This window comes from Pagrus major, chromosome 13, assembly GCF_040436345.1.
Source record: "Pagrus major chromosome 13, Pma_NU_1.0".
NCBI lineage: Eukaryota > Metazoa > Chordata > Actinopteri > Spariformes > Sparidae > Pagrus > Pagrus major.
The window spans coordinates 21,702,042-21,846,220 of record NC_133227.1 but is presented as its reverse complement, the minus strand read 5'-3'; the positions used below and the strand labels follow the sequence as shown (position 1 = coordinate 21,846,220).

Genomic DNA, 144,179 nt, shown 5'->3' with positions numbered 1-144,179 from the left:
CAGTTTCCATGGTTCTGTTCTGTAACAGTGATTACTGTAAAAGCTTTGTGCACAGTATATACATTCTGATTTATTGGACTGTCATTTTAAAGCTACTTTCAGCACGATACAAAAGGACACTTTACTTCCACCAGACACTCCTCTGTTGTCTATCTGGTTAGTCCCATGAGTTCTTGTGTTAACAGAGCAGAAAGAATGCTATGCTGTGCACTTGAAGACTGCAATAGATTTACTCACATATGTGACATTTTTAAGGCAATTAGCTGACCTATGTCCAGAGCGATGAGTGTGCGAGCAGCAGGAGTTCACTGATTTCCTCATAATGATAGTGAAAGTAGCTGCAGCATGGATTGAGTGAGCCACTGATTACAGAAGCCAAAGTAAGGTTGATTTTGGTAATCTTGCTTAGTGTCTGCTTTGTTAAATATGAAATATTCTCAAAGGGACACTGCAACGCTATCTTTAAAGACAACACTAACCCAATTCTCTCCTCAAAAGCCGAGTGCATCCATAAATGAATATAGGCAATTTGTTGTTCTGATGAGCATGGGGAACTCTGGGAAGCATCTGCAGTTCTCATTCAGAACACAATCCTCATTTCATTACGCAGTGTTCAGTGGCACTGCTGTGACACAACTCCCTAGGTCATTTTGATTCCAAATGGATACCATGCAGTAATGTTGCAATTATTTAGGAACACGGTGTTTGACTGCTTAAACACATCTCTCTAAACATCATACATAGACTACTAAAGAACACGTCAAAGACAAACATCTGAACATCTTCTGCAATATCAACAACCAGCTCTAAAATCGACTGAAAGTGGTACAGCAGCAATGAATAGCGCACAGGTCTGCAAGTAGCTGAGGGTTGATCTAAATGTATTGCTTGTTGCAAAGCGATTTGATACCATCACGCATTCCCTGAATTGCTGGAGCATACCAGAAGGCTATTGAATAATTATGTGACATTATACAGAAATGGAAGTGCAAACCGCTCAAGACTCTATAACTGTATAATGCAGTCTTGGATGCAAAGGATCAACCAATAACCTAATTTGCAATACGAGTCTGATCGTCGACCCTGCCTCCACCTGTGCTGCTCTGGTTTTGCTATCATTTGGTCTTTCCTGTATGTTTATTATATTTATGTGGAGCAATCCCACCTCATAGCTAGACATATTTATAAGATAGCTAGAGGGTTAAAACACAGGTAATCCTGGTAAAATTATGGCTAGTTTATGTAAATATCGAGCCATATGGCTGTTATAACAGGCCACAACATTTCTGAATGCTTTGGTTGCCATTCAAGAGAAGGATGCAGGTGAGCTCGACTAGCTTTTTGTCATCAGCTTTAATAAACTGTGTGGCCATGCTTAAGCATCCATATTTCTACTCTCTATCCAGATGCTACCCTGTATACAATCGCACTTTCAGAGCCTTCATAACAGGGATACTATGTTCTTTCGAGTGTTTCGAGAATGTGCAAAGAAAAAGAAATGAGAGTAGGACTGCCAAGAGCATTGCTGTCAATTATGGATAAGAGCAAAATGGCTTTCTACTTCAAGTGACAGCAAATGAAAAGTCCCGAGGTAGCTTATTAAACAGCTCTAAAAGCAAAGACACAATTAACCTTTGGCACTTTGGAGGTGGTCATTAAATTGCACATAACATTGCTCGCAGGCATGATAGCAGATTAAAGGCCCTTTTGTATAGTAAAGCTCGGGCTACAGTCATCAGATGTAACAGTCGAGACATTAACACAGAAACAGGCTGTCAAAGTGCTGAACAAGCTGGATTCAACTCAGGTGGCGTCTGATAAATCTTTAGAAAGCGTTTGTGCAACATATGTTCGTATCTATTTGACATTTCTTCTGTTGAAGTAGAAAGGTTAATTAGGCTTTGTCTCATGATAGATCTCTTCCTGTTTCCCAACGAGAGCGTGAAGCTTCATATACAGTTACGTACATATACTGGCCCTTATCAGTGTGCTATGCCTTAATGCCCACGATACAGACTGCTAGTCAAGCGGAGATATTTTTTTCATTAGCAGGCAGAGCACAAACAGTAAAAGATCAACCCGCAGACATGTACGGAAATAAAAAAATAAATGTGCATGTAGTGTACAGGGCGGATAATCAAAATGGATTCAGTTCATTACAAACCAATTTAAAAATAAGACACAATTACAAATATGGTCACTAGCATGGAGACACAAAATGTCCCTGGGTTACGACTGGCATCAGAGGTAGAGCCATTTCACTGAGCTTTCCATGTGATTGTGTTCAGTGCACCATAAATGAAATGCACTATTTAATTTGAAAAGTACTGCATATACCTTAGGGGGCTTGGTGCGTAATAACATAGCCGTCTAAGATGGCCAACTAATTAAACAATTTGCTTTATACACTAGCAACTTATTAATATAGATAGCTGGATGATAGTTGTGTTTTCATTTAGTTCAGGGTTTGCAGTACAGCACTACATACATAAGACCTCCATTTTGAAATTGCGAGCACCAGCTAGGGTAATTCTTTCAGGCAGTCCATTCGCCATCAGTCTAAAAATTAATTACTTTACGCAATGGTTGGCAAGTTATAGACACCACAGAGATGAAAAGACAAACTTTTAATAGTGAATGACAAATATGTGGATAAGTAGTGTCATTTCTCCTGGTGTTACCTGCCAGCCATTGACATAATATGACATTTCTACATTACATGTCATATTATATTACGATTACATGTGACCTGACTTTCATGTCAAAGGACGGTGGTGGCATCGGAACATTTTGCAGCAGAAAACTGGATATTTTTAACAACATTTTCAGATGTGTTTGTAGCAACAGAACCAGGTAAACCAAAATAGGATATTTTCCTAACCCTAGCCAAGTTGTTTTTGGGCCTAAACCTAACCAGACCACAAACACAGCATTGTCACAACATACAATTTAAATTTGAAACACAAAGAAACATCAAGTTTATATCCATGCCGTATCTATAGTTTGCAAACATACATTGCCAACATTTGTTCTGCTGATAGGGTTGTGTCTGCTGCATACCTGCACATCATTCTCACTATTAAATACAAAGTATGACCCTTTTTGCCACATGTTTTAGACTCTCAGGAGATTATTACAACTGATTATTCTAACATAAGAAAGGAGAATCACCCCTTTTGTACATTTTGTACTTTGTGTTCTTCCCTCCCACAAACAGTCCAGAGGCTGTTGCCTTCCACTGTCGGAACACATTTTCTGAAATTGGAAGAAAAATCAAATATTAATCGAAGCTGGAACATTCTCAGCCTTATTTATGTCAAAAATTGCATTTTGATGCGCATTTGAATCAGTACTCGATGAATGATTTAGATGTGTGGGCCAAATGATAACAGAAATTTCCTTCACGCACAAGAAGAAGAAAACAAGTGTTTTTCACTTTTATATAATAACAAGTGGTCAAATTGCACTGCATCACCTGATTTGCATGATCACAGCACCAAACTTTGGAGCCACATTGTTAATTTCTTAATCAAGTCGACTTTTTCCGTTACAGACGTATATAAACTTTATTTAAACGTCTTCTAAGTTTTTCACTGATACAATTTCCTGCAACATGTGATAGGCATTTGTCATTGGCATTTGTCACTGATGCTGAGATTGCAAGTGGAGGACACAATAGGCCTATGTGCCTCTTTTCTCTCCTCTCATCCTGGCTCCTGCGTGCTTGCAACACAATTAATTCCAGCAGTGTCCTGTCTGTTGCAATCAAAGCTTACTTCAGTGATGTGCATGGTTTAAGATGTAATTACCCTTAGAGGTAGGAAGGTGTACGTGTGTGTATGTGTGTTTGCCTGAGATGGGAAAAGAAAAAGTAGTGACTATCCCACCAACGGCGTTCAAATGAACCGATAAGTGTGTAAAGTCACAATAAATGTCACAGGAGAACATTTAGCATACACTTCAGCTGTTTGTAGACCACTACAGAACAATTTTGGACGCGTAAGAAGAAAACAGAGGTTCAGGAATTAAATTACCTCACATTCCAGCCTCTGTATTGGGCAAGCATTCAAGGTTGCCCTCTCTGATTCCACTGAATAACTTCCTCATATTGATTCAGGAACCATAAACCTGTCTCTTGAAATTGTTGTAGAGACCCATGGTGGCAAACAGCAATAAGGTTGCTAGAGGAGCGTTACATTGCTATGAACTGTTGTGTACATCAGTGCATACACACCGAACAAAACACTATACATCACAAGAGGGGCCTGACAACAGAACCCCTGGGGCCTCAAAACATTGTTTAAGCAAACTACTGTTATTGAGTTTCACAGCGCTGTCATCCATATAATTCTTCACTGTTTCTTTGCCACCTAGGCTTTTCTTTAATACAGGGTATTGTGAAGTGTATAATTCAAAGTCATAATGCCATATGCTTCAGTACAGTGGCAAAACTCATACATATTAAGAAGAAAAACAACGATTTTGTTCCTTATCGCTGTTTTTTGTTGCTCCTTTTCAGTTAGCAACTTCTGACTGAACCTTCCAATCACTGCTTACAACTGGATCAATGTAGTTTGCATTTAAGTGCATACAATTAGAGGTCTTTATCTGTCCTTTTGGTTTGTTGTGAGCAAGACCTGTCCCAGGATGCATGGTTGCATGATTGCATGGTTCTGACTGAGCAGTTAATTGTCCTCTTTTGGTTGTGGTTACTCAAATAGTCCTTGCTCAAAGCTCTTTAGCTAGCTTCAATGTCGCTGTCTTTACCGACAGTTTACTGATGAAGCATTAATTTAGTAGTGCAAAAACACAGCTACATCATACTATATATGTCTAGTTAACAGTCCAGGTACTAAATGTTTATCCACACCTTACAGCCAAATTGAATCAATAACTTTGTACACCCACCTAAAGCACATGTTGCTAACATATTATTTTGTTTCGTGATGTTCCACGTTGACACAATGACCTTGACATTTCATGTTGTTTCTTGACATTTCACATTGTAAATTACAAATGTGTCTTCTTTGCTAATGTAGCCCTATCACAGACCATTTTGGACTGGAACCTTGTACCACATTTGAGCATGACTTTGTAGATAAAACCTTTTCACTTTTTTATACTGCATACATTATAAGGCCATTATTTCATAAAATGTCTACCTGTGTGTAGGGAGGGGGGTTTCCTCTGGTGAATTAAAGTTTCTTCTCACAGGCCAAGGTCAAATTTGCAAAATTACCCTACTTCTCACTTGATTTTCTACCTCAGTAATCAGTTTCTTATGAGTTTATGGTCTTAAGTTTGAAGTCTGCTTCAGTACAGAGTGATGATCATTTTGTAAATTATGTTCTCATTTATAACTGAAATGCTTTCGGGCATAGCTACCTTGTGATTGACATGTCGCTACCACCGCCTGTTCTCGGGTTCAATTCAATCAGGAGATCCTCCTCAGCTCCACCCTCTCGTTCATATATCGTCACTTCTGCTAATAAAAAACAAGATGCCGATGGCTGTAATGCCAAACTTGAGGCTTTGAAGTGGTCTTCTATGTCACGGTGTGTTTGCCTGTTGGCCCCGTGATAGATTGAGACCTGTGCCAAGTGGTACAGCTATTTTACATGATACTGCAGAGTGTATTTGAACTGTGCACATCGCTGTACAAAGTGACTCTTGGCCTGGGCTCCAGAGTGAGTCATGTATTAGTCATGTCCTTGCACTGTGCTGCACTGGGTTGAAAAGTTGTGTTGTGCGGCTGTGAGTTGAAAGGCAGTGAGAGCCCTTGAGCAGGAAATGCTGTAATAGATACGGGAGTGTGCTGGGCCCAAACACAATGCTGCTGTCATGGTGTGTCCGTGTGTGTACTTGTGTCTATCTGTGCACATGTTTTTGTGTCCTTGTATGTGTCTGCTTTCTTGGCAGAGACCAGCTGCTCACAGCAGCAACATCGATGGCTGTAGGCATGTAATTCTTCACATCAGCAGTTCTTACGGATGGAAAATGGAAATGAAAAAAGCCCCTGGAATAACATTTGTCTCGCATCACATTTGGGTGTGTATCCTTATATACAAATATTTCAAAAGTGTATTTTTAGGACTGGTTTCAGCTGTGAATGTAAATGTGAGTTCTTGCTATAGCTTTACACCTCTGTCTTTCTACATCCCTTCTCTGTCACGTTGATAATGATGTACTGTGAGGTGACGAGTGCTGTGATAATGAACTGCAGAAAATCTCACTGGCAGTGCTTTGAATACTCATATCAGTGTGTGTTGATTTTCAAATATAGTCATTTGTATTCAACAGAAAAGGCTCGAAACAGAGCCAGAATCTTTTGAGTCTTAAACACTTCCCTCGACTTGAGAATGAAGGTTTGCAGTTTGTTCTTGTGTGGAGAGGACAGAGATCATAATGGGCTCATGGAAACCCAACATGTCCTCATTCCTAAATGACTGAACAGGTCAATTGTCTGACTACCTCCTTTGCTGCTGTAATAATTACAATGGCCACTGGAGGTTGCTGCCTAACAAGAATCGGGTCGTAATAAGCTGCTTCCACAGTCGACCTATATGGTTGTTTTTATGATGAGGACAGCCTGCCACAACCTCTCTGTTGCCAAAGCTGATTCTTGACCTGTCTGATCAGCTTTTCTGAGCTTTGCTAGCTTTAGCACAGAGAATAATTAAAATATGGAGCTCAAAGTCATGTCTTTAATCAGAATTCTGATCCAACTGTCTAGGGGCCCATTTTCATGATGAGTGACAAGTCCCGTCTGATCCATTATGGTTGCCTGATAAAGACCAATGGTGACGTCCCCAGAGCCTTTGTGGAAAATTCAGAGATTTCAACTAGACATGCTCGGGGCGCCACGCAACAAAGGTGGACCACTCGGAAAAAAATGTCATGTCAAATTTTCATTTGTTACATTATGTTAGTGTGTACACTTAAAGAAAGCTCAAAGAACAGCTATGTGAAGTCAGGGATGCTTTGAGCTGAGTCAGAAAAACTCCAATGTCAAGCACTATTACTGTGGTATTTCCCATTAACTGGTTTTGTAGACCAGCATTTACAAGAATCTATTCCTGGCCTTGATTTTGCAGGCTTGTTTGGTGCAATATCCTCTTGGATTTAAGCCAAATATTAACTGGATGGGTCCAATATTTACTGTTGCTATCTTATGTTTTCTTTGGATTGAATGTCCACCAAGACTTTTAAACAAACGTTATGTACATTGACTCTTTCCTGATACAGACAGGATGTTAGAGTATCTCATCTCTGATTGAGCAGCAATCAGTCCTTCCTCATATGCAGTGTTGTTTTCTCCTTACCTCCACAAGTCCTTGGGTCCGTGGGTTGGTTGATGCTTTGTATGGAAGGGAGGACACCGAGATTCTGTTTCAACAAAATAATAAAACATTTACAGGAGAAGAGCCACAAGGCAGCCCAAAAAACAGTATAACTTCTTCACAAATGTCCCTAGGAATGTAGAGTTAACATACTGCCTCACTCTCACTTATTCTTAGATTATTTATTTAAATATTTTAACTACTTTTTGAATCACCGATTTGTTATAACCAGTTATGTTCAGCAGCTCCTCTAAATGTAAGCTGAGGTGAAGGCACACGGTCACCAGAGGATAATTGTTAAAATTATACTTTTGTTCAGAGATTATCTGAAAGAATAAAATGATTTCCACTGCGTTTCACTCTGGCCAGGGACTCATCATTTACAAGAATAAGCACTTCATTGAATTTGGCTGAATTACTTTCATCAACATCTGTCTCAGACACCCACTTTCAGCATAACATCAGTTTTTGGCATTTCATCGAGGGGTATTTGTATTGCACCTTTGTGTGGAATTTTTTTCTACCTCACCCTTGGCTCCTTCTCCACAAATAAAAAAAAAGCAAGAAAGATGGTGCATGGCTAAGCATTGTAAATTGGAGCCTGACCAAAACCCAAGCAATTATCTTTCCAGGTGAGTAGGTGATCGGCAGCGTAATGTGATAATTAGGTAACTGCAGGGGAAGTGTGCCGCATTTCCTAAAAAGGGGTAGTTAAAGTTACAACCGTCTTATTTCATAAAGCACCAACTCTTCATGAGTCTCACTGTGTGAGGAATAATATCTGCTGGTGAGCCTCTCAACACAAAGCAAATATTCAAAGTAGTCTCGCACAAGTAGAGTTCCTGCTGCTTTTGTCTCAAAACAAATGCACAAACAAATTACAGCCAAACAATGATTTTGATTAAAACATTTTTTCTTTGCTCGTGTTGTTCCTTAAATTATTTGGTTTTTTAGACAGGACAACACATCTTTTCCTAAAAAACTGAATAGATTGATCGCTAGTGACTCCCAAAACAACATATAACATAAAACATGACCGCTGCAGCGTACCGACAGGCTAACTGGATGTAACGTATGGACGCTACATGAGTTAGACTAACTCACAATGACTATGAAAAACAGTGGGCCCCCAGGGTTTAAAATCCTGCGTTTATTTAGCTGTTTTTGTGACCTGACTTCCTTCTTTGCTGAGATAGTAAATACTACAGCCACCAGAGGCCACCTCACCTCAGACTTCTGTGGATATATTTCCTCAAAGGATCCGTGTTTGGTCTTGTATTGCCACGGTTTCACAACATATGAGATACAATGGTTGGTACCGTCTGCCGAAAGAATGAACTTACTGTATATTGGTCTGTCCATTCATTTTTAAAAGTTCTATTTTCTGTGTCAACTTCCCTTCTTTTCGAGCAAGCCATGTTTTCCTCCATCCACATTCCCACATATCTCTTCAGGTACACTATTGATTTAATTGGCTCATTTCAGTGGCACTATCGGTAAACGATTGCTGTATTAACTGGATTAGCTGTGCCTGTAATTTGTAGTGGTGACTGCTGGGGGAAAAAATAAATCAATGTTCTGTGAAGATTATTGCATTTTCTCATTCATTTATCAGAAATTGGTCACGGGTCCGGATAGCATCGCCACTCGGTCTGTGACCGGACCGCGGTCCGCCAGTTGGTGATGCATGACCTACATGGTTGTTTTTCTGGTAAGTAAGAGTTGGACAGGATGAGGGAACACCTTCCGCAACCAGGCTCCTTCATGCCAGCTGGTGTTCTTACTAGCAGGCAAAATGGTGTTGGGACACTCCTGGGCAGCCTCAAGCTGCAGTGTGGGTGGGCAATAACTCACACATGATTGGTTAGCATAAACAAGTAGAACGCTCGGGGGATTAGTCAAGAGTCCCAGAAAAGTAATCAGCTGATAAGAGAGAGGAGCAGAAGAGAGGCGAGGCTGTAATGTTGTTTAGTCTTTGGTCCATTTTTGGGTGTTGTTTTGATGTAACGTGATAAAGTCTCACCCCTCATGCATCCGACAGCCATTACAAAAGAGCCAGAAATGTGTTGGCACTTTCATCAGGTACACAGAAATGGTTCTGACTCGGCCACAGAGTGAAAACTGCTGTGTCTGGGAAAGGAAACTGGGCATGACATTGACTGTGCCACAATCAATCTAATTTGAGTCTCACTGTGGTGCAGAGTATACAGTGAGTTTTATCTGGAGTCAGTGGCAAGCGGCTCAAAGTATCACTGCCTCCTGTCCGACACAAATGAATTGCTTTCACTTATGGCTTGGCAGTCCAGAAATAAGGTCTGTACTGCTGCTCTTGTTGCTATATCCTCCGAAAGATGAAAAAGTGTCTCTTCACCCCACAGTGTGAGGGATTTATGAAGTCATTCAAATCAAATGCATCTGAACGCTTTCAAAGGAGACATATGAAAGAGCAGGGTGATAATCAAAGAAAGCAGCGTGGTCATCCCTTAACCATATCTCAGTATAAAAGCAATTGGAGTTCTGTTCCCCTGTTTGTTTTAAAGTGCTGGAACAGTCAGCCCCATTTAAAGGCAGGGACAGATGATTGCAACGCCACCTGCACAGAGTGTGGAGAGGACTACTTACCAACGTCAGGTTCCATTTGCCTCATGGGCACCGCGGGCAGGTTACCAGGACAGCTGACCTCAATAGTCAAACGGAGGGTGCAGCGAGAACGGCTGCTTGTTGACTGGTGGAGCAGATCGCTACAAGTGGGTGAGCACACATCGTTTGATAAACACACACGGAGACGATCGCAGGCACAGGCCTGCTCGTGCAAATATTTGAGTGTGAACCAAGGACATGCTGCTGAATGTTAAAATGCACAGAGGCGAAATTAATTCCCTCCCTCTTCAGTTTTATCTGTCTGCACAGCACAGTCACACAAGAGCACACAAAGTCCACAGAAATTAATACATTCATACATTCGCACACGCACACACACAGCAGAACACTTTCATTACTTGAGTTTTGAGTTGTAGTTAATGGTAGGACGTCGCTCGACAGAAGTGACATTTGGATGGAAGTACATTTTACTTTCATGTCGCACACCTGGAGAATTTGACGTCGCGTCGTCTGATTCTGTCGCACTGTGTGATTGGGTAGTCACGTTTCATATCACACGTCACATCACATATCCTCCGGCTGGAGGATAGTGTCTGGTTACCATAGAGACCACAGAAACCATTCAAACACTGCGGTGTTCTTTTAATTCCTGTTGAGCATCCTTAACATTAATCAGGCATCAAGCTATATCTCACAGCAAAATCTTCTCCATTCACCGGAAACTGTTGATAGTCGTTGATTAGTATATCTCTCTTCTATTAGGAAAAAAACAAAACAATTATGTAATATATACTTTCTGGTTGATTTGGTGTCACAACTGGTGGTAAAAGTCAGTGACTTTGAATACTCCATGTCCAAGCTCAGTTGATGATAACATTTTACTTGACAATTGGGGGCAGCAAAGATGCATGAGCTACAGTGCATGCAAGAAGAACAACTTGTTAACTATTGGAAGTGATGTTTATTGTGTCACGTGGTCTGTTTCCTGGTTGAAGTTTGTTTTGGTATATTGTCATGTATGTTAAAACAATGTTTTCCTTGTGATGCAAGAACATTTTCAGAGAAATCAGGCATTGTAGCCGGTCTAATCCAGTCTAATCTACCCATGTTGAGCTGTGCTATGAGCAGATCTCGTGCTGCATGCACAACACAACTGGTTTTCCAAACAACAGGACAGCAGGGGGTTTGTCTTGATAAAGAGGTTGGAAATGTGCTGGTTTGCACAAACTACAGCAAGAGCCTGTCGCCTGCAGCTCTACACCTAACGGCTCAATGTAGCTGTTTGTTCTTCCTCCCTACAAAATTTCAAACTGATCCCCTGACTAAAAGTCCCCAAACTGTCCAAATCTTATTGTGTAGACCTACAGGTATTCAGAGAAAAATGGCCCCACTAACAGAATACAATGCATCTCTTGTGGCTGCTTTAAAGTAAAAGTCATACTTCATACGTCAGTTGTATACTTTTAATTTGAAGCAGAAGCAACAGGGAATGTTTGTTTTGCGTTAGCAGCAGTATATACAACTCTGACACGGCTGTAGCAGAGAGATCAGAGAAAAGAAAGGCTTCTAGCAATATGAGAAACTCACTAACACTAACGCTGCATTACATGGTTCTTTTCCCATGATTCATGCATGTGTGGGACATAGTTAACAATGACGTCTACTAAATAGAGAGGGGGAGGGCAGATACATTAATTATCTATTGATAAATGATAAAAAATCATTTTGAGTTATACATTCTGAATTTTACTTTAAAATAAGGGACTGATGGAGGTGCAAATTATTTTCATAAAATATGAATTTCTCTCTGTTTTTTTGTGTTTTTTAACTTCTGAGTATTGAAAATATAGCTTGGTCAACATCCTACAGACATAAAAGACTATTTTTATCATTTTATTTCAAGACCCGAGGCTCAATTCCAAAATACCATCCTCCTAAAACTGCTCCTCAGTGTCAAAATGCTGAAGACAAAAGTGGGGGGCTAAAAAGTTCCCATGACTTTTCATCACTTTAAGAGGTTGTAAAAAAATATAACTGAACTGTGAGAACAATGATTAGGACAAGTCAGGCATAGAGGAGCTAACAGACTCACCTGACTGCACTTATATAAAGAATTGTCTTATCTTTATTCAGAGGTAAAATCCCTTTATTTCAAGTGTTCAATTTATCAAACAGTGGAGGTGTGCAGCCCACAGGCATGAGGAGGCATGATGAATGCCTAGCGTGGGCCCAAACAGTTCCCTTAGTCTTTCCAATGGTAATTATAACAGCATAATAGGTCCCTGGAGACTCGTCGGAATTACTGGCCGGGACACACAGTGTCAACAAAACAATCATCCACCATAGATCACTGTTAGTAGCAGTGCAACGGAGGGAATGAAACAAACTCCTCAAAGTCAGAAGGAACACTGTTGGGCCAAAGAGGAAAAAGAGGTGAGGTGATCCTGATAAAAGTCAACGCGTTCTACATCCAGAAGCATGAAAGTGTGAGCAGGAAGAGCTGGACTGTTGGAAAGTTTTGAATCTAGAAAAGTTATCAAAATGTTATGTATCATTGTATATCTGACATATGGGTAGTTTGATACAGTTTATATGATTGACTTACGATTCAAACTATAATTAAAATCTCTTGGGTAGATTATCTCTATAAACAACTTTTGTAAAAAAAAAAAAAAAGAAAAAGAAAGAAAAAAAAGACTGGATAAGTGAAAGTTTGAGGGGAACAACAGGGACTTAAAGCTTTTAAAATGTTACGCTGTGTTGCTCCTGAATACCGCTGCAGTGGATAAACGACAAATCCTCAAAACACAGTGAGCATTTAGTGATTTCTCCCCAAGTCCTTCATTCCTCCCCGCGCTCCTCCTGTGGCTCTGTGGACATCATTAGGCTGACTGAGGGATGCCAGGCGACTCCTCCGTGTGTCTCTCTCTGTGTGTGGGGGGGTGTAGTCTGGGAAATTGCAGCAAAAATTGTTAACAATGCAGCTGTTCCATGAGGGATTTGATAGGAAGCCGTTGTGAAAAGGTTTACCAGTATAATGGTCCATAATTGATGTCCAATTATCAACTTCCTTCAATGTGGCGCCTGACCTCTGCCTTGAGGTGTCTCCTGAGATACAGTAAATGATGTTCACACTTCATTTAGCACCAACTGGATATGTGGCTGTGCGCTAATAATCAACATGGGCGTAATGTATTTCCCAAATGAGGCAGTGTTTGGATCCAGATGCTCATACAGGGAGAATTTTGTGGTAAAAACTACGCAATAAAAAAGGACTTTTTAGCAAAGTTGTCCTTGACTTGAAAGATCCATCATGACATTGCTCTCTACATACAGATGATCATTTAATCTATGTATCGTTTACATGGTGTCAGTCAGTCATCAGAGACAGGAAACTTAACGACAACAGAGCCTGTCCTCGTCAGAAAACGACCCATATTTATGTTTGTCGTTAGGTGGCGACCTCTAGCGGCTGCATTAATTACTACAGCTGCAAAGGAGGAAGTGAGGAGAAGAAGTACAAAGGCTGGTAAGTCCGTTTAGAGAAGAGGTCAGGGATGGGCGGTCGGGTTGAACAAGCACAGGACTGTCATTAACTGTGAGCTTTATTTAATGTTGCATTTGTTCAACGTGGCTTATAAATTGCCATGTATCTGCTTTCATTCAAGTTACACTATGGTGTCCGGGTGGTGTATGGTATCTTTATTTATTCCTATGCCAGTAATATTAGAAATAATCTATATGCAAAGTTTCTGGCTCTCTTGTTTCTCAAGGTTTCATTGTCATTGGGTGATTCCTTAATCTCGAAAGAAATCGTTATTTTGGCACACTCAGAGCTCCCTTTGCACTGCTACAAATAAACAGTTCAAGGTGAAAGTCAAGTCACAACAGAACAGTGGCTCAGCTCTATTTGTTGGCGCTGTTGGCTCCAGCGGTGAACTCTTTATCGTCCATGCCAGTATACTTCAGCTGCTGGCTGGGTCAGTTGTTATGCTGCTGCCTCAGAGCTGCTGTTAAGAAAAGTGTTGCTGCTGGTTTACCACCAGTCTGTTTGAGGCTGCCTCTCAAAATTAGTTTTTTCCTGATTCTTCAAAATATTTGACAGGGCAACCTGCCCTGGTAGAGAGTTTTCACCCCTGCTTGACGCTGTGGTTGTTAATAAAGAATGTTTTTCACCCAGTACATCCTTCAGAATAGCATTGTGTTTCAACATCTTACAGTCAGGACACCTAATTTCTTTTTGAGAACAGCTGCAGATACTCTTTACAAAAACCTCTGTAGCCTTGGACGCAGACACCCTCAGACACTGCGTTACGGACTCTTATCTGTCCAGTCTTTTCTTTTTTTCCAGCATGTTTTCTCCAGTTTCTGCTTTCTGCTGTTCTTCACCCGACCACTAACACGCCTCTATTACAGTCTACATGTATGGGATAATAACTTAACAGTTTCTGTAACAGTTTTCTGGCTAAACCGGAAGGATTTCCAGTTGTACTGTGTACTGTATTCAGCACGGTAATCCTGTAATTTACAATCTCCTACTGCTAATGTGTAGAAGCTATACCACCGTGCAAATGTTCATAGCAAAGCACCCCGTGCACACTAACATTTTCTACTTTGTTTCATGTTTCTGTAGAACCTCTTTTTCCTCTCCATCCAACAACATTCTGCGCTCCTTCATCTCCCTTTCTCCTGTTTATCCTCCTGTCCTCCCTAACCTGGTGGGATTTGCTCCTCTTGGATGGGCCCAGAACCAGATGGTGCTCAAAGGCTTAGGGGTTCTGACTGGCACTGTTTCTGATTTGTGCTTATCTGGCCGTGAGCTGCCTCTCGTGCTGCTGAAAACATCCGGGCCAGTGGTTCATGTCTGTTTATGCCGGGCGCAGCTGACCTTTGGGATCCCCAGCCTTCCAGTCTGCTGCACATGGGACAAGCTGCCCCCAGTGCTCGATGATGCAAGGCACTTGATACTTTATAAAGCCTTTATACCACATGCGTTCATATATGTGTGTGTGAGAAAAAGCAGCAGGAAAACAGACACACACATTGCGTAGCATACTGTTTCAGACAAAACTGTGTGTGTGCTTATTTGGTGGACACAAATATAAAAATCATTAAGAGATGATGCCTCTCTCACTCACATACACTTACATACAAGTTCTTGGCAAAAAAATTGAAAAAAAAAAAAACAGCAAACCACTGAAATGGGCAATTTAATATCATGCTCTGTACCTCTGAACAGTATCTTCCCTTATCTGCCTCGTCATGCAGGCAGCTGTGGGTGTTCATACTGCATGTGCTCCTGAAGAGCTGCGTGATAAGGGAAGGAAGGTGGGTAGCTAAAGAAACGGGAACGTGACAGAGTTACTAAAACCAATATGGTGGTCGACTCCAGAAAACAAAGACCATGGCAACAAGAAGACGGGACTGGAAAGAAACAGGGGATTTCATTTTCCGACTCACAGATCAAAGAAGAAACCGAGCCCAGAGGCTTCTCTCGCCAGAGCTTGAAGATCTCAATGAATTAACAAAAGGGAAAATTCAAATGTGTTTCACTGACGCAGCAGTGGAGAAGAGTCATCTCTGATGTATTTCTGAGTTATTATTTTCATTTTTCCCTTTGTCCAGCTCAGAATGCACAAATCCAAACAAAAACTTATTAGGTGATAGCGAGCGGGATGACTGCAGGAGGCCCAGTAAAATTCTTATTAATTCTGAGAATTGTAGCTTGTTGTGAAATATAGTAACCTGAGCTGAGATTTACAAGGCAGATTTACCAACCAGACAAGACAACAACAGCCCCAGGGCTGCACTACAGCTGCAGGTATCTGAAAAGCTCAGGGTTGTTAGTGGTGTTATTGTGTTGGTCTGTGGTGAACTGATGTGATCCGATTGCAACGTCCTGTCTCATAGGTGATCCGGTGTCAAAATTTGACTTTGAAGGTGCAATATGCAAGAATTTAAAATTAAATTAACAACATAATGCGAAGAAATTGAAGAAACAGTTTTGACATTATGATGTCTATTTATTGTGTTGCAGAGATATCTACTGAAGTTAGCATGCTAACCAGCTAGCCCCAGCCTGTCCTGGGGCTAGCTGGTTAGCATCCAACACTCCCCTCCGAGTTCAGTTTAGTCTGCTAGCTACACAGCTAACTGAGCTAACTAGCTAATGGCAGCTATAGTTAGCAGTTACTCTACCCCCCATTTGTTTTGAGCATGAATTTGACAGGTGGCCAATTCTTGCATATTGCACCTCTAAAAGTTTTAAAGCTGAATCTAATTTAATAGTGATGATGTTGAACTTGCTTTTTGATATTTAACAGTTTCAGTTTGGCTTTATTCAGACCCACAGCGGATTTTTGCGCCCGGGGTTCAAAAGTGGGCTAATAAGTACGCTGCATGAGTACGAGTACTGCCAGGGCACAGGTTTGGTTTTCAATCAAAGCGCTCCATTAAAGCGAAGTGCACCATCAAAAAAAAGAGAGTACAGACTAATCAGTTGAATCACCTGCTATGATGTCAAAATGGAACATGATCAAAAGTCACCACTGAGAATCAAATGAAAACACATTCATCTCAAATAGAGTTGCGGTTTTGGTTGCAAAGACTGAGCGGGGAACGTCCCTAAACGTTACTTAGTATTCTGGAAACTTGGCCCTGCATCAGTCCACTCACCCCGCACTGTTTTAAATAAATTCAGGGTAAGCCAGTAGGTGACACTGTTCTCTGTAAAGATTTTTGACTTTGTGGTATGACTTTCAGTGTTTGTTTTTTTTCCCCCCTCTAAAATATTCCATGGATAGAGAGGCAGTGACAGAGGTGCATGGGGAGAAGGAGGGAGAGAGTCACAGAAAGAGAAGTGGGTGATTTCCTCGGCCACTAATTGTCTCTTAGCGTGATTGATTTTTGTTTAAGAAATGTAACTCTTTGTCAAGGACAATGCCATCCCATTGACTCCCAAAAAATTGCCATTTTTGTATCTCTGAGAAGATGTGTGTCGGTGTGTGTGTGGCTGTGTGCGTGCATGCTTCTGTCAATGCTGCAGTTACCTAGATTTAATTCTGTCCTGGTTTCCCTGGACGCTCAGTGTTGCTATAGTATCCATACCGGTGCATCATGGCTGATGAGAGCAACACATCACATCTGATGGGAGGCAGAAAATGAGCTGACATTAACTGCCCTTCAGAAGTGGGACAGCACAGTGGTGGACAGGCCATCAGGTGACTGAAATGCACTTGGGTTTAATTAAAAGGGAGGTAGGTAGGGACACACATATTAGGTGTGTGTCTGTGTATGTGTGAGCTATGTTTTAAGCTATGCTTTGTTTGTAGAGAACAGATGTCTTTACTGGAATGGATAGGTTATTTGAGTGCGTGTGTGCTTGTTGTTGTGTACTTCCATCATTGTGAGGACCAATTACAATTTTACACCTCGTGGTGACGACAGGTCTGTAAAGCGACGCCCTCACTTCTTAAAAGGGCTGTTTTTTAAAGGTTAAGTGATATTCTGTATGTTTGTTTTTGTCCCGAAATCCCATTAAAGGACAAAACCAATAACGTAATGGTGATCTCAAAGCCTTACCATTTTCAAACCTTGTCTGTGGCCCTCAACGCCAGCTGCAAGTCCCTTGTGAAGATCTTTAAAAACAGGTCGCAAATACTTTCATTAAAAAAAGCAAAATAATTTCCTTTAACGGCTGTATTAGGCTACTGTAGTAAAATATATTTGTTTGGGACAGTTTTCAGCGTGGATTCAGTGCACAAGAGACTTTGTGTGTTTTATTTTGATTCACAAAGTTAAAGTGGGTTGATGTAACTATTTGTAGCAATTTATATGTATTAATGCTGCCATTAGTAATATATTTTTTATTAAAATAAGTGTTCAATAGCTCTATATTCCAACAGTAATCGCTATTATAGAGTGTTTGGTCGGTAACACGTCTCTCCTCCCCCCGCCCATGCAGTAAAAGAGAAAAGAGATTTTCTGGTATCCCTGCCCACTTTATCCAATCAGGACAGAGAACTCCATAAAGAGGCGGTCCTGAGGCAGGATCCTCCTGTTTGCTGCTATGTCTGGCAATGCCGCTGAGCGTTCATGTGGTGATGTAGAGAGGAGGGAGGGGAAAGCTAAGTGCAAAACTGACAGGAGGTTAGCTGAAACAACACTTACAGCAGCTGTAATCCCTTTTTTACTGGCCACAAGAAGATTGTAACATGACTTGAAAAATGAGACCTTCCTCGTCTCTCTCGGATGCCAAAGCAAGCATGTGGATGATTCGTTTAATGCTGCTGGGCCCAAGTCCTTTGTGAAGGACTCGGGTCGGATTATCCGTGAGTGCCTCGTCTCAGTGCTGCGAACAGAAAGCAACAGTACTTAGAGTCCGCAAACTTAAACAAACGGCCGGCTTCCAGCACAACACAGAAGTTCCACAGAGCCCCTTTAAAATAAAAAATCCGGACATTTTCTGTTCCTCCGTGCAATGTGGTTCTTAGATTACGGATTTTAAGAAACAGGTACATAAAAATCTAGTCTCTTTAGATTAGACGCATGGTTATGAAAGTCAGAGATAAGGTTAGGAGCTTCTGTAGGAAGTGTATCCTGCCAAGTACAAACGTGTGTGTGTGTGTGTGTGTGTGTGTGTGTGTGTGTGTGTGTGTTAGAGGAAGAAGGCAGGGCAGAATGGCCTTTTCCTCGAGCACTGATTGTCGTCCTTTGATCTCAGGCCTCAGGCCCTTCGCGCTCCTTCTCCTCCCTCCCTCATCGAGAAGCTATTCCCCTTCCCTCAGTTGCTCGCCACACGAGTGTCAAACAGTTTTTTCTCTTTTCCATCTCACTCAATCACCCCTTTTTTCTATTCCTTCTTTCTTCATCTTTCTCTGTCTTCACCATATACATTTTTCTTTATTCTCTCTCCGTCTTTCACACACACCCCTTTAGCTCCCTTGTGCCCCCATCACGGGCAACATTTTTCCCATTGCCCTTCCATTAGCAACTGAAGGTCACCCTAATGGGGCCACTGGCAGACCAATGGAATTGCAATTTAACACAAAGACAATTAGGCATTGATAGGACAACCCGCACCCCTACCTCTGACACATTCACACACACACACACATATATACACACACACACACACACACACGCACATGCGCACACACACACACACACACACACTCACACATTTCCATTCCTCTCAAATCCCTGCCTTGATCGCCATCATTCTTCCACTCTCAGTCATTCCATGTGCCATCAGCCATTCTCTCGCTCAGTCACTCCATCTGCCCTTCCCTCCGTCTCATCGACCCTTTCAGTCATTAGCATCTTACTCACAGTTGGCCAAATGTGTAAAATGCCAGTGGTGGCAGCCACATAGCATTGTTTGTTTGTATCTGGAGAGCAGGGATACCACACTGCGGGCAACTGTCTACCTGTATGAATTGTAACATTCAAAATAGTGTACATAGAATCATAGCATCTATCTGTCTGCAGGACATATTTCAGAATAAATGGCACAAGTCGGATATGAAATACAAACGCAATAGAAAAGTGATAAAACAAATACTGTACTGGCGACCTTATTTTGCTCTGAAAAACAGATTGTTTACTAAGTTATAGAAACATTTTTTAATCCCTCATTAATATTGTAAATATTATAAAAATATATTAAAAACAGCAATTCGGTAAAGGGACAAAAGGTTGGGGTTGGTTTTAGTCTTTAACCAGTAAACACATCCTGTTTGATTGAAGTCACTGAGAATATTGATTAAATGGTGAAAAATTCAACAAACCCTAACTGAGTGATGTAATTGTCTAAACATCACCATAAAAATGCTGATCTTCTAGTTTCAAACCATATGAGTGGAATTTGTATTGCAAGAACAGATCGTAGGAAGAAAACATGAAATATGCCAGTGAATGTTTGCACGGACCTGGCAGATACATTCATTCAGAATATTTCATTATTAGGTTGCTGAAAAACATATTTCTGGTTGCATTACGATTATCTGAAAATTGCTGGTGCATATCAGTAGGATACATATTTTTAGGGAGGCGAGGTTGCTGACAGTAACCACAAGAAAATGTGTTGAATTTGAAGGAGACTGACTGAAAGAAATCAAGATTGGTGTCGCAAGAAGCCTTTCAGAGAACTTGGTCAAAAGCTTAGCAGCAGCATTTTGCACCACTTGTAAATTTTACAGGTATGTCTTGCTTAAACAAATCCTCTCAAACTAAGGCACTATGGGCCAAGGTTTAGCTCCTCAGTTGATGATCACTGCTTGGCTTTCTGTCTTACCAGTGCCCTGCCTGTCCAAAACTGTATATGTTCCAAGCACATCCTCATACCTAAATGTAGCACCCTGCTAATTTGTTTATATGGGTCTATTACATTTATTTCAGTTGGTAAAGTGTTCTGATGTGGGCCTATACATTTATTGCTGCTGTTAATATTTGTATGGTTAATGTGGCTAATGATACCAAAATGTCCTATGTTTTGAAAGGCTTTTGAACGCCTCAGGTTTCTCTTATTTGGGTTCTCATTTGTTTGGGCAGGTGTCAATCATTTTCTCTGTTATCGGGGATTAACCTGTCGGATTGTTAGAGGGGCGGGACTTGAGAAAAGGCGAGGGGAAAGAAGAAAGAAGCGGAAAAAGTTAAGTCCGAGCAAACTTTCGAAAAACTTCACGAAAAGTATTATTTACCGTTATCAACCGGGAGTTTGGGCGAGTGTTTGCTTATTTTGTTAAGAGTGTAACCGAGTGTGTTTCAGAAGTGAGGGCTGTTACTCGCGCAAGCTGAAGACCCGGATAGGACTGTTGCTAGCGGTTAGCATCGCTAGCTGCTAAACAGGAGACGCCGCCTGTGTGAGACTTGCTGCTGCAGGACGGAGGAGTCGGTGCAGGACCAAGCCTCAGGATGGGTCTCTGGGCACGTCGCTACCTCTGGTAAGAGGTTTTGGATGAAATTGCTGGATCGTTTTCCCTTGGTCCGGGTGTGAGTATCGTGGATTTCTATATGAGCTCCATCGCTGGTACCAACTGTCAAACTACAACAACCCTGGGGAGTTACTATTTTGAAGGTTTCTAATGTGTGTGTGTATTTCTTGGTTATGAGGTGATTCAAAACAAAGGAAAAATAGCCACAAGGTTTAGACATTAACACTGTTTGTTATTGCTAAATTCTTGTTTCAAGGTGTTTTGATGATGATGTTTATATTGAATATTGAATAAGAGTATAGTTGCAATTGATAAACTAACCAGGCCTCTCTGAAATTTAGCCAGAGTAATTTTCAAGGTGTGTTAATTATTGTAAAACATCCCAAAATATATATCTGAGTAGCTTTCACCAATTTGCTCCCATGCAGTCTGATACATAAAAGGGGTATTCATGAATATCCTAAAACGGATTTGAGTGAGAGGGCTACATAATCAACTGAAATGGTTGATTGGTAATGACTCCCAAAATGACATATGTACAGTATGTCACCATACCTTTGGTAAGGTTTGGGTTAAAATATCCATATTGCTTCTGTAACTTCAGTTACGAACGTATCTACATTTGTTACTGCAGTTATGTTATGTACGTGACATCAATTTACCACTTTAGTAAGTTAAAATAAATCACAACTCGTGACAATCGCTTCTACACTGGACCCAAACAGCAGTCTCCTGGGCAGAAGTCCTGTGCTTGTTTAACCTTGCTACCCATCCCTCTATCTGGACTTTGTTGATTTTGATACCACTTCCTCCTTTGCTCCTGTAATAATTACTGCGGCCACTAGAGGGCCTAGCACCCTAGCGCCTAGCAAGAAATATAGGATGCAATAAACAGCTTTCACAGTTGACCTACACGGTCATTTTTCTGATCAGGAAAGGCTGGAAATCCCATAATTTAGTTTCTTGGCCCTGCTATGAAAAGTATCTGTGCATGCCAGTCTCCCCACCACTACCACAGATGATGACCTTATGAACATCATAAACGATCTGGGCAGCATCAGCTCATGCAGATGTTTGCCCTTCTGGCGAGCATTAAACCAAAGCCATTTGCGTTTGTCTTGCATGTCAACAAAAACTATAAATTCCGAATGTTAAAATCCCTTTCAGACCCGTGTTTGATGGAAATTGTACAGTACATCCACTAATGTTGAAAAGCATGCAGCAGAGAGGAAGAGACTGAAGCTGAGATATGTGCATAGATAACAGCTTGTCTTCCATCCAGTCAGTATAGGATAAACCTCCACAGGGCATCACAAAGTCAAAGTAGTGCACAACCCAGTGTTTTCCAGTAACTCATACAACGCTCAGACACGACTGCCTTAATTTGGAAGGCTGTCGCGCTGAGTCAAGGGAGGCAGGGAAGAACAGGACACTTAGATTATGCCTGCATTTGTGCATATGTGTGTGCGTGCGTGCCCGTTTACATGCTTGCACTTAGCACAGTCTCAGCTGATGAATAGTTTAGCAGAGTTTCTTTCCATCTCATTTAAAGGCGTTACATGTCTCCCCTGGTTCCGGGTTCCTTCTAATCTCATTACAGCTGTCACGAAAAAAAAAAAAACCTTCCATGAGCGTCGGCAAGGAAACACAGCAGACTGAGATAAAGTTGCTGTCGTAGAACCTTTATTGGATAGAAAGTCTGATAGTGTTTGGTCAGGTTAAATTATCTGTGGCTGTGAATGTCTAGGTGTGTGAGAGAGGGAGTTTTGGCTCTGTATAGACTAGACTTTTACATCATAGATGGTTAGGGAAGATAAAATGAATTGACAGGGAACACTTCCCCCATCTGATTGATATCGCCGTCCCCTTCTTTCCATTTAGAAACCACCCAGATTTCTGCGACTTTATTAACTCATTTGGCTGGTGGACATTTTTGAGTGTCACATGTTAATAAATATAAGTGAAGTCATTTTGATCCCTGAAATTGGCTGTGGTAAGGTCTGTCAATCCTTCCTACTTTGTGTACTTTCCTGTGAGTGGATTCTGTTTGTGAATATTGTTATTACCTTTGATTTAAAGTGATAAAATATAGACGAAGGTCGGTCTTCAATGAAGAATAATGTGATTGGAAGGTTTTCTTCGCAGTGTCAGATATGTGAATAAGTAATAACCCCTGAAGCGCCTCGGCAGTGAAATTTATTTAACAATTCAAATGCACTCCCATTACGCACATCCATCATTCAAAAAAGTTCAAAACAAATGCAAAAAGAAAAACAAGACAAAACACCCATTACGGATCAGAAGCACACAACTAGAATTCCCACTGTGTGAAAAACCTCTCTCAAAGTCCATTTAATATTGGGAAGCTCCACACTGTCCCGGCTTTCCAGGGGTGGTTATTTTCTGGGGTACTTGTATTTCTTCAAGTCTGTAATTTCATTTGTACTTAAGTATGCATTACACAGTGTAATCTACTTAGTTAATTTTACACTGTTGGATCACAGACGGTCCAATGAAAACACAGACATACAGACGAAAAAAAGCAGGAGTTGGGAGTAATTTAGACTGAAGATTTGGAGAAACAGGAAACCCCTTTGATTGAATGCTGCTATAGATAATGCATTAAACATCAACAGTTAAAAGTAACTAATACTTTGAGTAGCCAAAAAAATGACTAACCTCCACCATCTGGCTTTTGTCTTCAGTGGGAAACAGTCCAATCAGCATTCATTCCCAGGTCGATTGACTCCAGCTCCAATCTGCAGTAATGGAAGCATGACACCTCTGTGGACACGCTAATTTTTTACAGCAAAATGATATGACGTGTTTAGGAGGTTGGCGAGTAAATAGTTTTACATCCGTCTCCGTTCAAACAGCCTTTAAACATCATTAGTTGGAGTTCTAAAGAGACGCTGAAGTAAAAGATATAGAAAAGTAATTACCATAACATTGTCACTGGCCTCCATGCTGCTTTCTATTTTCTCACATGTTTAATGTCTAAAGTCTCCTCATGACTTGGATCCAGGTGCACTGCTGTGTCTGTTTGCAGCTATTAACCCACGCAGCAGCCTTCACTAAGGATCAAGCTTCACAATAAGTTGAACTCTTACTTCAGAATGTTCTTCAACCACTTAAATGCTCCTCTCACAAGATCTATTCTAAATTGCTCCCGCGCTTACCCTCGCTGAACTGTGATCCTTTTTAAGCTAGCAGCAAGTCTTTCCTAACCCCCTACCATTGACCGGGTGACCATGTTGCTCTTGCAGTCCACTACACCCAGCTGTGTCCTGTGGTTGCACAGCATGCAGACGCTGACACACAGCATTCAAGATGCAGCGATCAAAGTAAATCCCAAATCACACATGTGAACCCACTGAACTACTGGTATGTGTTACCTTAAAACTGAAAGAGGAAAAAGTTGAGAGTTCAGTTTGTCATAGAGCTTGCATCAGTCTGCTAATGTATATAATCCCCTTGACGGTACATATTTTTCCATAAGAAAAAACACTAATGGTAGGTTGTACTTCAAGTCGTTGGCGTTGACCCACAAATACATTTTGTATTTGTGGGTCAACGCCAACGACTTTTCTAATTGCTTTTAATTCAGCCAACCTCTCTAAAGAATTCGAAGATTAAAACTAAACTCCAGGCAATATAGACACTCATAAAATGATAGTGGTTGAAATATACCAATAGTTTGCTGATTTAGGCAAGCGCCTTGCCAGGGTTGGTTATATTCCAAGGAACAGAAACGGTTGCATGGATCACACTAACTGCGCAACTGTTATTTATTATGAGAAATGGTGTCCGACTAAAGATTGCCAAAAAAGATTATGATTAGCCTACACTTGGTGACGAGTCAGTTTGTCCAAGCTTTATGTAGTAGATAATGATGGAGCCAAGATGCTCTCTCTTTTATTATAAGCAATCAACTAAGCATTTATCTCATTTATTGCAAGTAGTCAATGTTCATCAGGGTCAAACCAAATTCATGAATGGTGCCGATGAGTTTCTTGGCACGTATGTGATTAATATTGTGCTATATGTAAAAGCAATTAATGTTTGGGAGTATATCTTGCTAAGACTTGGTGTTTGTGAGACTATTGTGTATTCTGGTGTTGTTGACTGACCATTCATGAATTAATCAGTCAGTCAATCAGTTAATTGAAATGACAGGGTAAATACAGAAGCAGTGAATTCATAGAGAAACAGACCACACTGTACTTGCAGATGGTTTAATGTCAGAGCCACGGTCAAAGGAAGCAGCTTTCTGTGAATTATTTTCTAGCATAGCCCATGACCATTTGTTAAAGTGGCAGCCGTGTTCTCCATTTATCTATTCTTGTCCTTGCCAAGCAATTCTAATGGCACTGAAACTGCTAAAATGACCACATTGTTGTTTGACCAGAGCGTTGACAGTTTTTCTCACTTTACATATAGATGGCCTTTGATGGTGGCCCATAAAATTTTGTTTAGTGTCCTCTTATGTTTTGTATCATATCTGGAAATAAAAGATGATGTCTTTGAGGATCTGTTGTGGCAGGAAGGATGGGATTCACACAGCCTCTTTCCAACCACCATTAACAAAACACTAAAGTCCCTTTTCAGCAAACAGCATTTAAATACTTATTGAGGTGTTTGGGAAAGCTGCTGACAGTTACAAATAAGATACTTACACCGTTGTTTTTTATAAGAACGGCTAACAAAAAAAACAATAAAGGACAAGATAAGATTGCAATCTTTCATAATGAAATGGAAAATAATGACACAAAAATAATTTTCTACCAATGGGGCATAGCCTTAGCTGGAATTGAAAAAAAGAAAAGCAATGCAGCAATCAGGTGGTTGTCTAAAACTAACAAAGATGTTTAGTATCTACACTGTTTCTAAGAGAAACACAGAAAAGTAAAGCATTTACGTCAGGCTATGCTGACAGCAGCATAATCTTAGACCTGCGTCACACTCCTAAATGTCACTGAAATAAATCTAAATTTTTAAGCATAAGGCAATTCACTCAGGGATGCTGTCATATCATTAATTGAAATTGCTCGCTGGTGTTTATTTTGAGGCCCCACGGCTCACTCACCCACCACTCTGTTCTGTGTTTTAATGGAGTGTGATGGAGCAATTTTTTTTGTCAGCTGACATTTATACAGCAAACAAACAAGGATCTGAACTATGTGGCTTGATATTCTTACCCATCAAAAAAATACCTGGATTGGCCACAAAATTGTTCCATGATTAGTTTGGGACTTCTAAGTGCTGTATCTTAGGCAACTGGACTTGTTTCACTTTCTTGAAGACTTTTCACCTCTCATCCAAGAGGCTTCTTCAGTTCTAACTTACTGGAGGGGAGTAGCAGGTTTTGAAACTCTGTGTGGGAGTGTCCTTACAGAGTCTTTAAGGACACGTGTGAGCTTTCAGAGTCGATAGGGCCACTTGTGGGACGTTGACCCAACCGGCCTTCATTTGGGTTGCTAGGGCTAGGTGAGCCCAGATGTGAGAGCTTTATCAACATTAGTTTGGGACATACTTACTTTAGCTTCAGTTTCAGGGTGTAGATCACTACAAAGTTTAGTGTAACATTTGTTAAGTGGAGTGGACTAGATATGGTAGAATATATTTTTATGCAAACGGTCTCCAAGTCATGATTTTTTAATCCTGGACTATGCATTGTATGTTTTTTACAGGGAGCATAAAATACCTGATTATTAATTTTTTGATATGGATTACCTATGTTAAAAACTGCCATACAAAATGATTTCTACATAAGAATTCTTTCTACAGCTGTAATAAGTTTATTGACCAGTTGTTTTCAAGCTAGATGGTTGAATGTGTTTGGGACTTTTGATTGTCCTAACTTCAAGAATCTAAGTAGGTCTTAAAAGTGGTGATGTAGGCACAGAACATTTCAGAAACTGATGAAGAGACATCCCTTGTGCATACTATATAAATATAAATCACTGTTTGATATAAAAAAAAAATAAATAAATACAAGCTACAAGCTTCTCCTAAAGTGTTGAGAGATAAGTTTTCTATTGTGCATTAGGGACAAACATTTTGGAGTAACTTAAACTTGGAATGTTCCAGTTTCAGTTTAAACACTTCATTCTGAGTGTGAGGACATGTGAAGCTCAACATGTGAGTAGGAATAGATAATTAACTGAAAATTAGCTTAATTACCAAGACAAATGTATGCAAATTATAATTACCATGCTAATTAGATAACTATGAGTAAGGTGGCAAAAACAACATTTTTGAAACATCGGTATGTTTGCACTATACGTATAAGGCAGCAAATCAATAAGTGTGCTCCAGCCCCCTTTTCCCTCTTCATTTGCTGTCTTTGATCTAACAAGCACCTGATTTTGTTGGTCAGTGCTCGTTGATGCTCAGAGAGCCCCTTTATACCAAAACACTAACCACTTATCATGCTGCATGCCACTGTTTCAACATAAAAGTCATGTCAGTGGTCTTTACACAGAAAACACTTCTGAATTAGTGTCAACTCCCGTAGGCTTATGCATCGCCGTGGGCACCAAAAAATGAATAAATGCAGAAGCAGCTATGTATGTGCTACAGTAGCTAAGCATTAGCTATGCACAGCATAATCCAACCTGAAATGTGCAATTTGCAACTTTGCCCTGAAGTGCTATGTGATGTAAATGTTCATGAGGAATGCCAGTCGTACTCTCACTGCTGAATAAAATTCATATACAAGCTGAGGCTTTGGCTTTCCTCTCTGGCACAAGGCGATTGATTATGGAAGCGTAAATACAGTGTGAAAGATGACAAAAACTATTTTGTTTATGCCATGCACGGCAATAACCAACCATGAATATTAAATCCTTCTAGTGTACTCTCACATGTTGAGAGGAGGCAAGAAAATAAGAGAATGGTGACAAAGGGAGAAATGGAAGTCAAGAAAAGAAATAGAAAGGAGAAAAATTACAAAAATACACATTCTTGTTCAAGAAACCTTTCAGCAACAACAACACAAGCTTGTACACTGGAGTCCAGGTCACTGAAGCATCTCACATTTTGATCTCTCCCAGAACTGGGATTGTGATAACAAAAAATCAGAGACAAAACATTTCTCTCTGAGAGCTCTGCATGGCTGACAAAACACCTTTCAGCTTGTCATGTTCCCTCTCTTAGAGGCTGTTTGAAGAATAATTACTCATCCCCCAAAGCTGTATACAGGTCAAAATGACTTTTGCCTTTCACATGGGACCCACCCGAAAATTACTTTCTTACCTTCTTATTAGCGCCAAAGCTAGGAGGGCGTCCCTGTTGTACTGGTTCTATACCCTGAGATTCTTTTTCCGCCCTGGCTAGCATTAATGTGTTTTCAAGGATTGTTATGCCTCTGTCAAACGCTGTAGAGACTATTCTCAATTCCCCAACACGTGCCCACTTCTTGTTTAATTCCACTCGCTCAATGGTGCTTGGTAAACCTCCTTTCTTACAGTAACAATATGGTGCAAATGTAAAAAATACAGGATTGGAAGCAGCTATCGACTGCATTTATTGATGTTTTCTTTTTGTCATTGGAAATATGTGCTCAGATCGTTTTATGATCAGGCTAAATCAACAAATAAATTACAAATTTGTTCAGTCCCACTCCTTCAAGATGTGGCTGTATATTCCTGAAATTGATGTAATCAAATAAAATTACGACTTGGGTTTTTAGAGAATATGTCCAAATGAAAATAAACACTTGTGTCTGCCTCTCTTTGAAGCATTCAGACACTTTTAGCAGCCGCACAATGTGGACTGATGGAGCATACAAATAAATAATTTGCTGATAAAGAATGTTGAACATCTAGAAATTGGACCAGACTGATATTTATCAGTAAACAGCAGTAAACCAGAAATAAAACAAGACTGGTGAATCATGGGGGTTTTCATTCAGAAGATGGTGATTAGTGGAATTAACATATCTAGTTGACATATGAGCCATTTGTATACTGTTGAATCAAGGGTTTTAACTTTGAACATTTGAACTCTGACTTAGGGATTTGCCCTCTCCTTGCTTTCTAGCTGCGGGTAAACTAAAACACAGCACAGGAGTAGCGACACGAATTCAGTGTGTGTTTTAATATAACATGTACCTTCTCAAATGCTGCCTCATCCACCTCATTATCTTTTAAGATCCTGCTTTCATAAATTTAAGCTTGCTCCCTCTCCATGCTGAGTGACTCGATAAGCCCCCTGAATTTGCACCCAAAATGCTATCAAAGCCGTCATTAATTATTTCCACTGCAGCCTCAACAGCTCTTGAAGTGGGGGGAACAAAGTGCAGGGAAAACAAGGAATTCCAGCAAAAAGGCTGAGTCAAGCTCAATCACACCTTACAGATTACAGACATGGAAGGCTTGAGCAGAACATAAATTTCATAATGTGAAATTAAATAGGAAAGGGGCTTAAATTACGTGGATGCTTGCATGTCATTCTTCCAGCCCTGAGGTACGCCCACACTATGACCCCAGAACAATGCTATGTATATGCTCATAACAACACAGCGCTATAAATACGTACTGTGAATGTATGTTCGGCTCGTTCAGCACAGTCTGATTGGGAGATAGTGGAATGCGCAGGGGAGCTGCTGGAGATGTTACACATGCTAATCAGCCATCCCGATTGTCTCCTACATGTGCACACACATGTAAACCCCCCCCACACACCAACGCATGAAATCTATAAACAAATGTGCACAAGCACATACACACACAAAGCCACACTCCTACATAGGTTAACTAATTCAGGCTTGTGATGAGGACGGGCAGAAAACAGTACTAAGCTAAAACAGATAGGCCCAGCTGAAGAAAGTCAAAAACTCAAACAATGAGAGTTAACAATGATTGGCATCTTTGTTGTCAATAACTGTGTAATCATTCATAATCAACATTATACACAATGGAAGCCAATACGGCAACAAAACATTTGAGACAACCTGCTATTACTGGAGACAAGCATGGCATTTAATTATAACCGTCAAATAATTAAAATCACTCTCCCCACCGTTCTGTTTTTGTAAGAATATAAGGAAAACAAAATTCTGTTGTGATTGCCTTGGAGCCCAGGCTAATGATTCATTTTTAACAAATTGCGGGCTTTGTTGAGTTGTCTTGATGTTCAGTGATAATTCTCCATTCTCTTACTCAGTGACATTTATTCAGGCACACGGTTGGTTTTGACTACCTTGACTTGAAGCCTACTATTTCATGTGTATAGCATGTTTTCCTGCCAAACACAAGTTCACTCAACATAAATAAATGTGTCAGTAAGTGGGCGAGCTTCAACCGGTTCTGAATTGGAGCAGGTGCACCAGCTGGCACTGCGGGAGAGAACCGAGTCCCCTCTCTACCTCCAGCTGGTGCTCCAAACACACCCGCCCATGCCACAAACAGACACCCTCAGCTTGCATCTTCATCTCTTCCCTCTTCCTGACATGTTACTTAAAAACCTTTTCTCTCGTCTCTACTCTCTTCAGAAATCTCTGAGTCCTTCACTTGCTTGCTACTTCACCCAGTCCATAGTACATATTCTCCTTACATAAGTGGGTTTTACAATGAAGCATATACTTTAGCCTCTACTTTAAGGATGATGAATCACTGGTTTTCAAGCCTCTAGGTAATGTTGGATTCTACACAGCATCAAGCACTGAAGCTGAGGTGAAGTCTGATCACACCAGAAAGTGGCACAGCGAAAATAATCTGCACGTGTTCATGAGATATGTCGTTCTGGAAGCTTCATTACTTGCAGGGCTAGTTAGTAAGATACTGTAGCTCGTTAGCTAACCTGCCAGAACAAGTGGTTCTTGTGTGTAAACCTAACCACATCATGAGCACAGTGTTTTCACAACATGAAATAAAAAATTGAACCCAAAGAGCATAACGTTGCAACATAAAGAAAGGTAAAGTTTTAACATATCTGAGGTTTGCAGAAACATACATTGCCACTTATTTTTATATATATGTTTTTATTCAGGACTTTTACCTGTAACATAGTACTTTCACATTTTACTTTATTCCATCACTACTTTATACCAACTGTCCCATAGGTTAAGAATCAGGCACAACTGAGGCCCTATGACTGGTTCTGCCAAGGGACCCCAAGAGCACTAAATCCAGCCCTGCAATGCCATGTTATCGTCCTTATCTTCCCACTTCCCTCGCTGCTTCTTTACCTTCCTTTTCCCCCATGTCCTCGCCATCCCTCTAAATGACACTTGCAGTCAAAGGAGAGGAGGAAAGAGTGGAATTCAAACAAGTGAAGCAGTTCCTCTGCTGACAGCCTGCTGGCCGTCCGTCCAAACACAGGTCAGGTGTGAAATAAGAACTGCTCAACCAGAACCCCTTTTTTTCCCCTGTATCGCATGTGTGTTGGTATCTGTGTGTTACTGCATGTATGTGTGGAGACCCTGTGCATCATCATATGTTACATATGTTACTTATACAACCACTGTGCTGGCATACTTCTGACTGGATCCCACTGAGCACTGCAGGTTTCTTTTTCTTTCTTCCTTGACAGTGAGTGATAGGTTTGAGTCCAATCTAATTACATTATACAAAATATAGACTCTGCAACAGTTCGGAAAATGTCAAACCTCTGAATTTGAACATCTTTATCATCATGAGGGACTTGAATATGACAAATGGCTTTGTTCAGTAGAGACAGCAAGCACAGACACTACACAGATCAGATTCCTTTTTAGTGTTTGCTGGCCTCAACAATAGATATTTATTACTTTATAGATTCCTGTAGTGAGGTCTCCAACAAACCCATTTTCTGCTTCCTCTCTACCTCCATCATACAGGAACCATGGGCACTATGATGTAGTCTCTGAGACTTCAAGCCCCCTCCCCAAATCTAACTCAAAGGGGTTCTTGCTGCTTTTGCACCAAAAGTACCTTAACTTTAGTCCCAGGAACTTCTTTTAAGGAACTAAAAAGGTTCCTTCAGCTCATCGAAAGACTCACGAAGATTTGGCCAAGTAGTCCACTGACATATGAAAGAGCAACGGCTGTTTTTACTTGTCCTTTAAGCAGGACTGTCCAACTAGATGACGCCATATAAAGTGACGGACTAAATGACAGTAACTCTAAACTCTTCTGTAACTCCATGTTGGTGTGTGAAGGTGCAGTGTTAAGTTTGCAAATTTTTGAAAATGGTGGCTGAAATAAAGTGCTGCAAGCACTCGACCAATCTGAAATGTTCATTGCTGCAAGTCCCACCCCCAAAATTCCTGTACTTTTGGAAAGTACTTCCACTTTTTGAGGGGTGAAATAATGCCCTAGGAACTTAAATCAGATCCCGGTCCATACAGTGGAAATGCACTCCAAAGGTTCCTAGTATCATCTGAATGTTCCTGCAGTGGATATACATCTTACGTCACCTCCTGCATTCATTTGACTCTCTCCGTTCATCCCCCTGTGATCTGCCTCATTTAATTCCCCTTGAAGCCTATCACTTCACCATCCAGGACCCATCTAACATGCCATTCTATCAAACTATTTTGCTTACTTTCAAGCTGCAAAAAGCATTTCTGGAGAAGGTAGATGATTGTTGTCTCATTCCCAAGTCCTCAAATACGGATGCTTTGGGTTGGTAGATTCTGCCAACCAACAACCCAAAGTTTCAGTATTCAGGACCCTTGCACCACACCCACTTACACTCCCTGCAAATTAGGCAAACATAGCGGTGCAGAAATAAACAGGCAAATACACACAGATATGCAAATGGATAGCTCTGTAGGAGGACTGACATGGTAGCCAAATGTCAGTGTATTTTCCTGGAAGCTGAGAGAATCAAAGTGGCTGTGGATTCAGGCACTGTGGGACCTTTGGAAGGTTGCTCACCTGAAAGCCACAGCATACCAATGAACATGCATACACACACAAACAAACACACCAAGGAATACTTGTCAGATTGACTGGATGCCTGGGGACCTCTCCCCATTCTGGGAAAGGGCTTTACACAGAAGCAACGCAGCTAACTTGCATAAGCAAGCAATACACACACAAACACATGGGGAAAAGAAAACCTTGTGCAGAATTTGTCTTAATGAAATACTGACTTTTGAAGTGTAATTATTTATATCTCAACACATTTTTTTTTATGCAAAATAATATTTACACTACACTCTTCAATCAATGCTTATTGGAAAACCAAGCTGTCCTTGGCAAAATTAAACATTCACTTTCTTTTAAATGTACATCAGCATTATTCAGACGAGGCAGGGAGTTGTGCCAAGCTTCTGCACTTTCATCTGGCAACAGGACAAGAATTTTCTTTTGAACTGGAAATCAGGTACCAGCGGTTTGTTGGATAATTGGGTTTCAGGGCCAGCTGTTGCCTTTTTAACAGCATTCACTACATTACATCTACAAGTCAAATTGTTCATGTGCGAAAGAAATTACACCCCCTAAATCCTTTTAATACATTAGTCTTAATATAATATACAATAGAATAATATATGTGCATTTGTACTGTGTATATTGCATAGTTTTACCCCAAGGATTCTCATATGTAGGTAAAACAATAGCAAGTAATCAAAGGTGCACTATGTAGTTTTAGGGAATACATTTTAATCAGATGAGAATGATCTTCATTGACTGATTTTTTTATGCCTAAACAAACTAAATAAACAAACTCATCGTTTTAATGACTGAATAAACTAAATTATTGTATTATGTTTTATATTTTTATAAAACATTACCTTTAGACAATGCCTGATATATGTGTCAAACCCATTGATATCAGATATAAACTTAAAAGACAACGCATAATCATACGTTGGTGGTAAGCATTTAACAAAACCTGAGCTATGTCAAACATCTTGTACTATAATCTACATTCTTGCAATTGGGAGACATTCAGTGATTTGCTCGACGACACATCAACAGGGTACATACTTTTCATCACCTGGAGATGAGGAAGCCCGAGCCTCTAGCCGAAGGGCGGGGTTTCAACTTGCTATATCACCCTGCTGCCCGGAGCACTGTCAGTATTCATATCTGCAAATTGCTTGAGGGACTTTGGGTCCATAAGGGAGGGAGGAGGTGTAGCAGAATGTTCCGATTTTTACAGCAGTGTCCACATGAGATCAAGTTAACAGGATGAACGTGGCATGCTAAATTTCACACCATGATGTGAAAATTACCCACGCTAACCACATTTTAGAGCCCTTTTTCATTGCTTCCCAGAGTTTTGTGACACCATTTTAGTTATATTGGTCAACTGAGCCCCTTATTACAATGACAGTGACATATGACATTTTCGGAGTATGCAGATTAAAATACATCTCATATAAGGGAATTCCGGCTCATAAAGAGGGTGTATTGTGACTTTGAGGCTCCACTGCAAACAGCTTTATGTTAGAACATGGCCAAGTTCATTATCACACAACATTTTAACTGTAGTTTTAAGTAGTAACTCTCACTGTCTGGTATAGGAGGGTATGATGTGATGAGTTTTCACCCTCCTGGAAGAAAGAAGCACTGTCACAGAAGTGGTAAGATAAGGATTGCTGTGTATAGGAGTTAGTGATTTCACTTTGCGTAAAAGAGCGCTAAAAAGTCCACACAAGTAAATATAACATTTGAAAAGTGCAGTGATTCTCATTGAGAACCCATTCAGTCCCAGATATAGCCCAGTAAAAAAATACTCTTTAACAGCTTTCAGACAGCTTTGAGAAATGTTTTGTGCTAATGTCAAGCAGCTATTTGGGGACCTGTTTTAATCGGATAAAGGTACTGCCGCAGTTATGAATATGGATGATGCCTGTTTTGGGAATTCATAATAAGGCACATTGTGGTATTATATTCTATCTATTCATACTCAAAAAACGTTTTATACTAACAATTACATATGTTTAAAAATTCTCGAAACACAGCAGGCATTGTTTTCCTACAAACAGAAAAAAACACATTGTGCTTCGATGTTTGTGCAGACTTGTGCACTCGCATGTTGATGAGCTGTCATCGTGTTGCTGGATGGTGGGGAATAGAGTATTGCATCCTTGGCAGTGTTCCAGCTTAGCTGATTATACTGATCCTGGTATTTAATTGGAGTTCATAAATAAATGCAACAGAAAAGGGACTGCCTGGTATCACTTTCCCCACCAATCCACAACACTTTGAAGCATCATTTTATGGTTTTTGGATTGGTCAAGGTGCCATATAGCAATGATCTATGATGCTGAATATCAGCAACCATCCCATTACACCGCAGCAGTTTGTAAGTGTGTTTTACCCTCTTTTAGTATGTAGCAAACATTTCCCCGTTGGCTTACAACAGTCCAATTACTGCAAAAGGTAGGAGCTCACTAATTAATCAAAGTTAGATGCTTTTTTTTAAAGAGATTGATGAATCTCTCATCACATGTGCCGTAATTAATCTGCCTCTAGGACATGTTTCTTTTTATTTCTTTAAGGTTGTATTGTCTCGTGAATCGTCCCCCACCACATAGTATAAAGGAGTGGGTTACATGTTATAATTAGCTTCTAGATTGACTTTTATTTTGTGGCTAATTTGTCCCCTGAGGATAAATGTAAGCCCTGCCGATCCATGTTTTTGTGCTCTCCTCTGTTTGGAATACATGTATGCTTAGAAAACCAGTTCCTTTCAATTATTGTGGTGTTTTGTGTTCCTACAGCCATATATTTTGATGATGTTACTCTTTGTAGTGATTTCAGTGTGTTTGAAACAAAGTTCAAAGAATCAAGAGGTTGCAAAGGCACAGCAAGTGATTCAGTCCCTGAACGTTTTTTTTTTTTTTCTTTTTTGAGGAAACAAAAATGTATTTTTCTAACGAAAGTCTCAATGTTATATTCTATTGTCTCCAAAGAGGCATCAGTGGTGAAGAAAAAATATATTGTTGGAAGAAATGATGGAATATTCTATAAGATGGCAAGAAAAATATGGCAATGATCAAGAAAGAGAAATAGCACTATACTAACCGCTAGTCTAATTAATATTAAATCAATATTTCTTTGAGGTGTGAGGGGTACAAGCTTTTAATCTGTTTCAAGCAGAGCAAATTTTGCTGATGACCTCTATGACCGTGCAAAGACTCAAGGTAGGTGTTTATTGCATAGAGTACAATTATTTTATTTTTTATGCAAGTCAAAGGTGTAAGACTGGACACAGGAGTCTATATTAAGCTTCATCAAATAACTAATTATCCATAGTAGGAGAAATTAGGAGCAGAGTGAGATATGAGAGTGTTGAAAGCTAAAGGTCATCCTTTTGTTTCATAAGAACTTGTGACAATAGGAAATTAGACAAGGCCTGATCTGCTCCGAAGTCATTTTCCTTCCATTAGGGCTGGTCAGAAAGAATCACAAAAAGAGCTGCGTCATACAATGAAATGCAAACTACACCTAATTAAGTGATTAAGGCTTCACATTATCAATCATCCATTTCAACATTTTTCTTGTACTTTTCATAGTTTTCTTCCTGAAGTAGAAAAAAAAAGGCAATTTGAAAATGTTGTTGGATGTCTCGGCACTAAAATGGGCCTGCTATGCACAAAGGGAATCTTTTACGTTTGCTTCAAGAGAATCTGTTTAGTCAAAAGTTTACAAAGGCCTGGAAGCACAAATAATTTTTTGATTTCACAAGTCTACTGATGATGCGTGCCCTTCTTTCAAAGTCAGCACTTAGAGGGAGAGAAGAATAACAGACTTTTTAACTATGTTCAAAATGAGAGATCAAACACCGACATATTGTGCATTTGCTTGTCAGGAAAAAAGAAAAGAATAAAGCCAACATTGAATGTATAATTCTATGTATTACAGGCATACTGAAGACACTTAAGCCCAGAAAATTAATGAAACAACCTGTTTGCTTTGAAAATAAATCCAAAGTGTAATTCATTTGAAGCGAAGTGATGTTTCAGAGTGTGTCCATTGCCTTGTTGAAACAGTGGCAAATTGATATTCCCAACATCCTATGTTCCCAGGGTCCTAAATTGCCAAGCATAAGTTCTCAAGGGCACATGTTTACAGGGTCCTTGTTCCCAGGATACTATGTCCCGGAGTTCTATGTTCCCAGGATCCTATGGCCCCAAGGTTCTTTTTCCCAGGGTTCTATGTTTCCAGGATCCTATGTCCCCATGGTCCTATGTCCTATGGTTTGCTGTTCCCGGGGATTCTATGTCCCCATGGTCCTTTGTCCCGGGGATTCTATGTTCCCATTATCCTATGTCATCATGGTCCTACGACCCCATGACCCTATGTCCTGTGGTTCTATGTCCCAGGGTTCGGTGTTCCCATGGTCCTATGTTCTCAAGGTCATATACAGGGTTTCATGTCCCCACCAGCCTATTTTTCAAAAGTATTTTTATATACTAAACTGTTTCACCTAATACGTTTAAATGAAACATGAGCTAACTGCTGCAGGGATTATGTTTGCTGGAAACTTTTTTTTCCGCTTCACTAAGTGCTACATTCTTGTACCATGCACACAGAAATTGTAGGGAGCGGGTTGGGGTGAAGGGTGGTAGTGTGGCGTTCATTAAAATTTGATTGAAAAAGTAATGTGGCAGGCTCAAAGTTTTCATTTGCTCTGTTGTGTAGCATCTAACATGTCTACTGGAGGGAAATAACATAAAATAATAATATTAGTATTTATAATATACACTTAGTAAATCCTGTGGTAAAGATTTCATGGAAGCTTTCAGAGGCTCAAAGCTCTGTGGTTTAAAGTGGAACAGTGGAGTGGAGAGTATCCGCTAAAAGTACATGTTCTTTCAATTACCTCCTGTACCTGTTACATTTTTAAGTTGTCCTTTTGACTCTTTGTAATATTTTGAAAAAAAAATAGATATTCCCCATCCACTGTCCTGTTGGTATAAGATACTTTAACTCCACGCTTGAGGACTTTTCTCTATTTGAATTATAAAACATAATTTTTCTCTTTTTGTTCTCTTGTGTATAAGTGAGGAGATGCTAACATCTACCGTTACATGTTTACAGGAAGTGTTATGCTGTTATTTTGAGTAAGGTTGTCCTGTTACTGCTTACACAAATAACCAGGGATGGATGTGACGGATCCCATTAAAACCCATAGATCCCTTAAGTAGTTCTCCACCTCAGCCCTCAGAGAACTGCAACTATGGCCCCTCTGCATTTTGAATGCTGCTAGAAATGTGTACTGCTTTAGAAATATTTCAATAGTGCTAACCCATAAATGTGGGCTCTGATTCAATTTTCTGACAATCCACACGAGGGATTTACTCTGTATAAGACGTCTTGTTGAAAGCTTTTCTCCCGACTTCTCATTTCAGACTCCCATGACACGCAAAAGAACAAACACAATATTGCCAGCATAGTTTTACAATTCAAGCTAGGCACTAAAATTGGAAGATGAGTCAAGGCGAGAGACTGTTTTCTCTTATTCCTCTTGTTTTGGGGCACATGAAAGACTTCACTGCAGTGCTTCATTTTCCTGTGTTGTATCTCCATCTTCATCTGTCCCAGTGCATGCTGTCTGAGCTTGCTTCTATAGGAAATGTTATGCTGTCACTGTGAATAAGGGTGATAAAAGCAACCACAGCACTCCTGTGATGGTTATTTCAGTTTTAAGCCTTTATTGAGCATTAAAGAGAAGCGTCCCGCTGTGTCCTGCTAAATAAGACACTGACACTGGGATGATTCTTTCGAGACACCGTGGTCAATACATGTAAGCATCTTTATTTAAACACACAGCAATACCATTGAAAGGAAAGAGACAAACAAGAGTATAATGTAAATTGTAATATTTTGTTTCAGCTTTGTTGAATTGTGCTTTTTGATGATAAAAGGCATTGAGAATTGGTTCCATGCTTTCTAGAACGCAAACACAAAGGCTGAATCCAAATTATCCTCCCTATTGACTTGTGGACTGAGCCCTCGTCTGGGCGTGAGACTGTAAAAAAAAAGGACTGATACACAGGCCAAAAGACTACAAAAATAAAATGTATTTTTGTTAACATCTATGTACTGTACTTGCACAGATTTATGTAATATGATGTGGTTGAATACTGTACCTGGCCTACATGACTCAAGTAAAGCTTTAATAAAGAGACATCCTTTTTTGTAGTTGGCAATTTAAAAAAAAAAAATTATATCACATAACTATTGCAATGAATTGTGGGTAATCATATCAATAAAGTCCGGTGAAGTCTGCAGACAAGGGGCCTCAAGCGGGTTGACCTAAAAGTTAATGGGACTCTGTCTACTGGACTGAATTCTTGTGACTCTAATCTACATTATTACATCTTGATGTTTGGGTTTCAAGAAGTACGCATATGTCAGGGTTTAAATTTATTTAAATTATGAAATATTTTATCCCTTTTAGCAGTGTTATGCTCCATCTTAGGAACTGAAGTGGTGCAATGATTGCAGGTTTTTGATGAAGCGTCCTGGTGAGTATTTGCCTTCAGTGATGTGTTTGTGTTTGATTATGCAGGCTTGAGTGTTTAGAAGTTGTATGCGAGTGGGTATGTTTGAGCGTGTGAGGTTGAAAAGATCTTTGATTTGGGCATACTGTCACCGGTTATCATATTAATAATTTAGAGAAACAGACTAACAGCGAAAGCCAAGTGTAAACAAACATAAACAAGCTTAGTGCAAAAGAGAGATAATGTGAATTTGAGTGGTGGCTGTTCACATAGAAGACTATGGGGAAAAGAGTTTGATATTTGTATTAGTGTGTAACATAATGTGTTAGAAAAGCCAGAGTGTGGTATTCGGGTCACCTTAAAGCTGTCCTTCGATGTATAATTTGTCAACAAGCATACGTATCATTTCATGATGAGGAAAAGAACTTGCCGTTGTTTGTTTAATTCATGTGGCAACTGTTCATTATATCCATATTTAGTACATTTTGGTTCCTTTCCTCTCAATCAGTTCCTCGTGTTTGAAATGTTCAAGTCTATAACGTTGTGGTGCCATATGCTGTTCATTGGTTGTAGCTGATCATTCATTTAAAGCACCTGGCTTGTGATTACAAACACCTGCTCTTTAATAGGAGGCACCTGGAATGTATCTTCTTTTTTTATATAGGATGAGGGATTAATTGTCAGAGAGGGGTTGGGTAGTAAGACTAAAACATAATAGGAATACACCATTGCATTTTAGATGGCTGCCAATAACATTATATAGTATAATATATAGCAGATCAAAAAATCACAATAATTCAGAGTTCCATCCTAGTTTTAATTTTGTTCTGTGGCCCCATCTGTCTTTATTCAGAGTCTTACCACGTCTGCCAGTTATAAAATTTCTTGTCATTCCACACGTAGCAAGAGTCTGGTGCATTTGCTCCTAGTTGCAAATTCACCTCATCTCTTTACTACAATCTTACTTCCATCTGATTGGTTTATGACATGTGAAATTGTGATGATCTCTCATGTCCAGTTAAATTGAAGGGCAGGATTGACCTGTCATTAACATAAAAATACAGGCAGCAGAGGAGAAAAAATGCTGCCTGGCTGCAGTGAGTGCAATGACAGTGCCAGAGGTTATTGGCAATGAAGCGTTCAATAAAAAGCTGTTTAATTTAAATCTTTATGGGCTGCAGTTGTTACCCTCTAGCCATGCTAGGCCCCAGTTTATTTTTACAAACCTACCCTATTTCCTGGCCCGCCTGCTTTTTGCCAAACCAAACACGTTTTGCCGTGAAATCCTGTGACTGCACTTTCAGTTCAGTTCTGGCTGCCTTCCTGCTTACGATCTCTGCCTGTTTTTGATTTTTGCCCCCCTGTCTGCTCATGTTCATTTTCACTTTGTGCTTATTTATTGTAAACCTCATTTCTGAAAAAAGGCCAAGTAAACTGCCCTTTTACCGCACCTGCGTGGCCTCTGCCTCCCACTTTTGGCCATTCACAATATTTACAAAATAGGTCTTTTACACAGGATTTTGACTTGTCACAGCAAGAAAAGCACAGTTGTTACTACTACTAACAATGTTCTCTTCTGTAGCCACAGTCAGGATCATTTCTCATAACCCTAACCCTAACAAAATTCTCTTTTGTAAAAAGGATGTATTTGTCTTCCACTGAGCCAGATCATGCACTCCTTGCCTCTGTCCTTTTTAGCCTTAATTATTTCCCCTATAATCTGTTGGGCTGTAAAGTCACAGAGCTTTATCAGATCACCCCTGGTCCTTTGCCATTTTACAACACATTGATCCCTTTAAAGTTCCAGTGTCTCGATCAACACACACCATCTACTGTCCGATACTGATGGGAGGCTGATACTGACACAGCAGTGGAATGCTCATTTAAAGCCTTGATTGAGTGCTTCCGTATCACAAGGAAATCTGGATGCAGGTTAATCACTAAACTACTTGTGAGCCTGTTAAAGAAAAACAACATTTGGTTTGTTGGCAGTAGTGGTATTACTGTAGCTTTTTGAGGTGGACATGACGACATCTGGCTGAGATATTGTTTATATTCAAGAAACTGAAAACAAGTCCAATTATCAGATTCTTAGATGAATCATTCAATAAGCATTGTCCTTGATAACATGATTTCATTGACAGCTCTTTCAAGATAATCCCAATAATTTAAGTGAAGGAAATAAAATGCAATATAGAGCCAGTTGTATACTGTGCAAATAAACTGAAATGCAATAAAGATAATTCTGGGGTTCCTGCCAGGTGATCATTTCTACACGCTCTAAACCGACATCCTCACCACAGCATGCGCTCCGTCTGGTTGAGGCCTGAAACACCATATAAATAGGCAATAACCAATAATCAAAAACTCATCATCATGCAGTCGCTGCCTGCTGGTGGCAGCCGTGATGAGAGCGATAGCTGACGTGAGCCTCCTGCCACTGATGAGCTAAGAGGAGGCACTCAGCAGGAACCGTCTGTGTGATGGCGCCATTGCAACATTGGCTATTTAAATAGCCGGGCATCCAGTAACCAAATGGCCTTCGGGAGGAGCCAAGAGGGACTGGCTAACTGACCGAGTGAATGACTCATCCTGCACTGCCACATGGTTTAATCAGAGAGCACACAAACATGAGGCTAAATGCTGTGGGGGGATGCAAAACATGAACATTCCTATCATTTGTCACGTTGCTGCGCATGCATAGCCTATAGACCAGGCTCACCTCTTGCATGCACTGGGTGGCAGTGGACAGTTACTTAAGTTTCAGTGTTGGGGAAATATTCACACTGTAGTGTACACATTGTTACATGATACTAATTTGACAACTTTATCAAAACTCTACAGATGTACACTTGGTACAGATATCCATGGTGTCTAAAGAATGAATCCGAATGACTTTGGTGATCCACTGACTTTTCCTTCCCACCATGAAGTTGACATTTGTGGTTTTAAATGAAAGGTTGAATGGTTTTCAGTATGAAAATGGTGCGACTCATATGTTATGGCCTTGGCAGTCACCAGCTCTCAGACTCCCCTCAAAGACTTAAGACATATCAGAGGTTTTAGACCTGTGAGTTTTGGAGACGGTTCTTTCCACCACCATCATCAAAACACCAAATGATGGAATATATTTTGGAGGAATGGTGCTACAACCTTCAAGCAGATTTCTAGAGTAGTAGTAGTATCAATGCCAAGGCACATTGGAGCTGCTCTGAGGGCACATGGTGGCCCAAATCCTTACTAAGATACTTTATTTTGGTTTTTTGCCACTAGCCCAGTGCTCAAAGCAGTACTGTGTCTAAGTACACCCTCACAGAGCCACTACAGTGGCTGTATACTTAGTGAGGGAGAAGGCTATGATTGATAACATTGACTGGGATGGATGTTTGCATGCACCGCCGGATGCAGGATAAGTCATGAAACCGCAGTAGTTTATATATTGTTATGAAAATGCTTTTTTCTGACATATTTCCCAAACATATTTGATGGCAAAACAATGCTCCCAGGTACATAATGTACAGAGAACTCATTTTTCATTCAAAGGGGACCATTGAGAAAATAAATTACTTTATTCTGTATCTGCTATTATGTTGCAGTGCTATATGCTCCTCCACCTGAATGCATTTAAATCCAATACAAACTCCTTAAGTTTGTCTTAGCCTCATATGTTTCAGGTTTTTTCTTTTGTAACCTTGGCGTTAACAGTGTCACACATCGTATTAATATCTTCAGTGACTGCATATACAACAGTGATAACTCCCAGTTAAAGACTCCTTTAAATAAAATGTCAGCAGCAGAATGAATATTATTCTAATTCTTGTCATCACACGGTGCAGGAAAGGTCACTGACTTTTAATCATCTACTCGCAAATAAGGGTGTTTATTTGTGATAATAGATGATTCAACGCTCGAGCAGGGTATTGAAAGAGGATTCAAATTAAGAAAACCCAAGTAAGGATTGGTATTCTTCCAAACCATGCAGTAGACACAATGATTGCTGTTTTTGCTCGCCAAATCAGAACTGCTGACAAAGTACACGAATCTCTACATCTGATGAGCAATCAGCATTTCAATATGTTTGATCACCCTATTTGTTACCCCGCTGCATTGCATGTTTCTCTTGAAGATGGAAGTGCTGGAAAATGTGTGTGCGTTCATGTGATGAAACGCTGGCATGTTACATCTGTTATCTGTCATGTTTGTTGGAATAATCAGAACCACGGTGAGGGAAGAGGGAAACACAATCCCTCCAATATTATCGCGGATGTCAAAATATAGCCAGCGGGTGACAAAGAATCAAATCAAAATAACGAAATAAATCTCAACAAAGAAATAAATCAGTTTCATTGTGCTTGTTCTCACCTTTAATTTATGTCCACTCTTCCCTCGGAGAATTCCCGCACTGTCAAAACAAATGAAATACTGTCAAAGTGATTATACCTGCTGTCAGAATTCAGTATACATGAATGTGCTCGAAAAGTCATGATGAAAAATAATATTACATAAAGCGAGAAGTATTGACGTTCTTATCATGTATGCTGTTAGCCTAACAGGAACTGTCAACTGTTCTCATGCACATGATGAATGTCCAAACCTACCGTACAGCCTTAGATCAAAGCTTGAATTTGTATTGTATTTCAATCAAATTCTGATAGACTGCCATGCATTATTTAAAAACTCCACATCATAGGGTAAATTAAATGAAAGACATACTGTTACATGTTCACATCAATGCATTTATGACTGACTTCAATAATGGAGAGGCTGTGCTGCAGTTTTAAAGGAATATACCACTGTCACTGGCATCTGAAATGTGGCCTATTTTTCAACTACTGAGATATTCTCTCAACAGATACATTCTATGCAGAATTAACACAAAGTATAATTAAAATTCCTTATGAAACTGCAAAAGAAAAATTCCTTAGTTAAGGTATGTAGTTCACGTGCAACATCCCATGATGGACTGTTACATCAAGGATTCTTTGTGTTTTCATTTATGTATCTTATGTGTCATTGCATAAAGATAGCACCATAGAATATTGTGAACCGAAACTGAGGCGACATGCTGTGCGACAAAATACTCCTCTATATTGCCCATTTTACAGTATCTATATGCAAATGAGCTCCCCACACCAACCATGTTGATTCAAAGTAAAAATCGTTAAAAGGAATTCTCCACAGACGCGGGCACTTATGGTTGAAAGGTCGATCTACATTTGTAGATAGAGCCCCCTACACTGTCCCCCATTACCATACTAAACAGCAAACCTTTGGCTTTCTGGGAATAACAATCTCCCAGGAGCTGAAGAGGCTAAAAGAGAAGATCGACTTCACCGATAGTGCAGGAAAAATGGGACACAAACCCCGATCTCCAGAGGGAAAGTCCTGAGTGTTTTTTTTGTTGGCCTGACATATGATTTTGTTTAGATATATCATTTGGTATTTTTTGAACACTTGGTGATCATCATATTCACATGGGTGTATATTCAGGAGCATAGGTGACAGGAAATAGGAGCCACAGGTAGAGGGTGGCATAGTTCTCATCAGTCCAAGAACTGGTCAACATGCGGAACTGGAAAAGCTTGTATGTTAATCGATACAATTACTTTATTGAACAAAGAAACTTAACTGCAAAAATGAGCGATCTGTTGTATTGGGTCTTGCATATATAATCATTCATGCCCATGTATTAATGGCAACTGGAAAAGGATGTTGGAAAAGTTGAAAAAATTGCAGTATGTGTATACCTGACATAAACCACCTTCTATATGTAAATGAATCAGTGTTAAGAACCTTCATAGAAACACTAAGAGGATCAGGCCTGTTTTAAGAAACGTACGATTTTCCACATAAACTGAAAAAGCCCTCATGCCATATTGTGTATTCTTGTTAACTTATATAAATAATTTATTTTGTCTTTTGAGAGTGATTGCTAGACGGACAATGAAAAGCAGCCGAGAAATATTTCATATTTCCTACTTCTTATGTTTGCACAAAAGATCAGACCGAAAATAATCATATTTGTCTACACTATGCCTTTTGTATTACTCCCTCAGATTCTCCCAAAGCAAAAAAAAAAAAAAAAGATTGTAGGTCTCTTCTCCCACACAAGCTTTTCCTCTTTTGTGCAGTTTTTTTGTTCTCCTGAATCCCTCCAAAATGAAATCAATCAGCGACACAAAATGCTTAACTTATTGAAATATATTTCTGGCAGAGAAAAGGGATTTTATAATTATAGACTTGCTGCTGTGTTCAATACTTGGCATCAAACGCTTCGGAAGATTAGGGACAAATACAAGAATGCATGTGTGTGAGATGTCTATAATTGTCAATGATCCTATTCAGGCCAATTTGTTCACAAAACTTAAACTCACTGTACATGAGAAAATGAAAGCATTTTTTTTTTTTCTGAGCTGGGAATGAATTTTCTAAAGATTTATTTATAACTGATGCTCAACAAGGGGATGCTTTGGTTAAGATCTTCATCAGCAGCCACTGAACAGTTGCAAAAGCCACAACATTTGAGTTTTCTTCCGTATTTTTTCTAACAACTAATGTCCCTTATTGTGCTGTTAACGTTGTGTAAATGAGGCTGCCTGGTGCTCATGTGCTATTAAGTGAAAGTGGAGCTATTTTTGGCATATGTAGCCATATAATTTGGTGCTAATGTGGCTAATCTGCTGTTTTCTTGGCTTTGAGGGACAGGCAGTCCAGTCTGTCCGGTTCAGATATTTCCTCTTTTGTCTTTTTCTAGCCACACAGGCAGATTAACGCGTAATTATACAACATTTGTGCACAGCTACGGCACCCTGTGGGATCCACCTGGCATGAGCAGCCTATGGTGTGGGTTTCACAGCGCCTCTCTTCCTCTGCACATGCTACTCACAGGAAGTGGAGGTCAGGTTAAATGATGACCTCATCCTGCCAGCACTCCATGGATTTTGATACTGTATACTGTACACAGGTGACGATAACATCAGTGACGTCTGTTTTAAAAAGCAAAGCCAGAGGGGGGGTTGGAAGGTTACATGCAATTTTCCATCTGTGCTATTTTTGGTCTTTTTTTGGCCCGCAGCATAAACTGAATTACATCAGAGTCTGTGATGACATGTGTTTTATTGGTGCTACACCATAATCTTGGCATGAGTGTGCATTAAATTACCGTCTGTCCCAAATTGCCCCCTAATTGTCCGAACACGAATAAACCACAGTGCAGACACTCTGATGATAATCATCAAACACTGCAGGATGATTTCTGCATCTGTGTTGTAGTGACCATAACCCGCCATTTGTCCACAGAATAGATGAATAAACATGCTGCACGTGCAGTGGAAGTCAATTGGACACCAACTTACTTCTGAATGCATTTTGCAACCTCTCCATCATCACCGTCGACAAGCTTGGCGTTTCATTATGATGAATGTCAAATAACAAAATTCTCATTGCTTCATATCTTCATTTGTGAAAGACAGGTTAACTACTGTTGTTGTGATATCCTGACCAAACACATTATTTTTCAACGAGTGACAGAGAGTTGTAACTAGGGTGTCTCCAGTTTTGTTGAGTGCCTCTTGTACTGACTTAATTACCTGCCACCAATGTGTTGTATATTCTAAAAAGTATATTTTTTCTTACGTTTTTTCTTAAAACACAGTTAGGGTAAGGAAAACATCAAGTCTTGGCTTAAAATATCTGTTTTGTTTTGGTTTGGCAGCTTTGCTGTCTGTAACTCCACCACCATCCCCTCCACCTCTTGGTATCATGGTACACCACCTGTGACTCTTATGTGTGGACATATCTGTGGTTTGCAGAATGTTAAATGCTAAGATTTATCCTGGTGACTCTATCATCTGTTTCCAACCCCTCCTGTGACATACTTAATGTTTTTATTTGTCTATGTTTTATGTCTTCAGACGGAGCACCTACTGAGCTATCGGTATACACTTACATACAGGTATTTACTCTACATAAAAAACAGATAATTAATACGAATGGTTAAGCGTCTGTGTTTACTCCCAAACCACCATTCTAAAGTGACTGAAAAAGCGTACAGAAAGCAAATAGAGATAAAAGAACCTTTCAATTATGTTCAGATAAGATGAGAAAAGACAGACATGCATTTAGAGAAGCAAATAGCTTTTGCGCATATATAAATATATCTGATCACATCATTAGATTTGTAAGAGCCTTTGATGTACATTTATGTTTTTGATCAACAAAGCCATCTGACAAAATGAAATATTCTGCTTTTGATAAGACGCTTGAGACCATCCATTAATGAACAAAAACATTAAGAGACTTATACATATTGCTGTTGTGGTTGCTATGGTACACTTAAATTTAAAAATACCTTCATGAGTTTTGTAAACCTTCTTGCATCACCAAAGCTGTAAAGATATCAGACTGCGGAAAAAAAAACGTATAATCTAACAAATGAGATCTTATATCATCATTACCGTCCGTTTATATGCATATATACAGTGGTTTATTTGACCATATGCCAGTTTTACATGCTTTACTTCTTTGTGTATAAAAACCACACAAACAGGAAACAATCACTCATGCCTCATAGACCTTCAGCTTGCCGGTGGCATTTGCTGGCATACGCTAAAGAAATGTGGGTGTGCTGATCCTGAAGGTGTGTGTTTGTGTGGGTGAATTGAGCAGATGGTGAGATGATGTGAGAAACAATCTGGACAGCCTCATCTACTCTGTGCGTGTGTGTGTGTGTGTGTGTGTGTGTGTTTTGTCAGCAAAGGTCTTGTGGAATGCATGTGGATATTTTGTTTGTGAATGTGCAAAGTGCAAAGTATGCTGGATCTTAAGGCACCTCAAATGTTGACTTTTTCATTTATTGGACCATATTTTAGTTACTGTGTGGACTGTGGGGCAACACATATTCAACTTATCCATGATGTTAAGGACAATGAGACTTAAAAGTTAAACAGAGTTTAGTTTACTGTATAGAAAATGATGGTATGAGCATCTGCAGATTGTTAGTGTTGAGATCACAGAATACATTTTTTTCTCCACTGGACCCGTTGTTGGTGCACATTTATGACTCTATACTCTAAAACCATCTCTCTGCTGAGGTGACTAACAATTGATCAAAGAGCATTTGTATTGACTGCTCTGTTTTATAGCCCCATTTCAGCAGTATTCACCATGTATATAAACACATCTCCACAACTAAACAACTGAATAGCTCCACTGCAACGTTCATGTTGTTTGGAAATGGTGATATATGTAGTTGTAGGATACGCGGACACAGTGACACACGTGCCAGACCTTCATTGTATGATTGCAGTTTGGTTCGGTTTAGGCAAGAAACGTACTTGGTTAGGTTTTGGTACTAAAATGACTTGTTTAGGTTTCGGAGAACATTGTGGTTTGGGTTATAATCACTATGAAAAGAACTCAGAAGAAAGGACTTCTGGCTGTCACACTGGACACAAACATCGGTCTCCTGAATGTGCCTTTGACCCAAACGTCCATCTCTGAAATCCTCCCTACACGGACTTTTCGCACTTTATGTCACTTGTCCTTGCTTCCTGCTTTGCAGCTGTAATATTTACCAAAGGCGCTAGTAATAAGCCGCTTTCAGTTTCGACCTATATAGTCATTTTTCTGATGAGAGCAGGCTCTGTGATATCCGCAATGAAAGAGCAAAAGACATTTCCTCCAATTGGCATCCAAAAGTGACTGATTCCATACGTAATCCACTGAAGTTAGGGTCAGGGTTGGGGGTTGGAGGTAAATAAATCCCTGTTTTTGTTATCATGCTGCCGTCTTGACTGTAAGGGAGCCAGGAGGGACGATTTAGTGAGATTCAACTTGACGCTACTGATTGCACTCAAAGGTTAAGTCAGTACGCACATGCTCTGTCAAAGCAGATGTGTATTTTAGTTTTTGGTGTCAATTGAATGACTTCTTTAGTGGATGATTTAAATCTTGTTACTAAAGAAGGTGTCTAGAGATCAAATGACTTGAGTTATATTTAGCCTTCTGTCATTGCGTGTGTGTGTGTTTTGACGTGTGTCCATGTCTCAAAGTAATTGAAAGAATTGGCAGACCATAAGGCGCACCACGTACTGTAAGTTATTTATTTATTGTGAGAAGTGAGCGGGAGTTAAAAGGCTTTTCTCTTCCTGGCCCCTGGAATTATTTCGTTATAAATTACATCTTGTATAAAATGATTCACACAGATGCAGCTAAAAAAAAACAATACATACAGGGTGTTATTTCCATCTCCTGCTCTTCAGATTTCAAGACAGCTGCAAAAACTGAGACATTAATTACCTGTACCTTCCTCTAATTAGCCCTAATTGGTTCCTTCACTCTGAAACTAGGTTCAGCCTCAAGTATAATTAGTGCAGGCCATGTAGAAACAAAGATGAGAAATCTGGACTGTACACGTGTGTCTGTACTGTACATTTCATTCCATCATTGCACCAGTTCTGTAGTTACACTCGTCAGGGAGCGTTTAACTATTTTTCTCTGCCTCGTTTTCTCTGTTTGCTTCATCAGGAGTGACCTATTTACGTAAACTCTAAGCAACAATCTCTCGTGTTTGGCAGCACGTATAGAAAAAAACCAAGCATGCCGTTTCATTTGTGCTTGCACTATAAATGTTTAACATCAAAGGGCATGTGATTAATATGCATGATGGAAAGAGCACAGGGGGTCCAGCGCCTCATGGAAACAGTGTGAAAACTAATCCTGTGCGTTTGTATGCAGGTGCATGTGGCCTTGATTGATTAATAGGCATTTGGCTTTGGTCACTGGGATCCATTCATAAGAGGATATACCAAATTAAAACATCTATCATGCAGTATATGGCTTGTTGCTTGGCTTTAACTGAAGACTGAATCATTATAACAGACCAAATTACCCCCTATTTAAATTCATATTGGTATTAGGTTCCATAAGACGCCTTTTTCAATCATTTCTTGAGGATTTCTCTGCCAGTTTGAGGTGAGAAGCAGCTTTCTTGACAAGCAAGAGGAGGAGATGAGTGGCATGGCTACGAGCTGAGGATTTCAAACGGCTGCAAAGGCCACCTGGTGACAGCCAGTCCTGATTCCTGAGTGGAATTAAACAGAAGGAGCCCATTATTGGATAACTGGAACGGGAAAAAAATGGATGTGTGTTCCCGTGTGATGTTGAAAGAGGGTGTATAATGATAAGAGAATAGACAGTGGGAGGTTTCTAGATTCTCTATGGAAATGTTGCCTGGAAGGCGAGGCTCAGTGTGTGAGATGGGTGAGATGGATCCGTTTTTGTGTGAATGCTTTTTTTTCTCACCTACACCTCTTTTGTATTTTAGTCACCTACTGTGAGGTGCAATTGGGATTGTGTCGGTACTCATCAAGCAGTGCAAGACATTTTGGTGGCGAAAATTACTGGGATTTGCTCCTGATAGTCGATGCACCTTTGATTCGTGTTGTTTCTGTGGCTCAGAAGCATCACAATCAACTCACAATCAAATTTCCAGCTCAGGTCGAAGTTTAGCAATCGTTTCAGCAACCCAGCAGGCAGAAAAAAAGGGTTGGCAATTAACGTTTCTGCAAACCACTGATATGTGCAAATTTGTGCGTGTCATATTGACATTTATACAGTATGTGTCATATCACATTCAGATTAAATGTATATAATCTTATAGTGGATAGTGCCTGAGTGACATGTACGAGGCTGCCAAGTCAGCAACCACAGTTCAAGACTGTATTTTAACATTTGTAAGTGTGAGATATGTGAATATTTTCAGGGTGACCTCTGCCAGGACAACATCTCTTTTTATGAGACAAAAACAGGAATTTTTTTAAGTCAAAATCAACCAAAAAGTGTTTTTTTGGGCCTAAGCCAAACTAGACCATAAACACAGCATTACCACAATAAAAAGTGACCCTAAAGAAAAGTAAAGTTGCAACAGACAGAAATATAAAGCTCCAACATATCCCTTGTTGGCAGAAATGTACATTGCCAACATTTTTCACAGGTTTTATTTCAGCCATTGACAGAACAGCTGAGCCCTGAAGAAAAAACATTTCTTCAGGGCTCATAAACACATAAAAAAAACAAGAAAATAAAACCTTAAAATTGTGTGGATGCATCATTACATTTAAATAAAGTGCTTTCAAATTTGTCGACACATAATGTCCTAAAGGTGCTCGGTTTGGCTGAGATCTGGTGACTGTTGGAGCCATAGAATAAGACATAGTTTTCAGTGAGCCCTTCTGTCTTGTATGGAAGCAGTATGTAGTTTGTTATGTTTTGTTTATGTTTACATATAGCATAAAAAAGTGAATATATAAAAGTCACTCCAAAAACATGCAATATTGTTGTAGATTCAAGCATTCAATGTCACTCCAAAACCATCATTAAAAGTTGTACATGTGTCACGAAAGAACAAGAAACAAATCCAAGATGTGTCAGCAGATTATTCAGTAGCATTGATTAGGCTATTAAATGTTACTGTTGTAAACTGCCAAAGAGGCTTTAAGCCAACTGTTCATGGAAACTTTATATCTATTTAAATTGGGATATCCTAAAGCCCATTTTAGTCACCGATGTCTGTTCTATTTTGGCCATAGGCTCCAGTTGCAATGCAATCTAACTGATATTATGAAATTACAGTTTAATGGACGTGACACTTTGATCATAAAATTACCTCTCTTCTGACTTTCTGTCATTATAAACTATGTGCGCTTCTGTTTTTAAAATCAGAATTCATTTAAGGTGATTAATACAGGAAATCCAGGGTGGAAATTGCTACTAACAAATGTGTGTTTGGCTTTTGGCCCAGAATTACAAAACAGCTTATACAATGGGATGTGATCCTTCCAGGACAGGAGTGAAGCATTTAACACATGTGCTAAACTAATTTAATGTGCTTTATCTTCACTCATTTAAATTCTGCACCACCCACACGAGGACATCAGCGGTTATGGCAGGTCTGCACTAAATTGTTGTCTTCCATCCACCAAACTGTCAGAGCTGTGGTGCACTTTTTTAAAGGATAAGGAAAAGGTTTGCTCTGATGGCTCATGACTAATGGCAGCCCCTACCTCTGGCTCTGATAATGTATTTCTTCTAATCCAGCCCATTTCTCAAACTGTGCTACATGTCTGTGCATGTGTGCATGCATGTATGTATGTATATGATAATGTTGGGCAAAGATCAGTCTCTTTACCATCACTGCAGTCACCACCTGTCTGTCTTTGAAATAGATCACCTTCATTTCAAACACACTTTTCATAGCAAAGTGATCTCTTGACACCTCTTTGTGAAAGGCTAAGAATTTATAAAGAGGAGCAGAATTTCATCATTTGTCACTGGAAAAACTACTTTGTACCTTAAAGCCTATCATTCCACAGATGTCTCACTTTGAGTACTACATATTATGGTATTGTATGGACCACGGCTCGTATCTGTGTTCAAGTTTTTGATAATTTGTGTAGATGAACTAGCAATGAATACCCTAAAAATAATAATTTGTGTCCACATTTTATATATTTAAAAAAAAACATATTACCCACCAAAATACATTTATGGGATGTGAAAGATTATAAATACATTGTGTTTAACAAACAAAACCTAAAGTATATTCATGACCTTCACTGTTTATTTTTTGTACAGTATGTTTGTTTGAACACTACGTATAAAAGCACTTTCCTGTAAAACACATTGTATCTCCTTGCAGGTTACGGAGACTTATTAGGAAACATGTCACACTTGTTGCCTGTTGGGCTCAGTGGTATCATGTGTCTCTAAAATCCTGTTTTAAATCGGGGGTTAAAGCCACAAATAACTGCTGGTCACAACATTTATCTGTGCTAAACGTTTTATGGCTTACTTTGCCTCATAAAGTTTTTATAATCCTCACCAGAGGCTCTGAGTGTGTAACATTCTCCTGTAATTTCTAATATTTGCCCCTAACCTTTTCAAACAACCTTGAAACACTGCAACTCACATTCGATAGCCATTCAAATCGAAAAAAATCAACACAGAAGAACGACTGAATCAGTCAGTTTATCTCATTTTGGTCTTTAACGACATAAATCTAATTTCAAATGATAATTTCCATCCGCAGAAAATATGATTTTTGTCATGAAGGGCAATCCCTCCCTGCTACATACATTTCTTATTCTGTCTTCAAACCTCAGCATATACTGTAGAGTCAAAGTGCAAAATATCTCTCCCTTTCATGAATGAATCTAATCTTTGCAGTTCATTCTTCAGTGCATACATCAATGCTCACATCGATCACGGTGCGCATACTGTATGAGTGAGTCACTTTTGAAGGCAGATAGCATTTCCTTTCTCTATGCAGAGGAGCCCCCTGCACCAGCCGAGTGTCACTCTTTCTTACGACCTACAGATGCCGGATTCTCGCTTCCTTTTTCGCAATCCACATGGCACAGCATGTGGGCAACGCCGGAGATAGAAAACTGGAGAGAAGCCATCAGAAAATAGAGAAAAAAAAAACAGTGATGTAACAAGGAAGCTGGAAGAGGAGGATGAAAAGAGAGCGTTAAATAGAGGGGAAGAATTGGAGACGGAAAGAGGGTGTGAGTCACACGAAGAGAAACTGAGAGGAAAAAGGCATTAGAGAGAAAGATAAAAGGAATTGTTCATATGAGGCTCTTGTCAATACACTGTTGCTATGCCTCATGTACAACATGAGGGAAAAATCTTTGATTTCTCTCCAGAAGTAAGAAGCACGCAAGGCTCAAAAGTGACACCATGCAGCTCGACAAAGTGGCAAAAAAACACACGGACGTAGCAGAGTCCCAAACAATACGGAGAGACAGACACACACAGAGACGGACGCGGGGAGAAGACACATGCGCACACCCACGCACACGTATAAATAAGCCCATTATTAGAGGATCACTGTGTTCCTGTCTTAAAGTCAGCCTGTGGTCCTCTGCGAGCCAAAATTAAGAGTTTGCACCATGGCTACAACTACCTCCCACTCAACACATCCAACTCCTCATTCCCTCTCATATTTTATATAAAATGGAAATTCACCATTGTACCTAAGAATCTGTTTCATTTCCTGAGCAGAGAACAAACAGATACAGTATTGTGTAATCTTTTCATCCAGTGCATGTTAAAACTGTGATGACTTCCCCGACAAGCGAGCCAGCAGCAAGACGCACGCAATCACACGGGCACACACACTGGGACTGGCTGACAGTATCTTCGCTCTAATCAGAATCTTAATTAGTCTGCTAGCAGCGTCCCATTAACATATATTCCTCCTAATTAACTAGGGACACACACATACAGAGGCAGAGAGGCTGAGACAGAGAAATTAAAGATGTTTCTTGAAGTTTCATAAGATGAGAAAATAAATTAACAAAGCAGACTAACAAAAGTAAAGCTTTAATCTGTCAACCTCGTTCTGCCTCGCCGACAGAAAAAAAACAGCTCAGCTCAGCTCAATCGCTTTGGTGGGCAAAGACTTTGCCAACCAAAGTCAACAGAAATTAAGTTTCATCATTATACACTTTGTTCAGAGTCGTTTCTGTTCCTAGCCTTGTCACGTCAGCCATGTTACCTAATTTCTGCGGCTGCACATTTTCTCTGGACAATGCACTGAATAATTGGTCTGGTGTTCACGTACACTGTCAGAAATGGGGGCACATTAGGAGGGTTTCTGTCCCTCCAGGTACAATCTACACTAATGTACGCCCTAGGGCTAAATATTGGACCTCAAGATAACTATATGTACCTTTTAGGGCCAAAAAGGTACATATATGTACCATTGTTTCTATATGTACATCCCTTTTAAAAAGGTCAATTGTTGTCCCCTTAAATTAAGGTACAAAATGGCCACCAGAGGTAGACTGGGCTCTGTACAAACCCCAACGGTACAAATAAGTACCCAATGTAAAGGATTCAACAGCTGTACCTTAGAGGATACTGCCCCAGTGACAAGTCCATGTATCCTTAACCCTTGTGTGGTGTTCATATTTTTGTTATTCAGCCAGTGTTCGTGGGTCTGGTGGACCCGCTGCATTTTTGGGTTTTTAATTCAACACAATCAAACAATTTTATGTTAAAATACTCAACAGATGTTTACTTCATCCCAATTACAAGCAATATAAACAGCATATATGGTTAATATTTGCCCTTTACCTTTGTTAGATCACATATATGAAGTGCTACTCGTTTTAAATAAAGATTGGTTCCCGCAAGACAGAGGGTAAAATGTGCGGGAATGTGAGAGCAGACGGTGTTGGTGCTTGAATTTTGCAACAATGTTGTAACCTTGTGCGAGAACGGCAGGGGCAGAAACACAACACACACACACACACTCACAGACACACACATGCGCGCCCTGGGTCCAGTGGACCCAAACATCCTGTATGTAATGTAAATGTGTAGGGGGGTGTACAGTGTGTGGCCATTGAAAATGTGTTCTGATATATGTTCTTCATAGAAAATGAACCAAGGCCAATGATTCTGAGTTTGAAAAAATAATGAATTGTGTCATTTTTCTTTTGATAAAAAATGAAAACGGGTCCCACAGACCCAAACACCATACAAGGGTTAAATGTACAAACACAAACCTTCTTTTCTGACAGTGTAGCCAATCACAGCATTGAATGAAAAGAGGTCAAAGTTTTCCACCAGCAGTAAATGGACGGCAGAAGAAAGAGCATCAAGAACATTCACAGAGACTGGAACAAAAACAAGGTTTTTACGACCATGATGTTATGATGTGAGCAATGTTCCATACTCAGGTCATGTGATGCACTCGAATTCTCTAACAACAGAGCAAAACACCATGCACTGAATTCTGTAGAAAATGTAGTAAGAGAACCTTGACTTCTTCTTTCTCTTCTGTTAAACTGTGTTTGTATAATTAGAACTGGATACAACGTCAGTAGCCTGGCCGTAATGAAAGCTGCTCAGTGGTGAAAAACACAACATTTCAGAAAACCTGACAACATTGTGTCATGTCGTGTTGTCAACAAAAACATGACTGAAATGTTTTCTGAAATGTTGTCGTGTTTTACCCTCAGGGCTACCATACTTTCCAAATGTTATCTGACCATTCTGACAGTGAAATGATTCATTTTGTGGGTGTGGTGACCCTCCCAAAAAAAATGTACCCACTGTCATACAGCTGCTTCTTTTATGATTTACATTTATGGTATGAAGTATATGCAGTAGGTGACTTCATAGTTGAGGTTTGGCCATTATGTAAAATTGGCTTCAAAGCCTGGTGGTCTTCCTGGGGGCTTGGTTACTTCTGTCATCGCAATTATACTGTCAGTGGTACCGTTTAAGAAAAAACCTGTCAGGAAACAGTGTTTGAGCAAAGACTAAAAGAAGTAAAGACAGCAAAAGACTTGAAGAGGCTTCAAACAACGTACATGTGACTGCAGGGAAGTATTTGTCCTTAGATGTTCAGCCATTTAAAACACTGTTACTAGACTAACCCACTGGTTCTGTTGCTGCCTTCCTTGTGTATCCGCATTGGAGTCCTTTCAAGCTACCGTGGCTAAGGCCGCCACAGTGGAGGGTACAATACTAATTACTCAGTTGTACTGTGTCAGAGAGTTGGAAGCGCAAGTCTTACAGTGCCAAACATGATTCATACAAGTCATTTGCACAAGTGGAAAGCTGGCTTTTGAATGCGCAAATACACACACAAACAGACACCTCAACACGCTCGAGGAACACTTCCTGTGTCTCATGTTTCCCTCGGAGGTGAGTCACCCTTTACAATAATGCCGGTATGATATCTTGGCTGAACATACCGCTTCCCTTTGTCAGTTTAATCTGAAACACTGGATGATTTATAAAAATGATGACGTGGGTTACGCAAAGACACACACGCAGGCTGTGGGTGATGACCAAAAAGGGTGTTGTGGGTGAAAAATGAAAAGGAGAATTTTGCATGGGACTCTAATGTCTTTGTTGCACTGCCAGGCCTCCCTACAGTTCTGTGTCATGACTCATGTCCTCCTATCCAGAGCCACCAGAGCTCTATTTCTACACCGCCGCGGCTCGGTTACAAATCTCAGCTTCACACTGTGCTTGTATGAAAAAGACAATGCAAAATTGAAAAGATCTCGGTTGCCATGGGAGGCAGATTTCTTTTGATTAAGCTGGCGTACATTGTGCAATGCAATTTGAGCACACGCATAATGAGCTGGAGATGGCACAAAATCTTCCACTGGAAATTCCACTACTTTGCTCAAGGGCACTGAAGTTTTTTTTTTGTTTGGTAGCGTCTCAGAACTCCATCAGATATTGTAGAGTGTGCAATCAAGTGGTGCTGTTTTCCTATCAGCAGTCCCTTGTGACAGCTGTCTTCCTGAAAACCACATTCTCTCATTAAGAGAGCAGTCAGCATCAGGATTTGAACCAAGCACAATCTGGGCATGCCTGTCTGCCTCCCCCCACCACAAGACCACCAAAGTACTGATCACACTTGGCACTTTTTGGAGCCAAAGCAATCTCAGTTTGCTTCTACTTGTCATATTGGCCACCTACAGTTTTAGCATGTGTAACACAGTGAAATGCTTTTCATCTTGGAAGTATGTATAGTTAACCCATGGTATACAGGTCTTTTCTCAATGGTTTATTGATTACATTGTACTGAAGACATTGGTTCAGTTTAGTCCGTGCCAATACTAAGACAGCCATGGAACTATCACTGAAACTACTTGGATATGGATATGTCTAAATTGCGCCTATAAATGCACATGAGATGGCATTAAAGGCTTGATTAAACAGCATTTTATTCTGAAAAAAAATTGTTTAGATCATTTGGCTACAATATCCCTAAGATTATAAAAGTAAAGCTCAAGTAAAGCTCTGTACCTAGTGTACAGAAAAAAGAAAACAGACCTTAACGTGCTGTTACTACATCATCATTTTTTTAGCGCTGTCTCAATTTAGCCAAAGGCCCCAAAAGCGTGACAAACAGGGAGTAGAATTAACAAAAGGTACCTTTGATAAATTTACCGGAGGTGGAAGCAGAAGCCATCAGTGGCAGAGCAACAGAAATGAACTAAAGTCAGCTGGGAAGTCCAGGTAGAAAGTCCAACGATGAGCAATCCAAACAGGAGTAATCCAGTGAAAACAAGGTGAAATCCAAAAGGCAACCAAGGTAAACTTGGAGCAGGCAGGAACCTGGAACAAAATACAAACACCGGGGAGAACTCAGGGCTAGGGGAACTGATGAGGAATACGCAGACAAACTGACAACAAGAGAGGGAACACACATGGACTCAGTACACAAAGATTAGTTAACTGATGAAAAAGGCAGGAAACCAGGAAGTTAAAAGCGAAACATGATGAGGAGAGTGAACATACTACATTTGAAAATGCCTCTATATGGTTGATAAAACATGATAAAGTGCCCTCTGACGTCCTTTCTGCATGCTGTTGCCCCACTGCATACAGTTGGTGCCTTTTTATTTTTTCCACCCCTGCCCCTCAAGCATCCTGTGTCCACCACATTAAAGGGTGCCGAGGGAACAACATCCTTGCCTTGCTGATATGTGTTTTTTTTTTACAGTACTTTATATTCACATATTTATATATATTTGTTTGATGAGAGTGCCTTAAGTCACCAACTCAAGAGCCCCTTTCTGGATGCAAGAGAAAGTTTCTGTATCAAAGGTAAAGTGGGCAAAAATAGAAAAGAGGCTATTTTGAGTGGAAATAAGTTGTAAATAATTGCTGCTCAATCTTGAGATCTTGAAAAAGGCAGCTGCATTCTGACAGATTTCATGGAACAGACTGAATGGCCTCTTGGCTCAACACTGTAGACCGACTATTTAGCCCTTGGCAGTCATCTTTGCTGTATGTGCTATACAAAGGCAAGAACTGCTATCAGTTATATCTGAATATTTGGAGTACAGTCAATTTTACCAATATAGAAAAAATACTAAAACTAAAACTGCCTTGATGCATTGGATGTGTGAAACAGGAGCAGAGAGGTAGTAAATTTACTTTTTCCATCTTTTCCATTAAGTTACCGCATTTGAATTGCTTCCGCGCATAGTGAACATATTTTATGATATCTTATAAAAATGTCTTTATAAACTACCTCCCATTCAACTATATCACCAGACAGAATGTTAAGAGACAACTCTGCAAAAATTTGTTCAATGAAACATTTTTTTCCCCGTCTGTGGTATCACTGTAAGGGGTAACCGCAGTATGGTTACAGTAAGTGAAAGATGATGGTCATGGCAAATAAGCTATGATTAATATTAGGCAGGTAAATGTGGTTATAGTGAATAAAAAGGAGATTCAAGTCTGCCAGTCAGGCTGCACTCCTGTCCACCGCCGCAACCTCCTCCTCCTCAGTTTGTGTTCTGCACAGGGCACATTGGTTGCTGGCACTGGACATAAATCTCAAGGTGCAACATCGTCTACTATGGGCTTAATTCTCAGGAGAACTGGGCTGTGCATCTTTAAAAGTTCCTTGAAAAATATTTACAGGCCAGCTACAATCGTAGTTACCCCGCTTACTGACACTCGCAGTCAATGTGAAACATGGAAAATGGGTTTGTGGTTTGCTGTAAATATATATATGCTTCTCTCTCCCTGCAAGATGTTTAAGAGCTCTGTTGAGGATCCTGACAGATGATCCAGCACAGAAACAGCTTGGTACTGATACAATAAGTTATGGCTTTTAATAAATTAAGAGGAATTTGCATGCAACTGAATGCAAAAACAAAGATCAGCTTAGAGTTGATCTGCTGCTCTTAAATTGATAACTGTTTTAACTAGTTTGCATGAAGATAAAGCACATTTTTTTTTGTCATGGTCAGACCAGTGGGAATGTGCTGAAATCACCAGACTTCAGCAATAGAGTCATCTCTCACTCCAGATAAGCATAATTTCCCTCAATGTTTAATGTGTGTTACTGACCTCTGTGATGCGAAGCCTTGAAATTGAAATGCAAATGCATGAGCAGTGGTTTGGAAAATTCACACTGCCAGCAAGGGTAACACTGACCTTGCACCTACTGAGCTTTGAAATAAAGTTGTTTGAAACTTCGGCCTTCGGTATTAAATCCACAAATCACTTAGAGTACAACTTATGGAAGAACTGAGCGTAGAAGGTGGTCTGGTATTAAATTACAAAAGTTTTTCCTTTTCATCAAACTAAAAAACTCAGTAGCATACTTATTTACTGGATTCAATTTAGACAAACCCCTAACCTCCTCCTAAAATAGTGGATTTGTGTGAAAAGGAGGAAGAATTAATTCTCAGTTACTCAGCAGCGATTTGAGTTTCAGTGTTCGTACTAGTTGTACAAATAAATACCTTTCTGTCAGCCGAGACTTATTCAAGGGGTTCAGTTAAGACAAACAACAAAAGAATCCTGACTGCTGAAAGGCAAGCAATGTTCTTGCACACTGAACTTGGTTGTAGACCGCTCACAACTTCCCTCGACCAGAAAGAACAAGGGAAGCTAAGAAATCTCAACAGGGGCAAATGGAGCGAGAGAGTTTCTGGCTGATGATCTATTTGGAGGAGGTCTGCAGTGTGTCATGGACAGAATCAGAATGAGAATGACCACAGTGTGCCATTCCCCAGCCGTCTTAAGTTAAGGGCGTCATCACACCCTAATTGCCTGGGAGGGAAATGCCCCAAGCACATATAGGCAATTATAACATTTTATATATTAAAACACGTTGAAAATTGATTTGTTATGCCTGTTGACAGAATATTTTATTTATGGAGTGATATAAAGAGATATCCTAAATTCCGTAGGTAGAAGCCATTGACTCTAATATGTCAATAAAATGAACTTTTCTGTTGATTTTAAGGTCATTTTGTAGACACAGGTTCAAAATGAATTTAGAGCCTGGCTCGATCTGATGTTCACAATCATGTTTCTTGAAAAGTGCATGCAAAGATAGTGCATCATTTGGATATTTAAACATAAAAATTCTAATGTACAAAAAGCAACAAATGTTGAATATAAATGTTCTAACATGCCCAAACAAACTAAAAAATTTAGCACGATTGGTCCCGTCAATCCACAAATACAATTTTGCTCGGTCTCATTTAATTTAGTGTGAAAATAAACACTCAGATTTAGAACTGTATACAATATTTATTGACAATGTATTCATAGGTTTTTCATAGTAAAGACAGACACTGACTTTTACAGGGCTTATCTTTGAGAAAGGGTACAGCTCTTGGTTTCTGGGAATGTTCTCGTGAGTGGCACATACAAGGATTTTTCAAGGTGGAGGGTGTCGAGAGGGTAAGAAGGATTGATGCTCCTTGGAGTGAATTCCAGAGCAGCGGGAGGCTAAGGCTTCTTCTGTGAGTGTGTGCAAACATACACTGTCACCAAGATGTGTCATTTAGGCTTTTAGGATGTCACTCTGTCCTTGCTCTCCAGAGAAGACTCTACTGTCCTGATGAAAACCTTGCATTTTCCAAAAACCTTAACTTTCCAGGAACAAAAAAAACAAACAAACAAAAAAGCAATTTTCAAACTTTGTCCGACCATTTTTTTTTTTTGACTTTTTTTTAAACTTTATATAAGGGATCATGAAAGGATTTTGTAAGCATACATGTCATTTAGTTTTCACAACCCCTAGAGGACAATGTACTCGTTCTGTATAGTATAAATGTGAAAATTGCCAAAATTGGATTTACAAGGTTTTGCCAAAAAACAGTGTTTGCAGCTTCTCTTTTTCTTTTTTTTTTCTTTTTTTACACAGGAGTATAGAAGTATAAAAATATATGAAAGAAAAAAGCGTTGTGAAGTACAAACACATATTCAAAGTGTAGAACTCATGAAGCAGACCTTTCTTGCCAGTTGTCGGTGTGCTTTGGAAACACATTGCTGTCTGGCTGACATACATCCACTACACACTCTCACACTCAAATACACCATATCATACTACATACAGTATCATTGTGGAGATAAGAAAAATTAGTTTTATTGGGTCGGTTGAGAATTGTCTATGACTGAGGTGGATTTAGTACCTTAATGACTTTTAACATATTTAGGTGTTTAGATTCTGCCGATGCTGTAAAAAGGGTGAAAAATGTAAAACTGTTATAGGAATTGTGTTAAACAGAGAAAGCAAACAGATAACAGAGAAAAAAGAATCTTAAACAAGCTCACTAAGGTACTTTTCCTTAAGTACAATTCTTGGGTTTGACGTTGTAGTCTGTGGTGGTTGTGTTGTTAGCAGTGTGAGTTGTGCTGACCTGAGATGGTTGACTTACGGGCTGATACAAAGGCCACATTAGCCTCGTTATCATTTGACCCTTTGTGTTTGTGTGTGTGTGTGTGTGTGTGTGTGTGTATTTGAAAAAGTGGTGTTCATTATATCTAGCTGATCATTGGTACAAGAAATTGTTATAATTTTGCTGACACATTACAGCAAATACATGCTGCAAAAGAATATCAACTACATTCATGTATACATGTTACATTTTGGCAAAACCAAAGAAATGTGCTTTGACAAACAGAGCAAAAAGAAACAAAAAGTGATCAAGTGACACTGTAAAATAACTATTTACATCGATTCACATCAGCCTTTGCATTCTCTTAACATTACAGTATAAATGATCTTGAAAATGTCCTTTTGTCCTCGCTGTTAAAAGCTCATAGGTATTTATTTACAGGAATAACATGTTCCAATTTCTGATTAATAATATACTGATATCTGATATATACATACTTAGATATGTTTTGGGTAAAATGGTCCCAAATTTGAGTTCAACTCACTCATAATCATCTATAGAAAAATTTACAACGCCAATAATGATTTTTTTTTTTACACTTATAAAATAAATTTGTCTGAGATACAGATGTATATGGAAGAGGATTAGAGCCAGTATGAAAAAAAAAGAAATTACTGAATTTTTTAGTTTAAAGTCAGAATTCTGAGAAAAAAGTCAAAACTCTTCCTTTTTTTTCTTTTTTTTCTTTTTCAGTGTGCCGAATCGTCTTCCATAGGTATATTAAAAACAACGAAGAAGAGAAATTTGTTGATATAATCACCAGGACTATCAAAAAGACCCCAAACAAAACATAATAATTTACTCACTATGTTCTCAATATTTAGATCAACACAATGTGAAAATGATTCATTTCCATGAGTAACATGTAAACACCAGTGAGGTGAAAGTCCGAGGTTCAAGCTGAACTGGACTTTATCGTACGTCTATGCACAATATTTAGCCAAAAGTCTACATTTCAGCTGTTGGGCAGTGTTTGTGTAGAATGCATCATTGTGTCATTCTTCAACAGCCGTAACTGTTACTTAAATGCTTCATAGAAAAATGTAAATATCATTAATATCATCATCAATATTTGTAATAATCAGACACACTTGTTATAAATTAACCACAGAAGTATGGTATCTACGCTCATTTGTGAGGTGAATTAAGGACACAAAAAGCAGAAATGAAATGAAACGATAACAAACTGAATATCAAGGAGATACTACTGTACACAGCATGCAGTGAGAAATGACTGTATGTGGCTACATTTTAAGTGAACCGCTAAAATATCATTGTTTAAGGTGTTCACTCACACCTCCACAATCAAAATGAATGGTGTACCAGGAGAAATGATCCTTAGGTGAACTTTAAAGAAGCACGTGAGACAAAGGAGCTAATGCTCCAGTTACTTGTTCTCATTTTCGTGGAATTCCTGAAAGATATTTGGAGATACCTTCACTTCCTTTTCTGTATCAGCTTCATTGTTGGCTTCCTCAGCTTGAATTAGTTTCATACTTTGATGAATGATTTGGTATTGTGTGTGTGTGTGCAGAGAAACAGAGGCCATAACACTAGTGTTCATTCATACGGACAGTGTGGCGAAGTCATTGGGAACGGGATATAACACTCTTGTGTATTACAGCCCTAGTTATATCTTTACATTTGAACTGTAACTGAAACTGAAACATAGTTTGACTTTAGTCGTATTAATAAAGTTCTTCCTAAGAGAGCCCCCATAAGCACCAGGTTTTAGAAGAACTACGTTACAGCCTCTATGGCTTTTTAAGAACTTGTGTGCAAAGTCTTTTATAAAATCTACCTTGTGTACATACAGTCAAAAGCACAGCATCATTAGTAATATTAAATAATTATCTGTAATAAGTTCATTTTGGGTTTACGGCTATGTCCTTTTCAATCTGGAAACAATGTGTAACTAAGAGGTTTCAAACCTAAAATAATCTGGTTCGGGAGGCACACACAATATAAAAACTCATTGGTGACAAAAACAAAAATAATCTTTATAACAAAAATATATTAAAATAATGGTTGCAAATGCTGATATTTGATGATTTTTGTGCTTTTCTGGCCTTTTCATGGACCAATGGAATCCTTGAAGCTTTGCCATATATGTTCCTCTTGAACCATGAAATAATTATTATAGCTAATAAAGTGCCCTTTCAGCATCTGTGAACATTTTTTTAAAAATATGTATCCCAAAATGTGCGAATAGAGAGCTGAAAAGGGAATTTAGTTGGTCGTATTGTCCATATAATAATTGCTACACAGGTGATATTTACAAACAGTTACAGACTGAACTGCTTCTTCTCTCCTTCCCCTGTTCTTTTTGTTCTTTACTCTCTTTGAACAGTTTGACGCTGTGGACAGAACATAATATTGACAATCCAAATTAACTGCATTAGCTGTATGCTTTCTTTACATTATGCTATTTGTGACCTACAACACGATTCTTGAGTGCAATCTGAGTTAAAACCCAGAAGTTTGGAATGATCTTCGTTGACATTATCTAATGCCACTTTATTAAAATAGCTACTAAAATGAGAAAATACTCAGAAATTAAGACAATTTGAAATTGTGAACTTCAGGCCCTTATGCTATTGGTATGAAATTACTTCTACACAACGATAAGTTTTGTATCTTCAACATAATTATTCATACAAAAACCCTGGTTACCCAAACTTGCTTCAGCACTCAGTTGTCTCAGTGAAAGTAAATTGTCATTTTTAATATGCCATTTTGTCAATTTCTGTATAATATATTCTATTTTTGGCAATAAATTATGTATGCTGTAAGTCTAACATGATAAAAACAAACAAAAAAATATGCAAACAAACATTTAAAAAAAATGTCAATATACACAATTCACAAAATAAGTAAAATTTTAAACATTTACACAGGAACAGGCACCTTATATGTTTGTAATCTCTCTTCTATAAGGTTTTCACGTGTTAGCCAGCAAATGTGGTATTCCAAGATATGATGGATCGAGTCCTGAATGTAGATATTCAGTCCAGTGTTACAAGATCACATAAAAAATGAAACAAACCAGATACAAACAAGAAATGAGCAACATATTTTGCTGTTTCTTCTTGCCCTCACTGATGTCCTTTTTTTTTTTTTTTTTAATTGACATAGTAAAGCCAGTAAACAACGTTAAAGAAGGAAAAGACGGTTGGGAAGATCATCCTCGACCATTTGTCAATAGAGTTTACATCAGTCAAGTCTGGGATGTTGATCTTTAGCTGTGAAGCGCGCCTACGTAGTCGGCTCTTCTTTTGAGTCATGTGGCACTCCAGCGTGTTTCGGCCAAAGTTGTGCCTGGCCAGTCCTGCTTTACGGTACTGTAGAGTTGAGCTGTCGTATGTCAGCATGGTATTTCGTGGGTCATTTAGACCAAGAGCCAGCTCCGAAACGCCCATATCGTTCTTGATGTCCAAGGTGCCCAAAAGAATGTTTTCATGCGAGTCCATCTGGCCAAGGAAAAGTTTTTCCAGTGTATTAATATCATGCAACTTTTTTTCCCTAATAAATCACATTTCACTCGAATAAATAACAAATGGAAGTACCAAAGTACCAAAATTCTGTTTGAAAAAGTAATTACATGCAAAAGGGTTTGTTCCAACAAACCCACAGACATCTATGGTATCTAGCTATCGTGTTTTAGCATCTTTCAGCTCATTGTTTTGGTTTAACCAGGTGGCAAATACAACTCCAAATGAATGCTAATGCTACTCCGTGTCTGCTGGGTGTGTAAACAGGCAAATGTTTGATAATCATTCACGATATCAACTTTATAATGCTAACATATTGATAATGATAATATGTTGATGCCGTGTTTACATCTTACTCTGCTGCCCCCAAGTGGCCAAAAAATAAGTATTTTCGGCTGTAAATGTACAGTAGCAGTTTAACTCATTGTAAAAGTAGCGTTTTCAGGTACCTTATTCTTTTGATCGCTAAGTCCAATTGCTGCGTCGTCCACAAAGATTGGTTCCCACATCGAGTCATGGCCATCGAGATCCCTTTGTTTCATTCTTGCATACAGTGTGTCATCTCTGCCCACTACATTACCCACCAGCCACTGCAAGGAAACAGAATCAAAATGGATACTTGAGCAACTGAAAAGGAGGTGGGTAGGTGTGTCTTTTCTCACATCTTAAGTTGCTGATCAAGCTATAAACAACAGGTAGTCTTGACTTGTTTCACTGTACAGTTTATGGGCCCACTTTGGCAATGTGATTGTGTTTTTGGGCTATATAAATAAAATTGATTTGAAATATGATTTGATCTTGGCCTGGATATCTATTATTTGTTATCCAGATGTCTGCTGGCAAAATTGAAAACCCCGAAGTATGGGCAGTTGCCCCGAGAGGCTAAATCATTGTCAGACGATATCTGATATATTCGGAGATTGGCAACGATATACATTTTATGAAATAATGAAGTCCTTGGTTTCACAAATAACTGCAAATTTAATTTTGTTGTATTTCTCTTGAACAACAATTATTATTTTAAGAAGATCTTCTGTACTCAGCTGATATCGGCACATCCATGTGCAGCAATTTGGCATCCCTGCTTGTAAGCATTTGGTTCATGTGAGCTTGGAGCACAGAACGGGAAAGTGAACGCACCTCTTTCAAGACAAAGAGCCAAGTGGCTCAGAGACCTCCTTTTCCCTATGTTTCAGCTGGCAACATGTCACATCCAAACAGGCATAGTACAAGCTTATTAGGCTGGCTTTCCTTGGCACAGTGAAGGCAGGAAACACTGGGTCAACCCTTCATTTGAAGTGGTGACATTTCTTTTCTTTTCAACTAATTATTCCGAGCTCCTTAGACAGCTTAATGAATAATTAAGCTATCATTTCATTGCAAAGTAAAGAAAATATTTGATTCTGGGAATCTAGAGCAAAGAAAACTGCTTCCACTCGGAAATGTGAGAATATCGAAGCTCATCAAAAGTGTGTGCTTGCTTTTTTAAAAAAATATACTGAAATTGGGGGAAATCAGTCCTTTCAATAAACATATGTGTTCCATACACTGCAGAAGCAAGCTTATCTATTCTTACCTTGTTTGGATCCATCCTCATCTTCTCATTGTTGGCAATCGCTGATTTCTCAGCTGCCTTTTTCTGACGCTGAGGACCCCGTCCGAAGAAGATGTAGTTCACCAGCGCGTACTCCAGCAGAGCCATGAAGACGAAGACGAAGCAGCCCATGAGGTACATGTCTATGGCCTTGACATAGGGGATTTTGGGGAGGGTTTCTCTTAAGTGGGTGTTAATGGTAGTCATTGTGAGCACCGTGGTGATACCTGGTGGAGAATACAGAGCATATTCATGAGCACTGACAACTTTACCTCTTACATTTTCTCTTTTTATTAAATAAATAGCAACAATCACCAGAATCCCCTACTTACTTCTCTATTCTCTCTGTATGTGTGACACTTTTAATCCTCCCGACCGCAAGACATCTTTGTGATCAACTTGATGCCATGTCTGCGCTTCATTAAGCCTGTCAGGATCAATGAGAGCGAGGGGCTTACCCCCATGACTTCAAACTTTGCATTTGGGAGACAAGCTAAGAGACGTGCACCTGAAGCGGCGCAGCGATTTGAAATTCAAATGTCAACCTTGGTCTTGTTCATTAGTGGAGAACACCTACTGAGAAAAGTTGTACGACGGTTTTTAAAAAAGCCTCACCCAGCATGCCGTGGGGATAGTTACTGTCAGATTGACTGTGCATATCAATGTGTTGAGATTGCGCTTATTATGAGTGACACGCCAACTCTTGCTAGCAGTTTTTTCATTATTATTATTTTTGTCGTTTTAGCAAAGCGCCGGCACTCGGATGTAGTGTGCTGACAATAGTGTGCGTCTGTGGTATTATCTATATGCAGGATTTACAGATGGTATGAGAGGCTGCTTCTAAAGCTTATATATGTTTCTCTGTGCGTGATTAAATAATTGTGTTCTCGGCTCCTATAGTGCTCACAAATCCTCCCCCACGCACCTGTATATTCTACTTATAAAGCGCACAGAGCTTCATTATTTAAGGCAATTTCTATTGAGAGTCAGTCAACAATTACTAAATTATTATACAGCTGTCACAAAGCTGTCAGGTGACCACCGCTCAAAATAGGATTCAGGCAATTTTCCCAAGCTGCTGCTGCAAGAGCTTAACAATAACAACAACGGATTTCTGCAGCACAGTGGCCATGTGATTCAGCCATTACAGGTCCATTTTAATGCCCAAAACCAGGTCAGAGTAAAGTGGTTCGTGAATCTAGTGTAGATTGGGGAATGACCGAACATTCCCCAACTCTGCTGACCCGCCTCCATTATGGAGCATTACCTTTTTTTTTCTTTTTTTTTCATCAAATCCCATGCATGCCTTCCCCCTGGATCACTAAATGCAGCTCAGTCGTCAATCAGCGAAATTGCCTTGTCGACGAAAGCGAGGGATGGATGAAGCTGGGTGGATGGAGCCGGGTGAAAAGAAGGCAGGGCGGCTTTCGATAAACACAGAGGCTGTGAGATAAACCTCACAGGCTACATGGGGTTTACATAATCGAGGATGACAGGGGGAAATTGTGACTTCCAGAAAAGCACAGGGGCTCTCGAATCAGGAGTGGAAACAAATCACTTAATAATACGTCTGTGGTACACGGCAACATTTGTTCTACTGGGACGGATATTTGACCCTGTTAACACTCACAGTGATTGTAAAAGAAGTGAAACGGTAGCTGTGGATCAGCACAGTGGTATCCTGCTTCTTTCTCTATCATTTATGAATTTATGAAGGAACAAAGTTCAGGATTTAATCATTTATTTAATAAATTCTTAATGAAACTAAAGCAAAAAAAAATCTTTTTGTCTGACTTAAAGGAACAGTTCACCCCAAAATGAAAATTATTATCTACCGGCCCCAATGCAGATAGAAAAAGCAAGAAACATTTTTGGAGATTCTTGCTGTATTCTCCTAAACCACTGGAGAAAACAAACAGTCCCAACCCATGCCAATCGAAAGTTTGGGCAAAGTTTCCTAGCCGACAAATAATTATCCTAAACTGGAGACTTATTTTAAAATGTAAAAGCTCCACACAGCTTGTCCGAAGTAATCCAAGTCTCCGGAAGCCCCAGGATCCTAAAAAATACGTCATTTATACCCTTGACGTGTGGTCAAACTCAGGAGTGCACATCGACACCTTTAGCTTAGAAGCTACAGTAAAGATTCTGGCTTTAAAAATTATGTAAATAACCTTTTTTTTAAAAAAAAACATTTTGGGATCTTTGGGCTACGAGAGACTCGGATTGCACCAGACCAGGTGTATGGAGCCATTTTCATTTTCAGTTTCTTTTTTAATAATTTAAAACATGCCCCCTGCTACCTTGTTGTTTAGGAGAATGTTTTATGGACTACAAAACTTTTCCCAACTTTCGATCAGCATGGGGGTGAGTAGGTAATGACTGAATTTTCATTTTTGGGTGAACTTATCCTTTAATGTGAAATCTTTTTTTTTAGTCCTCAACTTGCCACCCTCAATGTTCACTGTCTTTATTTGCTCTTCAAGTGAATGATGTGACTGTTAGGAGGTGAAGCTGTGTAAAAAGACTCTCTGAACTGCTTTCCCTTGGATTTCCCCGGTCAGTCTATTTCAGTGCCAGTGCAATCTCCTTCTAAGTGTCCCGCCCTGCCCTGCCTATCTGTATATATTTGTATCGCCAGTCTCACCTAGAGCCACTCTGGCAGCAGAGGCGTCATAGTTGATCCAGAAAGAGACCCAGGAGAGGATGGTGATAAGTATAGAAGGCATGTACGTCTGCAGGATGAAGTACCCGATGTTTCTCTTCAGCTTAAAACTCAGGGACAGACGAGGGTAAGCACCTGCAGAGACGGGACAGGGGAAGAAAAAATAGCAAGTCTTAGGTGATGTATTTCCACAATATTTGCTGCAGCTGCCAGGTATCCAGGATCCAACATTTAGATGTTAAATCATACTTTTTAAGGTTTGTTTTGGTGATTAAAAATCAGCCTTATATGACTGTTGGTGGAAATGGGGTAAGGATGCCAGGTTCTGGTGTTGAAGTCAGAAATTTTGTGCTTCTATAAATCATGTACATAAAAGGAAAAACAATGTGTAAACCTCCAGCGTGGTCCTTTTTTGAGGCAGGATAACAACACTTCCTCTTCCTTTACTACTGAATATAAACATTTATTATTTTAAAAATTGCAATCAAAAGGTTTTCCTGTAAGAAGCCTCAGAAATCATAAGAACATATTTTGGTTAATCAATGAATTCCACAGATATCCACAGTATAGTTTCCCAGAGCCTGAGTTTCAAATTACCCGATGTGTCCAGGCGAATAGAAATAAGTTCAGAAAAGCGAGCCAGTAAATGACCAAAACAACTGACTGATTATTCATTTCATTATTGACGTTTAATTTTGTTGTTGTGTTCTTCAGGTTGACAGGTAAATCAGTGACTTCAGCGCTACAATCACGTCTGATTTCTGATGGTATCCTATAATGTAGACTGCACTCCTTCAGCAATTTTTATCAGCAAGCTTTTATCAACATATGCGCCTCCATTCTGTAAATCATCAGAATATAAAGCAGCTGGGGTGTGGACCACTCAGACCCGTATAGTCTCTCTTAAAAAGCTCATATTTTTTGTTATCTCTGCTGAACTGGAGCATCAGCGCTCTCCAGAATTACCTGTTCTAAAGTGTTGGTGCAAGAGGTTTGATGGTTTGTCTGTTGAACCCCCCACTCCCCTTATTTATTTATTTATTTATTTTTTGCTTATCTCTGCTCTATTTGAAATAAGCCCACGGCAGGGCAAATTTTATCAGCTCACATATTTCTCTCCTCAGGGACTTGGTTGTATTTTGGTTTGTGTCGCATTACAACTGAAGAGCTAGAACACACTGCAAATATACAGTGTATTATTGGAAAGTCATGAAGTAACAGATGAGGGGCGAGGGAGGAAGATTAGGCCTGTTTAATGAAAGCACCAACAATCCACCAGCCGCAGCTCCTCTTGGCATTTCACCACTTAGATCTACTGTTTCAGTTAGCTACAGCGAGCACGAGCCGCGGAGAGAACCACTGAATTATTTCTTCATGAAGAGAGGGAAACGACTTGGCTTGGAAAATGACTGGACTGAGGTGGAGCGCCGAATATTTATTATTCATAAGAACAACAATGACATTGTGCATCCTTGGAGTAAAACATGACACTTGTATTGGATAAATGCCCGGGGCGCTTCTGCTGACGTTTGCATCTGTGAGTGACCCCCAGGTCGCTCCATCCAAATCACAATAGGCAGCACGTTATAAGGGAATCCCCCCCCCGTCTCACATATCTCTGTAATAAAATAAGGCGCACTGCAGGGACGCACTTGAGTAGACTTGCATGTTAATGGACAACAAACACAAACACACGCATACAAACACCGTGCATTCATCAGGAAGAATTCTGGTATGAATGGGGTTGTGTGGATTGTGTGACCCCTGCAGACAGAACGAGCGCTCTCATTGGCTGGAGCCTCTACGCTCTTTGTTGCATTAATGTCCTGCTCTCAATCAATACAGTAGCCAGGAAACTACATTCAGCATGTCCCGCTTACATTTGCTTGCCTGGATGACATATTCATGAATATGAAGATGCAGAGGAGATGAATATTTCATTGCATCAGACAGCATTCTTTTTGTTTATTGCTGTTAAATAAGTCATGGTGTCTTCTGTCTCACAGGACGGCGTTTCATTCGAAGGTTTGTTTGCAGGTTCGTACATTTACATAACATTTTGCATTTGCTGGAAATGAGCGGATGCTATTTTCATGTCATTAAGTGCAAACAATGAAATGAGTCAATATTTTGCCCTCTTTGCAGCGGCATAATGATAATGAAATGTAATAACCCCTAAGAGACAGAAAATAATTAAAAGGCTTGTTTTAATGGAAATAAAGGCAACATAATAAAAGTTAAGTGTGCGTGTGTGAACAAAAATACATGCTTTAACGTACACTTTATTTTTAGATCTGATGATACTGGATTGCATTGTGTCGTGCTGGTGCTTGAGCCTGTACACTCAACTAACTCAAAGCATTAATTGCTCTCTTTTATGACTGTGTGATTCATGAATTTCAGCCCGTTCGGTGCCATTACCTGTGGAGAAGACGACGTTCTTGGAGATGAGCTTATGATCCACAATGGAGAACTGCGGCAGCTCGATCTTGTCCACCCCCGTCACAGCATTGTCTCCTCCTCGCCAGTAGAACTCAATGTCATCTGTAGTGTAACCATCTGACACAGGGCACAGAGAACAGGAATTACTGAGGATTGTTAATGGTCTGTATATATGTTCATAATCATGTCCCATCTGGAGCCCGTGCAGTCCAGTTAATTCATCACTTGGCACTTGATCATGTTTGCATTGTGCATCATTAATTGGTCTTTAGTCAAAAAAATGAGGTTATCCACAAAGAACGATGACTCTTTCATCATACTTACATTTTGTCTATATGCATTTACAGTGTGAATACATTTTCTTGTTTGCTACTTCTACTTGCATCCTGCATATTCACAGACGTGCAAAACTGGTTTGTATGAATGGAATCTGGCATTATGTGAGTGATTCCAAGGTTTTCAACCCACCAAAACAAAAATTGAAAATGAAATAAAACTAAAACTAACAGAAAATACAAAATTATAGTTACTCTGAGTGGTTCAAAATTTTCTTTGTGCTTTGAAAAGTATCAGTACCAGCAGACTATTATTATTACAATTATCATTATTTTATATGCATATCTACTCGCATGCTCTTGACTGATGCATGACATAAGCCCAAAAACGCTGTGGAGAAAAGTTTGGTGGTGACTGTGATTTTTTGTAAAACCTTTGTTCATAAGTTCTCACACAGTTCACATTCAGTTGTCCCGTACACCCACAGTTTGTAGTGGGCCACTTGGCAGCTCCACACCAGCTCCATGCCTTCTTTAAGTGCACCTCAGCATCTACTTCTGAGGTTCCCATGACTAAGGCACACGATGTCTTGGTACTGTATTCCTGACAATGACTCAATTATGAAAAAGCCTGTTAAAACTATAAATTATGAAATCAAAGTTGAGGACATAACATTCCACATAGCAGCTAAGGGAACCCCTCATATATGGACTAAATATATACTGTATGAGTCAACTTTATTATGTTTTGTCCCATGAGCAACTCAATTATTAATTACCCAGAGCAAGGATGATTGAATAACCAAGCTTGGCATCCACTTCCATCACTAAAACCCAGTAAAATCTGCAAAGGGACACAAAGCATGTCCATTAATATTAATCTGAACCAAATCAACTCGGTCTTTTGCTCTCATTTTGGCCGAATCAGTGGAGACATGGACAGCAAAGCGGCCAGTGGGCAGGAGCGATAAATGATTGAGTAACATGGCGCTCTGTAGTTATAGCTCAAGACAAGTACTGTTAAAAAAAAGAGAAAATCTTCATTAGACCATGAAACTTGGCTCTTGCATAATCTACTGCCTACTGTCTGCTCTGGTGCAGTTGTCATGTCTGCTGACTTCAGGGCAGAAGAGTATTTGTCTCAGAGAGAGGAGAGGAAGGGGGCTGAGAAGACGAGGAGAGACAGGGGACAGATGGGGTTTGGGCACGTTTTTAAAAAGGCGGCTCACAACTAAAGCCGAGCTAAAACATTGGGAAACTTAATTATAAGCCCCATATTGTAGAAAGTGGGATTTCCATGTCTTGTCTGATTATAAAAAAGGTCTAGGCGGTATATAAGTACTGTGAAAGTATCAAAAAGGCTCAATCCACAGAGAAATGCTCGCAGACCACATTCAGAAACTGTGCCGGCTAATGCACCGTCTGGAATTCTGTAAGGTTGTGAGGTCACAGCATAGCCGTGGGTTCAAGAACACCAGCAGAGTTGATGCATTAAAAAACGGTGGGCGGTCGAGTTGAAAGGCCTGTGAGAACTGACCAACTACACTGTTTGCCCAAGATTTTTCGACAAATAACTTAATTTTGTGCTCAAAGTTACAAAATGTGGCTGCGATCAGAGCACACAGGTGTTGTCGATCGGAGCAGAGGGAACGTTTAGCAGTGAAGTTGTCTAGTAGCAGCAGGCCTATTTGTACAGTGCAGGTAACAGTTTGCCCATGAATAAACTCTGTAGCTCCTCAATACCAAAGAAGATCTTATGCTATTGCTATCCCTGCTAATATCCATGCTATAATTGTCCCTGTTAATATCCATGCTGCCGCTATCCATGATGTTGATTTTCCTAGAGTGGCATTCTGGTTGTGATGGTGTTGGAAATATTAACCACACAAGAAAGTTTACCATTAGACAGGAAGTAAAACTGGCAGGAGGAGGGCTTTTAAGAGACAGTCAGATGGAGACTGAATAGGGGTGCTGCAGCAATGGATACTATGTCAAAAACTATGTGTTTTTCTAACTTAAAAGTATTGTGTTCAAGTAAGCATCAAAAATAAAAGCAAAATATGGGACTTTTAAAGGTCCACTATGTAGTTTTGGGGAAGAAGTTTTAATCAGAAGTGAAAGATCTTAATTGACGGATTTCTTTTTATACTGACCTTAAAGGACAAAACAACTTACTGTTTAACTTTGTTTATTTTTTATTTTATTTTTCCACCTTTCCAGCTCCAAACAGTTTTTCTAGGACCTTATTTTCCTCTGAGAACAACTTGTTTATTCAGTTATGGAAAAATCAGTTTGTTTTATTACCTCATCAATCATGTAAAGAGTTTGAATTTCTTCTCCAAAACTACATGGTGCCCCCTTAAAAAAGCAATTTGCGAAGTAAAACTAAGCAAAAAGGCATTTAGTATTACCATGTCAACCTATGTGTGTTTGAATTCCACTTTCAATAGTATTGAAGCCATCATAAAAATAAACAGTGGCTGCTGTAAAGAAAAAAGCAGTATTGAAGCCTACAAAGGGGTTGTGACACAAAGCTAATACTCTCATACTGCAACACAGTTAGGATGCTATATTTTGCACACAGCAAGCTAGCAGCGCAAGATTATCTCAGAGTTCTGACAGCTCATCATGACAAGTGTATCCAAGTGTAAACTTGCTCAGCTGAGAGGCAAGAGGCCAAGACTTGTAATACCATTTTGATGCCTCAAGACAAACAACTGAATATAGCAGTCTTATATAATATCATATAACTGATGTGCATGTGTAATATTTGGATTTTAGGTAACAGCGGGAGATGGATTAAACAATACTCTGGATTGTTTTTTTTTTAGGAACTCAACATGCGACATAATAATCATTCGTGATGGTAGCAACAGTTGTTCCGGCTGCGTGTTTGCTGCAACGGGGATTTGTATGCATGTAAGTTGAGTTTGCGTGAGTGAATTATTTGATGGCATTCGTGGAAGTTGACTGTCTTTTTTTTGCTTTATATCGTGTGGCCATTACTCTTCTGAAATGTTGACGATGGGGAGATTTAGCAGCTAGAAAGTGAATTAACATGTTTGATTTGCGTGAGTATTATGTGTAGTGTGTGTGTGTGTGTGGGATACCGGTGATGACGGAGCCGGGCAGGATGAGGAATGAAAGCATGTTTGACAGCACAATTTACAGGGGAACTCCCACGCTGTTTCATTGATTACTGCATACAATATGAGCCGTTATACCATACCTCCTTCCTCCTCTGGTCTCCTTTTTCTCCCCCTCTTACCTTCTCTAACTTGTTCCATTTTTATCTCCCTTTCTCCCACCGCTTTTTCCATTCGATTACACTCCTCTCCTTCTCTCCTCTCAGTTATTTCTCCGTCATAACGACTCCTCCGTGTCCATCTATCTTTCACTCAACGTCCCCTCTTCTTCTTCCTCTCCCTCCCCCATACCCTGCTCTGCTTAATTAATACTTGTGTGACCTATTTAGTTGCTCTGAATTATTAAAGCAGACTCCTCAGTGGCTGCTTTCAACACCCTCACACTCTGACATCTCTTGTTCCTCTTGACAAAAGCCGAGTTTAGTGTGCACTGTCTTTCTTTTCTCTCAAAACGAAGGTATTTCAAAAACATTTGTATGGTATAGTTTTGGTAGTCATATCACATCATCATCAGCATCATCACCTCACATAAGACGTAATCAATAGAAATCTCAAAATGTATTCCAGAGGCAATAAGTAGCCAAAGGAGGGATGGTAAAATGAGATTAATGCGTTCTCTTCTCTCAGTTCCAGTAAAAGGCCTGGCAACTGCATTTTGAACCAACTGCAGCTGATTAAGTGCTTCTCTACTAAGTGCAGAGTATAAGGAAATTATATTAGCTGGGATGGGATGAAATAAAGGCAGGTCAGGTCAGGGGCAGACAGGAATAACTTAATTTCGGATACATTTCTGAAATGATCAAACTGTGACTGAATAACCTCCTCTACTTGAAATTCAAAATTTAAAGTTCACTCCCAGCTTATCACCGCCGGAGACTGAAAGCTCATTTTTATTGGTGACCCCATGATTTTGTGCCACCACCAGGGTCAAGTTTCAGCTTGTACACAGGATATATCACAATGTGAGGTGGCTTGTCATGAAATTTACAACAACCGTTCTCCCTCGAGGATGAACCCCTTCCATTTTGCACAACTCGTGAGCTTCCCTCTATCTAGCAGGCAGATTGCCATTAATTGTTGGTGTAACGTGTTAGCGTTCCTGTTAACCTCTGATAGGTTCACATTTGTAGGTTACATAAAGTTGCAACATAAACACATTTGGTCTGCCAACATTTAATCTGGCGACTGGGTTGGTCATGCGCATTCTGGATTCCATGTGTCTGTATAACATCTTTGGATTTTGGTGAGCCTTTCCAGGAGAGGCTCTACAATTTATGCACATAGAAGATCAAACTGGTCAATATACTGTTAGCTCCACCCAGCACTTTAATACCATGGGGTGTATTTGCAAATTGCCAGGAGTGACTACCGTGAGTTTTACACGATTATTTAAGTCATAAGCAACTGCAAACACACAACAGCTACACTCAGACCTGTGAATACAAACTTTCAGTAAAGAGGAGTGAATGCCTTTGTGCTAACCGTACTCACATCAGAGTCAATGATTCGAGCCGATCCTCATATTATTGATTGTTCAGCTACCCAGTCTAGTCACTTAACTCCATTGTTTCTACTTCATTGAGGCTGACTTTGCAATTCTGCGTCACTTTAATTTTCATACTGACATTATTACATCACAGCGTTTGGCACAGAAAGATCGTCCTGATTACCATCCTGCATAAAATTAACTGAAAGGAGTTACGACAGTGAAAGTGAAAAATGGAAGAGAAATAAAGACATAATCTGCAATACATCACAGACAAGACAGTGTTAGTCCACAGCATATCTATTAACTATGAGGGGGGGAAATTAGTTCCTTGATTCCTCAGTAGCATGAGATGCAAACTCTTCCTTTCAGGACAAAAAAGGAAATATGAGTGTGAAAATATGTATTTTACGCGAGCACAAAGAGTTCTCTCATGGATTCCAAAGTCTGGGAGCGTTGGCAGGCCAAAAATAAATGAAATTGTTCATGATAGCATCAGAGGAGATAGCAATACAATACTAAAGCTATTTAACTGGGACTCTGGCATATCTCCCTGACCAAATCTGACTCCCGGCCTTTTTATCAAGCTTATGAAATAATGTCTCAGTTGATTTGTTTTAATGGGCAAAGGGTTAGGGTTAGGATTTTAGAGGGAGATAAAACACTGGCTTTGATATTGCTCTGGGCAAAACATAATCATGAATAACAAAGATATTTTTTAAACTTTTGAATGGGGCTATAAAACATCATATACCTGTAATCATTTTTAAAATAATTTTAAGGATCGCAATGTTTACAAACCTCAGGGGAGAACAGGACCTTAAATTCCAAGGGTGTCATAACAGGCAGACAATTGATTCACCATGAACAGTAAAATTGAGAATTTTGAATGCATGCGGCTAACATCAAAAAAGCATTTAGTCCAGGAACAAATATTGAAGGCGAGTGTGCAGCCCAGTCGGTTGGATATAATTTTAGCAGTTTCTACAAACCACAGATACTGTTCATCCACGGTTGACATTTGTACCACGCTTGTTAGCTGACATTCACGTCGGGAGGTGGAGCGGATGGTGGTGGCGTTACTACGAGTCCCAACTCTGTGGGGAGATTTCCAACAGTTTTTGTGATGACCGAGGCCGACTATTTTTTTTTAAGCGAAGGCTGACCATCTCCAGCCTGTTTTAGTGGTGACAACACCGGGTGCTTTTTCAAGGAGATCTGGGAATATTTCCAGTTGATTTCATGGTGGCCGGGTATTTTTAAACAAACATTAAGTTTAAACTTATCTGTGGTTTTGCAGAAACATACTTTGCTAACATTTATTCTGGCGATTGGGTTGTGAGTGTGAGTACATGCTGAAACTGTGTCCACTAAAAAAGTTCAACCGAGCCAGACTTGCAGGTTTCATCATGCATGGTTTGGGAAACATGGCAGAGTTCACAGGAGCTAATGCATTTCCATTAAATGCATATTAATAGACCACAATTTGCGGTGCATCAGTACAACACATGTTCACAGACACAGGCAGGCACATGCATAATAACATAATAACACATACATGATTGCATGGACACGCAAAAACCATCAAATCACTCCTCTCCTCTCCTTCTCCCCTGTGAGCTGTGGAGGCTACTCCACTCTTAAATATGTCTCAGATGAATTTTTGATTCCACGCACTTCAAAGCGACTTTAATGTTATTCCTGGTGTCCAATTAAAAAACGTCTTCAAACTTTTGCGGTACACAGTGAGCTGCAGCCAACTGCATGCCTGGACTGGGACAGAACATCTGAAGATAAAGTTAAATAAATAAGCTGTGCAAGCCCATGTGTAAGAAACCGTTCACACCCCAGAGGATGTGTGCAAGTTTCTAAAAATGGGCTCTGATGGGCACAGATACTGGAGAAGAGATAGACAGTGGAAGTGGCTCTGTCCATATGATGTGGATCGCTGGTGCAGAAAATATAACTATTACTCGGTAGAAGTGCTGTAATGAAATGATAGTTTCATTGTGAGTGCACCGCAACTGTGTGAAATAACAGACGTAATGCGCATTTTACTCCCCTCTCTGTGCATATACGGAAATAAACAGGCATGTCCTTATCTGTTCTAGCATTTGTGAGGATCGGAATGTTGCAGTGAATCCAATTGTGTCCTCATTTCTCCTAAAGAGCCATCTACAGTCACACCTACGCCCAGGCTAAAACAGCCAATCAGGGGGAAAAAAATGCATCAGTGGTAGTATTCAGAGTTTAACGGCTGAGTGACCCTACTCCTGTTATGATTTATTGAAAAGGTGCACAGCTGCCGTACTCGTGAAGTCAATCTTACATCTTCTACTACAACTTCCTGCGAAGGTAGAGCTACTATAAAGCGCTGTATATATTGTACAAGGTAAACTGCATTGCCGTAACATTGACCCAGAACATCTGGGGTTAAACCCTGTTCAATAATGCAATGAATGGTATTTCCTTGCACTGAGGTGAAATCTTGTGTGGCCTACTAGTCCTGGATTACGCATGCATTATGGAAATGCCGAGCAAGTAGTAACAAAACAAACGCAGGGTGACACGCTTGCATTATAAATCCAACCCTTATCCAATACAGCTAAATGTGAGATTTAAGGTAGCGCGGTATGAAAGTCAAGTTTTGCCTCATAATACAAACAAGCCAGCATCCGCAGTGTCTTCTTGTTATGAAGTCACAGCAGCATTACAGACAGCAGAGCAGTCTGAGGAACGAAGCAATATTTTCCTCACCTTTCATAACGCATTGTATTCATATCCAGAGTGTAGTAAATTTCATCACCTGTATCTATCTTTGTTATGGCCTCTGTTTATAGATAAGCTAACTCAAAGTTGAGTTATGAGCGGAGAGTCAACACACAGTCTCGATGCTCTCGCCGGATGATAAACCGGGAGCAAGCAGTGAGATTTTCTTCGACTAGACTTAGAATTTCTCTTTCCATACTCTGGCCTTTCCCTGTGTTGTATGTCATTGTCTTGGCTGTGTTTAAGTCCAGGACATATCTTGAAACATAAATGCATACCTCAGGTCTTATTAAACCCTGTTATGATTTATTGAAGGGACCACCTTTACTGTGGTGTTGTCATTAGCCACATTTGACATCGGTATTTAGGTTTGTGAAATCGGTTTTGTATCATCAATACTGTTAGACGGTTCACTGGGGAGTTTTTGACCTCCAGTAGTGCTAGACAGCTATTTTGCTATGAGAAGGTTCCCATTTTGTTCAGGTCATCCTCATCTGAAAAATGACCAAATAGGTTGACCATTAAAATCAGCTAATTTCAGAATTGCATTTTGTTAGGTGGTGACCTCTTGTGGCCATAGTAATTATTACGGCAGCAAAGGAGGAAGTCAAGTGAAGTGGATGTGAGAAGTCTGCATAGGGAGGAGGTTGGGGATGGGTCAAATAAGCGCAGGACGTTCACCCAAGAAACCGCTGTTATCCAGTGGGAAAGCAACAGTCAACAGTGAGTTATTATACCATACTAAAATAGTTAAATGACATCATGTTCATTACATAACTGAAGCTTTGTATGTAACGTAGGTACGTTTGTTACTGGAGTAATTTATGTAACATAGTTATTTCAAGTCAAACCATGATGTTTTCCTAAACCTAACTAAGTAGTTGAAGTGCCTTTGGTACGCCTGTCACTGGCACGCTACAGTAATGTAATGTTGTCACTTGCAGTTGAGCTATCCAGTCGTTAAGGTATGACTACGTGTTGGTTTTTGCTTGTCTTGAGCACTTGCACGCGGACGGAAAAACATCCATGCATGCACTCAACACCAGGTGCACACTAATGGTTTCCCACTATTCCACTTACATACAAGAGGTGGTAACAGACCAAGATGTGCAGCATTGTGCGATCAAAGACAGGTAAGAGGAAGACTGCAAGCTGGTAAACATGGATGTAAATAATGCTGAATTCAAAATACATAGAAAAATCAGCTTTGCAAGTGTTTTATGAGAAAGGAAAAGCATTAGACACGTTACAGATAGGAAAGCTTGATGCACTTTGGTGAGCAACACGTCCCGTATATGTAACTTATGTCTGTTTACAAGAAAACCCCACAGGGACTCTTTAAGTTGTAGGATGAGTGGTAAAATTGCTCTGCAGTAAAACGACTTTCTTTTAAAGTCGGTGCACTCATGGATGTAAGTGCGTGCCCGTAAGTAAATAGTGATGTCAGCGGTGACTGAGAAATCCCTGTGGTTACCTGAGCAGGTGGTAGGTTCCAGTTAAGTGAGGCTGAGAAGATAAAATGCCTGTCACCAGTCAGTGGTGGGGGAGCAGGTGGCAGCTTGCTGAGCTTTGTTTGTTGTGTTTTTTTTTTCTTCAGCTTAAGCTATTTTTATTAAACTTGCCAGGACCTGTTTGTTCCCTCAGTTTCCTTACTTTCTCTTTGATAAATGCCACCTCTTTGTATAGACTCCTGCTGCTTCCTACAACATCCCCGTTAAGTTTTCCTCTGCCAAACAACGCGTACAGCTCTTTAAATGAGGTTGCAGCATCCTCTAAATTGACCCATATTAATTTATATGTGGGTTTGCAAGTTTGAACACCTCTGTAGTAAAGGTTTGGTTTATTTTTGCTAACTAAAACTACTTGGTTACGATTAGTCATGATCAAAATGAACCAAAGTTGATGGTTGTAAGGGAACGCAACAAACTGCAGTCCCCAGTGTCAGCCAGGCATTAGATCACACAGTGTTTATAGAATTATTTGTTAATCTTTCTCATTCTTTATTCATTATTCTTGCAACCCAAAATATGGGAAAGCAATTTGTGAATCCACCAAAGCATCAGTCACAGGCAGGGTGGGAAAACTCTCTGGGCTATCCAGAATGAATCATTTACACCTCTCCATCCCGACCGCTGTAAGAATGAGGTTTTCTACTTTTCTCTTCCCTTCACTCTCATTAATTTCAAACATGCTATAAATGACGAGCCAGGCCGTTCTTACTCCCAGTGTGTCACATCCAGCGGCCTGGTCAGTAGCCGTATGCTTTGAGGTATAAAGCTGTAGGTACCCCTGTAGCATCACTTCATGAAGTGAGCTATAGAGCTTCTTATCTCTTATCTCTTATTATATTGTTTATTTTTTACTTTTTATTATTGTTTAAGTGTGATACTGTCCTTTGGCTGCTGTGACTAAGGAATTTCCCCATGTGTGGGACAAATAAAGGAATTCTGATTCTGATTCTGATTCTGATAGTGTAGTACTATGAAGAGCGAAAAACAGCTGAGAGAAGGTTGGGTGGGTTGTTCATAGGACTTTCTCCTCTGGAGACGGGGGTTCCCTTCCAGTTTGTGACAAGGAGTGAAGAGCAATTTGTTTTAATTATTGTATGTAAGTAAGTGAACATATGTAAATGATGTAACTCATGTTACGTATGTTTCTATAGTGACATCACGTATCATTCCAAAATGCGTAATATGTAATGTATGTCATTACACTTTATTTTGTCTAAGCAGACAATGTCAGCTTATATTACAATAAGCGGACATTGTATATTTCCTAACATTGCTACTTGACCACAGAGCCTTTATTTTGAAGGTGTAACCTGACGTTTCATTCAAAGATTATTGCTAACTTGCCCACAGATTTGAAAACAATACGTCGACACCATCCCTGAACCCTGCCGATGCAGCAACCGCCGCGGTGAAACAGCTTGTTATTACGTGATTAAAAGTTGCTAATTAAACCAGGGTCAGCAATTTAATTTAAACCAATTAGAAAAGGTCAGCTGAAAGGGTTGAAAGCCTAATCCATAAATGAAAGTTCTTGGACGCTATATTCAACCTGTCAAAGCACATTAAATCACAGGCGTCACTCGGTGGCTCAATACCAAGGATATTGGGAAATGTTGGAGCAATAACACTTACTGGAAAGAAGCCAACAGAGAGAAAATTTGAAGAGAAAGGAAGGGCCAAACACAGAGTGGCAAAAAAAGAGGGATGGAAGCATAAGTGGAGTCACTGAAGGCAACACTGGATCTAAGACAGTCCAAACCAGCAGAGAACCCATTCATACTGCTGCTCCGGGAGGCCCTCAACTCTTGAAATAAAAGAGAGAACCTAACTTATTTAACACCCACATCTAGGCAATGCAAGCGCACACATAGCTGCAATTACTGCTCCCTAGTCAGTGTGTGTTAAACTTGGTGGGAATAAGCCTGTCAACAAATTAACAGAGAATGATGTGTGTTTGGGGTGCTCGTGACCAGCTGCGTTGTGAGGCCTTTATAAACAGCAAAATGTCTCCTTCAATCATTCTGCCTACCGTCTAACCCTGACCTATGTTCAAACAAGTGGTTTAAAATGGACCCTGCACAGTATGAGGTAACACTCGCAGCGACACGTCCCATGGTTGTACCAGAGGCGTTTTCCCAATTAGGTCTTATTAGGCCGTTTTTGCTCTTAAGAAGCTATAGATGACAAGTGGACAGTCTTATAGTGTCAGCGTGAAGGTCATCCTGTCAATGATAGTACGAGCACATTACTGTTCCAGTGCTTTTCTAATTTCTCCCTGGTCTGTGACCTTATGTGCAGCAGCGGTGTTTCTAAATTTAAGAATAAGAAAATGAGGCACAAGGGTTTTAACTCCAGACGAGCAGGGGGAAATGTTTTCCCTTCTTTCTTTTTTTTTTTTTTGCTCTGTATGAGTAAGAATGCTAAATTTAGGGTGTCATATTTTTGACTCAAGAATGAGAAATGAATGATAAAAATAACAGTGGTCACTGCCATTGCAGAGACCTCTCTCCTTTATGGAGGTGACATGACTATGACCAGGTTCACACGTCACCATGAGTCAAAGATTAGCGTTGTGGTGTTGAGAGTGACGCAGAGAGTTGACAACAGAAGTGACAGCACAGTTCCCGGGGCTGTGGGGTGGATGTCAAAAATGACCTATATTAATTTCTCATTATTTCATGCATGGCTGTATCTTTTAAATGGAATTATCTCATCATTTAATACTTGAAATAAATACATGTTTGTATTACTATTAAAGTTTACACTGTGGTTTGAAAATGGCTGTAAATGTTATTTAACTTACTTTGTAACACATAACATTTGTTAGCTAGCTAGAAGAGACTGTCAACCCAGGAGGAATATTTCTTTCTATTTTTAGGGAGATAACAATTTGTTCTTGCACTGTGAAAACATAATTTGTGAAGTATATTTATTGAAATTCCTGTTAATATATCTCATTACAGACATATCACCTAGAATAATATTGAAGTCAGATATAGGGACACCGATTTTTGGACATTTTCACTTTCAGATTTTTTAAAACGTATCACAAGCAAGAAACACACTGAATTCATTGTTCTTTTTACTTATCTGTGAAGGGACATTTGTTCAGGTGTCGGCCTCAGAATATAAATTAAACATTCTAGAAAGATTTGAACATTGAAAATGAAAAAGTCTAGAGTGCTCCGAAGCTCACAAAAAATGTGAACATGGTGCTCTCTGGTAGAAAACACAGACGTTCAAGAAAGAGAAGAATTCAAAGCTCTCTGTGAAGAAGGCTGGTTGTTTTTTTTTTTGCGTGGGTTGCAACTCAGCATGAAATAGCCATCCTGAATAAAGCCTTTTTAACCTTTTTGCCAGAAGAGTGCCTCAGATTTTTTTTCTTTTTTGATTTAATATTTAAATATGTGTCAAACGATTGTGCCTTGCCATAAACCCCTTTCTGGATTTGGGAAAACTAACCCTTTATCTAGGAATTCCTGACACTGTCACCATGCCTGCATCCCACCTCAAACTGAAAGCGTTAAAAGATTTATATCTTTCGGGAAATCAGTAAGAATAAATATCACCTAGGCTTCGCCAAACATGTAGTGTTTGCCAAATCCATGTTTCTTATTTTAGAGACCTGAGGAACATCTTGTCACAGGCCTGTAATGTCAGCAGGTCACCGGGGGCAGTGGTGACTAATCTCAGGTTCTTGAGGGGGTTAAAGACAAGCGGCACCCTTTGCCACTGGAAAAACTACCGTGCTGAAAAGTGTCAGGGACGAACAGACTGGGTAGATGAAAAGGGCAGTGATGTTGTGTCTTTAGTGGAGATTTGATAAGTAGCTCTGATGCCGACTAACGACTGTCATCTGTAAAGGAGCAGGGGAAGCTGGCCTGGGGTCACCTTGTCAAACCTGTTGGAAAACAAGTTTAATTGGACAGCTGTGAACAGCTCACACACGAGAATGTTTTTCCTCCCACTCCACATCTCTTTCCCACTTATCCACCACAGCTTGATTTCACATCCCTCTCTGAGGGAAGTTTTCTATTTTTTAAAATATATCTCCTGCCAACCTAACTATCTGGAGCCCAGATGGCCTCCGTATTTGCTATTAATGATAGACAGAGTGTGTGTTTTGATTCAATATTTGCTATCAACAAACTAGTTTTTAAAAGGAATGCAATATGCAATATGCGGTACAGTTGGAGAGCCTTATGTGCACATCATGCACCAAGCAAAACACATTCTAGTCCATTAGCTGACTATTGTACAATAGAGCCTTCATGCATTCCTGTAAACACACTCTCACACACTCAGCAGGCTGCTGGACAAATGGCCTGTGTCTGGGTCCAGCACATTTTGTAAAGTGGATATGGAGCTGTGTGCATCATTAGCCTTGCATCCAGACAGTTCCATTCAGAGGAGAGAAAATCGCTGGTGAAGGCGATCACGGAGGTAGTATCTTTATAACAACAATGGGATTGTGAAAATTCTCAAAGCAGGTACTGTTACTACAAGAACACTGCTGGTAGTATCAGGCAAAAACGTCAGTGTTTATTTTAACTGTGCAATCTCGAGTTCACAAAAACTCTTAAACCGCCTGCTTCGCTCCTTATGCTCTATTTCCCTTTGTACACCATCACCAGCTGCAGGCCTTCCAGCTCACTTGCACAATTGATCGTGACGCCCTTCAGCCCCGTCTCTGTATGGCAGCTACATTCAGATGCATTTACAGTTATTCAGTTGAGCTCTGACTAAGCATCTGCAAGTTTAATCCTCTTGGCTTGAAAACAACTTTCATTTTCTCCATGGTGGTAAATTAATGGCGAGTTCACCCCTTCTACCTCACTGCTGCTTTCATTACTCCTCTGATGTGGCAGCAACTGAGCTGGTTAGGTTTTTTGTATTGTTTCTTTTTTTTGCATCAGTCCTGTCAGCTGTGTTGGGGCATGTCTTACAGTGAAGTTCTGAAGATAAAAGACATTATAGAAGTAATGTCGAGAAACATAGTGAAAGGAATAATAGTGATTATTATAGTTACTTCCACTCCACTACATGTTGGAGGCAAATATTGTACTTATTACTCCACTACATTTATTTGATAACTTTAGTTACTTTGAGGATTACACGGTGCAGATTTACTTTTACTCAAGTGCTTTTGGGTCACTTTTACCAAACTGTACTTCACTAAACTAACAACAGCCTATACAACAACAACTACTACTACTAATTCTATCACTACTACTACTACAGTTACTTTACTGATTACAGGCTGCATCGGAGCCAAAGTGATTTTTTATAATTATTTTAACAACAATCAGATAAAAAAAACAAAAAAAACCAAAATAGATTCTGATAATCGGTCGACCCATAGTATACAGTTTATACTAAATGTAAACGTGTGTATAATTTACTTTTACTTGTACTTTTGATACTTAAGTACTTTTAATATCAGATACTTTAAGACTTTTACTCAAGTACTATCTTACTCAAGAACTACATATATCTTTACTTTTACTCAAGTATGACTTTTTGTTGCTTTTAACAACACTGGTAATAATACATCTCGCAAAAGGTGGTCTCGAGTACGGTTCATACTCTGGAACAGAATGAAACGATCGTACCAAATGTGAAAGCACTACAGGACACCCCTGACAAAGAAACAAACTGTAGACCATGGGTATAAATGTACTGACTGTTCTGTCAACTTACTGATGCTCCATTAATGTGATTTTTTTTCTTTCTATCCTATGGGCATGTTTGCATTTCTATTTTCTTGGGTGAGACTAAAGACAACTTTCCTGGATGATAAACTTTATTGTGTCCAATCAAGAAACGCTGACAGCCAAAGAATCGTTTTCTCCTACAGCAGATTGAGATTTGTACATCTGATATTGCCGTGTTGGTGTTATTATCATGATTAAGCCATTGTCGCTGAGCAGGTTAAGTATAGAACTATAATTCAGGAGACCAGGGTTTGTATCCTGTTTGGAGCATAACATTATACTGCTCTTTTTACACTGAGCTCACTTTTTTATTGTCCTTTTCTCTGCAGTTTTCTGTCACTGTTTGGTTGGGTTAAGGGAACTAAAATACTCGGTTAGGTTTAGGAAAACAGGTTTTAAAATCTACTACATTAAACACGTTTGAAAGGGCAACTTCTCCCGTGTGTGTATTTTCCTGGTCTTTTTCCCACGAGTTTCAAAGCTATGACATTACAACATGATTGGTCAGTTTCAAAGATGACCCTTGAGCAACATTCATTATGACATCAGCATGGCAACATCAGATCGTGCACTGTGGTTAAATGGAAGGTGCCACAGCAATCCTAGGACACCGCTTATGATGTACTGCTCGCACGTTCTTGTCAGCAGTGGACAGCGTTAGCAATATTTATCACTACAGCACCACGGACAGCGCACATTACACACAACAGTCCTATGGGTGTTAGTAATGGATCATCCACACCAAACTGTGATGAAATGGATCAAAATACAGCGGAGGCTGATTAAATCTATTTTACCTAAATCCCCACTGTCTGCCAGTGTGGTGGGAAAATACAATTCTTCTTGGAACCAATTTTTGTGCAATAAGAACGGCTGAACAAATGGAATATTTTCTTTCCAGGAGCAAACTCAGCTGCCGGTATATTTAGGAGGGAAAGAATGCTTTCACTTTTGCCAAGGGAAATACAGTAAATTGGATGGGCAGGATTAGGTTGAAAATATTAAAATTCTGGGTAAATCCTTGTACTACTGTAGAACATAAATTGTTAGGGCCCAGCGCGGGCCCTGTCACACATACTTTCTGACAGCTGACTGAACAAAGCGGAGGCTATGCCAGTGTGTAAGGGTACAGACACTTACTCTGACAAGAAAGACATATCAATAAATGACAGAAGAGACTAACCAATGAAGAACGAAAGGGATTACTCACAACTCTCTATTTCCAGCGTGCAGTTTTGCTCATCCAGTGGATACCTTCTCAGGTCCATCATACAAGCAGCGGTGGTGGTGATCCTGGAAACAAGACACATGAAACAATGATGGATGTTGAATGTTCAATTCACAGCACTGTGGTAGAATTTGATAGACAGGAAATTGAATGTTTTGGAATCAAGAGTAGGAATGAAAGAAAATCCAGCATCTTGTATAGCAGATGTTAGCCGGGAGGGTAAACCATTGGTCTCTGGGCCCTGGAGTGGTAACCCTGAGTTTCTGTTTTACCATTTCAGTTTGTTTTTTTTATCACTGCAGAAGTTCAAAGAGGCACAGACACATCAACATTTTTAGATGAGAGGAAAGAGATAAAAAGAGAAAGAAAATAAGCACATTTAAAAATGGGTTAGGGTGAGGGCTATGTTAGGTTTTCATCTTCAGGTTGCCATGAAATAAATTTTACAAATATTTATGGCAAAATGTTAAACTTCATCCAAAGTAATTATTGTTAGTGTCCACAGGGGTGTTTTTGGATGGTAGAGGTCGCTCTGCCTCCTGGCATTGCGTGCTTGACCGACAGACAATACACCCTCCTACAACCACGCTAACATTTTCTGGCTACACTCCATTGGACGAACGCCATCCATGGGATTACAAAATGTAGCGACATGGCGCCTCGTTTGGAAACTTTCTCCTATCCAATGAAAATAGTTAATTGAAATGTATTTCTGCAAATATTTTCAACGAGAAATCGATCGACAACAATTCGTTTTTATGCTTTTTCGGGAGTTTCTAGAGCCGGTCATGCTGAATACACCTGATTTGAATAAAGTAGCCTACACCTCAACTTTATTCAAGTGAGGAGCAACGAAATGCAATGGCAAAAATGCAACCTGACTTGACCAGAATGCATTACGCAGCTGCTTGCATGAACAATGAATGGGAAGCATGGAAATGACGGATCCTGTGGACACGTACCATTACTGTATAACTACATGTCACATGCCCGGTGACCATTTATTATCCACAGAGTCATGAGTATCCAAACTAGTACCCAAAATCTTCAAACCCTCTATGTGTAAATGCAGGAGCCTTTGAGGTTTTTGGGGGTTGGTGACAGCAGTGGTGGGAACTCCATTGGGGATTACAGGGCCAAAGCTAATCCTTATGTCCCAGTTTTAGCATTGTTTGGATAATCCTGTGGGGTCTCCTGTCAGGCCCCTCCTGAGATGCGTGTCACTGCAGGGATCAAACCCTCTGGGACAGCGGTGGCAGCAATAGGCCAGAGATAACAGAGGTAGTTTTTGAACTCTGACTAATGCATGTCATGTCGTTGTGGGATAAAAGTGTTTTACAACGTGGTGACATCCCAAAGACATTACAAGTCAAAATTATTGCTTGTATTAATATTAACCACTACTAATATGTCCAGAAGAAAAAAGAAGAAGAGGAAAAACAAAAAATAAAACAGAATGAACATCGATTCACAAACATTTTTAATGGTTTTCAGCTAGAAATGTCTGGCAGGCCAATGGTGGCCCACTTAGGGCTGCCCTGATATGAACCCAGAATATACATTTATACACTTTATACGCTTTATTTAAGTGATTCACAAGGCTCTCTGATCTGATTTGACTGACAGCGCTTTGCTTTGTGAACATTGTTGTCGAGTGTTGTGTGAATAAACAAGAACAAAATAGATCGTGGGAGGTTCTTTTATGTTCTTCTCCACTCCGAAACAAAGCGCTTATATTTCAAGTTCTTAACCGTTAAAGTGTCACTTGAGACGGAAGAGCATATGAGGTGCCGGTACAACTCCTCAAGAACACAGAAGATAGTGACGTGTCGACTTTCAAGGCGATGAAATTATCTTCCTTCTGAATCTCAAGACACCGATGAAGTTTAATGGCCGCACCATTCCTATAATATATGTTTCATACACATAAATAAGCAAATGAAATCCTCTTTGAATGTGATGTAAATCAAAGGAGATTCTCTTGATCATGGACGACATGGGACCAATGGAATAAGATTGAAACGCGCCGTTATATATTTCATCCCGACACTGTTAATTTACAATAGGTCTCAGAGTCATCATTGAGCTAACAAGTTTCATCTCAGAAAGTACTTTAAATGACAAATGCAAATCATATGATTATGTAACAGATTGAAATGGGATCTGTTTCTAATCTCCTGCACCTGAGGAGCCACAAATCAACACTACCTCACCATATGGAACGTGTTGAGAGGAAAGATCAATAAGGCTGTAGATTATTATCTTCAATTTAACCCGGACAGCTTCGAGGGTGATTGTATAGACTTACACGAGGGCTATAGGTAAAAGGCACAGTGGAGCATAAAAGTGACACCTCAGGCTTAACTATTTGACTTTCCCGGAGGCAGAATCCAATTCTGACATAAAAACATGCCATAAAGTGGGCAATGGTAAATTGGATTTCAGTCCTGTATGTGATGAGAGGGAATCAGACTACATTCTAGTTCTGTAGCGTGCAAGAAAGTGTTATATTATTTTCCTTTTTTTAATTACATACTTATGTCTGTATTTGATTTTAGGAAGAAAAACAAATCATGTGTTGACCTAAAACTTTCACTTTCTGTCTACATGACCTGTAGGCTCATCAAAATGTAAAACTTAAATAATATGCGTTATTGAAACAGTTTGAATTATCTGACACTGAGCCCGTCTTTAATTAAAGAGCTGCTTCAAACATCACTATGAATTATTTTGACAAAGAAGAGATACGTCCTTTGTAATTCTACTTTAAATCCTAAAGCCGTTGAAATCTGGATTATTCACAGAATCATTTCTCATGAATCTAATTTACTATTTACGCAGACATGCTCTAGCATGGTAAGTGCTTTCATAATAGCTGCAAACAGCAGTGGCCAAGGTGCTATAACCTTTATTGCCCCTATCACATTTTATGCATACATATATGTCAGCATAATAGCATTTAGCCTTCCAGTCACTATCAAAACAAATTGACAGGGGTGGATAATAAGGGATAATAACAGCGACCGAGCATGAGTCGATAGATAAGGTTATGTTGTCCATCAGACTTTGTGAGGGGAACATACGGACGAGGCTGTGAGTAATAGGCTGCCATTCTTTCCCTGGCTCTGGTCTTGTGCGAGGAACTTGACTCCCACTGAGGGAGTTGCCACAGAGCAGCGCAGCATGGTGGGTAATCGTCTAGGCACACCTGACAACATAGATAAATTTGTGCCAGAGGAGAGGCTCATCTTGAGTCCAATCCTCTGTGTTACACAGCAGAGATAATCACCCTTGTGTGTCTATGTGCCTCACTCTCTCTCTTTCTCTCTCTCTCTTTTACTATCTAGTCTCTCTCTCTCTCAATATTCCATTATTCAGACCAACAGCCACTGCAAAGCCAATCTCTTTGCATCTCATAATATAAATGTTCTCTAAAATGCAAGCCATCAAATTGCATTTTGGACCCTGTATGTGATATTATTTGTCCGCAAGCTTTTTAAGATGATGATGCAGCAGTATGACAGTACTTTCACTGAGCTGCTGTGGTCAGTTTTTCTATATAGAGGCGTCCAATTCTGCCTGTAAATCATCTGTGTCTAAGCAACTGAGCTCACAGCAGGCACCATATGGTGAACAGGTGGGATCACATCTACCCAATTCAAAACAGTCCATGTGGTATATGCAGTAAATCTGAGGTCAAACGAAAACCGTAGCAAAACTCTAGGGAAAATATCAGTTATTTCAATAAAAACATTGTATGTTATCTTCTCACCCAGGACGGTCCTCATCGCCATCCATCACAAACATACACAGTGAGTGATCAATTCAGTGGAGATTGAAAGTTGAAGAATGTGGTCTAAAATAAAGAACGACTCTGATTTTTATTGTTTTTGCAACCAAGCAATTAGAATAAATGTATGATAAGTGTGTTTCTGCAAAACCACAGATAAGTTAAAACTTCAAGTTTCTTTATGTTGAATTTTCTATTTCTTTAGGCACAAAAGCCACTTGGTTAGGGTTAGGGAAAACATGGTTTGATTTCAAATATCTGTTTCGGTTGCCACAAAAACAGTTGGAAATGGTCCGACCTCCCGTTAAAATAGCTGGTTTTGTCGCAAATGAAACAATTGGAAATGGCCACCCGTTAAAAATGGCCAGCTTCGGTCGCTATGAAAACAACTGGAAATGTTCCGACTGACTCTAACAGTGGTGGCCTGTTTGGAAGTCTTGTGGCTTGTAAGTCAGCTTATAAGCATGTAATGTGAACATGACATGGCACATTTGGTACAAATGTCAACTTTTGGCATACCTGTGATTTGCAGAAACGTTAACTGCTAACATCATATCCTGGTGACTGGGCTGTGTTTTTGTAAAGAAGGATTAACCCACACAATATGAGTATCAGTAGAAACTTTCTCTCTAAATCTGAGGGTTTGAATCATCCTCTTTATACTTTAATTCTCTTTCAGCTCGTGTGTCTGTCTTTCACCTGTTGCATTTCTTTCATCATCTTGAGTTGTATTTTCCCGGGTTTGAAACATTGGACGAATGCTTTTATAAGTGGTGTTACTTTAAAGAGCGCGAAAGCTGCAGAAGCTCCTGAATGAAATGTCTGGGAAATACAGTTTAGAGTATGTGGCCAATAAGGCTCCTAAAGAGGAAAAATCATTATACTACTCATGAAAAGGCTGACCGAATGGTCTCCTAGAAGACGAGCTCACTGGCTGAAGTACAAACTTCAACAATGTGTCAACAGACATAAAGATTTCTTTTTACCTAACCCACATGAATGCATCAACATGTCCTTCTTTTTTTCTTTTTACTGAGCCTGTTTTGTTGTCTAGGAATGACTACTTGTGCCTCTAGAAATGTCCACATGGAGGGAGGGAGCTAGGCAAAAGACACCTCCGGAGTGAAAAGATGAAAAGATGGGAAATGAGAGAAAATTGTGGATGGTGAAAATCAGGTGAGACAGCGAGGGGAACATCATAACAGCACCTTTTAATAGCAATAAAGGAGTTCAAAGGGGTTGTAATATTAAAATGCTGTTTCATATTATACACATCAGGGGATTTCCACCCCCTGGAGTGAGACAGTAAGGTTGTCTGAGCAAGAGGTTTAGATGTATTCTCCTTGTCTTTCTTTCTTTCTTGTCCCCTGTCTTTTGTCAGCATTTATTTCCCTCTGATGGATTTGCTGCTGGTGATGGGGCTCCGTGGCTTCCAAGTGTTTAACCAAGGAGTAAATTGCCGGTTACTTTCTGGCAACTTTCTGATCTCTGTGTCAAGATGGAGTCGGTGGTGTAGAACTGAGAGCAAGAGCCTCTGGCAGAGTCTCTACTAACACTGTGTGGGAAAGGGAAAGGTTATGAATGTTTGTGTGGGGTTAGCCGTGTGTTTGTGCTCCTGTATATGTTTGTTATGTTGCTGTCACTCTCACACTGTGGATGTGTGTGTGTGTGTTTGTGTGTGTGCGTGTGTGTGTGTGTGTGTCTAAGTGCCTGATTGTGTTTGCAGCTGTCTGGCTCTCCATTTACCCGCACATACTTTGCCGCTTGTCCCATCCATTACATGATGCACAGCCACATTTCTTGCTCAGTCTTAGTCCTTGGTTGCTTGGTTACTGCCTGAGGACACTGCCAACCGCACCGACTGAGCCCCATATGTTGCGTCACCTGCAGTGGCCCTCCATATTCACCAGACTGTGCTCAAAGACTCCGTTCCTGGATGGATAAAACTTGTGAGGTCAAATCAGGGCCAAGTAGCCTTAAGGGATTCTCACAGTCACTGGGACTGGGGCCAAGTGAATGTGTGGACTGCTGGTAACATACTCTGAACAGACATGCTCAGTGGAAAGTAACATAAAGTATATATAACTTTATATTAAATCGACTTGGATACATAGTATATGCTTGGTCACTTATTACTGCTGTCAATTGATCCTCATCCCAGTCACCCAAGTGCCCATTGCAACAATTGTTATTTGCGTTTCCAGTGGTGGAAGGTAAGAGGCAAATATCGTAATCTCAATGCCACTACATTTGATAACTTTAGTTACTTGAAGCCCGATTATTTAAACAAAAAACAATCCACAAGTAAATGTATTATCAAAGGTTAAAATAAGTATCGTATCGATCCTTCAGTGGCAATCACAAGCTACGAATTCAGGAATTTTATTTGTATCAGAGTATTTCAATCCATACTATGGTAACTGCTACTTTTACTTGAGTAAAATTACAAAACTTCTTCTAGTACTGGTACTAGACTAGTACTAGTCGTATAACTACAAGTATTTCTAATACAACTGCTTAAAACTAGTAGTGTTGACCAGTTTGATAAAGTTTAAATCTGCATCCCCCATTCAATATTTTCTTACCCTCCATTCCGAGGTCATAAGTGGCGACCTCTAGCTGCTGAAGTGGTTATTACAGCTGTAAAGGAGGACGTGAGGAGACGTAGTCTGAAGAGTGACTGGATTAAACAAGGGCGGGACTTCCGCAAAAACCTAACAAAGTAGTTATCTTGCTTAAACCAAACTGCGACTGTACGATGAAGGTCGGTTATGTGTGTCACTGCGCTGCAACGGTTATGTTGTTTTGTGATGTATGTCATTCTGGGAGACGCTGACAATTGACCTCTTCAGTCGTTTCAGTATGAAGGTGTGTTGTCCATTCCCTCTGCTGCATCTGTTGAGTTCTGGCTAAGCTAACAGTTCAACAAGTCCCACTCTGACCCACGGTCTTGACTGTCACATATGACTGAACAGTTGCTGCTTTTTATGTTGTGAGTAACACAGGATGGCCTTATAACCGGCCCGTCTCATGACACTCCGAGCTCACATTCCCTTAATTAAGTTATGAATAACTTCTACATTCAAAGCAGTAGTTGTTAAGCTGTGGTACATCCAGTTATGCTTCCCATAAAGGATCTTAACACCTCTCTTCCATTGCCTGCAGAGTTCTATCAGTATCATTCGGAGACACAAAATGTGCTGCGTGCCAGAAATACATTACTTGATATTTAGGATAATGACAGCATCCAGAGAGCACTCGTCCCCCGTGGCCAGCTGGTTCCCACCTACAGCCTACCAAGAAAACATAGGGAGTAGGCTGCCCACGGAACCAAATCACTTGGATGCTGTAACGCTAATCACATATTCAACAAACATCACTGCGTTTTAATGTTGGAAGGCAAAACGTTTCATCAACACGTTATCGTTTAATAAAGCCAGATAGTACTTGCTCATTTCTCTCCTTAATCGTGAGAAAAGCTCTTTGTTTATGCAGTCTTACTGCGGTCTCCCTTTGCTCACTAATCCTCAGTGACAAACACACGACTCGGTTCAACAAAGAATATTCAGCCCTATCCTGCAGCAAATAACCCCGATAAAGAACAAAGGCAGGACCCTCCTTCAGATGTGCCTTCTCCCTGCCTGAGAAATACAGAGACGCACGTTTGTTGTTTATCAATTGCTTTTGCACTCTTATTTTACTTCCTGAAGTCAATTTCTGCTATTTGCTGTTGTTTCTTCACTGGTAAAAGAATGCCCTTGAAATGGTCAATGCTGGGCTGTTAGGAATTAAAAAAGAAAAGAAGAACGCTGGTTTGCATGTCAACAGGATGTGTGCAAAATGAATGCATATCAGCCACACAGAAAGGGTTGGTGCTGTTTGCCTTTTAGCCGACATAATGAAACCGCGGGGTGAATTGGAAGTTGAATGGCAAATACAGTAAGTGTGTGTGTGAATATTCATCAGCTGTTTGTACATTCTCTCTGTGTGGCGTTCTCTATTATCAGCATCGATGGACTCGCTGCATCCAATTACATTTCCAATAAAGTGCCTCAATGGGAAGATTCTCCTTTTCAACAATGCTGATGATAATGTGGCCAGTATTCCCTTATTAAAGTATGAATAGTGTGTTTCTGTGACGAACAAACTATGAACTGCGATGCACAGATTGCTATAAGCAGCACTATACTGTAGGCCACTTGAGAGAAGAGGTGTTTGTTCCATAGTCTTCTTAAAGTCTGATCTTAAAAAAACATTTTTTTTTAAAGTTGTAAATCAATACGCAGTATGTCTAGTCTGAGGTTGCTTCCTGAAGTGCTGTTTGCCACTTCTTATAAAGCACCTTTTGATTTCGTTCAACTTTTACAGAATGTGGAAAGATAGTGTTTACATATTATCTCAGCTAACTTAATGCTTGTCATCACATTGCACATTGATTCCTCAGAGTATTAAGACGTTCCTACTTGTCAGAAGAGTTAGATGCTGTAAACATCTCTTGGTAAATAGTACGTTTATCCACCCGCCCAACACTTCTGTACAGCGTCTTTGCTGGTTTCCTGGCAGCCTCACGGTAAAACTGGATGTCACGATTACCTGGCTGTAGTTCCAGCACATAACTTCCCAAATTGTCTTTTTTACATTAGACAGACATAAAAAAAACGAGACATGATTTGTTTACTAGTGATCTTTAGAGCTTTTGGTGACTTAGCCATCTATGCTAATCCTGGCTTTAGCTGCATTCCCAATGCACAGACATGACATCAGTATTCTCATCTAATAAGCAAATGAGTGTTTACAGTTTACAGTTCTTTGGGAGTTCTACTGCATATATCTAAAAAGTACTTTAAAGCCTTTTGTGGCTCCAGAGGGAGCTGCATGTAATCTGATAAATTATCTCCACCACTGATGATACTCTGGGGCTAAAGTGCATTGTGGGTAACGTAGGCGCCAGGTTTAGAAAAAAAAGAAGAATGTGTGAAATGAAAAAAGACGAATACTCCAATTCTACTGTATTGATTTTCATCGTTTGATTTCAACTGTCCGTAATGAGTCCAACAGTGTTACCAGATGACTGCTGTTCAAAACCTGGTGCCTACATTACCCACAATGCAATTTAGCCACTGAGTGACATCACTGGAGACAATTTATCAGATTACATGCAGCTTCCTCTGGAGCCACAAAAGGCTTTATACTACTTTGTTCACATATTCAAATATATATAAGTACTCCTCAAGACCTGCAAACACACTTTATTGTGTAAAATTGGTGGAGTTACCCTTTAATGTTCGAAACAAAACACCAACTTTATCTTTGAGTTAAGATGCTGAATATATTACACAGTATATTATAATAGTATATATGTACTAATAGTTTAGATTGCAATTTTTCATACACGTATCCTTTCTATGTCAAACTAATAATTATAATTGCCATAACACCTTTTATTTTTAATAGCCATGGATGTGGGGAGGGGCCCATGGAGAATGCCAATGTACAAGCGCCTGAATTTTGTGCTACGCCACTGTCTGCAATAACCCAATTTTCATCTCAGGGACCATTAAAGTTTCATGTGGTCTAATCTAATTTATTGGCATAATAAATTAAATAACTACATAATTTGTGTTAGGCTTTCAGGGGACAGTAATATGCTGTATCTGCATGTGCTGCGTGGATTTGGGAGCACTCACGGACATGCGCAAGATCCCATGACCCATTTTAGGATTTGTAAAAATCTGGTCATCCTACTTACATGATATTGAGTGTCAAGGGTGATGGATTTCTTTTCCCAGTTTCGGTCTAATCCCACTTCATCCAAAGTAATGTTTGCACTGACTTTGTATCATAGCTTCTGCAGTGAATGGGGAGTGTGCAAACCCAGATTCCAAGTGATTATGGATTTTTCATTTGCATATTGGATTAAATGGTTTGGTTGATAGTGTAGGTCATCCGTTTTAACTCAAATGACCTGACACAGAGATGATTTGTATAATTTGAGTTCTATTTCAGAATAATCTGACCCTCAAAATCTGCTGGTGCCTCTCTAGCTTTCTTCTGTGTACTTCTATCTACTTTTGTTGTTCCGGGAAAAACGAGCACATGAGCTCTGATGCGAGACACTTTGACGCACTGATCAAGCAAAATCTTATTAAATGCAATATAACTGAAGTTGCTATGGTACCACGTTGATGTCCCAGGGGAATGGCAGTATTCAGGCTACAATATGTCCAGGATGTTGTTATTTCCCACTGCAATAAACCTCAAAAAGATTCAAAACAACAACATCATCAAACGACTTCAAAATCCGTCGGGCACTTTGCTTGATGCAGTGTGTACTTTGTACTCTGATGCATAATGCTTTGCTTTTCATCAAATCAAGTGTCTGCAAATTTGTTAAATCCCGTTATGATTCTGGAAGAAAAGTTATGTCAGGAAACCAACTGTAAATTTGACAAGAAGATTTTTTGATTTAATATGAAGGCAATAAAATATGTCAATGATCATAGAAACAATAATTCTCTAACATCTGATTATAATTCACTTTGGCCTCATTAATGCTCTGGCATGATTGGAGTTTAAGGTTCTCTGCACTAAGGATCTGATTACCGTGCTTCTGTTTGGCAGCAAAGTCCTGAGGTGGGTCAGTCAAGGGATGTATTCAGTATCATTCAGAGAGGTTTTTTGTTTCTTTTTAAACTCAAGGACTTAACACTTGTTCCAAGACAAGTAAAATGTGTTTGTGAGGGTAAAAGAGCTGCCCGTATGTTCTCTAGGCCGCAATTATTTCCTCTCTTTTATAGTTGTCTCTTTATTTATCTCCTGCTTTTCTCAAAATAATCTGAATAAACTTCAATTTCTGTCAGACCTCGGCAGAGATGTTTCTTCGGTTCACGTTGAGGCAGTAAAAGAGACACAAACATACTGGACACTGTAACATGTCAGTGAATGAGTAAAGAAGACGGACAACATTGATGAAGAAGACCGAAGAGAGCAATACTGAAAAGGTTTCCGTCTCAGCCCCTCTTTAACACCCTCTCTCCTTCCTTTTTTGTCTCGTTGTCTACCCTCCCTCTCTGTTTAATATCAATCTCCCACAGCAGTGCCAATGCGCTGCCGTGACGGCTATTAAGACGTTATGGTTTTCAATAACTTTTTATCGAGTTTGGGCATCAGAGGCCTATTTGCAAAATGAACTGATGAGGCATCAGTGAGGTGTGAGAAGTGCACTGTAATCATGTTAACTTTGAGAGGTTGGAACTCAGTGGAATGGGTCAATCAATTTATATTGCACAAGAGGGGATAGTATCTGGCAACTGGAAACCAGATGGGACGTGTCATATTAACATATCAAACATGCAAAAAAAGTCAGCTGAGGAAAATATTTCAAGAATGGCCTCCCTGAAGAATGTTTACACGGAAATCCAACTTGATGTTTTTGTGAAAGTAGAAGTCTTCGTAGCTTTGAATCGCTGCGTGTTGAGAGCTGTCACTGTCTGAGAAATCCATCATCTATCATCCATCCTGGTACGTTTGAGAAAGATCGCAACAATTACAACCACAGGCCTTTTAAAGTGTTCTTTGTTGGGAGCATGACTAGATAAATGGACGTTTCAGTCATCTGACAATTGAAATCCGCAATTATTGATCTCCATTTCAGTCAACAATAATGTTAATTTGGTTCATTGTTAGTACTTTCTATTATTGGATGGAAGAATAGAAGGTCTTTTTCCTCTCAGAATCTAAAGGGATGTGTGCAAATGATTGACAATGGCGCCGTCAAGCTAAGCAATGATGGGGGAATGGAGAGAAATAGGAAGCAAACTTGTGCCGGAAGCTGGATGGCTCAAAAGCCAAGGACAGACTGTATTTGGTAGTGGACCACACCAACATCTATACTGACCATAATAACATTTGCAGAAAAGGTTTTTAAGCTATTTAAAGGTCCAATTTGTAAGAAAGTTGATTTTTGATTCTCATTTTGCGTCAGTATTTGACGAGTACTTACAAATTGGACCTTTAATGTGCCACAAGTTAGCTAACTGTCCTGCAACTTTAGCTGTATATTGTTCCCTGTTCATGTTTTTTGGGATGTTTGGTGTTTGTTCATTTGGCATGCCATGTTTTGAAGTTAAGAAGGAAACATCAGCAGGAAAGTTGTTATTCAAAAATTTTCTGCCCTTGCGCGGCAGGCTGTTGTGTGACAATGTGGTCTGCATCGAGTGCAACGATGAAGCAGTAGTTTTGGGGAAGACTTTAATCAGACTTTAATCACGACTAATAAACCAAATAAACAAACTGCTTCAAAGGACAGCACAATTTCATTCATTTACTTTGTTTATATTTGCAGGACCCCTCTCAGTGGCCACCTTTCTAGCTTCAAGCAGCATTCTGGGGACCATATTACACTCTGAGGACATCTTGTTTATTCAGTCATAGAAATATATCAAATACATATTTCTAATAAAACATTATTACCTTATCAGCAATCTTTACTGGTGTTAATTTAATTTCTCTCCAGAACTACATAGTGCACCTTTAAAGTGTAAACATTTTATTGACTGTTTTGAGATAAGTTCTCCGTCTAGGGATCCAACTGGTTAATGCAAAGAAAGAAGGGCCAATCGGGAAGCCGAACAACATTAACATTAACATTAATGTAATTATTTTGGGTGCCGATTACATTTTTCAATTTAATTAGATTTCAGTTGAACTTGAAATCTGCTTTTCTATACGGAGGATTTGAGCCTCACAGGAGCTTTTAGTTGCATGTGCACACCCTGTAAATGAGGACACAAGTAGGTCAGTTCATCAACATTATAATTTTCGCTCGGGGGCAATATTGTACCTCACATCAGTGTTTTTTTTCATCTGGCTCTAATGAGGTAATTACCGACTAAGTCCGACGCAGCAATCATTGACTCATTGTTGTATTCCTGTTTGTTGTTTTTTCTCCCAGGTGTGTCTGATATTAAACATAGAAAGTAACTGACAAATAGATGAAGCGATTGCACATGTAAATATCTAACCCGTTGGTCTTGTTGTGTAGTCAAAAGTGTTATTTGAAGAGATAAAAATCTCACCTTAGGCCGTACAGAACGGTACCGTCCGGGTGCAGCCGGATCATTCTATTTTTCACCGTGACACCGTGAACGAACGATTTCTTGTCGTTGAGGAAGTAGGTGTCGGGGACCCAGAGCTGGTCAGCCACCCGGTTATCTAAGGTCAGGTTGAGGGGGATCTCAGAGTAAGACAGCCGCTTGTCTCGCCAGGCCTGCTGGAAGTACATCGTCAATGTGTAGTCCTGAAAGTGCACAGAGAGGGTGCAGAAAAGGACAGAGAGGGGATGGGAGGGGAAGAGACAGCATGACAGAGGAGAAGGAAAGGGAAGCAGTCAGGAGAGAGAGAGAGAGAGAGGGAGAGAGAGGAAGCGGATGGCAAAAAACAGAGAAGAGATGGAGAGACAAGAGAGAGAGAGAAGAGGGTTACCCCAAAAAGCAAGCATTTCACACAGCTGCTCCACTGCAAACTCTCAGATTAGACTGGACTAGGCTTCAATATTGGATGAAGTTCACTTAAAAGCAAATGGAACAGTAGCAGTACAGGCCCAAAAAACTCTCAGTACAAAGCAATGGGGAATATTGCTTTTCATAGAAACATGAGGTTAAGACAGACAGTGTGAAAGAGTGTGTATGTGTCAGTGTGGGGAAGAGAGACGGAGACAGATGGTAAGGGTTTGGTGTGTGTGTGTGTGTGTGTGTGTCAGTTTGGGTCTGTTAATATATGATAAAAATATGTGTGCTGCTTGCTCGGTTGGTTTATTGTGTGCGTGTGTTTGTGCGCGTATGTGACACACATGCATACACACAAAATAGAGCAACAGACCACATGTTCCAGACAAATGAAAATAACCTCCGAGCAAAAAAAAAAAAAATCTCTTTTGCAAAAATATCTCCTATATGCTCTATTTGCTTTGACAGTTTCTGTCTTTCTGGGATTAAGAATTGTTTGTGAAGTGGGCGCTCACTATGTTGCACTTGCATAACATATTCACCCATTTTCTTCTGTTTGCCCTCCCAGAACTAGAATGGTAGACGATCCCCATCACATCACATCGAGTCGTGCGCAGACAGCATGTAGCCTTTGAGGCACTCTATATGTCTGCTTTACGTAGCAGACTAAGACATAAAATTAAGTTGGACATTAGATGCATAGTTCTTAAAAAAAGGAGAAAAATATACAGCGTATGCAATGAATGAGTTCCTTTCCAACAAAATTGCATGAGTTTATTATGGATAGAATGAAGAAGATTACCATGCAGCAGTGTTACTGAGGCAATCCTGTGCATATTTATTGTGTTTATACACTAGTCGCCAGGATGAAATCTTGACAATTAACCTTTCTGCAAATCATAGTTCTGTTCACATTTGTACATGTCATGGGCATATGTACCATAATAACATCTCTAGAAAATGTTTCATATCACTTTCACATGACATGTTTATGACCTGACTCATATAGAGGCAGGCAAAAAGGTTGCAAAGACAGTCTGAGGCTGCTTTAAAACATTTAGAAGTGTAAAAACTACTGGACATTTTTAAGGAGACCTCGGGACAACAGGCCAAAAAATGATCTTTTCCTGACCCTAAGCAAAAGGTTTCAGAAGCATAGCGTTGTCTCAACCTAAACTAGAAAATGTAACCTAAAGTAATGTAAAGTTGCAACATATCTGTGGATCACAGAAACATACATTGCCATCATTTATTCTGATGATTGGGTCGCTTGTGGAGTTTTTGACCAATGCTTTGATGAATGGGTTCCTGTATTACTTGTAGCTCATGCTATACAAGCATGTGCGCAACGTTGCAATCATACGCACATGTGCATGCTTGTAATGCAATGTGCATTCCCGCTTCTGGCTTCATGCACTGTCTTTGATCAAGTGTAGGTGGCTCTAATGTGCAAAGAACTGGACCACAAACAGTAAAAATGTTCAGAAAAGACAGACAGCAGACTCACAAGCATTAATTTAACTGATCCAGGTTTCAAAAGATTCAATAAGACTCCAAGGCACTCTCTTTTAAACTGTTAAAATGCCTTTTTTTTGTCCCGGTATGGTTATGTTAGACCTTAAAAACAAACTCTGATGCGTTTTGGCATCAAGCCTTCGTCAGGTCTCAAGAAACAACTGGCCCTCTGCATGCTTGGGTTTGTTTTTAAGGTCTAACAAGCTGTGAAAATAGGGCATTTTAATAGTTTTAAAAAGAGTGCCTTGGGAGTTTTTAGCGTTTTTTCAGGCTACATGTATCCTTATCCAAAGATCACCGCTAACAACCTAATTTGAGTCTAGGAAGCGTTCCTACCCTTCCATTTTTTGAAAATTAAATATTTTGTTTGAAGGAGGGAAATGCATTTGTTCGACCTCAAGAAAAAAAAAAACTGAATCTAAGGCAAGACCTCGTGATGTACAGGTCAGCAAATTCATTTAAACCTTGACAAGCCTTCAGCGTATTGAGTGTGATCATACGAGGATACATCTGTACTCTTTTTTATGATGGCACACACAAAACCTGGAATACATACAGTGCATTAATAATTGATAAACAAATAGAGGAAGTTTGATAAGTTGCAGTAAAATTCCCTGATGGTAAATCTGGGACACGATGAAACAGTCAAGCCAGCAGTCAGACGCTCATGTAGCTCACTGAGGTAAGAAGCCTACCAATCATCCATGAAAAATGAAGTTAAATAAACTTGCTGTCTCAGGGAACTTTTTTGTCATGACTGGCACATCCACTTCCTGGCAAAGAGGCTGAACATGCATTTTTGAATATGCCCGTCGGCTACAGATCTGACATCCCACAGCACCTTGGGAACTGGAGGCTGGGTTATTGACTAGATGGAGTCAGGGAAAACAGGAGCAGCTTTTCGCACTGAAGCTCTTGTTTGACTTAAATGGGTTTTGTCACGATGTTGTTGTTGTTTGCGCCTTATTTGGCTTGGGGAGCTGACAACGACGAGTCTGAGAGTTGAGTTTTTTTTAAAATGCATAAATAGCATAGTGGCAATTCTGGCGTTCAGCACTGTAATTGGACTTGGAATGGGAATAGACTGAATCCGGAAAATCCAGGGTAAAACGCTGTGTGGGAGCTTCCATCTCGAAGGCCTTTTTTTAAAGAAAAGAAATGACTGAATGCCTTACTTAGGTTAGTTTGAAGAAAACATATGACGGGGGTCTGTAGAAGCTCGATGAGATGTGTAGGAGTGAAACAAAAATGAGTTTTTTTTTAGACTCAGAAATCAATATATGGATTAGGACATGTCAGCAGTTGAGATGAGGGGCAATTCTCTTTCCCTAAGGCGTTATCAGAAAGTTAGATAAGCGGATAATTATTGCCCTGCAAAACATCAACAAGGGTTATTGCCCTGGGGAAGACATGATTACACCTGCAGTTGTATATAAGTGAAGACAATCTGAAAGGCTGTAGAGAACAATATGGGTACTCCATGCTGCATATATTCAAAACATCTGATTCATCACACCGAGTATGTCATTCTTCAGAGGATTAGCAACACGCAAACTTCAACAAGAAGATAACGTGGAAATAGAAATAGAATAATAAACGTATAGGCAGTATCTCTCACACAACAACAAATAACTGCAGAGATCTGAAGTCTGGCTTTCTACTTCCACCGACCGATCCTCGGCTGCACGTGCTGCCTTCCCAACACTTCATCCCCGGTCGGTGGTTACGTAACAGCTCACACTCCGCTCTCACTGGCGTGCTGCGCACCACAGCACATGTGGCTGAAGAGATGCTTGTTGCCATGTAGTCCTCCTAAACCATCTCCGCTGCTCTCATCAATACACTCCATCAAACAGGAGGGTTTCACTCTGATGTATGAAACATCAAGGAGGCTTCTCTCTCCCTCTCTTGTGGCCACGCACAAACACACAGTATCTCGTCCTGTCTTGTTAGATGTGTGGACATTGCAAATGACATCCGCAGTCTGTCTCAGCGCCACATCAAGGATTTATACATGCACTGTGTTTCTTAACAAAGCAACCGTCTGTATCGATGCATTTTGTGCATTTGGCGACACGTGCTATACAGCGTGTGTGTGCGTGTGTGTGAGAGAGCTGAACATAACGGTGCTGCTACAATTTTCACCAAGCACTCTGGATGCAACGCGTGACATTTCAATATGCAACGTATCCTTTGAAAAATGAAACAGCAGTTATTAGATAACAAGAGCCATGATGTATTATATCACTTGCCGCCCAAGCACTCATAATAAGCATCGTTTGTAAAAGCCATCAGCCATTCTGGCATATGTACAATTCGTCGGAACATTTTTTGAATTTGAAGTACTGTTAAGCTGATGTGAAACTGTAGAAAAAAAAAACCTGACAGCGATGGATAAGAAGGTGCTATACGATGTGTGGCGTAATTATTAAACTGAGTGAATGTTTCCATTGTCATCCCTAAGAGCCTATTATTACAGGCCCGTCTACTCGCGGCCCGCTTTGTGGGACGGCCTCTGTGGAGGTGCCTAGGTGGCTAGTTTACAGTGAACATAAAACTCTCCTCAAAGACAGCTATAGTGTGCCTCTCTCTCTCCTTCTCTGTGGGAGGAGGAGGTTGTAAATCACCGGGATAACTGCAGCGGCTGTGTGCATGTAAGTGCAAGGGAGGCTGTCATAACAACAGTCATAATGAGCATCAGTACATAAACTATATCGAAAGGGAGAAAGAGAGAGCGGGAGAGGATTGGGAAGGAGGAGGGAGAGGAGACACAGAGTGATACAGGAAGAATGATGTCTGATTCATGAGAGGAATATGCTGTGCTGCCAAGCTGCCAAGGAGAGGACAATACAAAGTGATCATTATATTTTCACATTTATACGAAAGACTGTGAGAGCCCATTATAACTAATAACTAATATCCAGTTCCACAGAATGCCTCCCACTGTGTTATTATTTCTCATTTTCAAGATTTATTGACAAAGACTTTTCTACTGATCTTGTTAAACATACAAGATTTTCAATACAAGTTCGTCATTTTTTCAATCAAAACGCTCAATCCTCAGAAAAATGCACACAGCCCGTTTTCAGAAAATGTACCTTGAAACAACTTCTGTTACGTTGTGATGTCACAATTATACAGTCACCGCCCCCCAGCATGGCTACGGTTGCAAAAACACAGGAAGTGCCGATGCAGAAACACAGTGCATGTGCGATCTCACCAATCAGAGCAGACTGGGCTTTTCTGGAGGGGGGGGCTTAAAGAGATGGAGCGTTCAGACAGAGGGTTAATAGAGGTGCTGCACTAATGGAAAGCATGTAAACATATTTTATTAGACAACCAAAATAAAACCGTCTTTGTTGAGCTGAATACTCAATTTTTAGGTTATTCTTCCCAATTATTTAATTACATTTAATACATGTGCTTTCATCTACATCTGTGTTAAAATTCAATAAATATAATAAAGGTATCCTCAAGTACAGGTGGTGCTGCTGCTCAGCACACTGACACCTGTGCTACAGCTACATCATCTTCAAAAGCCTGTAAGTGTGCGCTCCACAGCCGGGGGAGATTCTGGTGCTGTAAGATCATTTCTATTCGGTGTGCTGACTCCGCTCACCTGACCCTCTGTCGGCGTACACTGCCGAACTGAGAAAGGGGCACTGTCATCACCGCTCTGCAGAAACTTGTAGAGTGAGATGCAAAGGGAACAGGCTGCAAGTATCTGCCAGCACGTACTAAAATAAGTACTTAATCTCCTCGTCATCTCAAGTCATGTTACACCCAAGCCACTAACAGGTGACAAGCCTCAAATAGTTGTAATGACCAGGATCCCTTTTTCAGTTTGGTCCAAATTCAAGCCTGTAATGTTTACATTGACTGGAGAATAGCTTAGAGAATAGTTAGAGAGTTGTGGAAGATAAATGAACAACTTTTGTACAGTGCTCAGTGAAAGTCCCTTCAGGCAGTCTGGCGATAATGGAAAACTTTATATTTTGAACCCTTTGTTTGACTTGTTGACAGTTTTTCACCACAATCACAGTTATATACAGTATGTCATTACATATACAGTCTTTAATTTGAAAAAAAACGTAATTTAATGGTTTTGGGTTGAACTCAGGTTGTCCCTGCTGCTGGCTAATTATGGCTCATTTTTAAGGATTTAATCACATAGTGTATCTTGATGAAGGCTAATAAAACTGTCTTCTTTCTGAAATTAGAGTCATTGGATGAGGAGGCCTACTAGCTGTAAGACACCATGAGATCATGTTTAATGTGTTTGGTGATGTTTAATGTTTGCTGAGAGGCGAAAAGACCAGCAAATACTTACAATGGAGCTGAGATGTGAAAGGTTTAAATGGCTTCTCCATCATATGAATATCCAGGAGCTGACACCCATAAGAAGTCAACTGATATTAACCTGAACTTTCTGGCACAAATGACTGCATGTTCCTCCCGGGATCAACACTATGAGCTCTATGTTCCTTAATTGAACACTTAATCTGTGATAAAGCCAAGCCAACAAGCTCTGCAGATGATGTGTTCCCAAAAGTACTCGGGCAAACTTCAAGTTTGTGTTTCATTACTGAAAGGTCACATTTTACAACCAGAGTCACTGTGTGGGCAGATTTCTCAGACAGTGGCAAAGATTCAGACAATGATATATCTACAGTATATGCTTGGTCAGACAGCCCTTCAGGCATCCAAATTGTGCAAAACCTCATATTGGCATTTCATGCCATGGGTATTACAGTTTAAGTCTGATCTGATTTGACTGCCAGGGAGACTCATGAATGCCAAAAGTGTGAGTAAGTAACAATCGCTCATTGCTCAGATTAATAACAAGGCCCATACTTTGTGCTTGTCAAGACTTTTTCTGCACCTTAAATTGCCCTTGAATATGTAAAATCTATAGCTGTCTCGTTCGCCAGCATTATATGAGAACTTGAAATCCAATTTCCGTATGCTGGGTCTTTTCCAAACACATCAGTTTGAACTTGTGGAAGAAAAACAAAACAATTGGAAATCAAGACGAAGGAAGATGCCCCATCTGCCCACTCTGACCTCGTCAACCCCACTCATCCTCCAAGCTGCCCTGTCCACTAACTCCTCACATCTCATCCCCACCCCCGCACCACATGCCTTCTCTTGGACTGAGACGAACAGACAAACTATTATTGGACTTATTTTGTTGGACTTTTATGAGCCGCTCTAAAAAACACTACCTTCTCTGTGTATTAATTATTCAAACTTTCTTGTCTTGTCTTTTTGGAGACAGCATTATCTACCAAAACAACATGACTATTTTCTGATCTGCCATGTTAATGTATGATTAGGTTTAGGCAAAACCCACTAATATCCAGCTATTGTCTTCCCACTTCCCAGCCAGATGTTAATGGGCGATAGTGGGATTTTCGTCCAGTGTGAACGAGGTAGTCAACAGGGTGTATCTGATATTACCGTGTTGGTGTTGTTCCTACAATATAATAGTCAGTGTTGTTCAAGGACCATCATTGCTCCTTATGAAACAGCTGTGAAACAGCAGCACAGGTGGCTGAGGGTTGAAAATATAACTCTCAGGTAGCTGGGGTTTGTACCCTGAATGGAACATATTAGTATAGCCTTCTCTTCACTTATTATATTTCATTTATTTTTTGGTGAGGTTTAGGGAATTAAAATACTTGATTAGGTTTAGGGAACTTAAATACTTGGTTAGGTTTGGGGAGCGAAATACTTGGTGAGTCTAGGATACTTAAATACTTGCTTAGGTTTGGGGAACTAAAATACTTGGTTAGGTTTAGGGAGCTAAATTCTTGGTGAGGTTCAAGACACTAAAATACTTGGTTAAGTTCAGGGAACTAAATTGATTGGTTAGGTTTAGGGAACTAAAATACTTATGTTAGGGTAAGGTTTTGTTTAGTTGTTTATTTTAAATGATAGCTTCTCTCATTTGCATATTTTTCCGGTCTTTTTTGCGCAAGTCGGTAAGCTGTGACATTACAAAAAGTAACAATGAGTTGTTTTCAGTGATGGTCCTGAAGCAACATTAATTACGATGTCACAGGAACAACAACAAAACAAACAAATCAGATCATGCTGGTAAAAAATACTGTGGTTCATACTGAGCATTTGAACAGATGACTGGTGCTGTCGTTTTTTATGAGGTAGTCTGATGTGGAAGATAGGGTGGAGGATAACTGGAAAGAAAGTACGGGACAGACGGAGAAAAGTATGAAAAAAGAGAAAAGGTTGGGGAGTCTTAAGATCTGATGGGAGAAGAACGAGGGGAGAGGGTAGAGAGCGAAGGCTGAAGTCTCCAGGGAGAGAGAAAAGAGAGAGGGATCAGGATGAGATGACAATAAAGCGAGTACTGGTTATATATTTTTTTTTCTCACCACCACCCTTGAAGCTAGTTTTCTATTTTAGAGCTGTGGAATGGTGTGGTGAGTTTACTAGAAGGGATGGCGGGGGGTTGGCGTTAGAGAGGGGTAAATGAAAGGCACTGGAAAGCTCAGTGGAGCAGGGATGCAAATTGCTTTTATTCTCACAGCTCTTCACTTCCAGTCTCTGATTTCAGCACCAGCGATGACCTCCCTCTGCTACCTTCTCTCCCCCCTCTTTTATCCCTCTCCTCATCTGCCCCATCCACTCCCTTTTTTCCTCTCTTTCATGTTATTTTCTTCCCATTTCAGCTCCCATTTACCTTCATTCCTTTACACGAATCTCCTTCCATCGACTTCTCCCTATAGCCTCCCCTCTCTCCCATATCCTCACTCCATCTCTCCATTTGAATCTCAGAGGAGTTCCTGTTGCATCTATTTGCATAGCGGCAACACACTGGAGGTGAGTGTGAATGGCTTAGATCATTACCACTAAACAGACTCAGTCAAGGGAGCCGTCTAGAGAACATGACAGGTGGTTGGATCAGCCTCCGAGGTGCTAGATGGGTTTTTGAAGGGCCCTGTAAAGCATTCAGATTTGAATATCTCCATCTCAGAGCTTGCCGACAGAAAGCTTGGGAGCGCTCATTTCCAAAAAAGGCACTAAATTAACCAAGTGATTTATTTTTCAAAAGTTGATGGACAGGATATTTCACATTGGCAAACTATGTGATGTAATTTTGAAACAGAATTATAGTTTTCCTTTTCAGAAGGAAGAGGTAAACCCAAAGGAGGTATATGTTGCTTTAAATTATTTCTATAGTGCACTGACCTTGAAGAGTGGGACTGAATCCTAAAGCAGCCTGCCTCTGCTTCTATCCTCTCTATGTCTGTCTTCCTCCCCCCTCTTCTCCTCTCTGAAACACCTTCAGTGGGGAGGAAATGTGATCCCTCCACCACTCAGCCATATGTCCATACGGCACTCTATCATCCACCTACTTCAGGTCCTCCAAAAAAGCCCTCCAACAACAAGTGGCTTTCAATTTCCTGTCTCATATGGTCCTCATGCCGTCAGTGACAGGGTATGAGGAACCTGGCACAGGGCACAGCATTTCCAAAAAGCCCTAATAATAAACATGCCGATCCCCACAGAGCTGAGTGACATATATTCCCCATTCTCTGGAGATCTGTGTATGGCGTCGTCAGGATTCGGCTCAGTATCTGGAACAGCTTGTGCACCGCATGTAGTAAATCTGTAACAGGAAAGCATACAGGGGCTGCTGCAGGGGTTTCATTTGGCCCATTTGCTCCAGGATAAATAATGTCGATATTTTTTTTAACACATCAGTCAGACTGACAGCTGACGCAGAAATGCATTAAAATGTATATATACAACTAGGAGGGCGCTTGCACAGAGAAGACCTTGTCAAGGCCAATAGTCAACCCCTCTATCGGCAAATGTGCGAGGGCAAACTTCACAGTTAGTATTATTGTCCTTGTGGAGCATAACAATCTAATTTTGTTTGTATCCCTAAGTTTATTGCAGACAATTCACTGGGTTTGAGAAGAAATCTCTGTTACTACACTCCAAAAACATGTGACTTATAGTATTTTGATTACATGTAAAATTTCCATCAAATTTCATTACAAACGTTCAAAGTAAAGTGTCACATTTAATGGAAAGTTTTGTTGAGTCTCTGTGAATAAATTTATTCCGCCAAGCCCAAATGCCCTATCTGGCAAAAAATACTGTGTATCCGCCATGTGATTCAGATCCGCTCCAAAATTAAATGGGTTCCTCCTTGACCCATGCTATCCATCAGCCAAGTTTCATGAAAATCTGGCCGCTAGCGTTTCCAAAATTCTGCTGAAAAACAGAAAATAAAAACTTTCTTTGTGGAGCAAACCAAAATACTATGTTGGGTATGTTTGAGGTAATTTAAAACAGTGCCTCTGTTAGTTTGTCCGCCACGTACCAACACACAAGTTTCATGGTTTGCATCACTGCCACAATTCTTTAATAACCAAATTTGAAGCTGGGGTTGGTAATATTGTAAAAAGCAGCAAAAGCGAGCAGAATTTTGAAAAGTATCCCCCTCCTCCCTTCCGAGCCACTCCAAAACACATGAACATACGTTTTTTTTTCTTTCTTTTATTTGTCAGAGCATCTAATTTTTTGATTGCTGTCAGGATGTTAAGAGATTCTCTACAAATAGATACGGAAATGCTTGATATGGAAATGATTTTTATTGTTACTGTTTTTTTAAACACTCAAATTTTGTGTGCATACAGGCCTCAAAATATTGGTGTCAATCGAGTGCTCATTACCTAATTAATAGAAAACACAACGCTTACATGAAAAAGTAATACTTACAAGTGTGTATGTAGATGTTTGGATGTGTTTAGGGGAAAAAATGTTGGTCAGTCAGTGGAGTGAGTGAGTGTATGCCTTTTTGTGTGTTGTTGGACTTGAAATCGAATTCCCGTAAGGACATTACTCCGACCCAAGCTCTTAGACTCAGTACACTTTATGCATTTTTCTTCTCTCGAGACCATCCCCCTAGTTTATGGCATGTTGGATACTAGATGACAGATTTCAATAAAGCCCATACTCTTGTTTGTTTACTTGTACTTCGTCTAGCCGCCCTTTCCATCACACTACTCCTCTCTCTTTCCCCGTGTCCCTCATCCCTCTCACCCTGTATATATATCCCCTTCTCCGTCCATGCTCTTTCATCATTTACTCTGGCCTGGACAGAGCTTTCAAGAGAGCTTGCTGCTGAAGGTGAATCAAATTTAGAGGAACCTTTTATTTTTTTTTCCCTCAGAGCTCTCCCAAAGCACAGGTTCACAGCTTTGCCAGTTGGCAGTTGCGCAGCTTAACTGACTACATGCAATTTATTGGAGTCGATTGGAGCATCTGCAGGCCCTTTTGTGTCCCTGGAGAGGAGTAGAGTGGAGTGGCAATTCGGAGAGGGGGACGATCGGTGGGGGGTTGATGGGGAAGAGAATAGGAGAGGGCAGAGCAGGACACAGATTATTAGGGTGCTTTTGAATTCCGCTGGAAGACAAAGGGGGAAGCTGATGGAGGTTTTACTCTCGACTGTCATTCACGTAGAGGAAAGGTTAGCTGGGCCACAGAGAAGATGGGAAAGAAGTTCAACTTCTCCAACTTCTCCTTGATATCATATATGTGTGAATTATTGTTCAGCTACGTCAGCTTTACTAAAAACTTGCACATTTCCTGCCTTTTTGGTGCCACTGAAGCTCTCGACAGCTGTCCTTTGACTACCCCACATTCTCAATACAAGTACCCATACGCTGATCCATTAGACGAGTCCCACATCTCATGCATTATGGAGGTCTAGGGAACTGAGGAAGAAGCTGATTGCTATTCAAACAGAGTGCCCAGAAGCACACAGTACATCTACACATTGTCAACAATGAGATAATGCAATATATGCATTATGTGGATCGATGGCACGTATATATAGAGCCTGAGTGAGTACAGAAAACTGTTTATCAGCCTACACCTGAACCACAAATCCAGTTTATGCAGGTGTGTCTGTGTGTGTCTGTGTGTGTCTGAGTGTGAGTCTATTGTACAGTTTGTGCGAGTCCAGATTTGATGGCCTGCATACAGTATCTCCTTGAGCAAGGACACCCTTGAAGAAGCAATATCTCCTCACAGTTGGGCTGACCTACAAGAGACACAGGGGTGCTTTAGGAGGGCGTCAGCTTTAGAGTGTGTGTGTGTGTGTGTGTGTGTGTGTGTATGCACATGTGAGCATCCAACAGTGGACCTCAGCGTAATCACAGTGGACCGGTGAGCCAACAGGAGACAGGGAAATCATTAATTGAAACCATTGAGGTCTACTTGTATAGAACACGGGAGGTGTTGTTTTCATGATATTTAGGCAAACTGAAGTGTTGCTTCAATGAAAAATTAGAAATATATTAACTTAATCAAGTAGCAGTTATTCAGTCTGGTCTGAATGATAAGATGAGCAAAATACATGTTAAGAAAACACTATCTTTCAGTGTATTTCATGTGTTCACAAACTGTGAAACATCACGTTCATGTCGCAGATTGGCAACACATGTATCATAGCCCATGGACTTTATCTAACTTATACCCTTTAAAATAAAAAACCCATTAACACCCATTAACATCTGACTTTAATTTTAAAAGGAAAAGGGTACAATCTTCCGCGTCAAATGACTGCAGTAGTCTGAGTCTTTATCGGCTCCATCTCCGATTAGCTCTTATGGAAGCATAACACCTGGGTGTACCCGTTTTCACCCCTTTTCAGGCGCAATGCTATGACTCGTGTCGAGGCACATAACACTTTTCCATCTGTATTTTTTCCACTCAGATATTGTTCCGTCATTGCTGAGTTTGGAAGAAAGTGAAGAAAAAAAGATAAGCACTGTGCCATTTTCACTGGCCTTGACCAGAACTGCGCATCTGCACCACTCAACTGAGATAAGATCCATTATCACTTCCAGAAAAATGGTATGCAAAAATACTTTTAAAGAAGAAAAAAAGTTTCAATGTCTTCTGGATGTAGTCTGATGTGGAATGTGATCTGCAGCTTTCTACTGTTCCCTGTTGCGGCACATTTGTGATGATGAATGTGACACGCCGGGAAAAAAAAGGAAAGGTAAGCTCACCTATTGGCAATGGGAAAGGAGTCAATTGCCTATTTTTAGTAGGTTTACCTCTTTAAAAATCCTGCACATACAGATTCATTTTGGTGTAAAAGTGGTATCACTTATAGATGATCACCTCTGTGTGGCATCGATAGCAGCACTGGCAGGTAAAGACAAACAGCCTCACCCTGTAGTGTCCCACAATCAATTGGCACCCTTTGTTGCCCTTCAAGCCCAACTAAATTGAAATGTGACTTGAATTGGGGGTTTGCAGTTCATACTTTATATGCAACATTATAGGTAAACTTACTGATTTTTTCTAAAATGCCACTTTTCAGCTCTTTGAATACCAAATAATTGAATTGCATTTACCTGAACTCTATTGGAGTTATGTCAGAAGTTTCACTGTGACCTGACAAAGGTGTACATGCAAGTTAAGACTAAGCCTCACCCTAAAACATGTTAAACAGGTTGATAAAGTACTTAAGAGAAAGACAGGGAAATTAAAACATGCAATAACAAATTACAATAACTTGATGTAAGCATCAGGAGTCCCTAATACCCATAGCACTCTGGGATGAAAGTGCATCTCACCCATACATCTCAGTCAACACTAATCCTCACAATATTATTTGTTTTTTCAGGGAGTTGTTCCTCTCCTCAGCTCACCCCAACCAACCTTTTTAACTGGTGAGAGAGATCAAGATTATAGGCCTGTATTTTGTTTCACTGCCCTTGGGGGGGAAAAATATCTACAATCCTAATTTCACCTACAGTATTTTTACTTTTGGAAAAAAAAATCTATCGGTGAAACAACAAAAAGTCCTTTTTGTACTCCTTGTTTAAAGTTTGATATTGATTAAAGTAAGAGCAGTACTGGCTACACATTTACTGCAGAAAACGTACACTTGCATTGTTCCTTCATACACAAATACAAAAGGATACACACATTTCTTTGATGCACAAGTGGGAGAAACTACAGTTACTGGAAGGGGAGCTTTTCATAACACTTAACACGCCTGACTAGCCTCTCATCCAGGTTTTCTTTTCACTTTATCTTTTCTTTGAATACACTCCCACAGCTGACAATATAAAGCTGAATAATTAAAAGCGCTGGCTTCATCTTTAGCATACGTGCTGATGTTAAACCCTTTTAATAGTACAACAGTAGCACTTGTTCTCGGCTAAGTTTTCCCAGCTGTACCGCTTTGTGGAATCAAACAGGAGAGGGAACTAGAAAGGAAGCGCTAACCTAAGACCCTGAGCAAGAAGGCTGTGAAGACGAGTTTTTATTTTTCTGAATTTCGCAGCAATGTATACTTCAAATTGAACTCAAATTGCATGGTAAAACACTACAATATAAGTGAAAGTACAGACAACTGAAGAAAGTGAAGTGAAGCAAAAGCATCACTCAAACCAAGAAAAACTGCTTCATTATCTCTCTCGACGCCATCCCATCATCAGTTCTCAGTGTCATGTTCAGCGGCTGTGAAAACCAATCCACACCCGCCGACTCCCCTGTTTGGCCATTATCAGCTTCTTGTGTTTTGACAAGCTGTGATAAAGCAGGATCTGGTCTTGTGCCCCACTGACAATTGGCAGTATGAGTTTCCACGCGCTGTGAAATCTGTGTGTTAGTGTTGGACATGAGTCAGGCCACAATGACCCGCAAGACCAATTGGAAGGCTTGGATGACAGGGCAGAACAGGAGAAGCATGTGACTGAATCTGTTCAGCTTGTAAAGAACACAAAAATCAATACAAATGACTCAAAAAGACATTTATCTTACATATGTCAAAGACAAAGACCTTTCGACATGCACTACTTCTCTTTATTTTGGCTTTTCTATCAAACTCTCCAATAAAACTGTCCAATGGAGCTTTCCATTGTGGATACCATTAAAACTGCCAAATGGTAAAAATGGAAAGACTCATAATTGTGCAGAATACTCCATTTATTTGAAAAGAAAAGAATGCTTCTTTAGTTCAGGTTCATGAGTGTGTGAGACAGATAGTATTAAGACGCCTTCGGATCTCTTTGTGAATGCTTATTGGTTCTGTCACTATAACAAAACAGGTGTTTTCATTGACAAATGTTTATGCTGTGACTGTGCGTGTCTACAACAACGGTTTGATTAAGACTGTCAGTGCAGCAGACAGACGTTATTGATGGCCTGTGTGAACAGGTTGCATTGGTCGAATCACAATTAAATCACTTTTTAATGCCCCCACAGTTGTCACTGACAAAAGGAACCAGTGAGATTTGTCAATGACAACACCTTTGTTGTATAACCCGCTTTATTTAATGCAACTTTATGTAACTTTTTTTACCTTAAAATACCTTCAAGCTTCAAAATCATTTTGATGGTACAGTGTTTTGTAACAGGTTGAATGGTGTCTCTGTCTCTATCACTTGTTTCTGCACTATGAAACTTCAGTGAGAAGGGTAGGATCACAGCGTTACATACATGTTTACTTCAACACATAACGTTGTTATGACGCAATGAGTTTTGTTTGTAGTAAGCACCTACATTATGTCTGACACATCATTACAGACCTGGGATTTGTATATCCATCATAAACAAATGTCCATCAATCGACTTAGAAATCATATAAATATGGTCATCCTCATTCACACACCTTTTGTCTCATAATAATCAGACTTAGGTATTTTCTATACTATCAAATCCAGGTGAGTGTTATAAAGTGCAAACAAGAATTGTGTAGCAACAGGTGCAAGACTTCTCATATATATATGGAATAGTTACATGAAGTCACAGTGACCTGCCAAACCCGAAAACATAATGCCTCCAGCCACGGCTATCACTGGCTCGGAGGCATGAAAATATACTCTACAATATAGTCGGATGACTATGAATTGAGTTACATAGCTTATATTTAGACTTTGTTAAGACTTATTTCTTCTTTCTTTTTGGACTAAATCCCCATAAAGATTTGAAATGCAGATTGTTTTGTGAAATAAATAGAATAAATACATACAAATAGTCACTCTGTGTTACGCCCCATGTGGCTGAGACACAAAACACGAAACCAAAATACACGTACTGTAGCTGCATGGACACACACTCACACACACACACACGTTTTTGACCTCTGTTAGGTCACTGCGGATGGATGAGCCGAAATGAAGCAATCCCACTCTACTCACACTTTATGGGATATCATACTGAGTGTGTCAGTCTGAACACGTTACCTTGATTAACAATCTAAAAATAGGTCCCACACAATGATGAGTGTTATCCCCACGACACAACACAGAGGGGATGCTTACACACTCAAGTCAGGAGTGGTGGAGTGCCTGTTGCAAACAATATGTTTTGGAGTTCATAAAAAAGTTATTGTGGAAGTAAAATTCATCGATAGTCTCTCAATTATTGCTAAGGTTGACGAAAATCAGAGTCGACCCCCGATTAGCCTCCTCATCCTCTGTCACTGACCCTCGCTGATCATGGTGAACTGATGAAAGTACATTTTTTTGTTTCTAAAATGAAACACACCTACAATGACACACATACATGCTGCAGAGACTGAGAGAATAACAGAGGGGTTGAGCAAATGCAGCAGAGGACAGCAATATCAGCCCGCCACAGGACAGGTGTGGAAGTTATTGCCCTGCGATGAGCGAACGGCACAATGGCAATATGCTGTCAATTCCCCCCGTTCTGCCCGCCGACAAGAACACAAGATGCTGCTGTTTAACTGGTTTAACAGACCTACAGCTGCGGAGAACGGGCTGCTGTCTGATGGCCAAACATCCACCCCATCATTCACTGTCACAGGCAACAGTGAATCAGATGCCTAACTAGTGAGCTTGTTTAACCTGGGGGAATTGATTACACGCCTTCCTTCCCCTGACATTTACAGCTGTGTTACTAATTGTACAATAAGCAGTGTCTGTAACATTAATAATGATCCAAGTGGTACATCTTGATGATGCTGGAGCAGTGTGTGCGTGCGTGTCCAGTGATGTCACTCCATCTATCAATGCTGAATGTTGCAGATGATGGCCAAAAAGTTTTCCATATCTGCGTGAAGAATTTCTTCACATGAAACAAACTGTTGCTGTGGCTAAACTGTAACCCAATCTCCAGAATAAATGGTAGCGATGTACGTTTGTGCAAATCACAGTTCAACTTTACATTTCTCTATGTTGCAACTATACATTTAGTTAAGTTCAGTTTTCAATTTTATGTTCTGACAACACTGTGCTTATGGTCAGGTTAGGTTAAGGCACAATACCCAGGTAGTTAAGGTAAGGAAAAGATCATAAAACACCTGCTTTGTTGACCACAAAAACAGCTGGATATCCGGTGCTATCGCACTTAAAAATGTTAAAACACCGTCAAACTGCGGTGACAGGCTTGGCAGCCTTTTTGTCACATTTTCTGTTTTATGATTGTTTTTCTAAAAGAAGAATCATCAAATACAATCATACTGTCCATAATGAGCCTAGTTTGGACCAGGAACAATGTAGCCTACATACATTGCCTACATACATCGCCTACATACATCGCCTCACTTGTGTTGGTGAGGTGATATGCAACAACATGTTAGCAACAATGCTAACAACTGCATCACCACGCACAATGTGTTGATATAAAAGAACCCACATGGGTGATCTATTTATCAATGACTATCAGGCTATCAGGCTATACTTGGGCAAAGCTGTGCTTTGAGTAAAATGATAACATGAATGGAAATAGCATGGTAGCAGGTAATGTTTACCATGTTCACTATCTTAGTATAGCATGCTAGCATGTGTTGGCAATCCAACACCTGGATAAGTCGATATTTGACCTGCTGGTCCACAAATACATGTAGATATATAGATAAACAGTTGAGAGAACGAGTTGGAGAAGCAATGCAAATAATTAGCGCAATTTTTATAAAGATAATTAAATGTATAAGACAATGTTCAGATAGGATTCACACTGTGCTGCAACATGCAGCAAAACCAAATTCAAAGACTTCTACAGAATAAAAAGCCTGAGTGTTGGTGGCTGTAGAAGCCTGAAGCCAGACTCGTGATGAGATTTTAAGAGATATCTGCAGTGAGCACTGAAATAGTAGTGGCCTAGTGCTTCAGTCACCATTTACCCAGACATCTTTGTACACACAGCTTAAGAGATTTTGACTGCACAAAAACCTGTGGTAATCTTGTCATGGCGACAGCTGCTCCGTCTACCTCTCCGCCCTCCTCTGCCTCTAGTTTCTCTCACTGTTCCCTCTTTCAGCTGCGCCATTCCTCACCTGCCCACCAGCTGTTGCTCTTGAGAGTTCCTGGTCCTGCTTGACACCTAACTCAGTCACCTGCTGACCCAGCATAGAGGATTGCTCACAGTTTGCCAGATTGTCTATGTTTGCTTTACTGTTTGAGCCTTCTTTCTGTTTTCCCTGACTATACAGTACCTGTTTATTTATGGCCATCTGGCTGGCTTTTGATTTACTGCCTATCAGTCTTAGTATTTTGGATTTGTTTGCCAACTGTCAGTCCACACATTTCCCAAGTAAATACTTAGTTATTTCCAGAGTTTTTGGTTCTAACTCTGTGATCCAGTGTTGGAAATACTGAGTATTCTCTGTATGTTGATTGTTGTACTGTATTTGTGTCAGGATGATGATTTTGGTATCACTTTTTTTGCATTAGAAAGAATGGGAATACCAATTTATTGATAATTCTTGGGTGATCAATATTACTTCAGAGAAATAAGGCTAGTGTTATTCTACGTTTAACTTGTTTTCAAACCCAAACACTAACTTCAAACAGTCTTTTTCTCTGTATTTTGCAATCCCCACATACCCGTCTGTGGCACCTGAAGTATTAAACTGGAGTAATTAGTGCATTTGTTGGGGACTATTTTCAGTTGCGGTTTAATACAAATGTGCAGTCCCAGTGACAATTTATGGCAGCAAGGAAGGATTGACTCAAAACTGCTAAACTTGTCTTCATTGTAAAGAAGATGCATCACCTGAAGTGGCTCATTTACATGTTTTAATTTTTTTTTTTTAATAACAGTGGTCTTCAGTAGAGAGGAAAAAGATAGAACTGATAAATCATCCTCTGTTATGACTCCAGAAAACAAACTATTTGGCCACGCTAAGACCAATGACTGTTGTTACCTGAAGTAATTAGCATTCCTGTAGCGGATACCGATGTTCGCACTGATCTAATGTGTAATATACAGTTCTTCTCTTTTGAGGGGAGCTATAAAATATCACTTTGTTTCAGCTTTTACATTTATTTATCCTGGGTTTCTTGTTCTTGTTCCTCGCCTCTCATATTAAGTTGGGAAGAAAAACTTCTTATTTCCTTCCCTATGTAACATCATGATCACCATCATCATCATCACAGCCACACAACCACCACCTTCATCATCATTTACATTGAGTCAATTGGTTCTGATAATGAGTAAACACCTACCCACATTGTGACTGCATGGTGACATAAATCCTCCGATCAGTATACAAACAACCCACTTGATGTGTGTCCATTCACCGCATTCAAGTGGCACATGATTGTAATCTAAATAGATTAATGAAACTCTATAGGGAGGCATATGTATGTAAACCTACGCGCATGAATAATGCAAGTCGGAGCATGGTGGGGTGTTTCAGCACTCCACTTGCACAATGCATCCACCCATCCTTTTCCCTGTCCACCATCCCTTGTGACTTTCCTCTGCTGTGTTTTTCTGTATTCGTATGTAATGTATACATCTTCTGTGTATGTTTCATGTTTTGTTTTGTGTTTTTTTCTTCGTTGCCAAGTTTTCTGGTTTGAAAAGGGGAAGCCAGGTGGAAAATAAATGGTCTAATGAAAGGGTTATAAAAATGAAAAACAGAAAATTACAGAGTGGGCTGAAAATATTCTACCACCTAAGGGGCACCATGCATCAAAGCCTAATAAATAAAGGACTAAAATAAATGAATGTTCCCTAAGGATAATGACTTCAGTAAATATAATCAACCATCACCTATATTTGACCACTAGGTCAGCTGGAGTTACAGGCACTGCACCGGAGAGTTGACAGTGAAGAGTTGAAGGGAATGAATCACATTAAGAAGCATTCGATCAATTTATAATATAGAAGGAAATTCAGGTTACTACCTGAACCTACCACACACACTGTATGATATTGATAGAACTGGCATATAATTAGGGAAGTTATTTATGGTGGAAAAGTCTACTTCCATCATTTAGTATATGAAATATGGATGGACCTTCTGGGCCTGAAAAGTAAAGCCAATGGACGTGTAAACCTGCATTATTTCTAATGGCCAGAAGAGGGCAGCTCCACTGGTTTCAGAGACTGGTTAACCAGTTATCTATATGTAAGCTTATGAGAAATTGACCCTACTTTGCACTTGATTTATTACCTCAGTAAACATTTCCTTATGAGTTTAATGGTCTCAATCACTAGTTTCAAGTCTCCCTTCATACAGCGTGATGTTCATTTTGTAAATTATGGCCATATTTACAGTAAAATAGACAATTAAGTAGGCCAAGCTTTAGGGCAGGGCGTGACAGGTTGCTACCATGGTGTGTCATTGGTCTCTCAGTCAGATCCAATCAGTATCTTCCCCAGCTCCATCCTCAAGTCCAAATATGCTCAATTCTGGGTCCAAAAGAAACAATATGGTGACTGCCGTTATGCTCCAAAACTGTCCACAAACCAATGGGAGACATTTACACTTGACTTCCATCATTCCTGATCATGGGGTTACTGAGATGAGCCGTTCTGAAAGCATTGTTTTAGGTTTATGGTTCACATTCGCTGTTTTTGCTCAGTCTCACCGCTCCCAACACGCAGCTGTTTGAATACCTACCCTACCTACCAAACTACAAACAGGCTAAGTAAGTCACTACCTGGTGAACACTGTAGAGTCTTTAGCAGCTAAAGAGACTAAATAGAGAATAAATATTGGATTTACATTAATTGGGTGGCCAGGTATAGGACTCCAAATAAATGCTAATGTTGCTTTGCTGGATGTGTAATTAGGCAACTGTTTGCTAGCACAAATTCTGTATAAACTTTGTCAGGTGACAATATGCCCAACTTGTGTTTTTTAGGATGTCGTTTGCTCCTTTGAGTTTAAAGGTTTTGTCGACATGCAGTATGGTTAAATTTATCTGCATCCATGCTTGCGCTGCATGGGGGATTAATTTGGTTTCTTCATGGCACATTTAAATGAGTGAAATTAGTCTCCGCCTCTGAGATTGTGAGATTGTTCTTGTGTAACTCTTAATTGAGTGATTCCCACTGTTTTATATTCTAGTGACAGCAGAGTCAGTGCAGTGATTATAACAAGTTGACACTGCAAACAGGAAGGATATGGTTAACCAATCATCTAATCTTAAACACAAGAGGTGTATTTCCAATGATCTGTATGTTCTTAATGTCTAGACAGGCTGGTGTTGTCCTCCATCTTAACTTTAACTTTCCACATACAGTTATTAAATACGCAATGATGTTCCATCTCCAGTGCACTGCACCAGTTAGTTTCCTTTAATGTATTTCAAATCCTGTTTAAGCCAATTTTTTAATGGAATTGTCTTGGAAGGTGTGGCTCAGAGATGAGTCTGGGTCGTCTCTTACATCCAATGTATCATCTTATCCTAAGCAGCTAAAATTAATCAGTACTGTTATGTTAGAGCCTGGCTTTTTTTGACATTGTATTTGCTCGAGCTCTGTCCAAGTCAAATCCTTGTTGAACCCTGGGCGAGTCTCTCTCTTACGTAATTCAGTTACTTCCAAGTATCTCAGTTAATATACCAGTTAATGAGGAAAAATGACTGGAGACTGGTGGGGGTTAGGGATTAATGAATGTGTGTATGTATGAGAGCATACATCCTAACTAAAGCATCCCAAGTGTACAAGTATGTCCATGTCTGCCCCATTATGATAGCAAGCTAAATATAGACTCTTGATTTGAAGGGGACACTGCAAGAGTGACTCCAAAGGAGTAACTAAAACGTTTAATGCAGTCATTTTGAGTACTATAATTACCCTTTATAGCTAACTCAGGAATTCAATTCCCGTGATTAGCATTACACATTTCCAAATTTTAAAGTATTCTTGTGCTCTTTTTTGTTTGCAGTTTTACTTTGTGCTGCACAACATCCCAACCAACAACAGCTCTTTGGATCCATGTTACATTAATCTGTTAAACTGTATTTGGCCATCAAATATCACCCAGGTTTATGTCTGGGGATTAAGGCAGACCGCCATTGCTCACAACTCATCCTTATACATAAATGACTGGCTAGATCGTTTGTCATCATATATCTCCGTTCCAAGAAAACTACTTGGTTGGGTTTAGACAAGAAAAATATTTGGTAAGGTTTAGGCAAGAGAAATACTTAGTTGGGCTTAGGCAAGACAAATGGTTGGTTAGGTTTAGGCAACAAAACTACTTGGTTAGGTTCAGGAAAGACAAATACTCTACTCTAGGTTTAGGAAAACATCCAGGTTTGGTCACATCTGTTATAACAGATGTGACCAAACCTGGATGTTTGGTCACATTTGTATACAAATGTACCTAAGTAATTTAAGTTTTATTATGTACATGACGTAACTTCACTACGTTAGTAAGTTAAAAGAACTTAACTTTGTTTTCTGGTTTCACACTGGACATTAACAGTAGTCTCCTCCTCTTTGTACAACTCCTCCTCCATCCTCTACCGCTCCACTAACTACTACAGCCGCTAGCCGTTAGGTCGCCACCTAACAACAAACGTAAATATGGGTCATACTGACATCCTTGATTTTTTCGACTGAATATGGTCATTTTTCTCATTACGACAAGCTCTTTATGAGTTTTAAAGACAATGTAAAGATAATTTCAATGACGTGATACAGTTCATTCTTGCAATAGGACAAAAAGAGTGCCCTTATACTATGTCTGCACATTTTAATTGAGTCTGCCACATTTATTTTTCACCCTAGAATTCAAATGTGTTTAAGTCTGTGAAACTTCTCACATTGCCTCTTCTCCCTCGTTAGTTACTATGCAACCACCATGGAGGCAGGTGTTTGGAGATAATTTGAGTGTCGAGGAAGACTGCAGCGATCAGCTCTTGTGTGGAATTTTGGTGAAACCCAGCCAGACAGAAGTGTGTGCGCAGTGACCAAACAGTGTCACTGTATGATTTCAAGAAAGTCAAAGTCGCATTCATTATCTTCAAAGGTTGATTATATCATTAATCAATTAATAAGCATCATTAACATTACAATGAGCTCACTGAGGTGACGTTTTCCTCACCTTTGCCATTACATACTAGGCATTACATGTTTAAATCCATGCCATTTACATCTATTTTAATCATATTGATTGACTTATTATTTTGGCTGATGTCAGCTGCTCATCAATTTACAGTTCCGCCCACATCCGCAATACAATATTGAAGGTTGCTGTGGAATAGATTTATACACAACTACAGATGCAGACTTAATATCATTTTAAAGCTCTCAGGTCCGGATGAGATATTACCGAATACCACATAAGTGCTTCCTCAATCTTTCTTCCCTTTTATTATCATATGGCGAGCAATAATCTCTATGCCTTTCAGCCAGCATCCATTAGAATGCATCACATTTGTATAATATATTGTGCAGGCCTCGTTTTGAGTGCTATCATGATGCATTTACAGCAGACAACCCATCAGAGATGTGTTCTGCTGTGAGGTGGAAAAAACCGGGTACTAAAATGGGGGGCTCTGAATTTCATAGTCCCTCTCCAACAATCAATAAGCTCCTCTTGACCTTTATGCACATCAATAATGGTATTTCTGCCTTTTGGAGGAGGATAAGAACTGTAGTTCATCCTCAGATAGGAGTATTTCTTCCCCTGTGAAAACTGTTGGCTTAGGATTCAAGTGCTCAGTAGCTCAACCAAAAGCAAATATTGAGCCTTAAATGGCAGCAGAGAAAGTGGAAAATTGCTGTGAGAAATGAAAAGAAATCAACCGATTCCTCCTCATGCCTGCTGTGAATTTTTACCAGTGCATGAATTAAGGCCTGCGAAGCCACTCGCCTTGGGTTGAATGTCTAACATGACATTGGTATTCAGTGTACGTATTCCTCTCTGTATGTCCACCTCTGAGTCATGCAGAATGAACCCTTAGCAGCACTAGGTACATGACCTTCCCTCCAACACCAGCGTTGCTTCTGGCTCTCCACATGGTAACTTGTTAATGTCAGCGCTCTCTTCACCATCTATCTCTGTCCCTCTCCCTCTCTGTCACATATGCAAGGGTGAAGAATTTGACTCCGGGGTCTTGCACAATCATATCCTGTCCTTTTTCACCCTAGAAGGCTTGGGACTTTGGCCCTGACACCCAGGAACAAGTGACCTTTCATGGGTATGTAATGAACACCAGCCATTGCCTCCTCATTCTGTGTCTGGCTCCAGGCCTAAGTGGCATGTAATGTAGTTTTCTACATGGTATATGACTTAGTAGTAGAGCCAGCTATTGTTGCAGAGGTAGAACACCAAGCAGTCATTGGTTACTACTTTTTTCAGTGGCTTATCTTTCACTAAGAAAAGGTAGTGTTGGGTTTTGGGGTAAGGCCCTGCAACCTGGTTTAGTTCAGGTTGTGTATTTGGATAACCAACACAGTATCAGTATGGCAGTTTGCGAAATAGTCACAAAACTCAATCCATACGATTTGTTTATATTGATACAACTTTCAAACTAATGTATTCGTGCCTGAATCACATTTCTTTAAATCTATGAAACGCTACATTTATGAACCGCACTGGTGTTGCTGTGTGGAGGTTGGGGCAGATGGTGGCCATACAAAGCGCAGGATCATGACACCAGAATCGAGGATTTGTATCCTGTCTGTGGTAAGATATAGGCTAGAAAGCACTTTTGTTAAAGTTAGGGAAAGTTCATCTATAGGATTTTGATTGATTTTGTTATACTTGAGTAAAAGTGAAGATATTGTATTAAAATACTACTTTGGTAAAAGTGAAAGTCACCAGTCACCCAGTAAAAGTCTTAAAGTATCTGATATTAAATGTACTGTTAGTACTAAAAGTAATTTTCTTGCAATAAATGTACTCACAAAAGTGATTTATACATACATTTATGTGTGTGTCTGTATATACTGTTGATTGGTCGACCAATTAGTGGCCCAATGGCCAATTTTCAGATCCGATATTCAGTATTTTTCTGATTGTCAGAATCAGCATTTTTGTTATTTGATTGCCAACAAAATAATAAATTAAAGGGGCAATATGTAAAAATTTAAGTTGAAAACATCGAATTATCAACAGTATGTGATGAAATAGCAGTTTTGACATTATGATGTCTATGTATTGTGTTTTAGAAATATCTACTGAAGTAAGCATGCTAACCAGCTTACCCAGTCCAAAGCTCCCCGAGTCCCCGAGCTCCCAGACCAAACCGCTAACTGCACAGCTAACTAGCTAATGGCCACTACAGTTCACAGCTGTTGGTGGTTCCTCTGGTGATACGCTGCCCCCTATTTGTTTTGAGAATGAATTTGAGAGGTGGCCAATTCTTACATATCGCACCTTTAAAATATGCACTACTTTGACTGTGATGCAGCACGCAATCTGAAAAATAACTAGTATCTAAAGTTCTAAATTTGCCTCCAAAATGCAGTGGAGTGGAAGTATAAAGTAGCTGAAAATGGAAATACAAGTACCTCAAAATTGTACTTAAGTACAGTATTTGAGTAAATGGCCGTACATTCCATCACTGCTATTTCACACTGACTTCATACTGCACTGGGAAATAAGAACGGCTTTCACGAGAAATAGTGGAGAGGACTTCATGCTCTTTGAGCAACTCACGCTTGAAAGCTTGCATACTTAGTTTGGTGACTCATCTAAAGTGAGCTAGAGGCCTGTGTTGTTTCTAAATGGGTTTCTGCTCTGTGACATCGGTAACAAAGTGCTAAAACAGATGGTTTAAGACAAACCTCTTTGCAGTTCCTTATTTTAATAGCCCCTCTGGAAAAATCAAATGAATACACTATGTTATCACCCGTTTATGTCTCTGCTTTTAATGCCAGGTCTTCAACAGGGAGCAGAGGTGGGTAGTTGGTAGAAGAATATGTTGTTAATATACACCAAAGCACGGATGTCCCGCTCTGCCATAATGGCTAATGGGACACTGTTGGATACATCCCTCAGTGACATCTCTCCATTATCCTCTAGCCTCTTCCTTATCAGCTCTAAAAAGAAAGTACACAGGGTGGTTCTATCCCCGCACCAAAATAAGTGGCAGACAGGCAGCCAGATGGGGGAGAGGAAATGGAAGAAAGGAAAGTGCTTCTACACCAGCTGCTATCCTGAAAAGTGGTTACATTTATAGGAAGGGGAGCAGATCAAAGATGCCGAAACCATTTACGCACACATGTGGCCTCTTCTTTTCATGGGACTCCAATGGGTCAGGTGGTAATGACTCCCCTTTCACATTAGAGGGTGTTTAGTGGGCCAAACCTGACAAAAGAATGGGATGATCAAAGAAGCTGCGCGGCACTGGCTTTGTGTGTTCGGATGGAGAGTGGGATGGTTTTTGTTTGGCCATGTGTGTGGGTGTGTGTGAATAAAAATACAGGCGCTGACGTACTCTTGGGCAGGAGTAATAAAGCCGGGATATACTCTGTGTTTTTTTTTCTGAAAGTTGTAGCCCAGAGGAGATGATAGCAGTGGAGAGAATAATGAACACAACAAACTTTGCAGTCTCCTGTTGGCTCAGTTATAGGACACTGACCACTGTATATAATAAATCAACACCATTAGGCCTGTCACAATTACTACTTTGTTGGCCCACATACGATCGCAGAAATTATAATCGGTAAAAAACGGCATACACTGAAATATCCATATACATTATGTTAAGTATCCATACTATAATTATCTTTTCTGACCACCTATGCTACCCCCATTACATTTCCTGAAATCTCATACGTTGATGGCTTTAAAAGAAAGAAAATCTAAGTCCTTTATGTCCCCTTTGCTTTTCAACACAAAGTGAATAGAGTTGAATAGTATTACCATTCAAACACACCCCTTAAATAAGCAGTGAACTTATTACTATTTAAATATATCCAGACATGGAGTGTGAAACAAATATTAAAGTAACCTAAATAAAAAAAAACAAATGAAATTAAAGGGGCACTATGTAGTTTTGGAGAGGGAAATTCAAACTCAGAATGTTTATATTTACAATATAAATGAGGTAATAATACAAACTTAGAAATATGTATTTCCATTAGTGAATAAACAAGCTGATCTCAGAGGATAATAAGGTCCAGAACACTGTTTAAAGCTAGAAAGGTGGCAGGGTCCACCACATATAAACAAAGTAAAACAGTATGAAATATTGTTGTCCTTTAAGGTCAGTTTGTTTATTCAGTCATGAAAACAAAGTTTGTTTATTTAGTTTGTTTAGGCATAAAAAACAAATCAGTCAATAGTGATCTTTCTCTTCTGATTAAAATGTCTTCCCCAAAACAACATAGTGCACCTTTAAATCAGAAAAACAATAAAAATATGGACTCTTGGGCTCTGCCAACAAAAACTGCTTGTAAAGATAAGATAAGATAAGATAAGTATAATAAATGGATAAGGAAATTTTCGTGACAGGCCTGAACACAATGGCTAAAAATCCTTCTTGTGCCATATCAACATTTCTCTGTTGCCAAGCACACTTATTTAGTCATTTAACACAAAACAACCCACTTCCTTCTTTAAAAAGCTATGTATAAACTCAATGAAATAGCTCTTGTGCATTATGTGATTATGTTTCTAGATATAGCGTCTTGCATAACACTTAAGTATTTGATTCTTGGAAATAAATCAAGTCTGCACACTTACAGTAAACCTACTGTACTTGCAGGCACTCACAACGTAAGGCGGCTTTCAAGCTCTTGCATCGGTTACACAGGAAAAACATCCCTTTAATTAAGAATTCAATGCCACTGTGGAGGGCTCTGTAGACCTGCGTTGTGTATGTGTCAGTGTGTGTGTGTGTGCCTATGCTTGTGTGGGTCTTCTGCATAAATACATGCAAATAGACATTTGCATCATCTGTTTTCTCATCTCATCTCCACACATCAACATAGTCCACAGGAGCACAAAGATAACAACATGAGGAACAGCCTTTGGGTGCTGCTGCCAAAAATACATCCGCGTGTAATCACTCCCTGACATCACAACAACATGACTCACATCACAGCCAGTAACACCAAAAACAACTGCAACAGCAGGACACATCTGCACAGAGAAGATGAAAACCTGCTTATTCCACCAGTAGAGGTCAACCACCGAGACGGAAGAGGAAGAAAAAAAACAACGGATGACAATGGACCCATCAAAAACTCATCCACATTACCATAAATATCACTTTTTGCTCACCTTGTCAACTGTATCGTAAGTGTCAAGAGTGACCTTCCATGGTGACAAAATGCATCCTTGAGTTTGTCTGTAAACTGAGGCGCAGTTCTACCATCTCATCACTAGGAGGTGCACTTGTATGAAGCAAAACTTAATCTCCACTCCTCACATCCACAGCACCTCAACTTCTTCCACAGTCACCGCTTCTAGTCAAGCACTCACACAGCAGCCACAGCAGACATACAGAAGCAACATACATGACATACATGGGTCCATATACCAAAACTTGACAGATGCATGACAGTGAGTGAGTGGATGAACTTTTTACGCCCCATCCCCTTAAAAAAAATCACTGATTTTGAGAAAAGTTAGTGATGCTTGTCTGAAAACAAGGCATCCATCTGTGTCAATAGATCCCAAACCCCTCTGGAGGTTAAATTCATCAAGCCTCGAACAAACCAATCATTGCCTCTGAGCTCTCAAACCCATAAGTCGATGATCGGAGGGGGGAGACATTTACACAGACCTGCGTTAAGAGGGGGTTTCCCCGGTGGTATGGGAGGGAATCTCCCCTGGTGGGTTCATGCATAGCAGGGATCGTTAGTCCAGAATATCCACCTATTGACAAAGCAGAGGTGATAACGGCCTACTTACCATATTGACTTCTGATACCATGTCTATGCTGGCTATGTCTATATTCATTCCCACTCCAACCGGAGGACCTGGGACAGATCAAAACAACGGTGAGCAGCAGAGATAACTGGACATCAGGTGCAGCCTGTGTGTGATTCATGAACGAGGGCTCGCACAAGTGTGCGTGATGGGAACAGAGATTAACACTTGTGAATTTAGCAGTTGTCAGCCGGGATAATAGTTTACAGTGTTCATTTCGGGTTGGGATTAGATGCGCCGAGCTGCGGGGAAAGTGCTGGCAATTCCCCTAAAAGTTGTTGACATTAAATCACCCAGCCCTGAACGCATCACCGTCGCGAATAATAACAGTAAAAACAGAAACATTGGCAGTTTTATGGTGTTAAATTCCAACAGAGGTGCACTGGGAGTTGACCACCTTTTTCTCTACTATCGTGGTTTTTCATTCAAATCAACGAGCTGGTTGTTTTTTTTGTATTTATTTTGTATTTATTTTTATTAATCGTCCACATCTGCTTTGCCTCGACTCTATCACGTAAAATGTGACAGGACTGTGTCACCTGCTGAAGCCCGATAAGAAAACATCTCGTTTACTTTTTCCGAAATTTTGCAAAAACCTGCTTGACTGTGGCACTCGTTAAAAAAAAAATAATCAAAAAACACTGTGCTGTATTACACAGGCTGACAAGGAGCAACATTCAAAACAGAGTTGGTGATCGTGCGAGTTCATTTACCTCCGAAATCTGGCCTCAATCGTATATCATAACCTTTCAGCAGCCTATCCACCGTTTCTTTAACCAAAGACATATTGCTGGGGTCGTTGGCACCGACGCTGTGGGAGAGGACAGAAAAGAAGAGAAAAGGGCGCACAGCAGAATTACAAAACGAGACATTCTTGAACCAGAAAGTGTCCAAGTATTTCCCATGCCTGTCTGTGCACTTAGTAAAAAATGAGTGGAGCATCCTCCGACCCTTCCGCTTACCTCTGGGCGCTCACCGCGGTCACTACGAGAGGGAACAGCCACACGCAAAAACACCTCATTCTTCTTATTCTCAACACTGCCATACTTATGTTGTGCGCCTCTTTCTTTTTTTCCCCCTTTTCTTTTGAATGAAGACAGACGTGGTCCAACTTATTCTTGCCAGTGCAGTAATTCCAATGCCGGGCGCATGCGTACTCCCGACCACAACATGAAGAAGCAGCGCCGCCGCCGCTGATGGTAGTGGCAGATGTAGAAGGCTACCCAGGCAGCCACGGAGGAGATTTAAAGGAGAAACAAGTCTTGCAAGTGACTCGGTGGTGGGGTGGGGAGGTGGGTGGGTGGGGGGGATACACGGGGGTCTCCCTCGGTTTCTTTGCAAGCCGGCGTGGCTGTTTTTGTTTTTACAAGCGGATGGAAGTTGGCGGGTTTGAATCAGCGGGTGGTGGGGCGAGGAAGGGACTGTGGGTGGGGTCGCCTCCTCTTCCGCCCGTCAGCCGAGTCATCTGGCCCTGTCCCTGAGCAAGGCACTTAACCCCGCTGCTCCGGAGCTCCCAGCTGAGGTCTGGAGAGCGGTCAGCTCCCGGTGTTAATGCGTCTGAGTGCTTGTGCGTGATGCAGAGCAGCGCTACAGGGAGCACTGACCAACAAACCAAACTTTTACTTCATGAAAGTGGAATGTGAGATAGCAATTAGAAAAAAAACTTTATTTATTGCAAAAATGCTGATCAAATATTAATCAGTGACATCAGTCGTGCGTGGGTGTGAACTTGCACCTGAGGCAGAGAGATTGAACTGCTCTCTTAGTTTTGGTGAGAGCTGTCAGCTGAGGGAACAGAGCACGTTCAGTGTTGGCTCTCACTCTCAGCTGATGACTCTGTCCATGGTGCTGAAATGAGTAAATTCCAGTCACCCTCCCTCTCTCTGACTCTGTCCATGGTGCTCACTATCGCTTTCTCTCCACACGACAGGGTGGGGAGGGGGTTCCGTGCTATAAACGCATCCCTGCACCAACAGTTGCTCACGCATCGATCTCCACGCACTCGGGGCCTCTGATGAAAAATAAATAAATAAATAAGAAAAACGAGGAGCCCTGGCTTCATACTTTGAGAGGCGCGGTGCCAATGCAGCGCCTCGGGGTGGGAAGCGGGACGCGCGGAGCGGAGCAGTATGCGCTGAAGCCTACACTCAGCGCATCTCCCGCAGACGTGGACGCTTGTGATTTTCTCCACGCACTGGTGAGCAGGATGTGCGCCACCGTGTAAACTCGGACACGAATCGTCACGGATTCGGTGGGATCAGAGGCGGATGTTAGGGGCAGTGAGCCCCGTGTGGGAGTCCCGCGGCTCCACTGTGAGAGAGGAGTGATCCAACCAGGAGGATGCTGAATGTGAAAAGCACAAGTAAAAAAGATGATGACTGTGTCCATGATGACATTTTTTATTTACTGGGAATCCCTTTTATTATTACAGACAAATAATATAAAATCCTGCCTCCTATTCGACCTGGTGGGGGCGCTGTGAAATGTGAATAATTTCAAAGCAAATTAAACGCAGTTTGAATTGAATAATAATTAATTTTATTTCCAGCCTCATTGCACAGATTGATAACATATCCGCAGGGGGTTGATATGAAATTGTTGAGAGACAAATAGTGTGACAAACAGCTGCATTTGTGGCTTTTTTAAAAAAAATTGCTTTACAAGCTCATACATATGTCACAACATGTAATTGGAATGCCTGTAAAATAAATTTAGAGTGGCTTAAAATATCCTACCCATGATTTTTGTGTTGACAACACAACACAAATCTGAGGCAATTAGCGGTTAGTAGATAATGACTGAATTTTTATTTTTGGTTGAACTTGTCCTTTAATGTCAGACCTGGCATTAAACTTAAAATGGCCCATCTCAGGCACAGCGTTTGTAAATGTCAACAAGCAACTGAATTACTTAAGTACTTTTTTGATGATGTTAAAAAAATACTTTGTCTCCTCTGTGTAAATAAGGTAGGATTTTCCATGTATAAAAAACTGTAGATACGTTTTGTCCATTGTGTTGCTGCCCATCAGGTAACTAGAGATTAATTACCTTGATTAGCATTTGTTAAATTTGTCAATCAATTTTATACACGTGTATTTTAAGTTTGCCATCCCCCTGAACTCTTCAGGTTTTAAAGACTAAGTGGTCTATAGGGAAATAATGGCACGGTGCAAGCTGGTAACCTGCCAGCAGGAAGTGCCTGTGTTTGCTCAAGGGCTTGTAGTAGAATCAGCCCCATTTAATGCACCCATGACATTTTGTATCTCTTTCCCTAATGGGCCTGCAACCATGTTTTATTTCAATTATGTAATCAGCCACAAAAGGGCTTCAGTCAGAACCGGACTAAAGGTTACGGTTGTTCGTGCTTTCACAGATTTTAGTGACTGTCACGACCGTCTAAGTACGAGTTTGGTTGTGTGGCACATAAAGGACACGATCACCATCAGTCAGGGTTTACATATCATGACTTCTCCCAGCATGCATTTCATTTCACACTAATATCCATCAGAGGGCGAACAGATGGTGGAATCATAGAGCATTTCGCCAACCACAATAGAATATGTATAAAAATAGAAAAAAAAAGCACTGAGTTGTATTGTAACCCTTCAATGTCAGTGGGTGGGTGTTCACATCCCTTTGAAACTGGCACTGAGGCAAGCAAACAAATATTTTGACCTGCTATGCTGTTCTTAATGCCTGATTTGCTAAATTGTTTAACATCCCCAAAAGGGTTCTAGCTCCTCTCTTTTCTTTTCTTTTCTCTCTCTATCTATCTGTGTCTTTCTGCATCTTTGCACTCAGAGGAAGATAATGACTGCTTTTCCGAGCCCCTCAGTAAAACAAAAAAAAAAAAGACACTGTGCCTTCCTGCCAGTGCAATATTCAGGTTGTCCTGTGCTGATGAATAAAAAAAGGATGTCCCCAATGCCTGAAAAAAGCATTCATGTTGTTTCATGTCAGTAAACAGGGGCTTGTTTGCTGGCATCTTGGCAAGATGATGGAAAATGTGCATGCGTAGGGAAGAGGCTTGTGATTTCTCTCCCGCTCTGTTTGTGTGTGTGTGAGAGAGAGAAAGGACTCTGTGCCTGAGTACACAGATATCAGATCTCAGTCCATCCTCTGCTATGACATTGACTTTTATTTTTGCAATAAACAACCAACATGATGAAAAAACTCAAATATTGGCGCACAATATCACACACTGAGGGTTTCATTGGGCATAAAATTCTATGCCAAAAGCTTCACTTCTTCACAAATGCATACAAATACACACGTGCATTATCCCGGTTTTACCTTTGACGGACACACCAGTCCTGACACCGTGACACTGGAAAGACTTTTGTCCCCACATTTCGAGTAGTAGAAGTAAAGATGACACTTTACAATAAGGTACACAAAAATGTTAATAGTTACTAACCAACCAACTAACTAACTGACTAACTAACTAACTGACTGGCTAACTAACTATCTAAGACTTGATAGTTAATGATTAATTCCTGAATTACTGTCCCCGAAACTTTATGGTAGACATGTTAGTTACTATAGAACAGATTGGGAGAAACTATGTTAATGAATCATTAACATAAACATAAATATCATCATTAATATTATGAGTTTTTCCTGATTAACAATGAACAAGCCGCAAACTAGATATGATTCATAATCACTGATTTCTGAATCATTAGTTACTGAAACATAATGCTGAGTAGTTACCAAGTAGACTCATTAAATTCTAATTACTTAATCAGCAGTTACTTTTTTTGTTGACCTTCAAGTTAAGTGAAACATAATACTGAGTAAACAAGTAGACTTATTAAATACTAATTACTTAATCATTAGTTACTCTTTTTCTGTACCTTCAAGTCAAGTGGAACATCATACTGCATAGTTACCAAGTAGATTCACAAACTACTTATTACTTAATCATTAGTTAGTCTTTTTGTTTACCCTAAAGTAAAATGATACATCATTAGTCCCTCATTACTTCATGATAATAACAATTTGCTATTGGGTTTTTCCTGGGAGTTCAAAGTTGGTTGTTTAATAACAGACCAGCGACAGCAGGATTCTTTTAATCATTAGATTCACACAACATATACATCAATATTCTCATCCAAGTATTGTTATTACCTGGTTTCACCTGGTAATAACTCAGTATGTTTCACTTTACTTGACAGTACACAAAATTAGTAACTAATGATTAAGTAATTAGTAATTAATGAGTTGTTACAAGTTTGTGTCACTCAGTGGCTGGTTCATAGTTAATCAAGAACAACTCATGAAGAAAGTGGTCAGTATGTCGATTCACAGATATTTATGAACTAATCATTAGCTAATGATTCATTAATATAGTATCTCCTGTCTGCTCCCTAATAACGCATCATGATCAACTATATAGTCCTCAAATCACAGTTATTCAGGACTTAGTCATTAATGATTCATTAACTATCAAATCGTTGCTGATTCATTCCTTACTTGCTCCTTAGTAACTACTCACATTATTGTGTACCTTATTGTAAAGTGTTACCAAACTCACAGTTTTTTGGGGGGGCTTTTTGAGACTTTGTCTGGAGGTTTTGATTCATCTTCTATCAGTGTAAATTTCCAAAAGACACCAACTTCATTACAAGAACAGGTTCATATTCATTATAATGCGGAGCTTATCCGTGTTAAGTGGTGTGCCTATAATTCCATCTCTACCCACCACATGTCTCATTAATGAATGTTCCTCAATTAAATCTTGCTAAAGCCATTGTAAAACCCCCGCCAAATATTGGCAAACTAATAAAGCCAGTGTGATCAGCTTTTATTTATTTACACATTTCAGACATGTCCAGAGGGAAGGTGGTAAGGGAAGAGGGTGGATTACTATGCAGTGCTTAATAAACCTCTACAGCTTGTGGTCTTACTGTGGAGTTTGCACCTGGTCTGTTCTCAGCAGGTAACACCTCCCATGGATTGACTGTCTGATATCCATCCAGTTCCACGGAGATGGAGCGGCAGTATGCCAAAGCACATGGCCAAAATACAGTGGCATCTTTTCTCCCACTTACTGTCATGAATATGTCTTTGAAATTTTCATCATTGTTGTGGAGATTTGATGAATATGAACTAAATGATGGTTTTGTATTTCTGTTTTACGTCCCCATATTTATGTGTATGTGTGCATACTTTGATTAAGACAAACTCATAAAAGTCCAGTTAAGCTTGGATGTCAGATCAGAAATTACCAAACAACATGACCTCTGACAGTTAACATATATAACATTTATAGTATAATCAAACACAATTTGTCAGCCAGAGATGAAAATTGCACTCTGCCTCTCTCTGTAATTAAAACACCTCTCTGTATTTCTCTTTTTATGTGTAGTGCAATTACAGCATTGACATCGCTGATTAGAGCTCCTTAACTCAGTAGGAGAGCTCTATTAGAGGCCCGTGGTAGGCACATTTAAATGATAGCCTTCTAATTATTGAGAAGGTGAGTATTTAGGTCAATGAGACACAAAAAAGAATCCAGAAACCAAAAAACTGACAACCAGCGAAGTGTAGTGTAATTATAACTGAGTGGGATATGATTGGTTTTATGTATTAATTTACTTTTTGCTCAAAGCACATTTTTATAGGCAGGAAATACACCTTAACACATACTTACAGTCAAACTAAAATGAAACATGTATTACCAGTAGAATGAACTTACTGTAAAGCATTAAAAGTAAGAGTGGCTAATATGCAGACCACACCATGTAACTACTCCAAAATGATGTTAGGTTTTCTTAACTGTTAATAGCAAAGATGTTTTGTATATAAAAGCCTGATTTGCAAACAAACTACTGACAAATAAATGTTGTGGACTGCAAAGTTATAGCTGAAGTATAGTTAAAGTCTGTTTTTTGCCATCAGAATCCAAACTCTACTTAAAGGACAGCAGTTTAATACAACTTGGGTTTTATTTTCATAGCTTCAAGTAATTCTAATAAGTTCTAATGTTAATGATAACACAGTACTCACTAAAGTCTCTCAGAATGTGGTGACATAGCTAACAATGGGCTTAAGAGAGAGTTTGTAAACAGCTGACAGTTAAGCCAGATTATCTAAAGCACTTTATTTAGAATAAGACAAAAATTGAGGCCCCTAATAATCCCTCACTGCACAGGAAAACAGTGAGTGTATGCAACTATGGCAAGCACAGAAGTCAGTCTGTATACTATAGTGACTGTTTACAATAGACAGTTTGGGTTGTGATTTTAGGCTTTAGGCTCCCAACTGTAGGCTACTCAAAGTATAAGAGAAAAGTATCCATCTGCAGGACATTTCTACCAGCAATTTCTGTGCAATGCTACCTGAACCTGAGCCTTTGTCACTACAAGCCTTCACTCCCCTCAAATGCATTAAAACTAAAGTATCGGCCCTGTTTTGTAAGTATGTGTGGTAAAAAATAAGCAGTAAAAGTAAAACGTTCTCAGAAAAAAAAATACTCAAGTACAGATTCTTCTACTTTAGTACATAGTAAGGAAGTATTTGTACTTTGTTACTTCCAACCTCTGCAGATAACTGGCCAACATGTTTCAATAATACATAGCTAGCTTACGAGTTTGCCGTTATGGATCGGTGCCTCTCTGTGATTTAGTGTTAGCGTCCTCACGTGATTACATAAGGAACCACGGGTAGACTGTCATCAGTGTTGGCTGAATTAAATGATAATAATAATGATTATAATGATTAATGATATGGATGTTGGATTCATGTTAATGTGTGTTGGCAGACACATTAAAGTTCTATGGTCCATCCATAAGAGCATTATTATATTTATAAAGTAAGTTTTATCTATATAACAATAAATACTCAAACGAGCAATGTCCGAAGCTGAAGTGAGAAGACAAAAATAAATTATTATGTATCCATTTTATTATTTATTTTATTTTATGCTAGTCAAAAACCCATTTAATTTGTTTTGTTAGGGATGTATGTGGGTGGCCGGATCAGATCTTAATGACAGTGCTGGCAACATTAGCAAACTCCAAATATGTTATTAGATTTTTATTTAAACGTTGATTAACTCTGACTGGTGCACAGAGATGTGTGGCATTCTCATGTAAACAGATCATAAATCTTATACCTTTGGAAGAAATGTTTGTGTTTTGTAGGATCTCACCACTGATTTTCTTATATTTATTATATTTGATTGAACAAAAAATGTTTTAAGGGCCTTGTACGCAGTACTTAAGTAGATGTACACACAGTAGTTATATTCCACTTATATAGTACTGGAGTGCTGTGGCATATGGTTGCAATGTAACCTCATAACAAACTTTATTTGTTACAAAAACAAAGTTACAAAGTGCTTACATGGGGGAAACACAGGATTACAACATTTCAGTACTCTAATGAGGAAATCAGACAATTTAAAATAATGTAAAAATCGAAAGGAATTAAGTACCAAACACACATATAGGATAAATACAATAAAAGTAATGTATAAATATCCCACTGAATGATCAGGATACCCAAATAACTCCTTTCCTCCTGCATCAAGGCTGTGATGAGCTGACACTTTCACCTGAAATTATGTTTATATATTTGTCACCATAACTCACAGATCCATAGTCCACTATGGTAACCACAGTGGTTGCACTCCATCCATCACTGTTCACCTTTACTGGAAGCAAATAAGGCCCATCAGCATTGTCTGAAAATGCCCCTGGATGTGTCCTGGACTGCAGGGTTTCCATGAAAGCCCTGGCACCACCAGAGGGATGCTGTTGGCCAGGATCTCCACCTGTCCCTGGCAAAATGTCACTGCGGTGGTTTCGACCTCTGAAGTGTAGATAAGCAGGACAAACGAAGTCCATCAGCCAACCTTTGCGCCTCATTACCCTCCCTCTACCAGAGGAGACGCAACCTGCTACCTCGTCAAGGTCGCGGTGTCCTTCCCTGAATAACCACCACCAAAACAGCACATGGTTTGCCAATTCCTTGCCTACCTTCACACACACACACACACACTCCCTCTTCATCGCACCCTCAGTCTTCCACTATGTCCCTGACAGACGTTAGTCATCACTGCCAGAACGGCTGACAGGAGTCCAGGCCGAGTGTCAGCTTTAGCCACAGTTGGAACCGGTGGAAAGATGGAGGGAGTGATGGAAGACGATAGGAGGATTACTTGAGGCCCTCTGCCAAAAGCCACTCTTTTGGTTTCTTGGCATCAGAAGTGATGATTTAGACGGTGACACAGGATGATAACACAGCCGTTGGCCTCTTGTGTCAACATTTCACCATGCCACCTGCAGATTACAAAGATCAAGAGCTAGTGAAACAGAGCGAGGCCTACACTTGATGCCATTCAGAATCTCACTTTAGTATCAACAAGGGATTTCAGCTATATAAGGACATTCTGTTATAGATAAGATAGTAAGATGGTATGTAAGTAGAGTGATTATGATTATGGAATAAACAGATTTCAGTGACATTTTTAGGAATAGGTGTAGATTTCAGGAGGGGCATCCCCCTCAATATTTAGAATAAGTGCATTTGCCCCCCTTCCCCCAAATAAAATCATGAATGAAGTGAAGTAGTAGTGAAGTAGGTAGGGGCAGTATACAGCCTCAAAAGCAATATCGCAGTCTGGCATAAAACAAAACAAAGATGTAACTATGCATGGTTGATAACCATGGGGGAGCCAGAAGGGGATAGAAAGCTGATGTTCAAAATTAGGACATTTCTTCCCAAAAAGGGTCAAAATCAAGTAAGCTGTGAGTTGTGATGGAGCTAGTGATCTTCTAGTTAATGTTTTCCAAGCAGTGACTGTAAAAATAGTCGAGAGGGCCACTATGACGTCATCAGGTTTCTGAGGAGGCAGAGCGAGGCTCAAAGTGGGTCGTACTGGTATTATCTTGGCAGAAAGTGACTCAGCCAAACTGCAGGCTAACTAAAAGCGAGCAAAGAGGTGGCGCATGGGCAGAAGTGAAGCGAGCCTAGTTATTTGAAAAAGCCCACCTACCTGGAAGCTGCCAGGCTAGCTAAGGCTAACGTATATAGAGAAGCTAGGGTTGAGAAGCGAGAGTGAAGATGAATCCACTTTCAATTCCCAAAAGTTTAAAAACAAAGTCTTTGTTCTCCTCAACTCCAGTTGTTTATTCCTCCAGGAGCTCCAGTCTTGCTAACTAGCTGCACTAGCAGAAGAAAAGCTAATTTAGTATTAGCTACACAGCAGCTGTAGAAAGACAGCTGTGCAAAAAGCAGCAGCATGCGATTTTTTGACAGTGTGGATCATTTGGATTTTTAAAGCCCATAAATACATATGACAGTGTTAAAGAATAGATGGTAGGAGTTGATCTATGGGAGAGTAAATGAAAACCGAAAAATTGAAAGCAATATGAAATGTTTGAAAGCCTCATTGCATTATATCCCGTTATATTTAGATCTGACATTTATGAAGATTTATCACTTATATTTAAGACATTGCCATTGCCCCCAGTCTCACATGTGTCCCCTTCCCAATGTTGGCATAAAACCTCCATCCTTGCTGAAAGTGAACCAGTAACTGTATTAAGTCAGCTGAATAAATTGCAACCTTGAGAGACAACCAACTGTTCTGACCAGGTCAGGCGTAATCGGATCAACTCGGTTTGAAGACAGCTCCGCGGAGTTGGCAAAGTACCACCTCTGCATGCTCGCTGACTTTAACTTGACATTGATACTTTTTCCATAACTACAAGTGGTAACCATAGAGACAGAGTACTAACTCTCTATTCTCACATCTGCTGAGGGAGGAATATCATATGCATGCTTTCAGTATGTGAGCCCAAATTTAGCATCGGCTACATGATCATCATGAAACAAGCGCTGCGAGAAGAAGAATATCTAACTGAAGCGTTTCATGTGTCTGAGTGTGTGTTTTGTTGTTCTCATTAGCTTTGAGGTTGAATTTCTGACTTCACAGTCTGGATGTGTTAGTGAAGCGGTCACTGTCACCATTCCAGGGGGGCTTTGAGTAGCAAGTGTCATTAACTTTAATGAGGAATAAAAATTCAGAGTATATCACATGAACAATTTGATAGACATAACTGTTGTCGCTGTAGCAAGGATAGTTTCATTTCATTTCGTTTTTGGCACTCATTAATGAATTTCTTTATTTTGACATCAGACTTGAGTGGTTTTTTTTCTGAGTTACAGCATTTTCCAGGGCATGTTTCGCGCTGCACAGCATGGCTTGATGTGTTGATAGCAATTACTTTTTTGAGAACTGCAACAGAAAAAAAAGTGTAAATACGCTTTTCACCCCCAAGTGAAATAGAAAGAGTTATAAATAAAAACATGTTTCTAAAATGATACATTCATACACACAGTTTTGCACATATACACTAATGCTTTCACAACAACATATTAATAATTTGGAGTTCATGTCACACACCATGTCATATCTACTGTATCTATCTGAAATGAAGGTTTTAATACTGAAGAACTTTGTCGTTGTTCATTTCAAATTTGCATTTTTTGTATTTGTCTGTATTTCACTGGGGGCTGCTGGCAGAGTTTTCTGCTGCTCAGGTTTTCCTGCCTTTTTTTTTCTTGAGCTTTTTGTCTGTGGTTTGCAGGTCAGCCGAGGCAGTAAGAAAATAAAGTTTTTTTAAACAAAGTTTCTTGCAGAGAAAATGTATCGGTTACCATAGAAATCTATCTATCTAAATTTATCTTTATGTGTGTATTGCATTCATGAGGTGCATTCTTGTGTGTCCACATGTGCAGTACATATGCAAACTATTATATATATACATACAAGCCTATTAATATTTGTGCTTTTTTTGTCTGTGATGGTGCGTATGTGCAAATTTGGTGTCTGAAAATGTGCCTCAAGTGTTGTCTTGACATGTCTGTGTCAAGATCAATTATTATAAGCACAACATTTACATTTCAATAACAATACAAACCCCGGGGCAATAAAGTATATTGAATTGACTTTCTGTGTTTCTTGACTGCCTTTATTTCCTCTCTCGGTACTGCAGGCTGTTGGCAGCTGTCCAGCGCAGTTCATTGTGAAGCTTTTGGCTGCAGCCGGGCGAAAGGTCAACCGAGGCAGCGAGGACAACTGTTTTCTCAAAATCAACATTTATTTTATCTTACTATGATATGGTTTGGTCTCCATGGAAACTGCAGTGGAAATTTTCTTTCCCCGACGTCGAATCCACTGGAGGTGGTGCAGCACATCACGTCTAAGGAGTGGGGAGGTTTTTTAAGAACTACTGTTTGTGTGCGCTCTTGACGATGTGTGGCTATGGGGGTTGAGAGAGAAGCTGGATTGAGTCCGAAAGTTTTTCAGACACTAAGTTTAATGTTGTTTTTAGGGAATGAGGTCATGGACATGGAGGCAGTTACAACACATACTATACGTTCGCCCGTGCACACAATACCATGCACAATTCATAACCTTTAACCTATATATTTAAGTTGTGGGAGCATTTTTTTATTTTTCAGTCATTACTCTGAACCTTCTGTCACTACCTAACCCCTAACAACATCCTAAATGCAAGTCTCAACCCTAAACCTTTTGGCCCACCGCACACTGATTGAGTCTTGACTCATACACTGGCCTTAAGTTCATTCTAACTTAACCCTCACCTTACAACGTGACCTCATTCAAATCGCTTTTAGATGCGATGACCAGAAATTTCCCACCTTTCCATTCCTGTGAACACATTTAGTTCTTAATAGTCTAGAAATACGCTCTCTCTCTCACACACACACACAAATTTCACCACACATGCTGAGTTTCTCCTACTGTAAGTGGTTACCATAGATACCACATGGTGAGGCTCATGAAGTACAGTGGGTCCATCTCACGTGGGAGATATCGTGTATTTATAGAAGCACTGTGGCGTGGCCAGAAACGAGTTTAGACAATACTCTTTTTTTGGGTAATAACAAGCAATGAAGCGCTGCATTGTACGAGAGGCCCAAGTGAGCATACGGTGTACTAGTACATTATCAGTGACTTTGAAATGTCATTGCGTACAGTACTTCAGTGCGATAAAAATAAGTTGGATGTTGAAGCTGTCCGTGGCGCTGAGCATAAGATGTACTGGAAGGTATCAGAATAGTCAGATCTGGAACAAGAGAGGTCTTTTCGTCTGTTCTTCTTCTGCCGTTGTCATCTGTTTCTGCAGCTTTTCTTTTTTTCTCTCTCCTCCTCACAGCGTGCTTTTGTGTATGTCAGTGTCAGTCTGTTTTTCCACGGAAAACAAAAGAAATGAATGACTATCACTGAGCAAACGGCTTAGCAAAAAATGAAGAAAAAAAAAGCCCCGCCATCTGAGAGCTCCTCTTCCTTCAAAAGGTCAGCGAGTTTTTGGGGAAAGTTTCTCGCAGTAATCTGCTAGCTCGGCACTCGGCTGCATGTTATGTGGGAATCAAATCCGGAGTACAT

The 144,179-nt window shown here is 39.9% G+C and overlaps 1 protein-coding gene across 3 annotated transcripts; it reads right to left on the bottom strand.

Moving 5' to 3' along the window:
- Positions 1-65,643: 65,643 nt before the first annotated feature.
- Positions 65,644-131,798, bottom strand: LOC141007170 (gamma-aminobutyric acid receptor subunit beta-2). 3 transcript variants are annotated; one of them, XM_073479521.1, is made up of 10 exons: positions 131,716-131,798; positions 131,467-131,564; positions 130,736-130,803; positions 101,710-101,930; positions 88,825-88,907; positions 72,693-72,830; positions 70,254-70,406; positions 67,589-67,833; positions 66,462-66,602; positions 65,644-66,033 (listed from the first exon to the last, which is right to left on the bottom strand). In XM_073479521.1, the coding sequence occupies exons 1-10, from the start codon at positions 131,796-131,798 to the stop codon at positions 65,644-65,646; spliced, it is 1,620 nt and encodes a 539-aa protein (XP_073335622.1). The 3 variants fall into 3 exon arrangements, with proteins under 3 accessions (XP_073335622.1, XP_073335623.1, XP_073335624.1); XM_073479522.1 differs by having other exon boundaries at positions 65,644-65,991; XM_073479523.1 differs by lacking the exon at positions 66,462-66,602 and having other exon boundaries at positions 65,644-65,991; positions 131,716-131,786.
- Between the last annotated feature and the right edge of the window lie 12,381 nt (positions 131,799-144,179).

Excerpts from the sequence above, each read along its gene's own strand:
- LOC141007170 (XM_073479521.1), bottom strand. The coding sequence starts at position 131,798 with ATGGCAGTGTTGAGAATAAGAAGAATGAGGTGTTTTTGCGTGTGGCTG. Across the intron at positions 70,407-72,692 it reads GAACGTCGTCTTCTCCACAG|GTGCTTACCCTCGTCTGTCC; the intron begins GTAATGGCACCG and ends CCGTCTCTGCAG. Across the intron at positions 67,834-70,253 it reads TGCTGCCAGAGTGGCTCTAG|GTATCACCACGGTGCTCACA; the intron begins GTGAGACTGGCG and ends ATTCTCCACCAG.